Below are 124,488 nucleotides of genomic sequence, written 5' to 3'. Positions count from 1 at the left end.
AGACTGGAAGTGACTACAGTGTGACCCTCACTGATAAGAAATTCCCCTTTTTATCTCTTTCTTGCTCTCAGAAGCCATTTTCTGTTTTATAGTTGGAATTTCTTATCAGTGAGGCTAACACTGTAGTCACTTCCTGTCCAAGTCAGGACTGAGTCAGCTGATTACATACCTGATATTTAACTCTTTCAGGCAGAGAAAGAAAACACACACATAGTTATTTGTGTGCTAGGCACTGTACATACACATGTCTATCTCATAATGTCACTTCAGGTATCCTTTAAGTAGCAGTGGTAGAAGAAGCTGCAGAACTATTTGTTGCCCAATCCATATTTCGTTGTAGAAGTGTCTAGCATGTTTATAGTTATTGCTTGCAGGTTGTTGGAGACTTTAATATGTACTTTCCCTTGACGTTCAATCAGCAATTTAATAGGAAATCCCCACCTGTATGAAATTTGATGCTCCCTGAGTGCTTTCGTAACAGAAATTAATGATCTTCATATTTGTAGTGTAGTGGAAGACAAATTAGCGAAGAAAGTAAGTTCCTGAAATGGTGCTGGTAAAGATATGCCTTTCTTTATGGCCATTATCAGAGCTTCTTTAAAGTATATCTGAGATTAATTAAAGCCCCATCTACACGATACAAGTTTTTGTGCGATTCGATTCGATTCATCGATTCCACTAAATCCAACATGTCCGATCGGGACAATGGCAAATCGAATTGAATCCCAATCGCACATGTCGGATTTAATCGAATTGATGAATCGAATCGCACAAAAAATTGTATCGTGTAGATGGAGCTTTAGAATTTAGGAGGCTGCACTGAGTTTATGGAGTTACCCTCTCCCCCACCATAAGACAGAATAAAACGTTTTAAAAAAATCTTGCGCCAAAGCAAAAATTCATGTTAGAATTTATTTTCATGAAAAACACCAAAAAATACATAAATAAAATTCAAATAAAACCACTGTTGTTCATTATAGATAAAGAAGCATGCTCAGTAGGTTTCCTCACAGTCAGTGTCAGAAGCGTTTTGGATATTCTGTTCATGCTGTTTGGAAGTTTGAATTGAGAGCTGGGTCTATCTTGTAAACATACAGAGGTTTTATTTGAATTTTATTTATGTATTGGTGTTTTTTATGAAAATAAATTCTAGCATGATTTTTTGCTTTGGCGCAAGAGTTTTTTTAAAACGTTTTATATCTGAGATTAAATAAAAGCCTGTATTTATAGTTACCTGGGGCTGCTCGGCGATGCGCGCCCCTGTTGTGCTGCTCGGCCATGCGCGCCCCTGTTGTGCTACTCTGCCATGCGCGCCCCTGTTGTGCTGCTCGGCCATGCACGGCCCTGTTGTGCTGCTCGGCCATGCACGGCCCTGTTTTGCTGCTCGGCCATACATGGCCCTGTTGTGCTGCTCGGCCATGCACGGCCCTGTTGTGCTGCTCGGCCATGCATGGCCCTGTTGTGCTGCTCGGCCATGCGCGCCCCTGTTGTGCTACTCTGCCATGCACGCTCGTGTTGTGCTGCTCGGCCATGCGCACCCCTGTTGTGCTGCTCGGCCATGCGCACCCCTGTTGTGCTGCTTGGCCATGCGCGCCCCTGTTGTGCTGCTCGGCCATTCGCGCCCCTGTTGTGCTGCTTGGCCATGCGCGCCCCTGTTGTGCTGCTCGGCCATTCGCGCCCCTGTTGTGCTACTCTGCCATGGGCGCCCCTGTTGTGCTACTCTGCCATGGGCACCCCTGTTGTGCTGCTTGGCCATGTGCACCCCTGTTGTGCTGCTCAGCCATGTGCGCCCCTTTTGTGCTGCTTGGCCATGCGTTGTGCTCCTGCACCCGGGAGCATGCTGCGCCTGCGCTGAAGAGCATGGCCGACCTGATTGCCAGATGAAATACCGGCAGTACGGAGAGGATGGCGAAGGACCCCACGGAACTCATGGGGATGGAGGAAGCCCTAGGTAAGTATAAATACATACTATTATCTGATCTCAGGTTTATTTTTATGTGGTAATGGATAATTATGATCAGATCTCTCAGAACTTTTTCAGACAAAAATGAGAGGTACTTCATTGGCAAGTGGTTAAGGGCTCTGCCTCGGACACAGAAGCTTTTAATGATTACATTTCCAGTGAAACTTTCAATGTTAGTTCCTGTTGTTGCAAATCCCTTGTATTTCCTAGTAACTGATCTTGGGATTTGAAGGATACCTGCACCACTGAATTTCGACAATGTAAGAAAACCTGATCTACATTCATATGTAGTAAAGGCAGAGGAATTAGCATAACAATCATGCCATTCATATTTTTAAAAGGAACCCAGCACTGGTAAGCTCCATTATTTTCATTCAGAAAAAACTGTATTTAAAGAACCACTATTGCGAAATTATTTTGAAAAAATATGTGTAAACATATACAAATAAGAAGTATGGTTCTTCCAGAATAAACTGAGCACTAAATTACTTTTCTCCTGTGTTGCTCTTACTTATAGTAGGTAGTAGGAATCTGACAGAACCGACAGGTTTTGGACTAGTCCCTCTCTTCATGGGGGATTCTAAGCAAGATTTTTATTCTTTATAAACATATTCCCTGAAAAGGATTTATACAATGATGCTGGCCAGCCTCCCTGCACCGAACACTTTTTTGGCTGCCAACTGCCATTCACTAAGTGCTTTTGAAAATAAACAAAACCCTTAAAATCCCCCATGGGAGATGGGCTAGTCCAAAACTTGTCGTCTCTGTCCGATTTCAACTACCTACTGTAAGTGACAGCAACACAGGAGAAAATTAATGTATGGCTCATTTTACTCAGAAGAAACATACTTCTTATTTGTATGTGTTTACCTGTATTTTAAATTTTACAATTTTCGCAATAGTGGTCCTTTAAATCAATTATATTGAACATTCTTCACCCCAAGAGGTAAGCCAAGTTTTTATTTGCAGTTAGATAATACACGATTTAATTCCTCCTTTACATATACTGCAAAGATGCGTCGAGTTTTCTTTGACTTGTAATTACATTAATTGCAAACCCCAAAGGCTATAAAGTCATCTGACGTTAGAAACAAAGTGTGTAAAGTCCTGTCAAGGTCTGTTAAAGCCTGTGGATTTTAATGAATCCTTGTAAATAGAAAGAGCCACCATTGTTTTGTTACATCAACTTTGAAATCGGAGTAATCATTATGCCATTGTAATTAGTAACACCTTATTAAGAATTGTGGTAACATAATGAGGCGTGCCGAGAGGGGAAGATGATGGACAGCGCACATTTGTAGAGAAGCAGAAGAACAGAGACTTCTGCCAGCTGTGAATGAAGAAGGGGAACATCTAAAATGTGGTCTAATAAACAGCAATTAACCCAGCAAATTGCTTCTTTGCAAAAAAAAGGGGGAAAAAAGACAGACAGTTACCTTTACCTCACCTTTATTCTTTAAATACCTGTGGCCTGAAATGCAGCATGACAAATTCAATCATTATTAAAAGGGTGTTTGCAACTTCACAGCTTCCATGGCTCAGATAGACACAAATGAGATGCTAATTGTTGTGAAAGATCTCATGAATGTTCATCAGGCCTTGCAAGGCATCTGTCAGCCCTGGCCCTATTCTGTAGGTTCTGCAGCAGATGGATCAATCCAAGGAACGGTCCCACTTCCCTCCTCTCTATTCCACCAACAGCTCCTTCAAAATAGCTGATTTCATGAATACTGCTCTAGTAACTCAATCACTACTAGCCAATGCAATCCAATCCAATCCAAAAAAGCTTTATTGGCAAGTCCAAATACATTTAGAATTGCCAAAGCAAAACATGTGTTAGCCTGGGAGGGGGTGGTTGGGGGATTATGAGCATAGGGAGGGTGTAGATGATGGTATAAGTGGTATATAATGCATAGAGGTGGGGAGGGTATAGGGGGTAGCAATAAGGGGTATACAGTACATAGGATATCATGCCCCTCTCAGTTGGCTGGCTGTGACATATCGGGCTGCTATTTGCACCATTGTTACCTTTCCCCTGTAGGAACTATAGTTTCCTCTCCTTACCTGTGTAGGTGAAATCCAGGATGTGGCCTGTAGGAACTATAGTTTCCTCTCCTTACCTGTGTAGGTGAAATCCAGGATGTGGGCGGGGAGTCTTTGGAGGTGGGCAGTCCTCACAAGTGGGTATTTGCTACTATGTTGCAGGAAGTGGGCCTCATCCTCCAGGGCCCCCTGGTCACACTGCCTGCACAATCTCTCCTCTCGGGGCATGTCTGTCTGTGCCACCCTGTCCTTATCTCCAGGCTGTGGCAGCTAAGACGGTACAGGCTCAGAAAACAAACAAACACGTCCGGGGTGTTTCAGGGAATAAGTACTAAAAAAATGTGTCCATGCAATGGGACCTGGCCCTGAAGACACTGATTTAAATTATAACTTTTAACAAAGGCAGTGAAATGCTAAAACAAGGTACATAGCATACAAATTATATACATGCAACTGCCCCTCAGTGGCAAACAAGTACAAAGGCAGGTATAATTGTCGTCCACCTGTGAATCTAAAATATAAAGTCTCATGCAGAGTGGAAATTACCAACTCTGCTCTGCCCCTATAATTCTCCTAGAATGGATCTGTGTCTCAAAGGCAGATATTACTGAAGAGAAAGGGCTAGGGACAAACATAACTGGTGCATGTGCTGTACAAAGTAACAAAAACCTACCTGTTTCACCCCCAGGAGTCTTTGTCAGGATAAAAAGAGCAAAAACTCAGTGCATACACAACCAACACCCACTATGTTTGTCAGCCTCAGTCACCCTGCCTGCCCCTGGCTAAGACTTTCTCTCTGGGCCTGATCCAATTCACTTTTATTCCAAGGTGGTATTTTTTACATCACCCAAAGGATTGGAAGGAGCTTACCAGCTGCTGACAATCCACGTTATAAGGTTGTATGTCTCGCATTCAGTGGTAAGGGGGACCAAAAAACGACCAGGGTCCAAACTTCCAGCAATCCTTATTTTAGTTCAGGCATACCATCCGGAAGGCCAAGATCAACAAAACATGCAAATAAACGGCAGATCTAAGTGTAACCCGTTTATTGGTAAAACATAGCATACAGCCATAAAAGGATGAGTAAAATTCAATAAAAATTACATATGGGGCCCAAGCAATGGGAACCCCGAGAAAATGTTTGTGCTCATTTGCTGGTCCGCAACCAGTAAGACTGTAAGAAGTTGCCACCTGTCTCTTTCTCTTGGAGTCTATCCGCGTACGTACAAAAAGGGCGCCTGGACAAAAAGGGCGCGGGGTGTAAACTCTAAATAATAATTAATCATTAATAGGGTTTATAAAAATAGTGTGCTATATTTTGTTTACAAATAAAGTTTAACAAAATTATAAATCATTAAATAATGTTTATAAAATCGGAAATTGTGAAAACGTTAATCTTCCCTATTTCTAAAGTTAAACTTATAATTACTTTTATTAAAAAAACAATAATATATGTTTAATTGTTATAATTGTATATTATTGTGAATAACCTTCATTTATGGTTTGTTCTTATAATAAAATCTGAAAATATTCTTTATAACGATGATATAAATATAAGTACTTTCGTAATAAGTGTTGTAAAACATTAGTAATTATTACTAAAATTTTACTAAAACTATACCTAAGCCTACTCTTACACAGAACCCTCCCTGTACCTATCCCTAACCCCTAGACCCCCCTGTTGGTGCCTAAACCTAAGACCCCCCTGTTGGTGCCTAAACCTAAGACCCCCCTGTTGGTGCCTAAACCTAAGACCCCCCTGTTGGTGCCTAAACCTAAGACCCCCCCCTGTTGGTGCCTAAGTAACCCTCCCTGTACCTACCCCTAACCCCTAGACCCCCCTGTTGGTGCCTAAACCTAAGACCCCCCTGTTGGTGCCTAAACCTAAGACCCCCCTGTTGGTGCCTAAACCTAAGACCCCCCTGGTGGTGCCTAAACCTAAGACCCCCCTGTTAGTGCCTAAACCTAAGACCCCCCTGTTGGTGCCTAAACCTAAGACCCCCCTGTTAGTGCCTAAACCTAAGACCCCCCTGTTGGTGCCTAAACCTAAGACCCCCCTGTTAGTGCCTAAACCTAAGACCCCCCTGGTGGTGCCTAAACCTAAGACCCCCCTGTTAGTGCCTAAACCTAAGACCCCCCTGGTGGTGCCTAAACCTAAGACCCCCCTGGTGGTGCCTAAACCTAAGACCCCCCTTTATTATGTGGATAATAATGTTTTACTAATTATGGATGCAAAAAATATATTCCAATTTACATTACGTACTGATCGCTTTGTTTTGTGAATAATGTTTTAAAAACAGTAAGGGATAAAACTTTAAATAATGTTTTAATTATTTAAATAAGATAAATATATTTAGTATTTTCATAAACGTTATTCGGCACGGGTGCATTTTATAAACGTAAATGAACACAAGCTCAGTTATAAATCATTAAACAGCTCCGGGCGCCGTTTGTAAACTTTATTTAGCTCCGGGCGCCGTTTGTAAACTTTATTTAGCTCCTGCGCCCTTTTTTCCTGCTCTGCGCCCATTAAACGTTATTTATTATGGGAGTGAATGGCGGCGCCCTTTTTGTCCACTAGCTGCCTGCGCCCTTTTTTCCCAGCTCCGTCTATCCTTCCTGGATGGTATGCCTGAACTAACTAACATAAGGATTGTTGGAAGTTTGGATCCTGGTCATTTCTTGGTCCCCCTTACCACTGACTGCGAGACATACAACCTTATTACGTGGGTTGTCAGCAGCTGGTAAGCTCCTTCTAATCCTTTAGGTGATGGTCTACCACTTGGATTTATGAGCTGGATAACCACTTTGATGAAATACGGTTGATTGTGAAACAGTGGATTCACGTATTACCTGCGCTGACTTTTTAATAGTTTTATCTGTGTGGACTTTTGGACATTGTCTTTTCTCAGCAGCTATCAATTACTTGATTCCCCTGGTGCTGATTCTTTGTTTATAGGTATTTTTTACATATTTTCAATAAATGCCTTTTGAGCCACCAGCAAGCAAGAATTCTTTTCTTGTCAGTACTTTATTTTTATAGTACTTTTTCATGTACTTGAAAAATTATTTTAAACAGAAGATAAAAAATGATCTCCTTGAAGAAAACTTGAATTGGATCAGGCCCTCTTTTTATTTTCCTGGCCGCCCGTCCCTGTCCACTCACTGTGAGTGGCTCCCTCTGGCCCTATGACTCTGCAATGCCCCAAGCTATGGTGGCCTGCATAGAGTGAACTGCTCATGTGCACAATGGTCTTGCACGCATGAAACACACATGCTCAGTCAGAACTTAGAAAGCGGTGCCACATGAGTCAGTTAAGTGCAGACACAGCTAACTACTTACCCTCCCGATTCCTGCTGTAAATGCCTGTGTCTCCTCCTGTCAGTGCCGGTGGGCTTATACTTCATCTGTCGGCCATGTCCTCCAGACTTCTCCTCCTCAACACCTCCTGCTACTTTCTGTGCTACTTCTCCAGCTGGAGGGCGAGTTGTACCATGCCGACACCTCCTCTTCTTCTTCCACCACAATGATGCTGCTATCCCCTCATGGATTGACTTATCCTCTTATCTCTCTGACATCCTCATTCTTCTGGACAGTAAGACATTTTCTGCATCTGGTGCTGCCACCTATAGCCTGCTGCCTTGAATCATGTGATTCAGTTTGCTTTATGGTAGGGTGGCCCTGAATGGAAATCTGGGAGCAAAAAATAGGTGGGGGAAGGGATGAGGTGTATATATGTTCCACATAGTATGGGGGGGCACTAAAAAACTAAAACACATTGCAAATAGCACTGGAAAGTTGAAATATTGCATTTATTGCACCTCCACGCCCCCCATTTCCCACTTCACTGCTTCTCAAGTTCAAGGGTGCCTCAAAGATCCAAAGTAGGGTGATGATGTCATACCATATCTGTTTAACTCCAGTAGTATGCATGCACTAAAAAAATTGTGGTAGATCAGGTGAATGAACAATGTCTTCCAAGTATAAATTGCGCACCTGTTCCACCACTTTGCATCATTAGATAGCAGAAATTCTGTCTAATATCTATCTCACAAATGCAGCCATTAGCTGTGTACTGGTCAATGTGCACTGTAAAGAGATAATTCGCTGCTGTTACCCACAGCCCAAAACCCCCCATTCCCTTCACAGGACTGACAGTTTTAGACAAAATATAGTGCACAAAGAATGAAGACATCCATAAAGACAAACTGGGCAATTACAGGAGGCCCCCACCCCGGGCACTTCTAGGTTTCTCAGTAAGTGTATAGGGGTCCCCTGCAAGGGATTCAGCAGCAGAGTAACTCACCTGTCCAGCCTGCACACTCTTCCATCAGTCTGCATGCTCTCTGTCTTCATCCTCACTAGCCGCAACTTCTCAGTGATCCAGACGCATGTTAATTGCACACATGCACCAGGCCACTGAGAAGAGGTGCCAGCTGGACTGGTGAGTTGCTCTGCTGCTAAATGCTCTATATGGGCCTTGGGGACCACTATACACATGGAGGGAGGAGAGGCCACAAGCCAGATCGCTTGTACCGCTTATGGGGGATTAGGGGCCCCATGTCATTATTGCAGGAGCACCATTGACCCTCGAAGAGGCCATGCAAAGAGTTTGTATGCCCAATCTATAGTCAATCAATATTTCCATCATTTTCATTCAATTTAATGTTCATATTGAATCTAACATCTAATCTATTGAAACTATGGTGTAAACCATGAATACCTTTATAATCCCCCTTTTGAGCCCACGTAGCTTCTGCAGTTCATCCATTTAATTTAGGAAGAATCATAAACTTACTGAACCTCTTCACTAGGGTGAAAAATGAGATCCTCTCCATAACATTACACACTGACCTTGTGTGTGACATGCTGACCTTGTCCTCGACAATATGTAATTCCTCTATGGTGTTATTAATAACCCAGTGACAATCCATGTAATCTACAAGGTAAAGAATGAGCTCTTCGAGGTGCATACAAAATGACTGCGCCTGAAGCCTAACCCTTGTTATTTGTCTGATATTTAGAATTAACACTGCAGGGAAAAAATAATAAATAAAACAAATGTGTATGTGTGTCTGTCTGTCTGTCTATGTATGGGTTTACACACACACACACACACACACATACACGTACACACACACACACACACACACGCACGCACGCGCACACACACACACACACACACACACACGCACGCACGCACGCACGCACACACACACACACACACGCATGCACACACACACACACACACGTACACACACACACACACACACACGCACGCACGCACGCGCACGCACGCACGCACACACACACACACACGCGCATGCACACACACACACACACACACACGTACACACACACACACACACACACACACACACGCATATATTTCAGTGCGTTGCCAGATCTGCACGTATTCAGCAGCGAATACATATGCTGAATGCCTTGCCAAGAGGCCATATTACTATTTGCTTTTTCCTCCCTGGAGAGAAACAAGTAATTTTTGTTTCTGCAAATGAATTTCTTCAGGTAAAGCTGGGTAAAGGTTTTAGATGGTATTAGATGTGCAAAGCTCAGGCTGCTTAATTCTTTGTAAGCAGCATTTGCTGAATATACAAGCATGCCCATCTCACTCGGTTGGGAGTACTGTAGTGATGGTGGGAATTAAATGCAAGTAATCACTAATACCTTGAGCAGGGTTGGAGGATGATCATACAGATACACTAACACAGTCAGATCCATCAGTTAAAAATTAGAAGAAAAAAAATGAATAAAGCATGACAATCTATCCAGGGTGACGTTCTGACTTCAGTAGCTAAGAACAGGTACCTAGTAGGAACAATGCACTGAGCCCACATAGAAAGATGCTGAAGACAGGCAGAAGGATGCTGAAGACATGCAGGACGATCCTGTGCTAATGTCACATCATGGGAGCTGCCAAAATACTGCCCTACTTTCAATGACTCTAACTACAACCTCTAAGGCCTCATTCACATCATTTAGCGCAGATGAATGTGCGATCCTAATGCAATGCGTACGATCACATGCCATCTGGTCCGCTATGCACTACGCTTAAAGTGTGAGAGCTACAACAGTTTCAAATTTCCCATTTAAACTCAGTGGGTAAAATCTGATTGGTTGTTAGTGGCCCTGCCCATTTTTTTAAATATAATTTATTAGAGACAAAATATAATTCATATACAAAAACAATACATTTCCATATCCCAAACATATTCTTCGACAATATCAAAGCACACACCTTAAACCTTACCATTATCCACCTCTATCATTATATTTAAGATATGCAAGGCAAAAAAAAATATAAATAGAACTATATTTTCCTCTATTTTTCCCCCTATTTTTAACCCCCCTTTATCTGGCATTGTATACCACCAAGATAACAACTTAAAGATTACTTCTTTCAACTTAGAACTAATAGAATAGAAGTAGCATGAGCCAGAATACACTTTTTTTTCTTTTGCTATTCACTAATTGAGATCAGGGCAGTTTCTAGGCTAAATTGCACCCACGGCGAGGGTGTAAAAATTGCGCCTTCTTTCCCCCCACCCCTGTGGACTCACAAACCCTTCTTTAGGCACAGTCACACAGCCACAGGTCACATGTAGATCTACCTACTTTCTAGTGACCAGCCGCTCATCCAGGAGGAAGCTGGGACCAGGAAAACACGAAGAGAGCCCGGAAAGCTGACTCTTCCATGGGCACCGCACACTGACAGTACCACTACTGACACACTGACAGTACCGCTACTGACGGTGGTGACGTTATGATGACTTGACGGTGGACGCATGCAGCCCAGGAGGAGTCAAGGAAAGTAATCGCACTGGTAATCTTCTTTCTTTTTCTATTTGGCTGCACCGTGTGTCACCAGCTCCCTGGTAGTTATGTCCTTCTGCCTGCGCCCTCCTTCTTCTACTTGCCAGTCTGCACCCAGGGCAGTCGCTCTGCCTGCACTGCCCAAGAAACGGCCCTGATTGAGATACCCAAATCCTCCTCCCATTTTATAAAATAGGCCAGAAAATCTCCAACATTATTGGATCTTTTATATAACAAAGAAATAAAATGCAATTCCATATCATTCCGCAATTATTTCTTTTCCGCCAAAAAATGCTCCAACTGTCTGTGTCTCCAGAAATCAAACAGAAACTGTCCCATCTCTTCCCAAAACACAGACAGGGCCTTCAACCTCCCATTTACCAGAACATGTCTTAGACACATTTTACTCCTGTTCCCCCACAATCCAAAATACCCAGGTTCCAACCCCGGGAGAAAAAAAGAAAAACCCACAAGAGGAGCAAATGGGTATATTCCCTCTGCCCCACACATATTTCTCATTAATCATATTCCAGAACCTTAAACGCATTTTTAATCCAATCCGGAGTTGATCGAGAGGATTCCCTAAAAATCCCAGGCAACCAGAAAGCACCAGACAGATTTTTACCTGCCATCAGGCATGGGCTTAAATTTGGATTCGGGTGATCCGGATAGTTACTATCCGGATTTCACCCAGTAATGCTGTGCGGGCTGGGCGGGGGGGGGGGGTCAAGCTTACCTGTCTGACATCTTCTTCGCTCGTCCCTCGGTGCCTCCCACGATGTGTTCCAATCCGCCATCACGTGATTACAAACACTTCCTCCTTCAACCCGGAAGGAGGAAGTGTTTGTAGTCATGTGATGGCGGATTGAAATGCATCGTGGGAGGCGCCGAGGGACGAGTGAGGAAGACGTCAGATAGGTAAGCTTGAGTCCCCCCCCCCCCTGCCCAGCCCGCACAGCATTACTGGGTGAAATCCGGATAGTAACTATCCAAATTTAAGCTCATGCCTGCCTGCCATAATCTTTTCAATATTAACCCATCTTTTCGATTTTTCCCCATACGTCCTATCAAAAATTCATTGTACAAGCCTGATAATACAACCTTGGATCTAACAGTCCCAACCCACCTTTCTTTTTAGGGCTAAATAAAGTCCCATAAGCTATTCTAGGAGACTTGCTATGCTAAACAAAAGGTATAAACAAAGCTTTCAAAGATCTGAAAAAAGTTGCAGGTATCTGAATCGGCAGCATAGACCCTGCCCACTTTTCAAACTCCACTCACCCAGTGACAAATGAGCCAAGTTTGGGAACCTTGGAAGTACTAATTGAAAAAGGCTAAAAATTTTAACAATAACAATAATATTTTTATAGCGTTTTTCTCCCTGGGAGTGGGGACTCAAAACGCTGTGACCCTGCATTATGCAGTCTCAAAGGCTAGGGAGAAGAGGTGAGTTTTTAGCCTTTTTTTAAAGCTGTCCAGAGAAGGAGCCTCTCGTACTGATTGTGAAAGTGAGTTCCATAGACTAGGGGCTGCATAGGAAAAGGCCCGAGCACCAAATGTTAAGCGTATCCTGGGAATAACCAGCTTCATCTTGTTGGCAGAGCGGAGGGTGCGTGGAGGGGCATAAAGTTCCGCTATGTATTTGGGTCCCATGTGGTTTAGAGCCTTGAATGACAGCAGGCAGATCTTAAAATTGATTCACCATTTTACTGGCAACCAGTGAAGAGTTTGCAGTACTGGGGTGATGTGTGAGCTGCGGGGGGCATTGGCAAGGAGTCTGGCTGCAGCATTCTGTACTAGTTGTAAGGGGCGCAGAACCTTATCTGTAGATCCGATGAACAGGGCGTTGCAGTAGTCTAGGCGGGAGGATACAAATGCATGAACCAGGGCAGGTAGGTCTTCAGCTGGGATAAGGTGTTTGATTTTCGCTATATTTCTTAGATGGAAGAAGGAAGACTTGACAAAAGCTGATACCTGCTGTCTTAGTTTTAGATTTCCATCCAGGATCACCCCAAGGTTTTGCACAGAGTCTTTATACTGTATGGTATCTCCCCCGATTGCTAGTTTAAGGTGGTGAGCGTTTTGAACTTTATCCATCATGTGTGGACCACCTACCACCAACACCTCTGTTTTGTCAGAGTTCAGCCTCAGCCAGCTGGTGTTCATCCAATCTTGTAAATCCACTAGACACGCATTTATGGATGCTGATAGGTCTTGGGTGCCAGGCTTGAAGGACAGATACAGTTGTGTGTCATCTGCATAACAATGGTATCCTAGGCCATAGTTCTGGATTATTTTGCCCAGTGGGAGCATGTAGACTGCAAAGAGTAATGGTGATAGCACAGAACCCTGTGGAACTCCATAGGCAAGTGGCACTGGATTAGAGTAGTGTGTGCCCAGACACACTTGCTGTGTCCTGTCAGATAGGAAGGTCTGAAACCAGCTAAGAACAGTACCCCTTAGGCCACAGTAATTCTTCAGTCGCTATATTAGTATTTCATGATCCACAGTATCAAATGCTGCAGACAAGTCAAGAAGAATCAGAATTGAGCAATCACCCTTGTCCCTTGCAGTAAGTAGATCATTCATTACTCGGACTAATGCCGTTTTAGTGCTGTGCCTTTTCCTGAACCCTCCTGACTGAAAAGTATCAAAGATGTTGTTATCTGTAAGCCTGGCTTCTAGCTGGTTGGCGACTGCTTTTTCGATAACTTTTAATAGGAATGGTAAGTTCGCCACAGGTCTGTAGTTGGTCACAGAATCAGGATCTAGTGATGGTTTCTTCAAGAGGGGTTTTATGATTGTTTTCTTTAGTTCTTCTGGGAAAAGTCCACTTTGCAAGGAGCACTGAGTGATTTTGTGACGTGCTGGCCTGGTCAGCTCTGGGCACTGCATTAAAGTGAACCTCCAGACTAAAAATTGACTCAGCAGCACTGGAAAGGCCTGGTGTTTCTTTAACAGTTTCACAGCATCAGAACTTTTTTCTCTTATACAAGCCTCATTTTTAGCTGCACAGAAGCCCGGGCATTTTTACCCTAATGCTGTGCAAAGCATGGTGGGATTTCTGATGTTGTTGTTCTCGTTCTGCTGTTTTGGTGCAATTTTTTTTTTTTTTTTACATTTTGAATTTGACATTTGAAGCCTAGTACGTGCAGCTTGGAGGAGTGATCAGGACACAGGACAGTTGGAACTGTGTCTCCTGCTCCCTGTCACCTCCTTTCAACCAAAAAGATGGCTGCCCCCATGACAAAGATGGCAGCCCCCATGAATCACAAACATTTGCCTGTTCTTTTAAAATGGGGTGGGTAAGAGATTATATTACCTATCTATTCTAATGAACATACCTAATGTAACTTAATGACAGTATGTTTGTTTAGGCTGAAGTTCCCCTTTAAGGATCCAGTTGGGCCAGGATCCAGGTCGTAGGTCGTGATATCTCTTATTAAATACTCTTTTTTTTTAAAGTAAATTGGCTGTCGGTAGCTCCACCCACTTTTCCAACCCTGTAATTACTGCCCCTCCGTGAACAACTTGTGTAAGGTTTGAGGATCTTGTCATGCAGAGTGTGAGAATGGCTGTAGTATACATGTCCCCATTGAACGTGAAAAGCTCAAATCTGGTTGGCTGTTGGTGTGCTCTACTGTGTAAAGTTTGGGATGGTTGGCAGTGAAACAATGGCAGCAGTACATATTTTGAAAAATTATTACAAAAGGATGCACACCTAAGCTGATAAAACCTTTTCTTAGAAAAAAGCAACCTCGTTTAAAGTTAGCAGAAATGGGTGCTGTGTCAAAGGAACATCAAACTAAACATATGGACACGCATACCTTCTCAATTTTTGTATGCAATTCAAATTTGTATTCATCAAGATATCAAAAAATGACAGAGTACAAATAATTCACAAGTGATACAAATAATGTACAAAGATTCTGGCACATCCATTGCTAATTCCTACTGTGTGTGCCACTGCCAGGCCCAGCACATTAGTGACTACTACCTGTGTGTGTGGCAGGTGCATATTGTAATACCCACTGCATATACCAACCTGTTGTTCACTGTGCACCCACCCACCTACGTGAGTGCACACAGTGTCACTGTGCCTGTCCGGTACCTGTCTATGTGTGACAGGTGCACATTGTAATACCCACTGCATATACCTACCTGTTGTTCACTGTGCACCCACCCACCTACGTGAGTGCACGCAGTGTCACTGTGCCTGTCCGGTACCTGTCTATGTGTGACAGGTGCACATTGTAATACCCACTGCATATACCTACCTGTTGTTCACTGTGCACCCACCCACCTAAGTGAGTGCACACAGTGTCACTGTGCCTGTCCGGTACCTGTCTGTGTGTGACAGGTGCACATAGTAATACCCATCACTGCATATACCTACTACTACCTGTTGTTCACTTCAGTGCACCCACCAACCTACGTGAGTGCACTCAGTGTGATATACCACTCCACCTGTTAACTGCACCTGTGTGACTGCACATTGTATTACTCAAGTCAGTGCATACCTTTCACTTCATCCTCCCCGATATGGACAAAACTGACAAAACAGGTAGAGGCAGAGGTAGAGGCAGACCCAGAGGAAGGCCACCCGGCAGGTCTGTGCGAGGTCGTGTTGATGTGATTTTGTGCAGCCCTGGCCCAAAGTTCAGTGCTCAGAAGAAGGCACATCCCATTAACTCCCAAGATTGTCAGGACGTGCTTGACTATTTAACACAGAACACCTCATCTTCCGCAGCCACCAGCGCTACTACAAGCACCACATCCGCTGCATTTGACACTTCGCAGGAGTTAATTGGTGGGAAATTAACTGATTCACAGCCATTATTGTTACAACCAGATGAAGGCGCTAAGCAAGTTACACCACCTCATATGTCTGAGTTGGCGGCAACACTATGAACGTAACGTATGAGGAGGAGGATAATGGAGTACTTGTTGTTGGTGCATTTTTGGAGGTTTCTGAGGCAAGCGAAGCTGGGCAGGATGATTATGATGATTATGACGATACGGATCCCACATGGGTTCCTAAGAGACAAGCTGACCAAGGGGGCAGTTGAGAGTGGGAGTCAGAGAGGAGTAGGAGGAGACGCTTTCCCAGGAAATAAACCTTGTAGCATAATATATGTGCAGCCACCGTGCTCCTACAGTGCAGAGCTCAGAAAAGAAAAGACACTGTATGTGTTGTGCATAATGAGGGAGTGGTCTCATCAGATTGTGTGTGGGGCAAATTCACTACAACAAAAATACAACAAAAATATCAATGACATGTAGGTAGCACCAAAAGACAGGCAAGCTCTAATGATATATACAGAATACCAACAAGCAGAAATGTCTGGAAGATATCAAATGAATGATAAATTCCAACAACATAATTTGGCAGACTGTTATCCATTACCAAACAATATAGTTAGGGTGTCCCCCCCCCCCCCCCCCCACACACACACACACACACAGCATAATTAGTCAGATTGCCCCCCCACTGAAACATGATTAGACAGAATTCTCCCCAACTAACAGCATGCAGTGCGCTCACCAAAGAACAATCCCAATGCCTAAAATAACAAATAATCACACTGCCTCCAAAATGTCAAAGATGCTGCATGGCCCCTCCCCCCCCAACAATACAGAGAGTGCCCAAAATAACTAATATATAGAGTGGCCCCAAAATAACAAGCAAAGTGTCCTCCCATTTCATTGGCTTTATTATACTTTTTACCAGTCTAGTGCCTGGCCTTGTTTTTGGGCTTGTGCTGCAATGTGTATCCATAAACAGAGATGGTCAATGAGATGCAGATAATTCCGACCTGCATGCAAATGTATGCGACTTGGAACTGGGTAAATCAAGTGTTCTTCCTGTCATTTTTGATCGGCCCAATTCCAAGCTGCATACAATTTGTATGAAATACGCATGCAAGAATAATTAGCATCATACTGATCATCTGTTGTCCATGAATGGGATCCACCCAGCAGCTGATTATACAGTATAAGAGCTGTATTACATCCATCAAATATTTCCACAGCATTCTTACACTTAGGCCCTGTTCACACGGCTGTCCGGATTTCGGCAACGCGTGTAGAAGGCCGACACGCACGACATCAGAAAGTGCATAGACTGCATAGAGTGCATAGTTTGATGTTCACACTGCATGCGTTCCAAACCAGTGCGGTCCGCAAACGCATGCTGCATGCATTTTTTCCCGAAACGCGCTGCTGACCCATTCACTACAGTGAATGGGTATCAGCAACGCATGCAAACGCAGATGGCGTGCATTCGTACGTGTTGCGTTCCGATCGCACGGCCATCTGCGTTTAGTAATATGAACGGGGCCTTACCTGTGTTTTCCTTTTCCAGGCGACCCACTCCAGGACCATCAGAGGGATCACCACCGGAATCTCCAGCTCCACCACCGGAAGACCCATCAGCAGTGCCATCACCTCCAGCAACCCCAGCTCCTCGGAGGTCCCTGAGAGCAAGGTAAGTAGTCTGTCCTGTAACCTATCTGTAGGTGTAGCCATCTGTAACCTTTCCTATAGGCTCCCTCCTTGTGATGTCACTACCTACTAGATAGACCAGGTTTTATTGTATGGCTTATTACTGTTAATCCATCATATAACTCCACCATCACGTCACATTTAACCACTCTGCGACCGTTTAATGCAGGACGGCAACCGCAGAGTGACTCACTTGTTCTTCCAGTATGCACTGGTGCGCCATCTTGCGATGTGCAAGATTAGCAGGGAATGAGCACTTGCGCAAGTGTCTATTCACTGCAGAGGAACGGGGAGACAGCCATAATAGATAAACAAACCACCCTAATCATTTGTACAGCGCTGCAATCTACTGCAGCGCTCTACGGGGACAGCTCTGTCACTGAACTGTCCCCAGGAGACGCTTCCAAACTGATCACCCTCATAGGCTGATGCCTATGAGAGGTAATCATGCTGCTGGATCTCACAGGGAGGGAGGGAAATAATAGAAAGAAAAAAAAAGGTATTTTTGCTTTTAAAATTACTAAAAAATAACAAAACACAAAGCAGCAGCAATCAGATTCCACCAACGGAAAGCTCTGTTGGTAGGAAGAAAAGGAGTTAAAGGGAAGGTTCAGGGAGGGTGGGTAAAAAATAAAAATCAATTTCCACTTACCTGGGGCTTCCTCCAGCCCGTGGCAGGCAGGAGGTGCCCTCGCCGCCGCTCCGCAGGCTCCCGGTGGTCTCCGGTGGCCGACCCGACCTGGCCAGGCCGGCTGCCAGGTCAGGCTCTTCTGCGCTCCAATGCCCGGAACTTCTGCGTCCTACGCCGGCTCGCTGACGTCATCGGACGTCCTCCGGGCTGTACTGCGTCCGGTGACGTGAGCGCGCCGGCGTGGGACGCAGAAGTTCCGGGCATTGGAGCGCAGAAGAGCCCGACCTGGCCAGGTCGGGTCGGCCACCGGAGACCACCGGGAGCCTGCGGAGCGGCGGCGAGGGCACCTCCTGCCTGCCACGGGCTGGAGGAAGCCCCAGGTAAGTGGAAATTTATTTTTATTTTTTACCCACCCTCCCTGAACCTTCCCTTTAAAGAGGAACTCCATTGAAAATAATGTAATAAAAAAATGCTTCATTTTTACAATAATTATGTATACATGATTTAGTTAGTGTTTGCTCATTGTAAAATCTTTAGTCTCCCCGATTTACATTCTGACATTTATTACATGGTGACATTTTTACTGTGGGCAGGTTATGTAGCTGCTGCTAGCTGTTTTGGCTGTTAGAGACAGCTGTAAACAGCTATTTCCTGTCTGTGAACCTTGTTACATTGTGGCAAACTGTCAAAAGTACCGTGGTCCTCAGAGCTTCTTGTGGAAGGGGTTTCACCACAATATCAGTCATACAGCGCCCCCTGATGGTCTGTTTGTGAAAAGCAATAGATTTCTCATGTAAAAGGGGGTATCAGCTACTGATTGGGATAAAGTTAAATTCTTGGTTGGAGTTTCTCAGATTCATTTGGTTGGTAATTTGTATGACTGCGGAGCAATCTGTTAAAGCTGCACAGTGCAGAATTGTAAAAGATCGCCTGGTCACTAGGGGGGGTTTGAGCCTGTGGTCCTCAACTGGTTAATGGATATGGGGGCTGTTTACATTCAAATTTAAAGAATTATGTGAAGAATTGAATAAAAGTTTTCCCTAACTTTAGTTACTGCAATTAATTTTTAAATACTTTTCCCTTGCAATTAAAGTGTACTTGAGATGGGAATGTAAAGAAAAAATATACATTCCTGAGGCCTCCTCCAGCCCCCTCCGGCCTGATCGCTCCCTTGTCATCCACAGTCACAGCCTCCCCCCCCCCCCCATAAGTGGAATAAATGTCCCCTTTTCACGGCCAAATCCCCCCTGGAACATCAAGGCTTCTGCCCCCCCCCCTCCTCTCAGGTCTCTACCCAACTTTATTGTGGCCTCGGGGCCCCTACAATGTTTTTGGCAGTGTAGTGGCTCACCTGTCCCGACTGGCGCACTCCTCCATTAGTCTGTGGCTCTGTGTGTTCCCATCTTCATCCTCAAAGGGGTGCCTCTCCTCCATGACCTGGTGCATAGTAATACATAGTATGCCACGGGTGACTGAGAAGATGTGGCCAGAGCAGATGTAGATGGGAACGCATGGAGCAGCAGACTAATAGAGGGGTGCACCAGCCTCAGAACAGGGATGTAACTTGAGAGGAGTAGTGCCTGCGATCGGAGGGGGGGGGGGTAGAGCTGTTTTGGGCCCCAACTACTAACCTACCCTTCCTCCAATACAGGGGACTATACTTCAGATCAGGTGTTTTTGTGACTACACTTGTTATGGGTGTGAAGAGCATGATGGCCATACTTGTTTTATGACCCTTATGAGATGCACCCTAAGGCTGTGGAGGGCACCAAGAGGAGGCTAGGGAAAGGGTGTGAACATTAAGGGCCCCATAAAAGTTGTTCAGGCGGCCCCATGAATTGTAGTTATGCCACTGCTGCAGAATATAAAGGAAGCAGTGACTTTAGGTACACTTCTACACACATCATCCTGCGCTCTGTACCCACTGAAGGAACTGATGTACTTTTTATAGGTTCATGAAAGTCATTGGTGGTGTTAGCTTTGCATATGGTGTTAGCTTTGCATATTTGCAGGCTTATCCCTGCCACCTATCCTTAGTCCCTCATGTGACGCTGCCTTCATTCTTTCTTTTTCAGGCTCAGCAAGGCCTGGAGACGGGTGAGAGGCCTCTTCACCTGCAGTGCCACCAGAAAGGCCTAGGTAAGTAATTGTGCCTTGAGCACTTGGGAAAGGGCCTCACGTCCATGTTTCTGGCTCTTGAGAAAAAGGTGTGGAGTCGGGGGGGGGGGAGATTTTGTTTAAAAACAAAATATACTATTGTTATGCGGGGGGCAAGGGAGGTTGGTGTCAGAAAAAAAAAAGATACGGAGAGGCCAGGGGGGCAGAGATAGATAGGGTCAAATGAGGGAGGGGATATGAGGTGTGTATGAGAGGGAGGGGATAGGGTAGTCCCTGGCAGTTTTGGGGGGTTGGATAGTCTCTGGTAGTTCAAGGACGTTTACATAAAAAAATACTATTATTAAGTGGAGGCAAGGGAGGTTAAGTTAGTGTCGTAACAAAAGAAAAAAAATCATATCTGGAGAGGCTGAGAGAGCAGAGATAGATAGGGTCAGGTGAGAGAGGGGAGGAGATTCTGGCTGCTGTGTGTATGTGTGGAAGGGGGGAGGGGATTGGGTAGCCCCTGGCAGTTTTTTGGGGGATTGGGTAGTCTCTGGTAGTTTGGGGGGTTAAAAAAAATTACTTTTGTTAAGCGGGGGCAAGGGAGGTTAGGTTGGTGCTTTAAAAAAAAAAAAAAGAGTCAGATCCGGAGAGGCTGAGAGAGCAGAGATAAATAGGGACACGTATGGAGGGAGAGATTCTGGCTGCTGTGTGTATGTGTGGAAGAGGGGAGGGGATTGGGTAGTCCCTGGCAGTTTGGGGGGGGGGGGGGGGTGTAGTCTCTGGTAGTTTGGAGGGTTAAAAAAAAGACCCAAAAAAAGAAAATAATTACTAACATTTATAGATCTAGGAAGGGGGTGGAGGATCTCTGGCTCTTAAAACACCATAACTACTCTGTAATTCCCGGGAGTGCTGATCCAGGGATTTTATCTGACTGCCATCTGGAGTCGGGAAGGAATTTTTCCCTTTTCAAGGCTAATTGAAAGGTCTTTCGCCTTCCCCTGGATCAGTGTTGTCCAACTTGACGGGAAAGGAGGGCAAACATTTTTTTCACACTACATGGTGGAAATATGACTTCAATAAATAGGGTCCCCACTAGTCCACCCCTTCCTTCACCAATAAATTCACATAATCTGACAGTTTTCCACAAAATAATCATGATCTGGCAGCAGTTTCCCCACAAAATAAATCTAATCTGACAACAGTCTCCCCACAAAATAGGCATTATCTGGCAGCAGTTTCCCCACAAAATAGGCATTATCTGGCAGCAGTTTCCCCACAAAGTAAAAATTATCTGGCAGCAGTTTCCCCACAAAATAAGCTTTATCTGGCAACAGTTTCCCCACAAAAAAAACCTGATCTGGCAGCAGTTTCACCACAAAATAAACCTGATCTGGCAGCAGTTTCACCACAAAATAAACATTATCTGGCAGCAGTTTCCCCACAAAAAAGCATTATCTGGCAGCAGCTTCCCCACAAAAAAAACCTAATCTGGCAACAGTTTCCCCACAAAAAAAACTAATCTGGCAATAGTTTCCCCACAAAAAAACTAATCTGGCAATAGTTTTCCCACAAAAGAAAACCTGATCTGGCAGCAGTTTCCTCACAAAAATAAAAAAAACCTAATCTGGCAACAGTTTCCCCACAAAAAAAAACCTAATCTGGCAACAGTTTCCCCACAAAAAAAAAACCTAATCTGGCAACAGTTTCCCCACAAAAAATACTAATCTGGCAACAGTTTCCCCACAAAATAAACATTATCTGGCGGCAGTTTCCCTAGAAAATAAACATTATCTGGCAACAGTTTGCCCACAGAAAAAAAACCTGGCGGCAGTTTCCCCACAAAATAAACCTTATCTGGCAGCAGTTTCTCCACAAAAAAAGCATAGTCTGGTAGCAGTTTCCCTACAAAATAAACATTATCTGGCAGTTTCCCTAGAAAATAAACATTATCTGGCAACAGTTTCCCCACAAAAAAACCTAATCTGGCAACAGTTTCCCCACAAAAAAAAAACAAATCTGGCAACAGTTTCCCCACAAAAAAAATAATAATCTGGCAGCTATTTCCCCACAAAAGAAACTAATCTGGCACCAGTTTCCCCACAAAAAAAACCTTAATCTGGCAGCAGTTTCCTCACAAAAAATAAAAAAAAAACCTAATCTGGCAACAGTTTCCCCACTAAAAAAAACTAATCTGGCACCAGTTTCCCCACAAAAAAAACTAATCTGGCAACAGTTTCCCCACTAAAAAAAAACTAATCTGGCACCAGTTTCCCTACAAAAAATACTAATCTGGCAACAGTTTCCCCACAAATTAAACATTATCTGGCGGCAGTTTCCCTAGAAAATAAACATTATCTGGCAACAGTTTCCCCACAAAATAAACATTATCAGGCAGCAGTTTCCCCACAATATAAACCTTATCTGGCAGCAGCTTCCCCACAATATAAACCTTATCTGGCAGCTATTTCTCCACAAAATAAACATTATCAGGCAGCAGTTTCCCCACAAAAAAAACCTGATCTTGCGGCAGTTACCCTACAGAATTAACATTATCTGGCAGCAGTTTCCCCACAAAATAAACCTGATCTGGCAGCAGTTTCCCTAGAAAATGAACATTATCTGGCGGCAGTTTCGCCACAAAATAAACATTATCTGGCAGCAGTTTCTTCTCAGTGAAATAAACCTGATCTAGTGGCAGTTCCCCTGCACTGCTCTGATCTTTCACCTCTTCACCTTCACCATTTACATCTGCCATCTGCATGCTGATCCTTCATGCCTACTTGCTGCCACCTGCTGCGGATGTCATCATCATACTTCTAGTGACCAGCGAAGCCCTTCAACTGTGTTTCAAGCCAATCACTTTTATAAACATTTTAAATTCTCAATAAAATAGGTAAAATTAAATAAGATTGTACCTTATTTTTTTTTAATGAAAAATCAGTGTGGCCGTGGTGCCTATTTGTACAGTGTTTGGGCAAGTGTACATCTCCTGTGTGTTCAGCATCTGGGTACATGTACAGTAATTATGTGTACAGTGTGTGGGTATGTGTACAGTGCCTATGTGTATAGCATGTGGGTAAGAGTACACTACCTATGAGTACAGCAAGTGGCTAAGGCTCCTTTTACACCTGATCTGTTGCGTTTGGCATGCGTTTGCGTTAGTGCACGTTTTTTTCCCTAAATGTAATAGAAAACCTATTTGATACAATCCCCACACGCTGGCATCTGCAAAAAAGAGTACTGTACTCTTTTTTGCAGATGCCAGCGTGTGGAGATTGTATCAAATAGGTTTTCTTACATTTGGGGGGAAAACGCGCACTAACGTGTACTAACGCAAACGCATGCCAAAGTCAGCGGATCAGGTGTAAAAGGAGCCTTAGTGTATAGTGCCTTTCTATAAACCATGTGGGTGGATAAGTAAGTATATCTGTCTACAGTGCATGAGTTAAGGTAGCCATACATCAGGAGACTTGGCGGCCAATCAACCATCCGATTTGATGATTATAATCAAATCGGAACAAAATCGGTGCCGCCAAGCGCATGCCCGATGATGCGACCAATTTCGGGCCGAAATTGGTGCTATGAATCGTCGGGCATGCTGCAAGATAGAGGGCTGACTCGCTCAATCAGGTGCGCAGGGGCAAAGGCAGGTGATATTGGGATGAGCGATGAACGTGACGGAACACCCGACGCTGTCCCCCCTAATGTGCTATGTGCCCCCCCGGTGCCCAGGGCATTATACATTACCTGTCTGTGGCCGCCGCTTGTCCTCTGCTGGCTGCATACACACGTGGTTGCCAAAGTAACGTGGGCACCTGTGTGACGTCACATATGCACACACGTATACGCAGTGGAGGACAACTAGAAGCCACGGACACCTAATATATAGTACAATGGGCATCGGGGGGGGGGAACATTGCATATTAGGGGGACAGCGTTGGGCCGGCGAGGTGGCAAATGCCTTGTCACAAGGCAGATTCCAGATCGATTTCAGCATGAAATTGATTGGGAATCGGTTTGCGGCATATGGGCAGCTGACAGATCACTCTCTAATCAGATTTTATTAGAAAGAGGTTTGTCTCTTGGTCGGATCTGCCTATCATCACCTGATGTGTGGCTACCTTAAGGCTGGTTTCACAGTGGGACGTTACAGGCGCACGTTAGAGCAGCCTGTAACGCAGTCCACCGCACAGTAATGAAAAATCAATGGGGCTGTTCACAGTGCCCACGTTGCGTTACATTGTAATGCTGCGTCACAAGGCAACGTACTGCATGCAGTACTTTAGACGCGGCTGAGCCGCGTTAGACTGCTTGCACATGTTCAGTAACGTTGGGGAGGAGCGGAGAGCGGCCAGGCACATGGCTAATTAATATGCAGTGCATATTAATTAGCCATGTGCCTGGCCGCTCTCCGCTCCTCCCCAACGTTACTGAGCATGTGCAAGCAGTCTAACGCGGCTCAGCCGCGTCTAAAGTACTGCATGCAGTACGTTGCCTTGTGACGCAGCGTTACAATGTAACGCAACGTGGGCACTGTGTTTACTTCCTGGAGCGGCCGCTCTGTGCGGCGATTGGCCGGCGGGACCACGTGATGCCGCATGCGCACAAGAGTGCGCATCACGGCATCACTGACGCCAGAGTGAGCTGCACAACGCGGCTCACTCTGACGTCCAGATCCAGCACCACCAGGCGTTCCGTTAGGGGGACGTTATGCGACCTCAACGCCCCCTCTAACGCAACGTCCTGGTGTGAAATTAGCCTAAGTGTACAGCTGATGTGTACAGCATGTGGTTGAGTGCACTGCTTTTCAGTATACAGTCATTAGGTAAGTGTACAGCTTGTAGGTTTATACAGCTGGAGGGAAAGTACACAGCATGTGTGTGCACAGCACTTAAGTAAATGTACAGGATGTGGGGATCAGTGTAGGGATAATTGCACAGCATAGCTCCCAGCTGGCCCTTTTTTGGAGAGACAGTCCCTCTTGGAAACCAGATCCCCCTGCCCCTCTACCTCATTTGTCCCTCTTTCAGGATTGATGTATGTAGCGGCATTGCATTGGGGAAATGCAATGCTGCTATTTGCATTCCGCTTCTATAATAGCTGCAATATGCGGCAATCAGCAGTTTTTGGCGCCTGGTGTCGCCCGGTTAGCGGTATTGATTTGAAATATTGGTGCTGGGTCTTGCGGAAATGCAAATAGTACCATTGCATTTCCGCAATGCAATGCCGATATTCGGCAATGCTGCTATTAGCATTTCCGCAAACCCAGGCACCCAAAATTATTTCAAATCACTATCGCTAATCGGGCCCCTCCAGGCACCGAAATTTACCATAATTGCCGCGCATTGTGGCCTTGCAGTAGACGGGGGAGGAAAGCTTATCACTACTTATCACAACAAAATCAGCTACACCTTTCTTTTTCACCACAAATTAGGCTTTTTGTGGGGTGATATTTGTTTTCAGCAATTACTTTACTTTCTATGCATTTTAAAGGGAAAAACAAGAAAAAAATACACTTTTTCTCAAATTCCATTACCTATAGTTTTAAAATAAACAATGCTACTGTACATAAAACCCACACATTTTATCTGCCTATTTGTCCTGGTTATCACAAGATTTATTTATTTATTGTATTTATAAAGCGCCAACATATTATGCAGTGCTGAATTTAAATTATGTCCCTAGTACAAAGTATGATGACAATATTTTATTTGGAAATAAAGGTGTATTTTTTCTATGTTGTGGTTTTACTTTTCTAATTGCACACTACCAATGATTACAAGCCTTTACTAACAAAAATAACAGTAATACAGCCTCATGTTATACATATTTAAAAAGTCCCTAAGGTAACTATTATGTATTCTCTTTTTAATTCTGTCACTCTATGGGGTTTTGCTTTACAGGTGTTATATTTTGGTACAGAGCGTATGAAAATAATAATTTTATTGCTCTTCAGTTTGCCCGTAAAGAGAATTCAAATGACATACGCCTCTGCTCCCAAACACACAATCATAACCTATGTACATAATCGATAAGTTAGCTTTTTGGGCACACGGTGGACTGTTAACATCCAGTAGCACTAAGGGCCCATTCACACTTGTGCGTTTTCAGAGCGATTTCAGCTTTGCTGAAAATCGCTGGCGATTTGAAAAACGTGTGCACAATGAAAGTGTATGGAAGTGTTCTCATCTAAGCGTTTAGCGATTTGCTGGAACGCAAACGCTTTGCATGCAGCGTTTTCTGAGCGATTCTGGGGCGACTAGCGATTCAATAAAAGTATTTGAATTGAACTAGAAATCGCAAAACGCTAATCGCTGGAAAAACGCTGTCTATACAGTTACATTTTGTAACATTTATGCGGTTTTGCTGATATTGCATCATATCTTTGAAAATGACATTTCTTATGTCAATTTGAGTTTGTCCCTACCTATATTTATGTGGCACGAGTCCAAGCTTAAAAACACACCACAATGTATTCTACAAGCCATCACGGTTAAAACGATATAACATTGTTATCTCTCTGTTTAATTTGAAAGTCAAATAAAATATGTGTTTAAAAAAAACAGGAAAAAAAAAACGACACAACATATGCATTACTTAGTAGCAAAGGTGTAGTAGCAAAGGTGCAACAATCCACTATACCCAAGGTGCATTCTTTTTTTGTACTAATTGCTACAGCGCCATTGTTTGCTTGCATAGCCCCAGAAGAGATTGGACATCAGAAAAAGGCCACATATGTCACCATTATGGAAAACTAACAACCAGGGCTATTCAAAAGTCGGTGTTTTATGAAGTACAGTACCTACTCATGTAGTTTTGCTGAAACTTTCCCAAGTGTGATTATAATCTGAAAATGACCTTTTTTATGTTGGATTGTGAGTCCAAGCTTTAAGGCATGTCAAAATGTATTCTACAACTCAGCACAGTAAGGGCCATTTTCCACTATGAAATGCGATCGCGATCGCGATCCCAATCGCGATCGCAATCGCGTTTCAATTTCCACCATGCGATTGCGATTGCGATTGAGCTACTATACTCATTATAGTCCAGCTCAATCGCATACAAAACGCAACAGGACAACGATTGCGATTTGACCAAAATCGCATCGCAATCGGATCGCACTAATGGAAATTACTGCTGCAGTTTCCATTAGTTTAATGTACCTTGCGATTTGCGATCAGAAGCAAATCGCAAATCGCAGGCTAGTGGAAAAAGGCCCTTAAAATGATACCAAATTCGCTAATTAACAAATAGAATAATTAATGTGAGGCCTATATTATCACTACCCTTAACACTAATGACTAATACATTGGAACTCGCCATTGCAGGTCTAGCAGGATGGAGAAAAGCCAGAGGTCAGACAGTAATATAAGTAATATAAGCTAATGGCCAGAAGATGGGGGGTGGTCTGCAGAGTAAAGCAAATCAATAACTGCAAAGTGGGGTGTGCGTAATTATTCAGCACCCTGAGTCAATACATTGTAGAACCACCTTTTGCTGCAATTACAGCTGCCAGTCTTTTAGGGTATGTCTCTACCAGCTTTGCACATCTAGAGACTGAAATCCTTGCCCATTCTTCTTTGCAAAACAGCTCCAGCTCAGTCAGATTAGATGGACAGCGTTTGTGAACAGCAGTTTTCAGATCTTGCCACAGATTCTCGATTGGATTTAGATCTGGACTTTGACTGGGCCATTCCAACACATGGATATGTTTTGTTTTAACCACTTTACCCCCCGCGGTATGAATCTCTCCGTCCCTTTTTTCCCCCCCTAAAAAACCAGGGACGGAGAAATCCGTACCTTCCGCGCTACCGCCGCTGTCCGCGCTCCCGCCGCTGTCCGCGCTCCCGCCGCTCGTGCACGCCGTCGCCCGTCCAGAGATCAATGAACGGGAAAATCCATTCCCATTCATTGATCTAAGCCCCCGCAATGATCAGCTGCTTCTATTAGAAACAGCGCAATCATTGTGATTTATCCAGCCTCGTAATGCTTCCTGTAAGCGTCCTTCCGGACGCTTACAGGTCGCATGTAAACAAACACACTGTGGCCATCTTGTGGCCAAATAGTAAAACTACACCCTAAAGCATTTTACATATACAAACACATTAGTTTTACACAATAAATTAACTCATTACCTCCCACACTCCCCAATTTATTTATTTTTGTAATAAAAAAAAAATTCAATAAAAAAACAACATAAATAGTTACCTTAGGGACTGAACTTTTTAAATATTTATGTCAAGAGGGTATAACACTGTTACTTTATAAACTACGGGCTTGTAATTAGAGATGGATGCAAAACTGAAAAAAATGCACCTTTATTTCCAAATAAAATATTGGCGCCAAACATTGTGATAGGGACATAATTTAAATGGTTTTATAACCGGGACAAATGGGCAAATACATTTCATGGGTTTTAATTACAGTAGCATGCATTATTTGAAAACTATAATGGCCGAAAACTGAAAAATAATAATTTTTTCCCACATTTTTTCCTATTTTTCCATTAAAACACATTTAGAATAAAATAATTCTTGGCATAATGTCCCACCTAAAGAAAGCCTAATTGGTGGCAAAAAATACAAGATATAGTTCATTTCATTGCGATAAGTAATGATAAAGTTATAGACGAATGAATGGAAGGAGCGCTGAAAGGTGAAAATTGCTCTGGTGTTCAAGGGGTAAAACCCCTCAGTGGTGAAGTGGTTAAACCATTCCAGTGTTGCCCTGGCTTTATGTTTAGGGTCGTTGTCCTGCTGGAAGGTGAACCTCCGCCCCAGTCTCAAGTCTTTTGCAGACTCCAAGAGGTTTTCTTCCAAGATTGTCCTGTATTTGGCTCCATCCATCTTCCTATCAACTCTGAGCAGCTTCCCTGTCCCTGCTGAAGATATGCACCCCCAGAGCATGATGCTGCTACCACCATACTTGACAGTCGGGATGATGTGTTCTGAGTGATGTGCAGTGTTAGTTTTCTGCCACACATAGCGTTTTGCATTTTGACCAAAAAGTTACATTTTGGTCTCATCCGACCAGAGCATTTTCTTCCACATGTCCCCCCCCCCCCCCCCCCCCCCCACATGGCTTGTGGCAAACTGCAAACGGAACTTCTTATGCTTTTCTGTTAACAATGGCTTTCTTCTTGTTACTCTTCCATAAGAGCCAATAGGCTATGGGCAGATTCCCGCACGTGAGCTGTAGATCTCTGCAGCTCATCCAGAGTCACCATGGGCCTCTTGACTGCATTTCTGATTAGTGCTCTCCTTGTTTGGCCTGTGAGTTTAGGTGGACGGCCTTGTCTTGGTAGGTTTATAGTTGTGCCACACTCCTTCCATTTCTGAATGATCTGAAAAAAGGAAGGTGGAGGACCGCTCACCCCAGAAAGAGCAGTGCCAGACCAGGATAGCTAATCCTAGGATACACTTGAAACGAAAAAAGGTCCGCAGGTGATATGTGTTGACCTTTTGGATACGTCCATGAATAAAGACACAGGATTTTAGGAGCATCGTGCGGACCTTTTTTCGTTTCAAATTTCTGAATGATCGCTTGAACAGTGCTCCGTGGGATTTTCAAGGCTTTGGAAATCTTTTTGTAGCCTAAGCCTGCTTTAAATTTCTCAATAACTTTATCCCTGACCTGTCTGGGGTGTTTTTTGGACTTCATGGTGTTGTTGCTCCCAAGATTCTCTTAGACAACCTCTGAGGCCATCACAGAGCAGCTGTATTTGTACTGACATTAGATTACACACAGGTGCACTCTATTTAGTCATTAGCACTCATCAGGCAATGTCTATGGGCAGCTGACTGCTCTCAGACCAATGGGGGCTTAATAATTACGCACACCCACTTTGCAGTTATTGATTTGTAAAAAATGTTTGGAGTCATGTATGATTTTCGTTCCACTTCTCACATGTACACCACTTTGTATTGGTCTTTGATGTGAAATTCCAATAAAATTGATTCATGGTTGTGGCAGTAACATAACAAAATGTGGAAAACTTCAAGGGGGCCAAATACTTTTGCAAGCCACTGTATATATATATATATATATATATATATATACACAGTGGCGTGAAAAACTATTTGCCCCCTTCCTGATTTCTTATTCTTTTGCATGTTTGTCACACTTAAATGTTTCTGCTCATCAAAAAACGTTAACTATTAGTCAAAGATAACATAATTGAACACTAAATGCAGTTTTAAATGATGGTTTTTATTATTTAGTGAGAGAAAAAAACTCCAAACCTACATGGCCCTGTGTGAAAAAGAAATTGCCCCCTGAACCTAATTACTGGTTGGGTCACCCTTAGCAGCAATAACTGCAATCAAGCGTTTTCGATAACTTGCAACAAGTCTTTTACAGCGCTCTGGAGGAATTTTGGCCCACTCATCTTTGCAGAATTGTTGTAATTCAGCTTTATTTGAGGGTTTTCTAGCATGAACCGCCTTTTTAAGGTCATGCCACAACATCTCAATATGATTCAGGTCAGGACTTTGACTAGGCCACTCCAAAGTCTTCATTTTGTTTTTCTTCAGCCATTCAGAGGTGGATTTGCTGGTGTATTTTGGGTCATTGTCCTGCTGCAGCACCCAAGATCGCTTCAGCTTGAGTTGACGAACAGATGGCCAGACATTCTCCTTCAGGATTTTTTGGTAGACTGTAGAATTCATGGTTCCATCTATCACAGCAAGCCTTCCAGGTCCTGAAGCAGCAAAACAACCCCAGACCATCACACTACCACCACATTTTACTGTTGGTATGATGTTCGTTTGCTGAAATGCTGTGTTACTTCTACGCCAGATGTAACGGGACACGCACCTTCCAAAAAGTTCAACTTTTGTCTCGTTGGTCCACAAGGTATTTTCCCAATAGTCTTGGCAATCATTGAGATGTTTTTTAGCAAAATTGAGACGAGCCTTAATGTTCTTTTTGCTTAAAAGTGGTTTGCGCCTTGGATATCTGCCATGCAGGCCGTTTTTGCCCAGTCTCTTTCTTATGGTGGAGTCGTGAACACTGACCTTAATTGAGGCAAGTGGGGCCTGCAGTTCTTTAGATGTTGTCCCGGGGTCTTTTGTGGCCTCTCGGATGAGTTTTCTCTGCGCTCTTGGGGTAATTTTGGTCAGCCGGACACTCCTGGGAAGGTTCATCACTGTTCCATGTTTTTGCCATTTGTGGATAATGGCTCTCACTGTGGTTCGCTGGAGTCCCAAAGCTTTAGAAATGGCTTTATAACCTTTACCAGAATGATAGATCTCAATTACTTTTGTTCTCATTTGTTCCTGAATTTCTTTGGATCTTGGCATAATGTCTAGCCTTTGAGGGGCTTTTGGTCTACTTCTCTGTGTCAGATAGCTCCTATGTAAGTGATTTCTTGATTGAAACAGGTGTGGCAGTAATCAGGACTGGGGGTGACTACAGAAATTGAACTCAGGTGTGATAAACCACAGTTAAGTTATTTTTTAACAAGGGGGGCAATCACTTTTTCACACAGGGCCATGTAGATTTGGAGGGTTTTTTTTCACTAAATAATAAAAACCATCATTTAAAACTGCATTTTGTGTTCAATTATGTTGTCTTTGACTAATAGTTAACGTTTTTTGATGAGCAGAAACATTTAAGTGTGACAAACATGCAAAAGAATAAGAAATCAGGAAGGGGGCAAATAGTTTTTCACACCACTGTATATATATATATATATATATATATATATATATATATATATATATATATATATATATATATATATATATATATATATATATATATACACACAGTGCTGTCCATAATTATTCAAACCCCTGTCAAATTTGACTTAAAGAGACTCTGCTCCCCCCTCCTCTGTAGCTGCAGGCAGTCCAGCACTAGCTCTCCCAAAGTGTCCCGGAATTCGCCCTCGACAAGGCTGACAAGCGCTGATTTATTTACCTTTCCTGACTCCAGCGGGGGCGCTGCTGCGGCTCTCGCACGGAGATAGGCGAAAATAGCCGATCTTCTTTGGGTCTGCTCTACTACGGAGGCACAGAAGACTTGCCCCTGTGCAGTAGAGCGGCCCGAAAGCAATCGGCTATTTACGCCTATCGTGGGCGGAGAGCCGATACTGCGCCTGCGCTGGACCCCGGGAAGTAAATATTTACACCCTTTTCGCGGCCGCCGTGGGACCGAGGAGGATGGGGGAAGCCTCAATAGGATCCGGAGGCTTACACCCCCCCCCCCCCCCCCCAACCCAACCCCCCACCCGAGGTGAGCATCCACCAGGGGAGGTTTTTGAAATTACAGGTTTTCTTTAAAGTTACTTTTATTCAACCAGCAAGTATTTTTTTCATGGGAAATGACATAGATGTCCCCCAAAAGATTCTAAGATGATGTACAAGAGGCATTATTGTAAAAAAAACAAAAACACTTCTCTCAGCTTTTATTTACATTTGAGAAAAAAGTGTCCTGTCCAAAACTATTCATACCCTTCACAATAATCTATAGAAAAGCCTTTATTGGCTATCACAGCAATCACACCTTCCTATAATTGCAGACCAGTTTTTTGCATGTCTCCATAGATATTTTTGCCCATTCATCTTTAGCAAGGAGCTCCAAATCTTTCCAGTTGGAGGGTCTTCTTGCCATCACCCTGATTTTTAGCTCCATCCACAGATTCTCAATTGGATTCAAGTCAGGACTCTGGCTGGGCCAATTCAAAATGTTAATGTTGTTGTCTGCTAACCATTTATTCACCACTCTTTGCTGTGTATTTTGGGGCATTGTCATGCTGAAATGTCCACTGGTGCCCAAGGTCAAGTTTCTCTGTAGACTGCCTGATGTTGTCGTTGAGAATCCTCATGTATTGCTCTTTTTCATAGTGTTGTCTACTGTGATTAGGTTCCCTGGTCCTTTGGCTGAAAAACACCCCCAAAGCATTAGGTTCCCAAGGTTTCTAATTTTTACGCCAAATGAAGGTAACATCATTGTGATCAAACAATTCAATTTTGGTTTCATCTGACCATAACACAGAAGACCAGAAATCTTCTTCTTTGTCCAGATGAGCATTTGCAAAGGCCAAGCGAGCTTTTGTGTGCCTTATCTGGAGAAGTGGCGTCCTCCTTGGTCTGCATTCGTGGAACCCAGCAGTGTGCAGTGTCTGTTGGATTGTCTGCCTTGAGACATTGCCACCAGCAGAGCCGAGATTCACCAGGGTGGCCTTGGTGGTGAGCCTTGGATTCTTTTTCACCTCTCTCACTATCCTCCTGGCCAGCACAGGTGTCATTTTTGGCTTCCGACCACATACCCTGAAATTTTCCACAGTGCAGAAAATCTTGTATTTTCTAATAATACTTTGCACTGTAGCCACTGGAACTTGAAAACATTTAGAAATGACCTTGTAGCCCTTTCCTGACTTGTGAGCAACCACGATGTACAGTCGCAGGTCCTCGCTGAGTTCCTTTGGTTTAGCTATAACTACCACAAACCAACTGCCGAGAGCTGCTGTTTGTTACCTGTTGAGTTGATTTAAACAGCTGTTCCCAATTACTCAAGGTAATTAGAAGAATGCTTCAGAACAGCTTGGACTATTTACTATTATCACAGATTGGAGATTGTTGCCACAAACAGTGGAAATAGTTTCAAGTGAACTGTTATAATTTGAGGTGTGAGCGCTGTACGGACACTTGCAACAACATAAAGGTGGTATGAGGGCCCGACGTCCACAGGTGGGGGTCGTGCATACAGCCCAACACCAACACCGTGCAGGCAGGATGTTTTACATTAGCCAGAGAACACCAAGATTGGCCAGTTCTAGCTACAATGGGGCCCTGGTGCAAAAGTAACTTGGGCCCCCCCCTAGCACAGCCTTCCCCAGAAAATTCACCACCCTAGGGCCAGCCCCCCCCCCCCCCAAGTCACACAATATCAATAGGTGTCCATCATATGTCCCCAAAAGCATTGTTAGGGTCCCCATTATTCCCCTTCTATTTTACCCTACAAGTGTACATATAGCAGAGTCTTATCTAATCTTATATAATAATTATCTTATTCTCTTCCTCATTCCCTGTAGGCATGAATAGGGTCATAGGGTCACCATAGCTGGAGAAGAGGGGGGACACTTTGGGGAGAAGGCTACAGGCTCTGGGGCCCTGGTACAATTGCCCTCTTTGCCTCTATGGAAGTGCCGGTCCTGATTGGCAAATTCGCCACTGGCGCCCCCATGCTCTTTACAGATGAAAGCAGGTTCACACTGAGCACATGTGACAGACGTGACAAAGTATGGAGATGCCATAAAGCACGTTCTGCTGCCTGCAACATCTTCCAGCATGACCAATTTGGCAATGGGTCAGTAATGGTGTGGGGTGGCATTTCTTTGGGGGCCACAAAGCCCTCCATGTGCTTGTCAAAGGTAGCCTGACTGCCATTAGGTACTGAGATCAGATCCTCAGACCCCCTTGTGAGATCATATGCTGGTGCGGTTGGCCCTGGGTTCCTCTAAATGCAATACAATGCTAGACCTCATGTGGCTTGAGTGTGTCAGCAGTTCCTGCAAGATGAAGGTGTTGATGCTGTGGACTGGCCCGCTCATTCCCTAGACCTGAATCCAACTGAGCACATCTGGAACATAATATCTTACAAATAATATGTTACACCATGGACTGTTCAGAAGTTGGTGAATGCTTTAGTCCAGGTCTGGGAGGATATCACTCAGGAGACCATACGCAACCATATCAGGAGCATGCCCAGGTCTTGAAAGAAGGTCATACAGGCACGTGGAGGCCACACACACTACTGAGACTCATTTTGTCTTGTTTTAAGGACATTACATCAAAGTTGAATCAGCCTGTATTGTTTTTTCCACTTTGGAGTGTGACTCCAAATCCAGACCTCCATGAGTTGATTCATATGATTTCCATTGATATTTTTTGTGTGATTTTGAGGTTAGCACTCAGATCTTGGATGTCTTATTTTTGTATTATTTTTATGAGCAGTGTATTATACACTCCCCTATAAGATGATTAGGAATACCTGTTCAATTTCTCATTAATACAGTTATCTAATCAACCAATCACATGGCAGTTGCTTCAATGCATTTAGGAGTGTGGTCCTGGTCAAGACAATATCCTAAACTCCAAACTGAATGTCAGAATGGGGAAGAAAGGTGATATGTCAGAATAGGGAAGAAAGCAATATTGAGCGTGGCATGGTTGTTGGTGCCAGACGGACCAGTCTGAGTATTTCACAATCTGCTCAGTTACTGGGAATTTTCCCTCACAACCATTTCTAGGGTTTAAAAAGAATGGTGTGAAAAAGGAAAAACATCCAGTATGCGGCAGTCCTGGTGAAGAAAATGCCTTGTTGATGCTAGAGGTCAGAGGAGAATGGGCTGAATGATTCAAGCTGATAGAAGAGCAACGTTGACTGAAATAACCACTCGTTACAACTGAGGTATGCAGCAAAGCATTTGTGAAGCCACAACATGCACAACCTTGAGGTGGATGGGCTACAGCAGCAGAAGACCACACCGGGTACCACTCATCTCCACTACAAATAGGGAAAAAGAGGCTAAAATTTGCACGAGCTCACAAAAATTGGAAGTTGAAGACTGTAAAAATGTTGCCTGGTCTGTTGAGTCTCGATAGAGTCAGAATTTGGCATAAACAGAATGAGAACATGGATCCATCATGCCTTGTTACCACTCTGCCGGCTGGTGGTGGTGGTGTAATGGTGTGGGGGATGTTTTCTTGGCACACTTTAGGCCCCTTAGTGCCAATTGTTTCTGACCATTTCCATCCCTTCATGACCACCATGTACCCATCCTCTGATGGCTACTTCCAGCAGGATAATGCACCATGTCACAAAGCTTAAATCATTTCAAATTGGTTTCTTGAACATGACAATTAATTCACTGTACTAAAATGGCCCCCACAGTCACCAGATCTCAACCCAATAGAGCATCTTTGGGATGTGATGGAACGGGAGCTTCGTGCCCTGGATGTGCATGCCACAAATCTCCATCAACTGCAAGATGCTATCCTATCAATATGGGCCAACATTTCGAAAGAATGCTTACAGCACCTTGTTAAATCAATGCCACGTAGAATTAAGGCAGTTCTGAAGGCAAAAGGGGGTCAAACACCGTATTAGTATGCTGTTCCTAATAATCCTTTAGGTGAGTGTATATATTCCATGCAAATAAAGGTGAATGTATACTGTGTGTGTGTGTGTGTGTGTGTGTGTGTGTGTATATATATATATATATATATATATATATATATATATATTTTTTTTTTTTTTTTTTAAAGTCTAATAAGTTAACTGCTGAGGGTATAATACGCCTCAAAGCAGTGAAGAATACGGAGTGCCCATTGTGAGGGGCACTTTGAGCAGTAGTATTGGGTGTCCTTCTGTCTTCCGTTTTTGTACACACCCAGCATTGTTTTTGTGGATTTGGCTACAGTAGTTAATTCAGGAAAGAGGGGCGGGGCTGGATCAGGGCAGGAAAATGGCTTCCGCTCAGTCTAATTGTATCCTCCCATTGCATAGGGTCTTCTGGGTTTTGGGCATCATGATTAATCAGCAACCTAATTACTTCCCTCTGAAACTGTAAGCAGGTGCTGGCGTGGCCTGTTTTTTCTTATAAAGCAGTTGTGGGAGGCCTATGCGGTTTGCCCTCAGGCCCCTCACCGTCCCACAGGAACCAGTCTGGGCAGGGTATAAAAATGTAAACTGGGAAATATTGGTGTAGTGAATGTCTAGGTAGACATGGTAGCCTTGACGGAGGAGTGGGTTACGTAGTTCCACCACAAGTCCACAACCCTCCCTCTGGAAGGCATGTACAGTGGGCACCCAACATGCTGTAAATGGCTATCTTTCCCCTCATAAATCATAAAAGCATATGTGTAGCCACTGCCGTTCTCACATAGCTTATAAAATGTTACCCCATACTTGGCAGCCGTACTTGGAATATATTGTTTTATTCGTAATCTGCCGTGGAAGGGTAGAAGGAGTTTGTCCACCGTTATGTCTCCTTGTGGGGTATATACCTTGCTAAATTTGCTATTGGGCTGAGTGAGTAGGGGCGTTAGCTCATACAGCTTGCCATGGGCAGGGTCATCTCTGGGTACACTTTCGGTATTGTCAGCAAAGTGGAGACATTTAGATAACCTCTCAAAGCGGGACATGCTCATTATGGTTGGACTAATACAGATGGATTTCTGGTTGCTGAACTATGCCCATATGCAGGGTTAGGCCCAGAAAAAACGTTTAGTTCAGCTACGGTGGTGGGCTTCCGTCATTCAGCTAAATAACTGTATGGATTTTGGGCAATAAATTGCGGCTCCAGCAGCAGGCTTGCAAAGCATATGCGGCAGGTAGCAGTTCACAGTGCAAATATATGAAGCACATATTTGCACTGTGAACTGCTACCTGCCGCATATGCTTTGCATCCCTGTTTGTTCAGCATATTATACACAAGCCTGCTGCTGGAGCCGCTTGGTCTTGCATATTAGGTTGGAGGGAACCATCATCCTGAAGCATATATTTGCATTGTGAACTGCCATTTGCTGCTTATGCTTTGCAGCTTTGCTTGTGCTGGATAATACTATATACAAGATTCCTGCTGGAGCCGCTTGGATATGCATATTAGACTGGATGCACTTTGTGCTTGCCATTTATAGTGTGAACGCCGTAAATTTGCTGCATGTTGAACTTATCCTGCTTTTTGTTTACAGCACCAGCGTTTACAGCAACAGGAACTTTATTTGCAGGCCAGCTTTACAATACAATACAATACAATAACATTTGTAAAGTGCTTTTCTCCCATAGGACTCAAAGCGCATAGTTGTATCTCAGATTAATACAGGGTTGCAGGCTGGGTTGTGTTACAGAGGAGATAGTCAGATGTTCATGAATGCCAGACTGAAGAGGTAGGTTTTCAGTTTAGACTTAAATGCTTGCAGGGATGGAGCTGTCCTGATTGGGTGTGGTAGGGAGTTCCAAAGTGTAGGGGCAGCATGACAAAAGGCTCTGTCTCCAAAGGTTTTGAGGTGGACTCTGGGGGTGACCAAGGTGTTACGTCCTTTTGATCTAAGATTGTGGGGAGGGGGGGGGGGTGATGCAGTTGCAACAAGTCCATCAGGTATCCAGGGCCCAGATTGTGCAAGGATTTGAATGTCAGTAAGCCAATCTTAAACAGAATTCTCCATTTTATCAGTAGCCAGTGGAGTGAGCACAGGGTTGGTGTTATGTGGCAATGGCGGGGTTGGCTCGTTAACAGCCTTGCGGCGGCATTCTGTACTAATTGCAGGCGGCGTAAGTCTTTCTTATGCAGGCTTGTGTAGAGGACGTTGCAGTAGTCTAATCTTGATGTGACGAAGGCATGAACTAGGGTTGGAAGATCCTCTAAAGGAATTAGGTGTTTAATCCTTGCAATATTCCTTAGGTGAAAGAAGGAATGTTTCACAACAGCTGACATTTGATTCCTGAAGCTTAATTTCCCATCAATCAGTACTCCCAGGCTGCGCACTCAGTCTGAGTTGTTCAGGTCTGAGCTCCCTATCCTTAGCGGTGTTGGTTGAGACTGGGGCTGCTTTGCTGTTGAGCCCTGGCCCTCGATAACAAGAACCTCAGTTTTGTCAGCATTAAGGGCCCTTTTCCACCTGCAATCGCTAGCGTTCACGCTGAACGCTAGCGATTGCTGAATCGCAAAACCGGCGATTCCCCCGACGTTTGCGGCCGCGATTTTGCTATGCTATGCACTGCATAGCAAAATCGCGGCAATTATCGCTCCGCCGCGCGTTCGCGTTCCCGACAAAAGCGAATCGCGGTAGTGGAAATGACCTACCGCAATTCCTATGTTAAAAAGCAAACCGTAGCGATTGTAAAATCGCTAGCGGTTTGCGGTTTTGCGATTCAGCCAGCGCTGGTGGAAAAGGGCCCTAAGTTTTAGCCAATTATTATTCATCCACTCCTGAAGCTCACAAAGTGCACTTAGGGTTAAGGCAGGGAGCGTTACCTGGAGTGGTTTCTCTCCTCTGTCTAGAGTTGAGCCGAAATTTTCGTAATTTCGCATTACTATAATTACGCATGCGAAATTTGCGATTACGATGCAAAATTACGGTAGCGTAATTGCCATTAAAATCGTAATTGAAAATACCGTAAGCGTAATTTTCAACGCGTAATTTCGCGTTTCGTTCATACCGTAATTTCGCATTAAACCATAACGCTCCCGTATAAAAAAGCCGCCGACTTTAAGGGTTAATAGCAAAGCCCCCTTAAATGGTAAGAGCCTCAAATTTGGAGAGTATATTAAGGAGATCAGAAGGAATAAGAGGAAAAAAAATTTCAAAAAGACCTTATAGTTTTTCAGAAAATCGATGGTAAAGTTTCAAAGGAAAAATGTATACATTTAAAAACCCGCCGAATTTAACGGTTAATAGCAAAGCCTGCTTAACCACTTGAGGACCTAGGGCTTTCTACCCCTTAAGGACCGGCCACTTTTTTTCCATTCAGACCACTGCAGCTTTCACGGTTTATTGCTCGCTCATACAACCTACCACCTAAATGAATTTTGGCTCCTTTTCTTGTCACTAATAAAGCTTTCTTTTGATGCTATTTGATTGCTCCTGCGATTTTTACTTTTTATTATATTCATCAAAAAAGACATGAATTTTGGCAAAAAAATGATTTTTTTAACTTTCTGTGCTGACATTTTTCAAATAAAGTAAAATTTCTGTATACATGCAGCGCGAAAAATGTGGACAAACATGTTTTTGATAAAAAAAAACCCATTCAGTGTATATTTATTGGTTTGGGTAAAAGTTATAGCGTTTACAAACTATGGTGCCAAAAGTGAATTTTCCCATTTTCAAGCATCTCTGACTTTTCTGACCCCCTGTCATGTTTCATGAGGGGCTAGAATTCCAGGATAGTATAAATACCCCCCAAATGACCCCATTTTGGAAAGAAGACATCCCAAAGTATTCACTGAGAGGCATAGTGAGTTCATAGAAGATATTATTTTTTGTCACAAGTAAGCGGAAAATGACACTTTGTGAGAAAAAAAAAAAAAAAAAAAAGTTTCCATTTCTTCTAACTTGCGACAAAAAAAAATGAAATCTGCCACGGACTCACCATGCCCCTCTCTGAATACCTTGAAGGGTCTACTTTCCAAAATGGGATCATTTGTGGGGTGTGTTTACTGTCCTGACATTTTGGGGGGTGCTAAATTGTAAGCACCCCTGTAAAGCCTAAAGGTGCTCATTGGACTTTGGACCCCTTAGCGCAGTTAGGCTGCAAAAAAGTGCCACACATGTGGTATTGCCGTACTCAGGAGAAGTAGTATAATGTGTTTTGGGGTGTATTTTTACACATACCCATGCTGGGTGGGAGAAATATCTCTGTAAATGACAATTTGTTAATTTTTTTTACACACAATTGTCCATTTACAGAGATATTTCTCCCACTCAGCATGGGTATGTGTAAAAATACACCACAAAACACATTATACTACTTCTCCTGAGTACGGCGATACCACATGTGTGGCACTTTTTTGCACCCTAACTGCGCTAAAGGGCCCAAAGTCCAATGAGTACCTTTAGGATTTCACAGGTCATTTTGAGAAATTTCGTTTCAAGACTACTCCTCACGGTTTAGGGCCCCTAAAATGCCAGGGCAGTATAGGAACCCCACAAATGACCCCATTTTAGAAAGAAGACACCCCAAGGTATTCCGTTAGTAGTATGGCGAGTTCATAGAAGATTTTATTTTTTGTCACAAGTTAGCGGAAAATGACACTTTGTGAAAAAACACAATTAAAATCAATTTCCGCTAACTTTTGACAAAAAATAAAATCTTCTATGAACTCACCATACTCCTAACGGAATACCTTGGGGTGTCTTCTTTCTAAAATGGGGTCATTTGTGGGGTTCCTATACTGCCCTGGCATTTTAGGGGCCCTAAACCGTGAGGAGTAGTCTTGAAACGAAATTTCTCAAAATGACCTGTGAAATCCTAAAGGTACTCATTGGACTTTGGGCCCTTTAGCGCAGTTAGGGTGCAAAAAAGTGCCACACATGTGGTATCGCCATACTCGGGAGAAGTAGTACAATGTGTTTTGGGGTGTATTTTTACACATACCCATGCTGGGTGGGAGAAATACCTCTGTAAATGGACAATTGTGTGTAAAAAAATCAAAAGATTGTCATTTACAGAGGTATTTCTCCCACCCAGCATGGGTATGTGTAAAAATACACCCCAAAACACATTGTACTACTTCTCCCGAGTACGGCGATACCACATGTGTGGCACTTTTTTGCACCCTAACTGCACTAAGGGGCCCAAAGTCCAATGAGTACCTTTAGGATTTCACAGGTCATTTTTGTTTCAAGACTACTCCTCACGGTTTAGGGCCCCTAAAATGCCAGGGCAGTATAGGAACCCCACTAATGACCCCATTTTAGAAAGAAGACACCCCAAGGTATTCCGTTAGGAGTATGGTGAGTTCATAGAAGTTTTTATTTTTTTGTCACAAGTTAGCGGAAATTGATTTTAATAGTTTTTTTTCACAAAGTGTCATTTTCCGCTAACTTGTGACAAAAAATAAAATCTTCTATGAACTCACCATACTCCGTACGGAATACCTTTGGGTGTCTTCTTTCTAGAATGGGGTCATTTGTGGGGTTCCTATACTGCCCTGGCATTTTAGGGGCCCTAAACCGTGAGGAGTAGTCTTGAAACCAAATGTCGCAAAATGACCTGTGAAATCCTAAAGGTACTCATTGGACTTTGGGCCCCTTAGCGTACTTAGGGTGTAAAAAAGTGCCACACATGTGGTACCGCTGTACTCAGGAGAAGTAGTATAATGCGTTTTGGGGTGTATTTTTACACATACCCATGCTAAGTGGGAGAAATATCTCTGTAAATGACAATTGTTTGATTTTTTTACACACAATTGTCCATTTACATAGAAATTTCTCCCACCCAGCATGGGTATGTGTAAAAATACACCCCAAAACACATTATACTACTTTTCCTGAGTACGGCGGTACCACATGTGTGACACTTTTTTTGCAGCCTAGGTGCGCTAAGGGGCCCAACGTCCTATTCACAGGTCATTTTGAAGCATTTGTTTTCTAGACTACTCCTCGCGGTTTAGGGCCCCTAAAATGCCAGGGCAGTATAGGAACCCCACAAGTGACCCCATTTTAGAAAGAAGACACCCCAAGGTATTCCGTTAGGTGTATGGCGAGTTCATAGAAGATTTTATTTTTTGTCACAAGTTAGTGAAAAATGACACTTTGTGAAAAAAAAACAATTAAAATTAATTTCCGCTAACTTTTGACAAAAAATTAAATCTATGAACTCGTCATACACCTAACAGAATACCTTGGGGTGTCTTTTTTCTAAAATGGGGTCACTTGTGGGGTTCCTATACCGCCCTGGCATTTTACAGGCCCAAAACCGTGAGTAGTCTGGAAACCAAATGTCTCAAAATGACTGTTCAGGGGTATAAGCATCTGCAAATTTTGATGACAGGTGGTCTATGAGGGGGCGAATTTTGTGGAACCGGTCATAAGCAGGGTGGCCTTTTAGATGACAGGTTGTATTGGGCCTGATCTGATGGATAGGAGTGCTAGGGGGGTGACAGGAGGTGATTGATGGGTGTCTCAGGGGGTGGTTAGAGGGGAAAATAGATGCAATCCATGCACTGGGGAGGTGATCGGAAGGGGGTCTGAGGGTTTGGCCGAGTGATCAGGAGCCCACACGGGGCAAATTGGGGCCTGATCTGATGGGTAGGTGTGCTAGGGGGTGACAGGAGGTGATTGATGGGTGTCTCAAGGTGTGATTAGAGGGGGGAATGGATGCAAGCAATGCACTGGCGAGGTGATCAGGGCTGGGGTCTGAGGGCATTCTGAGGGTGTGGGCGGGTGATTGAGTGCCCTAGGGGCAGATAGGGGTCTAATCTGATAGGTAGCAGTGACAGGGGGTGATTGATGGGTAATTAGTGGGTGTTTAGGGTAGAGAATAGATGGAAACACTGCGCTTGGGTGGTGATCTGATGTCGGATCTGCGGGCGATCTATTGGTGTGGGTGGGTGATCAGTTTGCCCGCAAGGGGCAGGTTAGGGGCTGATTGATGGGTGGCAGTGACAGCGGGTGATTGATGGGTGGCAGTGACAGGGGGTGATTGATGGGTGGCAGTGACAGGGGGTGATTGATGGGTGATTGATAGGTGATTGACAGGTAATCAGTGGGTTATTACAGGGGAGAACAGATGTAAATATTGCACTGGCGAATTGATAAGGGGGGGTCTGAGGGCAATCTGAGCGTGTAGGCGGTCGATTGGGTGCCCGCAAGGGGCAGATTAGGGTCTGATCTGATAGGTAACAGTGACAGGTGGTGATAGGGAGTGATTGATGGGTGATTGATGGGTAATTAGTGGGTGTTTAGAGGAGAGAATAGATGGAAACACTGCGCTTGGGTGGTGATCTGATGTCGGATCTGCGGGCGATCTATTGGTGTGGGTGGGTGATCAGATTGCCCGCAAGGGGCAGGTTAGGGGCTGATTGTTGGGTGGCAGTGACAGGGGGTGATTGATGGGTGATAGGTGATTGGCAGGTGATTGACAGGTGATCAGTGGGTTATTACAGGGAAGGACAGATGTAATTAATGCACTGGCGAATTGATAAGGGGGGGGGGTCTGAGGGCAATCTGAGCGTGTGGGCGGGTGATTGGGTGCCCGCAAGGGGCAGATTAGGGTCTGATCTGATAGGTAACAGTGACAGGGGGTGATTGATGGGTAATTAGTGGGTGTTTAGAGAAGATAACAGATGTAAACGATACATTTGGGAGGTAATCTGACGGCGGGTTTGCGGGCGATCTAATGGTGTGGGTGGGTGATCAGATTGCCCGCAAGGGGCAGGTTAGGGGCTGATTGATGGGTGGCAGTGACAGGGGGTGACAGGGGGTGATTGATGGGTGATAGGTGATTGGCAGGTGATTGACAGGTGATCAGTGGGTTATTACAGGGAAGAACAGATGTAATTAATGCACTGGTGAATTGATAAGGGGGGGTCAGAGGGCAATCTGAGCGTGTGGGCGGGTGATTGGGTGCCCGCAAGGGGCAGATTAGGGTCTGATCTGATAGGTAAAAGTGACAAGTGGTGATAGGGGGTGATTGATGGGTGATTGATGGGTAATTAGTGGGTGTTTAGAGGAGAGAATAGATGTAAACAATGGATTTGGGAGGTGATCTGATGTCGGATCTGTGGGCGATCTATTGGTGTGGGGGGGTGATCAGATTGCCCGCAAGGGGCAGGTTAGGGGCTGATTGATGGGTGGCAGTGACAGGGGGTGATTGACGGGTGATTGATGGGTGATTGACGGGTGATTGACAGGTGATTGACAGGTGATCAGGGGGATAGATGCATACAGTAAACAGGGGGGGGGGTGGTCTGGGGGGGGGTCTGGGGAGAATCTGAGGGGTGGGGGGTGATCAGGAGGGGGCAGGGAGCAGGGGGGGGGGATAAAAAAAAAAATAGCGTTGACAGATAGTGACAGGGAGTGATTGATGGGTGATTAGGGGGGTGATTGGGTGCAAACAGGGGTCTGGGGGGTGGGCAGGGGGGGGTCTGATGGGTGCTGTGGGCGATCTGGGGCAGGGGGGGGAGAAATCAGTGTGTTTGGGTGCAGACTAGGGTGGCTGCAGCCTGCCCTGGTGGTCCCTCGGACACTGGGACCACCAGGGCAGGAGGCAGCCTGTATAATACACTTTGTAAACATTACAAAGTGTATTATACACTTTGTATGCGGCGATCGCGGGGTTAACATCCCGCCGGCGCTTCCGTATAGCCGGCGGGATGTTGCGGCGACCGAGCGGTGACAGGCGCCGGCGGAGGATCGCGTCACGGATGACGCGATCGCTCCGCCCATGCCCTTAAATGGACCGCCGCCTCTGTGGGTGAGGCCGTCCTGCAGGGCTCCACTTCCCCGCCGCCCCTGTGTAGTGGGCGGTCGGGAAGTGGTTAAAGTTTAGGAACACCAAATTCCCAGGGTATATTAAGGGGATCAGTGGGAATAAGAGGAATTTTTTTTTTTCAAAAATACCTTATAGTTTTTGAGAAAATCGATTTTTAAGTTTCAAGGGGGAAAATGTCTTTCAAATGCGGAAAATGTCAGTTTTTTTTTGCACAGGTAACAATAGTGTATTATTTTCATAGATTCCCCCAAGTGGGAAGAGTTTTACTTACTTCGTTCTGAGTGTTGGAAATATAAAAAAAAAACGACGTGGGGTCCCCCCTCCCAGACCTCTTTAACCCCTTGTCCCCCATGCAGGCTGGGATAGCCAGAATGCGGAGCACCGGCCGCGTGGGGCTCCGCACCCTGACTATACCAGCCCGCATGGTCCATGGATTGGGGGGTCTCGGAAGGGGAGGGGCAGCCAAGCTTTCCCCTCCCCCTCCGAGCCCTTGTCCAATCCAAGGACAAGGGGCTCTTCTCCACCTCCGATGGGCGGTGGAGGTGGAGGCCGCGATTTCCTGGGGGGGGGTTCATGGTGGCATCTGGGAGTCCCCTTTAAAAAGGGGTCCCCCAGATGCCCACCCCCCCTCCCAGGAGAAATTAGTATAGAGGTACTTGTATCCCTTACCCATTTCCTTTAAGAGTTAAAAGTAAATAAACACACAAACACTTAGAAAAAGTATTTTAATTAAACAAAAAACATAACCACGAAAAAAGTCCTTTAATATTCTTAATTAACCATTAATACTTACCTGTCCCTTTAAATAAATGATCCCTCGCAATATCCTCGGAAATTGGCTAATCAGTTACAATGTAAAAAAGTTATTACAATGTAACAACTTTGTTACATTGTAACTACGCCGCACCCGACGTCACTCGCCGCTCACCTGCCGCATACACTTACGCGTCCGTGCAGGACGCTAAGTCCCCGCCGGCTCCCGCCGTCCACCCCGCCCACATCTGTCACCCACATGTGGGTGACATGTGGGTGACATGTGGGAGAGGCAGGGAGGGCAGCGGGAGCCGGCGGAACTTAGCGTCCTGCACGGACCCGACAGAGCTCTGAGCTATATAGCTCAGAGCTCTCTAAGCATCTTTGTATTTGGGCTCCAAGGAGCCCCATTGGTCCTTAGCAGACCAATGGGGTTCCTTTAAATCAGAAGGAACCCCATTGGTCTGCTAAGGACCAATGGGGCTCCTTGGAGCCCAAATACAAAGATGCTTAGAGAGCTCTGAGCTATATAGCTCAGAGCTCTGTCGGGTCATTGCAGGACGCTAAGTTCCGCCGGCTCCCGCTGCCCTCCCCGCCTCTCCCACATGTCACCCACATGTCACCCACATGTGGGTGACATGTGGGTGACAGATGTGGGCGGGGTGGACAGCGGGAGCCGGCGGGGACTTAGCGTCCTGCACGGACGCGTAAGTGTATGCGGCGGCTGAGCGGCGAGTGACGTCGGGTGCGGCGTAGTTACAATGTAACAACGTTGTTACATTGTAATAACTTTTTTACATTGTAACTGATTAGCCAATTTCCGAGGATATTGCGAGGGATCATTTATTTAAAGGGACAGGTAAGTATTAATGGTTAATTAAGAATATTAAAGGACTTTTTTCGTGGTTATGTTTTTTGTTCAATTAAAATACTTTTTCTAAGTGTTTGTGTGTTTATTTACTTTTAACTCTTAAAGGAAATGGGTAAGGGGTACAAGTACCTCTATACTCATTTCTCCTGGGAGGGGGGGTGGGCATCTGGGGGACCCCTTTTTAAAGGGGACTCCCAGATGCCACCATGAACCCCCCCTCCCCCCAGGAAATCGCGGCCTCCACCTCCACCGCCCATTGGAGGTGGAGAAGAGCCCCTTGTCCTTGGATTGGACAAGGGCTCGGAGGGGGAGGGGAAAGCGTGACTGCCCCTCCCCTTCCGAGACCCCCCAGTCCATGGACCATTCGGGCTGGTATAGTCAGGGTGCGGAGCCCCACGTGGCCGGTGCTCCGCATTCTGGCTATCCCAGCCTGCATGGGGGACAAGGGGTTAAAGAGGTCTGGGAGGGGGGACCCCACGTCGTTTTTTTTTTTTATATTTCCCACACTCAGAACGAAGTAAGTAAAACTCTTCCCACTTGGGGGAATCTATGAAAATAATACACTATTGTTACCTGTGCAAAAAAAACTGACATTTTCCGCATTTGAAAGACATTTTCCCCCTTGAAACTTAAAAATCGATTTTCTCAAAAACTATAAGGTATTTTTGAAAAAAAAATTTTCCTCTTATTCCCACTGATCCCCTTAATATACTCTGGGAATTTGGTGTTCCTAAACTTTAAGCAGGCTTTGCTATTAACCGTTAAAGTCGGCGGGTTTTTAAATGTATACATTTTTCCTTTGAAACTTTAACATCGATTTTCTGAAAAACTATAAGGTCTTTCTGAAAAAAATTTTTTTCCTCTTATTCCTTCTGATCTCCTTAATATACTCTCCAAATTTGAGGCTCTTAGCATTTAAGGGGGCTTTGCTATTAACCCTTAAAGTCCGCGGCTACCTAACATTGATCCATGCGTCAACTTTTCCGCTTGGGAGCATGGCCATACGCATTCATTTCGTAATACCCCCTGTAATGCGAAAATTACGCTTACGCGAAATTTCGTGAAATCCTTCTTCATTACGATTATGTACTTACGGCCATAATCGTAATTACGCGAAATTTCGCGAAATTGTAATTACGTCATTACGCTCATCTCTACCTCTGTCAGTGTTATTATATGCATTTGGTGATTAGGACATGTTCCCTGGGTCTTTTTAACTTATGGGGATTTGCACTTTAGGGACAAACACTGCGTGCCTTTTTTAAGATTATTAATAAAATTGGTTTATACTTTTGCAAAGATGGGTTTTTCTGTTCCTTTTCATGGTTAAAGAGACTCTGTAACAAAAAAAATGTCCCCTGGGGGGAACTCTCCTTGGTAGGGGGACGCCTCATGGTCCCAATGAGGCTTCCCCCTCAGCTGTAGCTGCAGGCAATGCAGCGCTGGCTCCTCCGAAGTGTCCCGGAATCCTCCCTCAAGGCTGGCAAGCACTGATAAGCGCTGATTTATTTACCTTTCCTGGCTCCAGCGGGGGCGCTGTTGCGGCTCTCCGCATGGAGATAAGCGAAAATAGCCGATCTCTGTCGGGTCCGCTCTACTGCGCAGGCGTAGGAGACTTGCACCTGCGCAGTAGAGCGGCCCAACAGCGATCAGCTATTTCCGCCTATCTCCGAGACGGAGAGCCGATACTGCGCCTGCGCTGGAGCCCGGGAGGTAAATATTTATTTAGATTTTCTCCACCGCCGTGGGACCGAGAAAGACGGGGGAAGCCTCAATAGGATCCGGAGCAGCAAGACCCAATTTTCTGGACCGTTTCGCTCAGTGGAACGGAAAGTTTCACAGCATAATAATAACCTATGGAAAACAGACATTGTACAGCACACTGGCTGTAAAAACTGACCTTATTCCTGGATCCAGATGACCGGATCTGTACAGCCAGTTCCGCAAAAAAACCGAATCTGTGAACCGGGCCTAAGATAGTGTCTGTGCGTGCGTGCATTTTTTACACCCGTTTTATAACATATTTAGTCAACTATATCCTTATTCTATGCACAGTGCTACAAAATATACTGAAACACAGCTTATCAATTGCAGAAAAAAAGTCGCAGTCCTGACCCACTTACAACGTCTACCATGATCTAGAGCTGGATAACATCAGCCATAAGCTGGTGTTAAATTAGAAGAAAGTGATTTATAAAAAAGAGCTTCATCAAGAGACAAGTGATACACGTAATCTGGTGTCATGTTAAGATCTGATTTAAAAGAAAGACCTCATTAAGAGACACTTTTGTAGAAATCATTTCAACACATAAGCTCCTCGAGATAAGTTGAGGCTGATGTCATGACATAGTTGCAGTCACTTCAGACAGCAGCGTGCCCGTCTAGCAGCAGACTCAGTATCTGCAGAGAGGTGCTGGGGAGGAGGAGGAGCTGTGGGCGTGGCCGGCACCAGGCAGCAGCAGCGCTGTGTGTGTCAGGCAGATAGAGCCTGTGTTTGGGCTGTGTGTCGCTGCAGCATGCGGGGGAGAGGGAGATTGCCCCCCGTGTGAGCGCTGGATGTCCTGTGGGAGGGTGACCCCACGGGTTGGGCAGGCTCATGAAGCCGACAAGGTGAGTTGGACATAATGCACTTTCCCTTCTGCTATAGTTCAGCTTCTGCACCTCTCAATGACAAAGACATGTAACTTCCCACTCCTATCTCCGGATCAACTTCTGCTGGAGCGCAAAGCGTGTCACTGACACCTCCAGGCTCGCATCGCGGTAGCCAGGCATCTGTCATGCCACCTCCCTGTAGGACATGTAGGACTTATATTGCTGTACTATGGGACTCCTACCCGGCTGCTCACTTCTGCCTATAGGGCAGAATCCCCGCAATACCCACTACAGTCTGCATACAGCTCCAGTCCTGCAATGTACCCACTGTCCTGTAGTGTACCCCAATGCAATGCCTGCAGCCAGACACTTTTATGGCTGTTTCATCATTCCCCATACAGTCACTGGAGAGATGATAGATAGATAGATAGATAGATAGATAGATAGATAGATAGATAGATAGATAGATAGATAGAGGAAATGGCCAGATGTGGTCTGCGGTAGATATACCGTATGTAGTGTGTTTGCACATCCTATGTGACCTGTGCATTCTTATTTACAATTGTAATCCTATTATTATATTTATAAAGTACAGAGGCTTATTCATTCTATTTACTTTATTTACTTCATTTATTTTTGCAGAGTGACATAATGCTCTATTGAGATATGTGTGTATGTATATATATATATATATATATATATATATATATATATATATATATATATATATATATATATATATATCTTAGAAGCAGCGCAGCCAGGTCTTGGACTAGTATGTATGTATGTTCACCCATGACATGTCTTTACATATGTTCTTCATGTTGCGTGTGCGACGGCAGGTACGTCTTGCATGTACTATGGGGCTACAGTGTAGTGATTGTGATCACAGTTTTTGATATATCTTTTGGTAGTTTTTGTCTTTTATACACAAATCACAAGATGCAGGGCTGTAAGTGGCAGCACACAGGTGTCCCTGATATTGAATTGCCTTTGTATGGTGCCTCTTTGTAGTCTTTGCACATCTGCATTTATCTGGGCAGATTTTGCTGTGTTGCAGCCACATTGTGACCTCTTTGTGTAGTATTGCTGTGTGTTGTCTGCTATGGTGTGCTGCCTGTCACTTGTGTTCACATCTGCTCTATCTGTCAAACATTGGATATCACACAGTGAGCCTAAAGTAAAGGGGAGATCAGGACTGTACATGATCTTTCAGAACTGACAGTGACAGTAGTAGCAATGTAAGTAACCTAATGGTGATATGCTGAAGGAGAGTAAGAGATTGTACGATATAGCTGGTACCTATGTTCATTTATCTGTACAGCATCTCCATCTTTCATGTTTTCAGTTCCACTTCGTTGCCTCTTGGCTGTCCTCTCTCTCTCTTTATCTCCTTTTCCTTCTTGTGATTTGGTTTTCTTTCTATTACTGTGGTGTGTGTGTCCTTCACAGTTTTTGTTTCATTCTATCTTCTATATGTCAATGCGTCCTTTTCTTTTTCCTTCTTTCTTCTTTTTTTTTTTATTTTTTGCTATTTTTCTCTCTCTTTTGTCCCTTACTTCTCAACGCCTTCTTTTTGTGTGCTTCAGGCTATTCGTCCTATTCCCTTAGGTGGTCTCTTCCTCTCATATTTATTTTTTGCCTGTTTGTATGTCTCAGTCTGTTATACACCTTTTCTCTCCTGATTCCCTCCTTTAACCCTTTCTTTGTCTCTTGTTCCTTCTTTTTGTCACTTGCATATCTCTCTTATATACTAATTTCTTTACTCTCTTCCTTTCTCTCTCTCCTCTCTGTTTTCTGTTTTATACCTCCCTACACTCTGTTTTCTTGCTCTCTCACTTCTTCTTTTCTCTGTTTTTCCTTTCCAACCCTTTTTTTTGCCATTTCCACCCCCGCCCCAACAGGTATATTGTCATCCTCTCCCATAATTTAATTCTTGACATTTTAGTTATTACATGTCCTTTCAGTCTCTCCTATAAAGAAGGGTGACAGTTTAGGACTTACGAGCCAGCTGTGTAATGCTCTGGTTCATGATAAATTGTCCCAAGTGCATGCTGGGAGATAACCAGTTTCCTATATATTACACAAATTATTCTGCTTTTTGACAGGTCTCCCATATAGCACCATGAAATTGTGATCGATTGGCAGCAAATCATTTTATTCAGGAATCTGTAAAAATAACCGTGATAGCACATGTGTCAAGCACGTAAAATAAAAGGAATTTTAATGTGGAAAGAGTATTATCTAATGCCTTTACTTACTATTTTAACTCAATAAATTCAAAGTCACCAAAGTTTTTTTTAAGTGAAATTATTTTGCACAGTTTTGTCCAAGGCAACAGGGATTAGCAGGTGGCATTATTTATTTAATTCTGCAATTAATTACACTGACTCGGAATGGATTGTTTTCCCAACACCAACAATTCAGGGAAAGTGTGCAAGCTGTGCACGTCATTACAAAATTATAGCTAAATAGACATTTGCATTTCTAGGAAAATAAGGTTAGGGTTAACAGTGCCACCTGCTGGAAGTAATCAATATATATGATACTGCTTATCTTAGATAATAGGGAGGTCATAATCATTCATTCTTTTCAAGAAATATCTGTCATGTTGTTGAAGCCTACAGTGGCACTAAAACAGAATACCGAAGCAGCTCGGGGTGACCCAAAACCACTAGGAAAGTATAGGTTGATGTGGCTCTGTAAAATGTATTAGCTATAGGCTTGCTATACACCAGTGGTTCTGGATGTAAGCCTGGCTTCAGAGGCATAAAGAGATCATTTGCATATTCAGTAGCGGTGCATTGTGGGTAACCACAGTTGTTCACTTAAAGCTGAATTAGCGCAAATACCTTCTGTTTTAAGAAGGCAAATCACACCAAGTGGCGTCAGTTACACATCTGGAACAAGCGTGTAGCAGGCCAAGCCAGTGAGGGTCAGAGGACCTCCTCAGTAGGGATGGTCAATGAGATACAAATTATTCTGAATTGATGCAAATGTGCATGCTAATTTTATGTACATTTATGCAGATGTGAAATAGACCAAGCCGATGCTGCAGCAACAGCATTTACATTGGTCCATTTTTAAGCTGCATATATTTGCACACAATTAGCATAAAAATGCATCAACTCAGAATAATGTTCATCTCATTGACCATCCCTACTCATCAGCATGCTTTCTCTGGGTCGCTAACTCAGAAAATAATAATTGTAGATGAACAGCCAATAAATTGTCCTTTCAACTTAGTCTCTACAATATTGTACTTACCACAAAATCCTTCCTTCAGTTATCTTGCAAGTAAACTTAATTTGAGATAACAACAGTATGTCAATTAGTAAGAAGCTGTTCATTTTTATTTTTTTTTATGTATTTATATAGTGCTATCATCTTCCACAGCACATTATAGAGCACATAGTCATCTCACTAACTGCCCCTCAGAGGAGCTCACATTCCCTGCCATAGACATAATCTAATGTCCCTACAGTAGTTTATGGCCAATTTTGGAGGAAACCAATTACTGTATCTTATTGGTATGTTTTTTTTTTGGATTTGTGAGGAAACTGTAGTGCTCAGAGGAAACCCACACAAGCATGGTGAGAACATGCAAATGCCACGCAAATTGCGTACTCACCATTTGCTCATGAATGAATATATTGGCTTTGCAAATCGTTGTAAAAAAAAGTTAAATCTTCTTATTGTTCTATACTATCTGCCTTCTGCTCAGAAGGCTACAAAGAAGAAAGCATAAAAATTGTTTGTGTCATTCAAAACAATTAGGCATGCTGTACTATCTACTTGGCTACAGGCAACCTGCTCTGTTCTATGGAGTGGTGGGCCAAGTGGGGTGCATTTCTGCAGGTAGGGGAAGTGCAACAAGTCACTAACTAAATCGTGGTAATCACCAGCGATTATACAGTGTCTGCACATACATTTATACATTATATAGACTTATAACTGTGACACAGAAGGTAGCAGTGAAAATAAAGACATTGATTTGGTACATTGTTCAAAGACTAATCAGTAAATTACAGTTGTGTTAAAAATACTTCATACCTTTTAAATGAAGTGAACTGGATATTAAAATCATTCCATTATGATAAAATAAATTCAAAATGTTCCCTGTTTAGCACCAATGTCAATATAAAATGAGTGGTGGAAAAACTCCAGAATTTAGAAATTGTGATAGCTGGGTAAAAAGCAGAGCTGGTTACTTAGTGGGAAATTGCTGTACACATCATGGAGCTCACTTGTGACAGAAAAAGTAAAAGGACTCCTGTAGGGAAACAAAGGGTGATATTCTGCAGATCACTAGAAGATTTTAGCTGTAGGTTTAATAAGATATTACCTCCCACAATAATATCATATTAACAAATCCTCACAATGTCTCATATTCATCATGGGTCAGTATTATTACTGTATTATAGAAACTATTCATTTATATTTATGTTGCCAAATTTCCTATTTTATTATAAGGGGAAAAGGGTAGATTTATCAAGAGAGGAGCAAAGAAAACTTGAGCAAGAGTGGAACAGTTGCCCAGAACTACCAATCAGATTATAGCAGTTAAATGGAACAAACCTTTTTATAGGCTCCTGTAAGCAACTGTTACACTTTTGCTCCAGTTTTTTGTGGAAGCTCTCTTGATAAATCTGCTCCATTTGCTGGTGGGTCTGCGTCACCCGTTAATGAGGTATGAGAGAAAACACTACAGCTACATAAGAAGTTGGAGATAGGATCCCTGATCATAAACTTGGAGAGTGATTGCTTCTGGGTCATGTTCTGTGATTGCTTCTTCACATTCTCGTTCATGTTCAATACTATCCCTTGCGGTGAAACAGTTCCCCTTGAAGTCTGCTGCTATGTAGATTAGGTTTGTGCTGAATGGGAGGTTCTGATTTACTGCACAGTGATTGGGTACTTCATCTATAGCTGGTGTACACTACACACATAATGTATAGTATATGAGATCAGTATCAAAGTCAAGGCTTGATTAAGAGCACAGATACCTCTGAAACATCTCTTTCTGCTATTATTATTAAAAGAAAGAAGTTATACCATTTATTGGCTAACTTAAAAGGAAAGGAGTAAGCTTTCGGCTATGAAGCCTTCCTCAGACTTTATTCCTGTATACTGACAATATTTAGAACACACAGCTTATATACACTGGACATTAAAATGACATATATTGTTCTGCAAGGAACTAAGTACATTTTGTAATGTTATTAAATATAACATTTTGTTTAACTATTTGAACTATTGTAGATAGTGAATCCTCTTTATCTGGATGGGTTCCTGTGTTACATGCTAGCATTCCACTTACAGCACCACTGTCCAGTGTTGGAACTGGACATGTAATACAAAAATGCTTACTAACTTTGGTGTTATAATCGTTATGGTTTATTTATAAAGCTGGAGAAAACCACCATTTAAGACATGGCCCCATCATGTTGCACATTATTAACTCTAGCCTATTTATAAAAGGCCAGAGTTTATATTTCAATAAGAAACACTGCTTTGATGGGCAGTTGTGTTCTTTCTACAGTTGCTGTCCCCGCTTAGCTGATTTGGATCAAATGATGTGCAAAAGATCATATGACTAGGCTAAGCAATGGGAGAGCCGGGGGATATCTCACTTTTTTATTGCTGTATATGAATAGCAGCAGTGGGTAGCGGGGGATTGTCTGAAGATCACAGCCATTAGTGAAAGGGACTTGTACTTGTTACCAAGCACTTCAGCAACTTCCGTCATTTGCCTGGCAATCACAAGCTAAAACCTCTGTGGTACAGATGCACTAGCAATGTGTTAATCTCATTGTTATAAGTAACCAAGCATGGAATGTTTGCAATAATGATATAAAATCACTTTTCACATGTTTATTGAGCTTTTATCATCGGCCACTTGGTAAGGAATGTGTTCCTTAGATTTAATATTCAAAGCTGTAAATGTTTAAGTAGAACTCCACCAAAAACGTCTATGTTAATTTTGTGAGGGCTGGTAAAAAATTTTCTTTTCTTATTTTGAGAACCTCATAGAGGCTGAAACGTCTTCCTTACACTACTTAGACAGTGTTGTTTTTCAATCATTCCGCAATCTTTCCAAAACTTTAAAAAATAAAAACAATGGAGCTGGAGCTGTACCATAAACTATCCCACAAGTACAATACCACTGAAATCCAGCTCTTCATCACTTGGATACTGTAGAAATGCATGTAGGCATGTCCTGGACTCAGACATCTCATTCATCCATTCTCTCTGTAGTCAGGATAACTTTTGTGAACATAGTCCTATCTGTGACATACCCGTATATACTCGCATATAAGCCGACCCGTGTATAAGCCGAGGTAACCACTTTCCCCTTAGAAACCAGGAAAATGTGATTTACTGGTATATAGGCCCCTCCCCAGTATAACACACTCCACAGTAGCCAGATGTGACAACAGTACAAGTCAGCACCCCTCCCCATAGCCAGATGTGACAAAAGGATGATACAGTTGTGTCTCAGGACTCCACTACATGGTATCATAGATATGAGACGCAGCAATTGCCACACAGGAAGAATCCCTGATCATTGCACCGCTGACACATTGTTGCATCCTCTGCTCCACAAGCCAGGGGACACAGGTAGTTTTGAGCAGCGCACTCTGCGCACCGTGTTACAGGGGATGGGGGACACGGTCACAGCAGGGAGCCAGCTGGCAAGAGCAGGATTACTAGTGCAAGATCCTTACACTCCTCTGCCAGTAAAAAAATGCCTGCACCACCTTCCATTCTGCTCAACTGACTCGCATATAAGTCCCTTCAACTTATATGGTAACTTTTCAGCACTATTATATTTGCTAAAAATTAGGCTTATACGTCAGTATATACAGTATATTAGAGCAGGATACTTCTCAGCAAGAAATCTAGATGAGAACAGAAAGTGGTAGATCAGTGCTTAGTCCTGTCTTAACTTGACTCCAATGCTAGGTGGCTGCACCCCATGAAAATAATGTCAGAGTTTACTGGGTAGACACACAACAGTTTAAATTAGACTCTTGCACAGCACACAATGAAACGTCTTTGATCCACATATAGTTGCTGAAGAAATCCTTTGCTCTGTGTTTCTGTGTTCCTTTACTTGATAAAAGTGCCTAATTCGCTCTTACCTGCTGTGAATTGACTGCAGGAGCACCATGCCATAAACACTGAGGGCCCTTTCACACTGTGGCGGTGCGTCAAGGTGATTTACCGCACTGCTGCCGCAGTGACAACGCTGTGACGCATGTGCACAGAAACGTATTTTTACAATACGCTTCCATGCACTTCCGCATACCCGAAACAGGAAGTGACCGCAAGCGCCGGTCACTTCCTGTTTGCCCGGATGCCAGAAGGGTGGTGCATTGCGGTGGGTAGTGTGAAACTTTGTGTCAGTGTCAGTTTTTTTAGGATGTCCATGAATTGTAATGAAGAAATGTTTCTAGTACATAAAGTTTATCATGCTGTGGCTAATCTTTTAGAGCAGAAAGGAAGTTATGAGTTTTGTTGTGGCCTGACAAATGTGAAGAAGATACATGAGGACTTTATGAAATTAACTGATAAAGATTTTAGGGCAGCTAGTTCAATACATTTTATCTTTAAGATCCATTAAATCGTGTTTGTAATTCTTTAAAACGAATAGACCAATGTGCTGTGGAAGCCTGGCCTGTTACTGTTCTATAAGCAGCTTTGATACAGTCCTTGCTAATAGCTATTGGCTGCATATTTCCTGCAGCTCGCCCTGAACGATGGCTTGTGATGCAGCTGCCTATGTTCCCTGCTTGCTGTATTGTGTGTTTTGCAGTTTTTCACAATTACAGTAACAGGCCAAGACCGCTAATTCAATACTAAGCTGTAATCACATTACAGCTGTCAAGAATTGCTTCTGGGTGCATTTTCTTAACCATTTACACTGCTGTGGTACGTTATCCATATTTGAGAAAAACACATTCATTATACAGTGATTAAACACTGCCATTTACTAGATTATCTATGAGTTTTGTGGCCTGCACTATGCGTCCACCTCTTCACAGATAACATCATTATGGTGTGTAGCTGCAGAGAGGAGCATGTATCTCCAAGCTTCTGACAGCTGCGAATAATACGCTGCAATCAAAATGTAGGGCTTGGGTATTATTTGTATTACTCGTTTACTTAAAGGAACACTATCATGAAAAGTTTTAAAGTTTAAAAAACATGTGTACACATCCTTAAAAGATGTACATTTGTCCCTGCAGAAACTTTAAAGTAGCTTCATGCTGCTTGTGTGTCTCCCCCCTTCCCCATGGAACAGTGTACACTGCAGGGCTGGGTGCTGAACAATATGTCTGTTGAACGATTGTTCAAAAATTGCCACCTGAAATGATCCTGATTGCTTCAGATGACAGATCTTGAAAATGAAAATGAGTATAATTTGCTTTCCTAAATCAGAAGGTTTTTGAAATAATTCAGTTTTAAGGGAAACCAGAGACATTTTAAACTAAAAGTTTTATACATACCTGGGGCTTCCTCCAGCCCCATGCACACGTATCGCTCCCACGCCGCCGCCCTCAGTCTTCTCCCCCTTCGGTACCGGCTCCCATACTGTTGGAGAGATGCGTAGAGGGTGCACTTCTCTTGCGCAGATTGGCCATGACTGGCTGAAGTTACGGGACCCGGTACCGAAAAGGGAGAAGACTGAGGATGGCGGCATGGGAGCGATACGTGCACATGGGGCTGGAGGAAGACCCAGGTATGTATAAAACTTTTAGTTTAAAACGTCTCTGGTACACTTTAAGTGAGCCACTATGGTTTCCCATGACGCATCACTCTTTAAGTGTGCAGATCATCTCTTTATGCCGCTGAAGCCAGGCTCACATCCAGAACATCTGTTGTATAGCATCATAGTCTAATATCCAGATAGCGTGTGAATAGGATAATTTGCATATTCAATTAATGCTGAATTATTGCAAATACCTTCTGTTTTAAGAAAACAAATTATACTCAGCCTTGCTTTTAAGTAGAAGGGCTTTACAGTCTTTTTTAGCCCCTATACTTTCCTAGTGGTTCTGGGTCATCGTGAGTTATCTAGGTAGTCTGTAGTGCTGGTCCAAGCCCTGTCCCATAGAGCCACATCAGTCTATGCCATACACTGATGAGGACCAAAAAATCTGAAGCAGGCTGTCTGCATGTTGGGTTGATATGTTTCTGTAAAATGTACCGGTATAAGCTATAGGCTTGCTATGCACCAGCGGTTCTGGATGTGAGCCTGACGCCAGGGGCAGAAAGAGATGATTTGAATATTCAGGAAACCACAGTTGCTGACTTAAAGTTTAATTATCACAAAAATCCTTCTGTTTTAAACAGGCAAATTATACCCAGTGTTGCTCTTTTAGGAAGAGAACTTGTGGGTCTCTTTTAGACCCCTATACCTTCCTAGAGGTTTTGGGTCACCATGAGCTCTCTGGGTATTCTGAAGATGAAAATGTATTTCTTGTGAATTATAAAAGCATCCATGACTGGGGGTGTGGTGGGGATGTTATGGGGGTAGGTTGGGAGGTGACAGGCTGTAATGTGAGAATGACTAAGGGTGTGGTGTGGTGGGGGAGAAACTGGAAATGTGGCAGGGGACTGTCTTTGGCCCAAATATTTGTCCACTATAAAATGTCCCTTTTTCTTGTCCTGGAAAGTTAGGAGACGTGTTTGGGATACACGCTTGTAGGAAAAGAGACCACAGCAGTAACCTGATTGCTCTTCCCTGTCCACTTGGCATGCTGGGCATGTCTCTGATCAGGCTGTATTTGCTTGCTTTGCAGTGGAGACAAGAGATGTCAGAAGACAGCTTAAGGGACATACACACGTCCGATTTTTGCAAACGACCCATCGTTTGGAAGTTTGAACGACCGGTCATTTGGACGTCAAATGGGCGTGTGCACAGTCCGTCATTCAGCTGATAAGACTGGACTTGAGCGATCCGCTTGGCGGATAGTTCAAATCCAGTCTTATCAGCTGAACGACAGACTGTGCACACGCCCGATTTGACGTACAAACGACTGGTCGTTCAAACATCCAAATGACGGGTCGTTTGCAAAAATCCAACGTGTGTACGAGCCTTTATGATTTCTGGCTTGGTTGTCATTCACATGAATAGACAGAACATTGAAACCTTTATATGAGTGTTGTACTAGCAATACTGTATACTCCTGTAAAGGGACCTCTCTTGTAATGGAATTCAGGGCTGTTTAGTTATTTTGCCGTGGGTTCCCATCTCACTTACCATAGTTACTCCTCTGCAGGCATTTTTTTCCTTAGAAGGAAGCCAACTGCCTCAGTATTTCTCTAATTACAAGTTTTATTTCGTTATTTTCATGGACCATAATGGCTTCTCCTTAGTCCTTACAGGTGCATTTGTATTGTGTGCTTAGGCAGATATACTCTGTGGGCTATGAAGAGTTAAGTATGGAGTATCCAGCCCAGATATAACATCGGATGTGTTGATTGCTGCATTACAACTGCTCCATCTAGCGTAAGACAGTCAGTATGAGCTGCCGGGAACAGCTGCCTTCTCCTCTGCAATGTGATTTGCGCTTGAGATGTGTTTTATGCACATATAAGGGTGTGATCACCACAGTTCTGGCACTGCTGACCACTGTGTTCTGCCAAACACTGGAGTGTGAATCAAGGTAGAACATATTTCTGCAGTATTCTGTAATTATGGAAAAATCACCAGGGTGCACATTCAACAAGATCCCAAATGCCTGGCAAGCTGAGCAGACTAGAGAAACAAGAATACTCACATATTACTTTCTTACTGACCACTTTTTTTTACATTTTGTGATCATGAAAGCCAAAGAAATCACTCACTTTGTAAGAATAATATGTAATCTAGTTACTAGCAGAATAGCTATTTTACATGCAGGTAGAAATATTTACAACAGGAACCTATGGAGACCAATTCACAACCATAGTGAACTGTTCCAGTGTTGTTTGGTTTGAGTCGGTGCACTTTGTACATGATTGTTGCAATTACGGTTGCTGTTCTTATAGGGCAGCTTTTCTCAACCTTTCTACCCTGGATGAACCCTACAAATAATTTTTGGATCTCAGGGAACCACTGCAAATAATTTTTGGATCCCGAAGAACCCCTGAATTTTTTTGCAGGGGGCATGGTCTTTAAAAGTAGGTGTGGCTGTTTATTTCACTACCCCCTATTACACTGCCATTAATTCAACTATGCTAGTGGTTTGTATTAATGTGCTTATTATTATTCTGAGCTCCAATTTGGTGCTTCTTTTTACAGTACCCCCTATTATAATGTGCTCAATTATATTTCCCCCACAATGGGGGGAAAATGCCAGGGAACCCCTGAAGAGTACTCAAGGAACCCTGGTTGAAAAAGCCTGATATAGGGTAATAAATAATGCTAAGTAAGCCTTATTGGGTTACAGAAGGGGTTCTCTATCGGCTATTCCTTCTGTCAAAATAAGATAGATTATTTCTAGGGGCAGCATAGATGAATGTCAAGTAGTGACTGGTATTGTCATGTAGTCCCTCTGGAGATAGGTCTGCATGCAGTGGCGTAGTACTAAGGAATGCAGAAGTTGTGACCACACCGGGGCCCTTAAACCAGATGGGCCCACTAGGGCCCCTCCCTCAACAACAGTATTAGCTCTTCAGTGGTGCTATGCTGGTAACGGTCATGCCTATATATGCTTTGAATAGTAGTAATCATTAACATGCAGTGGATGTCTTCGGCAGGTTTTGTTGCACCACATGAATTGTTATTTATTGGATGCTGGGGGGATGTAAAACTTGCACTGTGTCCAAAAGCTCCTTAAAGCGAAATAAAACCCAGCATTTCTTTTTTGCTCTACAAAATGATTTACAGCATATTATATACTACCACCATTTTTTTTACTAGAACAGCATGCAATTAGTTAAACACAGGATTTCAAAGTTCAGTGCAGAGAAAGCTGGACGCATCCAAAGTGGAGATAATGTTATCTTGTGTTTACTTAATTGTATCAAGTGAGGAATGTACCATATTATCTGACTGTGCAGAAGCTCCTGGACACATACAGGAACTCAAAGCATTTCTGCCTTCAATACAAGATTAATAAAACCAGTTATGAATAAAATGCAAAGGCAGCTTGCAGAGCAAAAAAACTGTACTTTTGGGAACTTGTAATTTCTAAATTAATAATAATACTTATGCACAAATACAAATATTATAACCGCATGGCATATAAAAAGTAGGAAAACATGTTTTTATTGAATATTATGTCAGGGTTTTATACCGCTTTAACTACGCCACTGTCTTTGGGGGCTACCAGATGGTGATGTAGCACCTTATAAAGAGCTTATAAAGGGCTGTGCCACATGAGAAATAGCACTACCAATAGCACATCCACCAGTTGAGGGTTGCCTGTATCCATTTGCAGTTAGGGCTGGATCCTTTCAAGGGTCATGACATAAGTAGTGATCAGAAATACTGATATGAAAGAGGGGGCTGCAAATAGAATGATAAAGCTGCACATAGGGTATTGCATGAGACAAAGGAATGTTGCTTCTGACAGAAAACAAGGCATAGGAGTGTGTGAGAGTGTTTTTAGGGGTGAGGTGGACATGGCATGAGGCTTGCTGCACATTAGCAGACTGCTACAAATGGAAGAGAGAAGCAGGTGCACACGGAGGGCTGACTGTGCTGCCCATAAGGAGTGAGGGGCTACTGCACATTTGAAGGCTGCTACAATTAAAGGATTGAAGCTTCTGCACATGGAGGGGGGAGCTGTTGGCCATAAAGGAAAGAGGCTGCACATGGAATGAGGGGCTGGTGCACCTTGACTGATTGCTACAACAAATGGAATGGATGAGCTGTTGCACTAGAAGGATGGGAGCTGCTGTACATACTGTATAGGGGGTTCTGCACAGAGGGGAGTAGAATAAAGACCATGAAAATGGCCCTGACAACACTGCAGCTATGTTGACCCCACTAACTGACATGCTGTTGCCAGGCAGATGGTAGCAACAAGCTCTGTTGCTACACCATTTACTATAATCTGGAATGTATGTAATGTAATTTTTGGTAGGGGATGTGCCATCAGCAATGGAGTAACACTTCTGCCGTAGCCCTAATTCCTGTTCAGTGTAGCCAGCACTTGTGGATGGAGTGAGGGTTCGAAGCTGCTGGTAAGAGGTTGAGGCTTAGAAGCACAATGACCAAACATTAGCTCTAAGGTGATAAGGTAAAGGTGCAAGAGGATGCCTAAGCGCTAATACTTAATTTACTACACTAAAATAACTAAAGGGGCCCATACACCTTACAATTTTCCCGCCGATATACAGCAGATTCGATCACTGTGATCGAATCTGCTGTGAAATCGTCGCGCAAACGCTGACAGAACGATCGATTTCCATCCGAAATCAATCGTTCCCGTCTATTCGTCCGTGCGGAAGATTTTTCTCGATCGCTGGCGGGTCGGGAGTGCGTCGATAGCGGTGTTCGAATGACCAACGCAATACAGTGGAGATACATTACCTGTTCCGCCCGGCACGACTCCCCCAGTCTCCACTGTCCTCTTCTCCGCTCTGGGGTCCAGGGCTGCAGCTTCACTGAACTTCCTGTCCCGGTAGCTCCCTCTACTGTTTAAACTTCCCCTGGACAGGAAGTTCAGTGAAGCAAGCCAGCCGGACCGGAGACCAGCGCAGAGAACAAGACAGCGGAGACCGGGGGAGTCGCGCCGGCCAGATCAGGTAATGTATAGCTGGCTGGCAGCGGCAGCTCCACAGATTGTGATTGGGTTTCATGCTGAAATCGATTCACAATCTGTTTGCAGTAAAGGCAGCCATACGATCCCTCTCTGATCAGATTCGATCAGAGAGGGATCTATCTGTTGGTCGAATCTGATGGCAAATCGACCAGTGTATGGCCACCTTTAGACTACTACAGAACGGGAAGCTACTACCCAAATTAGGAAGCTAAACATAACACCTAATAACTTAAATGTTGAAACCAGTTTGGCTAGAAGACCCTAGCAGATCACATTAATTTGTACATTGTAGACATTGAACAACCCTGTACTCCACATATGTGAGAGCCAGTACTCTCTAATGAGGTTAAAGGGCACACAAAAATAAAAGGAAGGAGTGGAAGGCATCTTCCACAGCCCCTCACAGCAGTGACACTAAGCAGATTCAGGACCAGCTATAATCTGCCCTCATTCTTTCAATCTGATTGGTCACTAGAACTCCCTCAAAGATGAAACCTCCGGTCTAGTCTACAGCATCCTAGGATTCTCACTGGCTCTTTTGGTTTGTTTGTGCTACAGTAACCTATGTTTCCAGGAAGCTGAAAACACTACAAGACTAGCACAGAAACCCATACACATGGTAAAATGCCACACAGTCTACACTGTCAGTTTTTTGCTGATTCTCTTCATTCACATGAATCTCAAAAGAATTGCTGTCTCTACATTTTGTTTACTCTAAGGCACACTCCTGATGGTTAAAGGGTCCTCTGGGTGTACAGAAATGAATCTGCAATTTGTTACAGGTAATTGTAAGGCTGGGCACACCATGTGACCTTTTGTGTGTTTTTATACCATAGAATTTTTTTTATCAGAATATCTTCTGTGTTTTAATAATAAACCTTCCCTCTTGATAAGGGATACCATTTTTACCATTTCTGGAAAGCTTGTGAAAGTTGCGCATTGCATACATGTATGCTTTTAATATTGCTATCAGTGTCTTATATAAACTAGGTTAGATTTTAGGTTCCTTATCCCAATATCAACAAAGACTTTGTTCTGTAATCAACAGTAATCACACTGCAGTTATATTTCCTTCCGCAGCATAAAGCAAATTTTGGTTCCCTAGTGTACCTGTGTCAATATTAGCTTTATTCTACTTGTGTCCTTTGATTGACCTACTATAGAACTTTCTATTCTTTAGTGCAATGATAAGCAAAAATTTCCATTGACCCAGTTCATCGATTGCATCAAAGGTTGTAGTTGCCTATTAATTACCTGGCAGCTAGGCACTGGAGGATTTAATTTACTCCTTGATCAGGGGAAATTTGCTTGTTAGGAGAATTGTTGTTTCATCAATAGTTAGTGTTTAAGTGTTGAAAGAGGAACTTTAGCCAAGGATTGAACGTCATCCCAATCAGTAGCTGATACCCCTTTCCCTTGAGAAATCTTTACCATTTCTCAAATAGATCATTGGTGGGGGGAGGGGGTGTCTGTGTGGCTGATATTGTGACGAAACCCCTCCCACAGTGTGATGTCAGGACAGTTTCCTGTCATTGAACCTCGTTGCATTGTGGGAAAAAAACAGCTTTTTCCCACTGCCAAGCAAGCAGTATATCCCTCTGTGCATATGTATAGCTTTAAAAAAACAACCGTTTAGTCTATCACAATGTTATAAAGAATGGCAGTTGGTGCTGTCTAGTTTTTTACTAAAGATGATTATGTGCAGGCTGATTGTGGATCAAACAATATGAACAATTTATGTGGCGAACATAAATCATTTCTTGATCTTTCTTCTATTTTTTAACTTCTCACCTGCAATATATTGATTTCTTTTTTCCCCCTTTTCGCTAAAGTTCCTCTTTAAAGAATGTTTTAAGATTCTAGCATGGCCCAATTTAGTTTCAAAAAGATTTATTGACAGAAATGTCAAGTTTCACAAACATTGTAAAATAATAATCACCCCTGTGGGGAAGTATCAATATAGCGTGTACAAATCATACAACAAAGTGTAAGATCAATGGTCACAAGAAATGAGCACAGAAATCATGGAAACCACACATGTGTAATCAAGCTAGTAAAAAGTCATACAACATAATAAATCTGGTGGCAATCAAGGTGTTAAGATTAAAGAGAGCCCGAGGTGGGCTCGTAGATTTAAAAAAAATGTAGGCTATCTGATCTGAGGGGCTGAGAAGATCAGGTAGCCACAAAAACGCCGCTCTTGTGGGCAGAACTGGCCCACTTTCACTTTTGTTACCTCAAGGTCACGACGCTGGAAGGAGAGATTGAGTCTCTCATCCAGAGTGCAGGGAGTCGATGGAGTGGCAGGGGGCACGGCCAGGGAGAGAGCTGCCCAATGGAAACTCTGGAAACCCTGCAGCAATGCAGTAATCCCTTTCCCCTACTTTTACCTCTGACATAGCCAATAATGTCGCTAATCTCGGGGGGGGGGGGGGGGGGCTGTAGCGTGGCAGCGGGGGGCAGAGAGCGTTGGTGGGGGGACACAGAGGCATGTCATGAGGCAGAGAACATTCCTCTGTGTCCTATCTGCCCTCACGAATTGCCTCGGGTTCTCTTTAAGAGTTGAAGGCCCAGATTGTCAGCAGAAGGGAGCAAAGGATAACCGTGTTTTGTAAATATCTCCATGGTATCATTAACTATGGCTATCAGCCTCTAGGACACAGGTGTCAGACACAAGGCTCATGGGCCAAATGTGGCCCTCCTTGACATTTTATTTGGTCCTCAAAAGCTTCATATGTGCATCACTGTAAGCAGGAAAAGAACAGCTGTGTGCTGCCTTCCCATCCAGTGGATGACAGTGTTTCTGGTTAGAACATTGTCAATTTGAGCCTGGGTGCAGCAACAACCCACAGGAACCCGTGCAAATTTAGCATTTGGCCCACTCCTTGGATCCAAATCCCCCCATGTGGCTAATAAAACACATATACACCTTTTCCCCCAGCACCCTCTCCCCTGTAATACTTACCTACTCCAGTGTTGTGTTGTGTCTCTTCTGCTCTTCCCAGCAGCTGCACGTGCTTTACAGGTAGTCCTCGGGTTACGAACGCCCCGCCGATACGAACAGCCCGCCGATAGTTCCGCCCCGTCGATGACGTCACCGCGAGCGCCGGATTTCTATGATTTTGATGTTTTTAAGTAGATTAAAATTGACCTAAAGACGCCATGTATGTGTGGGGAGGTGAGCAGCTACATACCGCACACCTCCCGTGCCCTGGCGTCACCCTCTGCCTCTACTAAACACCTCCGTATCATTACAGAGATCCGCGTCCTCTGACGCAGGCCAGGAGGCGACCCAGCATACTGCGCATGCGCAGAGCAGTAACATTATCCGGGTCAGAGGATGCGGATCTCTGTAATGATACGGAGGTGTTTAGTAGAGGCAGAGGGTGACGCCAGGGCACGGGAGGTGTGCGGTATGTAGCTGCTCACCTCCCCACACACACATGGCGTCTTAAGGTCAATGTTAAACTACTTAAAAACTTTTAAATCACAGAAATCCGGCGCTGTCCCGACTTAAGGACAGATTCAGGTTAAGAACGAGATGACAGTCCCTATCTCGTTCGTTAACCGAGGACTACCTGTACCTCCAGCTTCCGATCATGTGACATGCATTCAATGCCAGAGGTATGCAGCATAGAGTGTAAAGCTGCCAGGAAGATTAGATCAGCCATGGAGCAGGTAAATATTAAACTGCTCCAACACCACCACCTCCTCAGTCGCTATAGTTATTTGAGACTGTTAAATAAAAGTTAAACCTCAATAAACAATTTGGCCCACGACTTGGACTATGTTTTACATTTTGGCCTCTTAAAGTTGAGCTGGCGGCATACTATCTTAGAAAAAAAAAACACATATATAAGTAGATAAATATTTGCTCTACTTACATACCATATGGATTGCATTGTCCACATTTTGAGTTTAGTGATTTATTCTATAGTAAAAAAAGAAAATCCTTCTTAGTATTTTCCATTTTGTCTGTGTCTATCTTGAAGTCAATCCTGACATAATTTCCTCCCTTACTCTGTCTGTGTATCATTGCCCGCCCTTCTCCCAGTCTTCAGACACTCCCACCCAGCTCTGCAGTAGAAAGTGCATTGAGAAATATTGGCCAATCAGAGAGGAACAGAGGTGTGGGAGGGGAATACAGGAGAGAAAGAGGCTTCAGCCAATCGGGCTGCATTAGTTAAGTCTGAGGTGAAAGTAAAGAAGACAAAAAGAAAACCCAGCATGCCCTGCAACTTCCTTTGTGCGGCAAATGTACCAAATAAGAACCAGGGAAACTGGGGAATGGTGTTTTATGGAGAAGAAAAATAAGAGTGATTTTTAAGTTTTGGATTGCCTGGTTAAGCATCCTTATTACTTGTTTACCAGATAAAAATAAAGAATTGCCGACATTTACTCTTTAAATGATTAGTTTGACACCCCTGCTCTAGGAGATGAGGATGTCAGTAATTATGTTTTTAGTCATCAACCGATATGACTACCAAACCACCTACTGATCATACAGGTGTCTGGCCAAAGTTCTTTGGCCACAGAGCTTTGGAACACTTTAAATATTTTGATTTTTTTTCTATTTTGGGGGAGGGAAGGGGGAAGTTTAATTTGACAGTGAATTGTCCTGTCTAGGGCTGCAAAACAGCTAAAAATGACCAGACATTCAGCCACGTACTTCCACTAGATTTATTGCACAAACTGTAGTCGACACAAAACTTTGTGCATTGCATCATAGGAAATTAAAAAATGGAAGGCTGAACTAGATTTATAGCGACATGATCAGTGATGGACCATCAGAGGACTAATACACACGGCATCTATCAAAACAATCAGGAATTACAACAACAACAAAAAAGGAATCAGAGAGAGAAGCTTGCATGCTTTTTATTTAAAAGTATCATATATTGAAAAAAAAAACCCACTAAGAACTAAGTTCTGTGAATCCACTCAGCATTTTTACACATTACAAGTCCTCCTGGTGTAACTGGGTGATGTCATTAATTATTTAAAGAAAAAAAAACTTACTGTGCTCTGGTGTAAAGTCCATCTTATCTGCCATGTCATTGAGTTGAAACCACATCAAACAAATCCAGGTCTATAAAACTATATGAGTCTCTCCCTGGAAAGCTCAGCAAAGTAAAAAAAAGTTGCATAGGAAGCTAAAGTGCTAAATGTCATACAAAATGTGACACACTTTACCTGCTCTGCTTTTATAGTGCATTTAAATCCTCTGTAGACTGTAATTCTTTTCCAGAAAAAACAGTCGGGTGACGCCTAGGACTATGAATGTTTCATACCGTGGAATGTTTTTTAACCACTTGAGGACCACAGTGGTAAACCCCCCTAACGACCAGGCTCTTTTTTTCATAATTGGCCACTGCAGCTTTAAGGCCAACCTGCAGGGCCGCACAACACAGTGATACCCCCCCCCCCCTTTTCTCCCCAACAATAGCACTCTCTGTTGGTGGGGTCTGATCGCCTCCTTGTGTTTATTTTTTTTTTATAAATATTTATGTACATATTTTTGTAATATTTTTTACTCTCTGTTTTTTTTTTTTTTTACTATAATCCCCTCCTCCCAGGCAGCCAATCACACGATCGGCTGTCATAGGCTTCTGCCTATGAGAGCCGATCACTCTCTTGTCCCCCAGGGGGACAGCCGTGTCACACGGCTATCCCCAGTACAGCGCTGCTGCCGATCGTAGCGCTGTACATGTAAATTGACGGCGATCACGCCGTCTAACAGTCTCCCGAGCGGCAACCGCTTGGAGACTGAAGAGGCCCCCTGAGCAGGAGATGCGCATGCAGCCTGCGCGTGATCTCCTGCAAAATGCAGCTCCAGGACTTGACGCCAATTGGCGTTAGGCGGTCCTGGGGCTGCCGCTGTGGCCACGCCCATTAGCCTGGAGCGATCCTAGAGTAGTTAAACCTCAAAGAAAATAAGAAGGTTGTTTGCGATCAAGATTTATTTGCAGAATTGTCATTTCTTTATTTAAAAAAAAAAATCAAGTTTCAGCTTGTCTGCATTGTCATAATTGTTCATTTTCACTCCCAATAGAGACAAGTTGCTCGGCCGTGAGAGGCTTGTACACATACGTGAAACATTTCCGCTCAACTACCATCCAAACTTGGTCTATTCGATGATAGTTGGGCATGTGATCGTGTGTGAAATGACAAGTGACTGGTAACAGTCGGTTTACTCGATCCAACAGGCAGTTCAACACACACAACTGTTGGGCTGATATCATGCAGTCGGCCACGTTTGAACAACTTGCACTTGTTTTGAATGCGACCATATCCTGCAGTCCGTCGTTCGCTTACGTGTGCAGTATGCAAATGAGTTGTCCATTCAGTTGGTCGGTGCGTGGAAAATACAAGTCATGCAATCGCTTGGTCGTGCTGTCGGCCAGGTATTGGGTCATTCGTGTGGAAAAGTTACATGTATGTATGAGCCTTAAGAGAAAGTCATTTGTATGTATCAATAGTCCTTTTCTACCCTTCAGGCACATTGGACTTTAGAATCAGTGCGGCCAATCACCCAGGCTATGCATATACATAGGTTAGGATTTAGTTAGTGTTAGGTCCCTCCCATCAAGGATGACTTCTCCGCAATGGGAGGGACGAATACTTAACAAGTTGCATGCAAGCTGTTACAGGAAACCAACATCCTTCAGTGGTAGACAGGTTATGTGTATGCTAGGTGTGTATTTTATCCCACAAGTGGGGCTTGCACTCTCTTGCAGGTAGGCACTTATCTGTTTTTAAGTAGCGCTGCTTCTCAGAGGGGCTCATAATATAAATTCCCCAGCACAGTCTAAAGCCTTGTAGTAACACTAGATGGGACTCAGCCTAGTCAGCTGTCCGGGGCCATCTCCGCTGAGAATTGCCATATCTAGAGGTGTGTCCTTCCATCCCCCGGGTCAAGTCTTATGCTTATATTTAATATTTTTCTGAGTTGAAACTAAAATACTTTTTTAAACCTTAGATTTTTATTTCTAAACCTAAATAAATAAATAAAAAAAGTTAACAGAGATCACTGTCTGTTGCCTTTAAGACCCTTTTAATAGACGACACATTTAATTACTTGGAGGACAACCCAGAACTGTCCTGTAGTTCCAGATTACATTTACAGCCCATTTCACCATCACAGGTGCATAATAAATGTGTAAAAAAATAACTTTCTGGATTATGTGAGAATTGGCACAAGAGTCCGGTAAACTCCTTGCCAAGTCACTAAACTGCCTCAGACTGGACAGAGTGTGTTTGGAAGGAAAGCATTGCCCCCTCCCATTCTGGGGTCATCTGAAGTCATCCTGTCCATGCCAACTACTTATTATGATGATCCAGGGGATATCTGTCTTCAACTTTGTCACAACACCATATGTGCTTTGTTTACATCAATAATCTCCAGTGAGGAATGAGGGAGCACTGAATCGGCCCCAAAGAAGGACATTGGGTCTACTTATGCTTCCTTTTTTTTTTTGTGACAGTATAATAAAATGGAACATAGTCCATTCTATCATACCCCTGCGCCAGTTAAAACTTAAAACTGAAAATCATTTTGGAAAAGATTTGTGACAAGAAGTGGAGATTCTGAACAAAATATTTTCAACTCACATTGGCCAGATTAAAGCAAATCCAAGGTGAAAATAAACTGAGACAAACAATTATAATTATCTTCCTACTCCTAAAAATGATATTTTTATATGTAAACACTGACAAAGTAGGTTGATTGTTTTACTGTCTCTAATCAGTGGCAGCCTATTAAGTGTAAAACTTTTATGGCTGTAATTTGCTTATCAGTGTTGTTAACTACTGTATATTCCCGACAAGGTACTGACAAGACAGAAGCTGTCACTTCCATGCCTAGAAATGTACTCATTCAGACAGCAAAATAAAACAAGTAAAACAGTCTAGTTATTATTATGTTTGGCACTGCACATACACGTCTTTATCTCATCATGTCACATATTATCTCAGGCACACTTTAATTGTGAAATCAAGTTTCGATTATATGTTCTGCAGATTTCTAGAACCAATCAACTGCTTTCTTGCAGCTGTCATTGCACCTAAGTGCTGTATTTTTATTGGCTGTGGGCTGTTAATGGCTGCTACAGATGGTGAAGAAAACAAGCACTTTCCCTCTTTCTTCAGAGTTCTCTAGATGAATCTTTATAGTGAGCATTGCACTGTACCCCTCTGCCTTTGAAATAACGTGAAAGGTCATCCCTCACTCCATAAGAAAAAACAGTAATATAAACCTTATATTTATTAGTATGTGGAAGCTCTAATCTACCGCATTTAAATCTCACAATTTGTAATTTGTGAATCAGGGAGCTAAATTGAGGCTTGTAAAACTAGGCCATCAAAAGTCATTTGTTGCCTCTCTCTCTGCAAGTACCTTAAAAAAAAAACTGAAGGGAAATGTTTCTCCTGCTAATGCACCTAGAACGCAATGTATTTTTACAAGGCTCATAAACCTCACCTTGCCTTTATGAGAAGATAGAGCCTGTCAGGCTGCCAGGTGTCTCATCTCGATGATTTTCCGCTTTATGTTTTTACAAGAGATTGAGAATTGGCAGTGCAGGGTGCAGGCATACAAGCTAATTTGTCTTCTTAGATATTTGTTTAATTTTACAGAGTACACTGCTCACATACATGTCTATGAAAGGCACATCTGCCATGTGGAGGAGGTTAACTTGTGCTTGAACTAGTAAGATATAAAAAAAATTGTTTACAGTATATTCAACTGGCGACTGGTTTTGTAAAAGTATTTTGGTTTGGAGTTCTCCATAAGGAAGAAATAAGGAAAAAAAATATTTCTCTTGCCAGGGCTGAGGAGTTGGTACAAAAAAATCATCCAACTGACTCCCCAGTTTAAACCTCAGACTCCAGATACCCAAAATTGCTCCAACTCCTCAACTCCGACTCCTAAAGGTGGCCAGTAACGATCCAATTTCTAGTGAAAAATCGTTCGAGCGATCAGATAATTCTGAACGGAAGAAAAATTCTTTACTACACCATCAACAAACCAATCTTTGCTTACTAGCTATCACAACCAACAAGAAAATCCAAGTTTTGGTTTGACGAAAATCCAATCGGACGACTATTTTTATAATTGTTCGTAATCGATTGTGCCCTTCAACTGAGATTATTTACAACCAATCCGATTAGAATTTCTGATCGCTTCAACAATTTTTCGCTAGAATTTGGACCGTTGGGGGCCACCTTTAATCTAATTTTTACCAGGGCTGTAGATCATGGGATCTGACTCCTCAGTTTATTGAAACCTACGTACCCAAATTTGCTCCGACTCTTCGACTCTGCAGCCCTGTTATTTTCTATATGATATTCCCAAAAAGCACATACCCAGCTGTTTATCCCAAAATGTAACTGGCAAATCTCCTTTCATGTCAGTAAACATGTTCCTTTTCAGTCTAATGGCCCATACTCACGGGCTACAATTGTCGCCGCAACACGCGGTGCGCGCGTGTTGCGGCGACAGGTCGCCCGTGAGTATGCGCCGTTGCACGGGCGCGCACCCCAAACTGTCGCCCGTCGCTGATGTCGCCAGGCGATTGAACTGCTCAATCGCCTGGCGACAGTCGCCGACGCAACTGTCGCTAGTCCGCGTGAGCACGCGGACTAGCGACAGCAACCTCCATTGAAGTATCGGAGCTTCCGACGGGGGGAGGAGGAACGTCGGCGACAGCTTCCGTCGCGCCGCTGGTCCCTCTTCTGCGTGTGTACGTGGAGGGACCTGGCGAGGAGCTGTCGCCGGCCTGTCGCCCTCACGCTCTCGTGTGCTGGCGACAGGCCCTAGAAGTTGCCCGTGAGTATGGGCCATTAAAGTACACCGCAAGTAAGTGGGATTTGGAGGCTGACATACAAGGGAAACTCTAAAAATTAGAATATGGTGCAAAAGTCCATTTATGCCAGTAATTAAATTTAAAAGATTACATTAGTATATGAAATAGGCTCATTACATGCAAAGCGAGATATTTCAAGCCTCTATTTGTTATAATTTTTATGATTGCTTACAGCTTATGAGAACCCCAAAATCAAAATCTCACACCATTAGAATATTGTGAAAATGTTCGATAGGCTCCAGGTGTCAGACTCTAAAATTACATACATTAGTTTCCCCTGTTAAGTTGAATTACTGAAATAAATGATTGCATGATATTCTAATGTTTCGCGTTTCGCCTGTATTTATTTTCTTTTAAACAATGAAAATGGCCTGGCTGTCTTGCTGATCCTCTGCCTCTAATACTGTTAGCATAGACCAGGGGTAGCGCTATAAGCCATTTTGTCACTATGTATATGTTGTCCATATGCATGGAATTTTCTGGCTCCCAAAGTGCATCATTATCACCCAGAGTCACCAGCTTGTTTGCAGCTATATGAGACCAATTCATTATATTATTCTCTTATTATTATTTAAAAGCAAGAAGTTTTGAATCAGGATGATGCAATTTATTATTTAGTGTTAATATAGCGCCAACATCTTCTGCAGCGTTTTACACAGTATATATTCTTGTCACTAACTGTCCCTCACAGGAGCGCATAATCTAACCCCTACCATAGTCATACTGTATGTATTGCGTAGTGTATGTATCGTAGTGTGAGGCCAATTTAGGGGTAGGCCAGTGAACTTATCTGTACGTTTTTGGGATGTGGGAGGAAACAGGTGTGCCCAGAGGAAACCCACACAGACACGGGAGGAAAATAATCACTACGCCACCATGTTGCTCATATGATATGTGTTATTATGGTTGTGAAACCCTAGTTATGCTATCATGTCTGATTACATGGGCTCTAGGACAGACCATGGGGTGCTTGGATGGTGGGGGTGGGATGGGTTGTGGATGGGTTATGTTGTATGTTTCTTTCATGCAAAAACTTCAATAAAACGTATTTGTAAAAAAAAAAAATACATTATCCTATAAATGTATTAAACATTTGTATTCTGCTTTTCTGTGTTGTTTTTCAATGGACAGCTGGATGATGTCCAGAGGGATCTCAGTGAGACTCCCACTGATCTGTTATAATAATCCTCAGCTAACCTTCAGTCACCGAGTAGGAATTCTCCAAACACCATCACCTTGTATAATGACGTGGTGCGGCATCCATTGGGATTCCAGACTCGCTCCTCATTAGGGTTATGGTTGCATCCATTATGTAAACAACACATATAAACATTGCACAATGGAGAATCCCCTTTTACTGACTCAATCCTAGAATTCATTTTGAAATCACTATCACCATAGTAACCTGAAGTATTTGTTAGTCACAGAGAAGAGTGTTCACATCAGTTCAGTGTTTGCAAAAAGTCCATCCTTTGAGAATGTGATCAAATTACTGTAACTGAGGTATCCTTGATTGGCAGCAATGGTCGGGTTTAATCCAGTTTATGTACCTAGATTTGTGGAAGTGAGTATGGCTGAGAACATTTTAGAACTCATTGGCATCAATTAAAATAATTTTTTTCAAATTATGACTTTTAAAAATGAATTGATATAAATACTCGATAATGACTGTCTCAGAATTCTGACTTCTCACTTTAGAGTGCAAGATTCATAACTGTCTATTGTCAGTGTGTAGCGCCTCTAGTGGGTGTGCTGGGAATAGCAGCCAACGTAGTTGATAATCACTTGGGGCTCCTGAATCACTGGATGTGGGATGGCTGCTGCAAGTCCAATCAACAAGAATACAGGGACTTAAAGAATTAATTTGTATATTCAGGAGTGATGCATCATGGCACCACAGTTGCTCACCTAAAGCTGAATTACCGCAAATACTGTCTGTTAAAAAGTGAAATGATATAATGTATAATGTTTGGGAAACAGATTGTCTAGCAAGCTCATGGTGAACCAGAACTCTTTAGGAGTGTGTAAGGCAGAGGTTCCCAACCTTTTCAAGGACATGACACATTACGCCAAACATTCAGATCGCCGTTACATACGGTACATATAATAGAAAAATACTACATAATAATCATGAGAGTGCATTTTCCTGAATACACTTTAAAATGAGTCCCAGACTCTTTCATTTTGATTAACTTTTTATGGCAAGGCATGGGTGTATAATATGAGCACATACACAGATCACCAAAGCCACCTACTTAGTTATTTACTTAGTTACTTATAATAATTTTTTTTTGATAAGTGCATCACCAATAAAAACATTTTTTCCAGTTGTGTGAAGAAGGGAGGGGGTAGCTGAGTTATGTGTCATCACCCCTCTTTCACCACCGGGTGGCACTGTGCCAATTACATGGTCCCCTGGATCCCGATCACATGTAATGTCATGTGATCAGAACCAAGAAGACCTGTTGGGAATACATTGCCGCCGTGGCGAAAGAAGAAGAAAACGATCCAGCCATCCGGACAGGATATGCGCTCCCTGCCGCCAAATACCCTGCCGAGCCTGCCAGGCTGGGGAAGGTACACTTCCCCAGAGACAGGGAAAATAAAGTTTTACTTTATTTGGCTACTGAAGTGAAGTGTTAACAAAGTGAACAATATAGAAATCCGTGTAAAGCTATATAGATGGAACTTGGCTGAAGTGGCCATTAGTAGCTGTCTCAGCTGTTCCCTGAGCTCATTTAAAGATCCAAATCAAACTCTCTCCAATCATATGTCTCACCTTGTCCACGCAATGATTTTCAATAACCTACAACAGATAATCAAAACATTGCTGGAGTTATGACTTTTTAGGAAAATTTAGGATAATTACAAGTAATCCACCAACTGCTCCCCATGTCGTCCTGTCTCCCACCATTGCTGCTCATGGAAGAAATTTAGTAAGAGCTCATCAGATTTCTGATCATGACCGCAACCCTTTGCATGCACTAGTGCGGCCACACTGCACCTGCGCGAGTACAGCTGTGCCTGTGCAGTAAGGCCTCGTTCACATCTGCTGCGCTGAGAAACGTGTGAAAGCGCGTGGAAAAAAACGCATGTGCTTGTGCACGCTTTAGTGCATGTTTCTGTGCGTTGCGCTGCGCTTCTTTAATGCACGTTTTGCTTAATGTAGCAGTAGCAGTTGTCAATAAAGCTTTGATTTTCTATGTAAATGTATTTTTTTTTCCAAATAGGGGTAAAAAATGCATGCGCTTGTATGCGCTTAAAAAGCGCACCCATTCACTTGCATTGATGTGCGCTTTACAGCTCAGCGCACAGAAATGCATGCAACCCTACGTTTTTGTAACGTTGCTCAGTGCAGCGCATAGATGTGAACCAGCTACATTTAATTACATGGGAAAATCAATACCTTGCTGAACGCACAGGGCAGCGCGCTGTGAAAAGCGTACAGAAATGGCCCTGATGTGAACGAGGCCTAAGCCAGAACCTCTTGTGCATGAGCGGCTCCGTGCTGCATGGCTGCGCTTATGCATGAAGAGGAGTGCGGTCCTGATCTTTAGCAGGGTCCCAGGTAGCCCCAGTGGTCTGAGGAGGATGTGGGAAGCCTCGGGAGGGTCCAGAGGTTTCTCTCTCCTTAGGTAAGAATCTGTTTTCTGAACTTAGGTTCGCCTCGGGTTCACTTTAAACAACAGCGCATTGTTTCCCACTTTACTCCGCCCACCAGAAAGAGTTCCATTGAGTGCCGAGCCATAATCCCTTCTCCCATTCCCATATCAACTCTATTGTACAGTGCGTATTTCCGGTGTTACCCAATTGTGTGTAAATATTAGCATGTAATGAATGCATACTAATCCATTAGAAATGTGTGTTTATATATGATGTGCTAGCTTTATTCACATTTGCTTAGGCTTAAGCAAACCTGAACAGAAAATGAAAAGTCAACATAAACATACACACGTCATACTTACCTCACGTGTAGTCTACTCATCAATCTATTTCTCCTCTTCCGCATCCCGTTTGTCCACTGTGATCGAAGGAATTCTCTGTAACAGCTTCCGTGTCAACACACAGTTAAACTGTAATATTGCCCACTTGAGCCATAGGGAAACATGGACATTACCTTGCAAATCAGTTGTCCTTTCAGCTATAACTGACAGCAACTGATATATTTCAGTTCTGACAAAACATTGTCAGAACTGGTAAGAATCGGTGTTAGAAGAAACTGGTGAGCCTCTGAAAGGAACTGACAGCGATGTAAGTATGTAAAATTAACCACTTTACCCCCACGCGTACGGATTTCTCCGCCCCTTTTTTCCCTCCTAAAAAACCAGGGACGGAGAAATCCGTACCTTCCGCGCTACCGCCGCTGTCCGCGCTACCGCCGCTCGTGCGCGCGCACCCGCCGCTCGTGCACGCCGCCACCCGCTCGCCCGGAGATCAATGAACGGGAAAATCCATTCCCGTTCGTTGATCTAAGCCCCCGCAATGATCTGCTGCTTCTTTCAGAAACAGCGAGATCATTGTGAGTCTCCCAGCCTCCTACTGCTTCCTGTAAGCGTCCTTCCGGACGCTTACAGGTCGCATGTAAACAAACACTCTGTGGCCATCTTGTGGCCAAATAGTAAACTACACCCTAAAAGCATTTTACATATACAAACATTACATTTACACAATAAATTAACTCATTACCTCCCACACTCCCCAATTTTTATTTTTTTTTTGTAATTAAAAAAAAAAAAATACAATAAAAAAAAAAACATAAATAGTTACCTTAGGGACTGAACTTTTTAAATATTTATGTCAAGAGGGTATAACACTGTTACTTTATAAACTGCGGGCTTGTAATTAGGGATGGATGCAAAACTGAAAAAAATGCACCTTTATTTCCAAATAAAATATTGTCGCCAAACATTGTGATAGGGACATAATTTAAATGGTTTTATAACCGGGACAAATGGGTTAATACATTTCATGGGTTTTAATTACAGTAGCATGCTTTATTTAAAAACTATAATGGCCGAAAACTGAAAAATAATAATTTTTTCCCACATTTTTTCCTATTTCCCCATTAAAACACATTTAGAATAAAATAATTCTTGGCATAATGTCCCACCTAAAGAAAGCCTAATTGGTGGCGAAAAAAACAAGATATAGTTCATTTCATTGGGATAAGTAATGATAAAGTTATAGACGAATGAATGGAAGGAGCGCTGAAAGGTGAAAATTGCTCTGGTGGTCAGGGGGTATTATTATTATTATTATTATTTAGTATTTATATAGCGCCAACATATTACGCAGCGCTGTACAGTGTATATATATATCTTGTCACTAACTGTCCCTCAAAGGAGCTCACAATCTAATCCCTACCATTGCCATATGTCTATATTATGTAGTGAACGTACTGTAGTCTAGGGCCAATTTTTTTTTTTAGGGGGAGCCAATTAACTTATCCGTATGTTTTTGGAATGTGGGAGGAAACCGGAGTGCCCGGAGGAAACCCACGCAGACACGGAGAGAACATACAAACTCTTTGCAGATAGTGCCCTGGCTGGGATTCGAACCAGGGACCCAGCGCTGCAAGGCGAGAGAGCTAACCACTTCACCCCTCAGTGGTGAAGTGGTTAATTTGCAGGTACATCATGGGTTTATTTTAAATAATTTTACTGGTTCAGGTTCACTTTAGCGAAAGAAAGAAAGAAAGAAAGAAAGAAAGAAAGAAAGAAAGAAGGAAAGAAAGAAATGAACAGTTCAATTTAAACAGTGCCTCTTGTGGCCATTTTAAGAAGTCTGAAAGTTTTCACTTTAGCATTATCTTTGATCATGCAGCTCATAGATATGTCAATACCCTTATTTTTTCAGCAGATAAAGGCTAACGGTTCAGTTGTTTCCACAATATGCTGTGATTAGCTTCATGTGCCTCATCTGGCCGTGTCCTCATATAGCAGCACAGGAAACACTGTGCACAAAGGCTGCAGATGTGAAGGAAAGTATACACATGGTCAGGGGAGGATGAAGGGCTTTCTGTCTGATTAATCCCAAACATACTTGTTAATGGAATAGGATGACATTGTGCTTATCTTTCCTCACCATGGACCTGCTTTTATCAGTTCTCTGTATAATGTATTTATAAATGTTTATGCTAAAAGCCTGGTACAAATAATTCATCTTTTCTTGATTTGACACCTCTGCTTCTTAACCCTTGCAGCTACCAGGGTCCTGTAAGAGGGAATGTAGGAGGAGAAATTCCATCTTCTCCAGGAATGTTAGAGCAATCATACACAAAATATACGCAGTGAAACAAATCTAGAAGTGTGTTTCGTGGCTATTGAAATGTTCACGGAGGGCTCCATTATGGAATAGTTGTGCAGTACAGACAGAAATTCAGAGAGCAATTACTATTCAATCCTTCCAGCAAGTGTCCAAAAAGTAAGAGCACGTAGCATAATTCTTTACAACGAGAAGAGCAGTGGTGTAACTACAATTCAAGGGGCCCACAACAAAACTTTGATAGCCCCCCCCCCCCCCCCCCCCCCATGTTTAAATCTTCACACTCCTTCCCATCATGATCTTCACAACACATAACAAGTGTAGCAACAAAAACACCTGATCAGGAGGAATGTATCTGTATCAATGCAAGGGAAGGTTAGTAGTAGGAGGCCTCCCACAGCTCTGGGTGCCCTATAGTTACAACCCAGGAAAGGAGCCATGTAAAGTAGTTACTTTCTTTATGTCTGTTAAGGAGAAGCATGTATCCAGAACCCTGCTCAGAGTTCTGATAGGCTAGGGGGAAGGGTAAACATGGAAGAGGAGTGCTGGTGCTCCAGGTAGGTGGCTGCTGCACACGTAAGAAAGAGCTGATGTACGTGATAGAAGAATGGAATGCACATGAGATGGGATGGGCTGCTGTACATGGGGACTGTTGCTGACCATGGGCTGCTTAGTATGACATGCTTGCTGCTGTACATGGAAGGGGAGCTGATGTTTTTAGAGAGGGTGCTGCTATACATGGAAGGAGGGGCTGCCACACATGGATTGTATGGAGGATCAGCAAAAGTTTAAACCTAGCCTTGTGGTTTATAGAACACTCATTGCCTTCCTATTACAGAGGCCTTTAATCCAACTTGCATACAGCTTTTTCAGGTTGATTGGGCATTTGGACAGGATGACCTTGGAAACATTCTTGAAATAATGATTTATAACTGTTCTGTTTCCAGCATCCCTTAAAGGAAACAGAGCTGAGCATATATAAAAGTTTTATACATACCTGGGGCTTCCACCAGCCCCATGTGCACGGATTGCTCCCACGCCGCCTTCCTCAGTCTTCTCCCTCTTCGGTACCGGGTCCCGTAACTTCAGACTTGCCGTGCCTAGTATGTATAAAACGTTTATACTGTATACACTCAGCTCTGGTACACATTAAGTCCCCTACACATTATCAAACAGGCTTTAAGCTGCATACACACACAATTACTGATGTCTGTAGGGATCAGGACTCTATCCCACCAGTGACCTTCAGGGTCCAATGCTGTGACGCTAGCCTCTAGATATGGAGGGGAGCATAGCGCATTACCGAAAACCATTTAGTGTATGCACAAGGCTTTAGACCAGGTGTACAATCCTAGTCCAACTGATATAGATTGTTTACCTGGGTATTGCTGTGCACTACTTGATATTCGGTCACGTCAACAGACATCTGAGGGAATGACGGAACTCTGCTGTCTCTAGCTTCATACTTCTCGATGCAGTACAAAGCTATGATTAAGGCCCATACACACGTCTGATTTTCGCGTGATTTTCGGCGGATCGCTCAAACTCTTATCACGCGAACGACAGTCTGTACACACGCCCGATTTAGCGGGTGGACGTCTGAACGACGGGACGTTCAAACGACCAGTCGTTCCGAAAAATCAGACGTGTGTATGGGCCTTAACACTGGTTGAGTGCCACACCCTTTCCTGATTTTATATCAGTCAAAGGGGCCATATCTAATCTATTAAAAACATCAAATATTGTATAGTGACCTTCAGATGGTATTTAAGTCAGAGATGTTATCTTTCATCATATTGCCACATGGGAAACTGGACAGCATAGTTTGCCCCCTAAATTTGGTGTTTGGGGGTCACATGACCCCCTACAGGAATCCTGATTGGCATGTTAATGGCATCATATATGACAATCTGACATCACTAAGTTTGATTCTATGACATGATTGCATTTGCATTGCTTAAAGTTTGTTGACAGCACTAGCCTCCCTATAGACACTGTTGTCATAGATACCTTGCCCTATAAAGAGGTAGAAGGATCACATAAGTCCTCCCTTGTTAGCAGCAGCATTAGATAGTGTGGGCTGTGGTCACACCTTTGGCCCCTGGGCTCAGGAACAGCTGCTACCCTATAATGAATCCTGTAGTTCCAGCAGTGAGTGTCCCTCTGGGAGTCCATCAGCACTTAATGAAAGATGGAGTTCACAAGAGAAAGCAATAGCTTCAGTGAGTTTTGATCAGAACAATGTTACCATCTCAATATGGCAACCACACTACGTACTTTTTATTTATTTTACTGATTTATTTGTTGCTGACACATTTTACCGAGTGTACAAAGTGTGTTTGAGAAGCTTAGTCTGAAGTTATGTACACACTTCCAATAACGGTCAGTTGGCAAGATCATACTGGGAACAACGTCATAGAGACACACTGCATGACAGCCTATTCTGTCCTATGGAGAGGGCACTGATAGGTGCCATGTTATGATGGTTATGATAAAGATCGGGTCTGCATACAAACAGGTGCATATACACAAACAATTTAGGCCAAATTCATCCCACCCACAAGAATTGAACTCAATCCTGCAGGTGACACAGCAATGCTGGAGGCAACACCTGAGAGATGTGTTTTGTATCTATGAAGAGGGAAGGAGGACTGATGGCAGCATTGAGCAGTTTCCATGGGCAAAGCAGTGTAATGCACATAACCATAGCAATGACCACTTCACCGTGGTGATGCTAATGGGTTAATGGATGGTGCTGCACTGGTGGTAGTAACGGTAAAATTTCCATGTGCTCCCCGCACATGACAACTTTATCCAATTTACTGCAGATGGCCCTTAATATGGTTGAGCAGTATTGCAGAAATATGGTCACAAGACTAACTGAACACAATTGCAAACCTCTTAAAGCGGACTTCAACTCAGAACTTCCGCTCTAAAATATAAGCAACTGCATAATGTTTAAAGAGAGCCCAAGGTGGGCTCAAAAAATGAAAAAAAAAAGTAGGCTACCTGATTCGCGGGGCTAAACGAATCAGATAGCTGCAAAAACTGCCGCTCCCGTGGGCCGCATCGGCCCACTTTCACGACCTCTGGGTCACGACACTGCACTGAGAGACTGTGTGTCTCTCATAGCGTGCAGGGAGGCGGGGGAGTGGCAGGAGGAGTGGCAAGGAAGAGAGAGCTGCCTAATGGCAGCTCAGGAAACCCTACAGGAACGCTCCTGACGGGCGTTTTGAACAGGGAATTCCTCTCCCCTGTGTTTACCTCAAAGTTAGTGTCAAATCTTGTCACTAAGCTGGGGAGGGGCTATAGTGCGGTGGGGGGGGGGGGGGCAGAGATCGGTGGTTGAGGGACACAGAGCCATATCATTAGGCAGAGGACATGCCTCTGTGTCGCATTTGCCCCCCGAAGGTACACCTCAGGTTCTCTTTAAAGAAAAACATTCCTTTGTTACAACTGATACAAATCCTACAAAAAATATGCAGTGTGTCTACTTCCTGCTTTCATGGCAGCAATATATTGTTCACATCCTGTGTTTACAAATTAGCTGCTCTGCCAGGGCAGTCAGCGGACACAGCTGAGAGATCAAATTACAACTTGTGCTTCGTCACAGATAAGGGGAATTAGACAGACTAAACTCTCGAAATACAGAGGGTGCATTTCTCTATGTTTTCCTTCTGTCTTGTCCACTTTAATAGGTGACAGTTCACTTTTTTTTAACTGCATTTATCTGTTCATCTTACATAACTATAAACCAATATTTTTAGCTGGAGTGTGTAACAGTGACTTGTCCTAGACTAGAGAGAGTTAAAAGGATATTTGTGACTCGCATTTGTACATCTGTCAAGACCACAAGCTCAAACATTTAACTTATGAAACTTGCATAACGTGTTCCTTATGTTCCTTGATGGATTCTAAAGCAAATACAGGTTTGTGTACTTGTATATTGTAATTTAGGATTTGATTTTTTATTAAAAATGTATTTACTTCCGTAGCAGGAAGATAGAGCACCATCATAGTACAGCAGTCTGTTCCTGATTTTCTGAGACTATACCAGGTTTTTGAACAGGTGTCCCTGGCTTCAAGTATTATTCAATATTATCTTACATTTCTTTCACTTATGCATATAACAGAATCAACACATCAGCTTATTTTTTTTCTGAACTTTGTACTGTAAAATGCATAAAAACTCCACACTCCAGGCACAAATATTTTACTAGAAACTGAGTTTCTATATTTGTAGAAGCTCTTTCACTAACTACTGTGCAAGTGGATGCGCGCGCTTACTATGCCCTTTTTGCATGCGCTCAAGTGTGAACTGGCCCTAAGGCTGGGTTCCCACTTGTAGCTGGACCGCATACACCAAGCAAGAGCAGACAAGTGAAGTGTCCGCTCTGATGGCCGGTTGAGGTCTGGCTGGAGCCTGGGACGGATGGGTTTCAACCATAGGCTGTATGGAAACCGCACCCACCTGTCCGGAAAAATTGCGGACTGCACAAAAGTGCTTTCTTCTTCAACCATTGCAGTTTAACAAGTGTGAACAGATCCTATGTCTAAAATAGGATCCATTCACTTTTAGTTTTGTGATGCAGTAAAACAGACCACTGTAGTCGGAACAGAGCCTTCTGTTAAAGCGGACTTAACCAAACATTTTTTTAATTCAAAAAATTTAGTTGCTCCACTCTGACACATATAAAGAAAAATAAACACTCCTTCAAGCCTATGAGCATTTCAGTGCATGCTTTTCACCCTCCTCTTTGCATAACTAGGGTTATACAGGTGGCAGCCATTAGCAATTCCTCCTTTGCCGGACACCTCCTACTCCACCAGTTTGCTGGATTCTGTCCCGGCAATATGAAAGGAAGGGAGGGGTTCCTCCAATAAATGTAAAATATTTTATATTTGTCATCATGCAGCTGAAAAAGGCTGCTATTTATTATTATAATTTAGAAGATAGATTTTATTTCTGAAATCTTGTATTTTTTAATTTGGGTTCAACTGAAGTGGGAGAATCCTATTACTTTCTCCCAAACTTTTGCCTAGTTTGGAAAGAGGCCAGCTAAAGGCTCAGAATGGTAGCAGCATATAGGAATTCGCAAACGCGTAACAATGTAACTAGGTGAGAAGGAAAGGAGCGTTTCCCTGCCTCCCCCTCGCCCCAATAAGGCACACAGCAGCAATGGAGAGCCGCCTTGGCATCAGTGAGCAGCCAGAACAATGGAAGCCACTGATGCAAAGGTGCGAACTCCTCCGGCGTGCGGAGTTTCCACAGCGTCCGGGAAAGCCGCAGCTTCGTGTGAAGAAAGCCCACGTTGTGATAATTGTTACAGGAAAGGTCACACATTCTTCCCTGGCAGTAGTGTGACATCTGGTGACATGCGGAGAGGTACAGCCTGTGCTGCTTTATTGTGGCTTCAGGGCTGTTCTGAGAGGGAGGAGGGGCGGGGCTTGGCCGGGGCGGGGTGGTAGGAGACCTGCAGGGGGGCGGGCCCCGCTGTTCTGGGAGGGGAGGTGATTGATGGCCGTGCTGTTGTGCTGGAAGGGGCGGGGCCAGTGCAGTGCAGTCTGGAGAGCCCCGCACAAGTTGTGCTGCCTGTTACCGGAGAGTGTGTGATCTCTTGTCTCTCTTCTCACTTTGTCCAGGGCGAGGATTGTGGTTAAAGCCCGAGCTGGATGGATGGGTATGGGGAGAGGGGCAGGACCCAAAGCCCTGGGACTCTTCCAAATCTTCACCGTCTTCGCATGCACCTTCCACACAGGTAAGAGTTTCCTCGTTCCTCTATTTGTACTGTGATGAAGTTTCCCCTTGTGCTGTGGCCGGGCCCCTGTGTGCTGATGCTTACAGACTGCATTCATATACTGACTGGGCTGATAGTTACAGATCTGCCTGTAAACTTGCTCACTGTCACGATTGTTGATCGGGAATATCAGTAAAGTTGGCTATCATTTCTATCAAATCTTCCAGGCATATCTATTCCCTCCAACTCACTTGAGGGGGTTATCAGGCATGATGGGAAGTGTCAATAGGTTGGGGTGAGGGGGACTAATGACCACACAGCATTGTACTGCATCATGAAGATTCAATCACTTTCATATTACTCCAGATCCAGTTGGAAGGTGATTATTATTATTTATATGTTGGCAGTATCTTGGCACGGTACATCAATCATTTGTCATTGATTACCTTTACAGTAGCTAGCTATTGACTGTTCCACTGCAATGATTGGGTTTGTTGGATTTGATTATGCTGATCAGATCTGTTTCTTTTGTTGCACTCAAAACCATTTCCAATTGATTTTGACAGACTGGTCCAAAAATGAGATTGGACAGGTTGTTTTTGTATAGTACTGAGCAGTATACATGCAAGGTACTGCATTTGATTGATTTTCAATCTGGCTAGCATATGGATATGTTCTGATATGCAAACTGTCATGTGAGCAATCATTATTTAATCAATATTTTGATTGTTCACGTAAACATTGAGCCAATTTCTGGGTAGATTACATATGTGTCCATTGGTAGGTGTATAAGCTTCCAGCTCTACAAAACTGATTTCTGCAGAAATTTGTAGAGATATGAAGGTTATGTACATCCATAACTATTCATTGATTAATATACTAATTGGATAATGTCTGCACTGATTTCTGCCCTAGAAAGTTTATGATCTTATAGTAAAGTTATTTGCGCTACCTTTTTAACAGCTGTCCAGTGTGAGAGTCAACAAATAGAAATAATTTGTATAACCAGGTTCTTCTATTTCATAGGTATGATTGTACAATCATGCTGTAAGGTGTGTGGCCAACTTAGACTACCGGTATTGCTATGAGGTTTTTACGCCTAGTCTAGAAAACAAAGTTTAGGCCAGCAATTAAGATCTTGTATTGTATAATTCTGTGATATGTTTTTTATTTATTTTTTTAGTATTTTTTTTTTTTGTCTGTGTGTTGCATTGTAGCAGAAATTCCCAATATTTCCCAGTAATTACGGACCTTTGTGGCATATCTAAATTTTGCTAATTTGCACCACTCATGACAGGAGCATTGCCTGATATCAAATGATATTGGCAGAGCAGTGTTTATTTTCAGGTACATAGTACTGCAAAGCAGACTGCCCAGTGTAATAGAGCTCTTAGAATTAATAATGTAATTGGTAGATGCAGTTGGCTGAAGGTGTAATGGTTAAGGGCTCTGCCTCTGACACAGGAGACCAGGGTTCGAATCTCGGCTCTGCCTGTTCAGTAAGCCAGCACTAATTCAGTAGGAGACCTTTGGCAAGTCTCCCTTACACTGCTACTGCCAATAGAGCGCGCCCTAGTGGCTGCTGCTCTGCTCTGGCGCTTTGAGTCCGCAAGGAGAAAAGCGCAATATAAATGTTATTTGTCTTGTCTTGTCTAGATGGCAATCCATTCAGTAAGGTTTAGTTTACTAAGCAAAATTATCTCACCAAAGCTCCAACTTGTAAGGCCCGGTTCACATTAGCATTTGCCAACGGAACCGGCCATGCTGTTCCATGGTCCATTCCACTGGGTGGACGAAAGAATGCTACAGGACCCAATTTTCCGGACCGTTTCGCTCAGCGGAATGGAAACGGAAGGTTTTGAAGCCTATAGGAACCAATGAAAACGCATGTGTTACAGCACACTGGCTGTAAAACGGACAGTTTTCACCGGATCCAGCTGGCCTGATCTGTATGTTCGGTTCCGTAAAAAAACACTGTGAACCGGGCCTAAGAGCTTAAAAGACCAAAAATTGACCGCCGTGATATGTATTATGCACAAAGTAATGATATGTGGTTTTGTGGATTTTTGTTATACTATGCAGAAACTAATAACTTTGTCTAGTGTTGTGACTCTACCCTGGCTTTTAAATCGCATCTCAAGACCATAAGAGAGAGTTGTAGAGAAAGAAGGAACAGTCTGTGCTCCTACTATATTCTATTCAATGTCTCTTTATTTATTGCTTTTCCAGATAGGGCTGCAGAACCTATAGAATGAGACCAGAATTAGGCATCTGTTTCTAATGATTCTCAGTGTTTTGCTGGCCTGATCCTTGCCTGCAAATTCCTGCCAGCCTTGTTTTTGTTGGGGGAGGAGGGCAGACTCCACACTGGGGGTTTTGTTCCTTACAAAGTTCTCGAGTTTCTGTAGACTTATAAGGCTTTGTACACACATGTGCTGGCTACACAAATGTACCCAGCACATGTAGCTTACTGGCCACATTGGGCCCAACTGTCAAGTAATCTTCTGAAAGTGGGAGGAGAGATCCATCAAAATGAATGTTCTGTAGCATCAGACATGGGCAGACCTGGTTGTTAATATTCATTTTAAAGCTGTGCAATATAGTTCAAATTCTATACTAACATTTGTTGCATGACTTCTATACTGTCTGACCCTGGTGTTTGTGAGCAACCCATGTCTGCTTATGTTGACCACCATCTTGATTTCCATAAGTCCACCATTGAGTAGACATTAGTGGTCTGCTCCAGCAAACACTTCCCGATGGGACATAAGGAATGTTGTACCACCTTCCACTTGATCAGATTTCAGCAGAAATATGACTAAAGAATCAAATTGAGGCACCTGCCATTTTTTGATGCAGTACAAAGTTATGCAGCTGTCAGATCTCCACAGCTGGTTCATCAAAGTGATTACATCTGCCATGAATGTGGATTTATTGACTGTAGGGTGGTGGCCTTAAGCTAGGAACACACGCGGGATAAAGCAGGTGAGAATTAGCGTATTTACTGGAGCCATAGGACGTTGCCTAAGGTTTAACATGCCGGATCTTTAGTAATGTCTGATCCTCAAGCACATTGTTCTCCTCACCTTGCCTGCCGTACATTGCTCTATCGTGCATCGCCCCTCCTCCGCCTTTCATAGCAACAGGCGTGTCACTAGCTGCAGATGTGACTCCATGGGGCAGGGTTATCTGTTCAGCACCGGTACTGAGGTACAAGCAGCTGACAGGCAGTGAATTCACCGCCTTTTACCTGCCATCTGAAATAGGCCTTATGCTGGGAATGCACCATTAGTTTTTACTCTCGATAGATGGGTTCGATAGATAATTTCCAACATGTCCGATATTCCTTCTGATCGTTTATTGGCTCGATTTCTCATAGAAGTCAATAAAAAAAATTAAGAGAATCGAGTGGGAAAAACTGTTCGGGTGGAAAATCGAGCTGAAAAACGTATTGTGTGTACCCAGCATTAAGACAAGACAAATAACATTTATATCGTGCTTTTCTCCTGGCGGACTCAAAGCGCTAGAGCTGCAGCCACTAGGACGCGCTCTATAGGCAGTAGCAGTGTTAGGGAGACTTGCCTAAGGTCTCCTACTGAATAGGTGCTGGCTTACTGAACAGGCAGAGCCGAGATTCGAACCCTGGTCTCCTGTGTCAGAGGCAGAGCCCTTAACCATTACACCATTAAAGTGAACCTGAACCGAAGCTAGGGACATAAAGGAAATACTGGTGCTTATTTACTTAAGAAGAGGGAAACCTCTGGATCCTATAAAGGCTTCCTAGGTCCTCCCGCCATTAGCCGGGACCCTCCAGATGATACAAGCTTGTGCTTGAAGAGAAGCATGACCCCAATCGGATTACTGACTAGCCCTTGTCAGAAATCTTTGAGGGGTCTGCAAGCAGCAAGTAGAGACCAGAGGATACCATGATAAGCCTTTCTACAGGATCCAGAGACTTCCCTGTTCATGGCTAAGTATTTACTTTCTGACCTGAGCTTAGGCAAATTCTGGTCAGACAGGCACAAGAAAGTTCCTGATGGCCGGTTACATTCAGGAACTGTTGATGAAATAACCAGCAGCAGATTGATTTATTGGTTGCCAGTTAATCTTAATCGGTTTACAGTTCCAGAGACTGATTTACCCCTCAGATATTCTAGTTCCTGCCAAATCAGATTTATTTATTTAAAACTAAGACCGTTTGCAAAGAATGAATTAATGCTGTTAGCAGACGTTACCTTCCTAATTGGGTACATTCTTTAAATGGATTTTCCTTTCTGGGTAAATGTAATACCTCTGATTTATTAAAAGCTCTTCCATGAACCCTTATTTAAAACTAGAGAGAATTATGTACATTTAAAAGGTTTTTTGTTTTTTTCTTTTGTATCTTTTTTCTCTCTCGCTCTTATTCTTGCTTGCACCCAATCTTAAAGCCCCATCTACACCATACAATTTTTCTGTCCTATTTGATTCATTGATTTGATTCAATCCGACATGTCTGATCTGGATTCGATTTGATTCAATTTGCCATTGTTTTGCAATGGCAAATTGAATCGAATCTAATTCTGATCGGACATGTCTGATTGAAATGAATCGAATCGGACAAAAAATTGTATGGTGTAGATGGGGCTTAAAGCCTGGTACACACATCCCCAATTTGATTGGCAAATGACTGGCCAATGTTACCACCTCCATGTAGCATGACAGCACACTGATTTTAAATACTATGAACAGTATGAAATCTGTTCATAATATTCAAAATCAGTATATACTCCTACTACATGGAGGTTATAAAATTGGTCAATAATAATTGGATGTTTTTGCTAGGCTTTAAGTTACGTACATGTCAGACTGGTTCTAACCTAGAATCTGGTGTATGTACAAGTGCAGTGTTCTCCCCAGAATTTTTTCCCAGCCTGGTGGTGTGAAAATGTAGCCGGGTGGGGCGAGATGAGAGTGCATGGCCAGTGCTTCTCTGCACAGTTCGGCTTGCAGCAGAGTAGGTGGTGAGCTGATGACAGCCGGGTGCTCACCAAAACTAGCCGGGTGGAGCACCCGGCTAAAAGCCTGGGGAGAACACTGAAGTGTCCCCCAAGTTTGCTTAATGATCCAGCATATCTAAAGCCGCTTCATTGAGTACTGCACAACGTCTCACTTGCCATAGCCGAGCCAGGTGTCTGTATAGCGCTCGGCTCCTGAACTGTTGCCTCAGAGATTGAGCCCCGGACTTTTCGGGTGACTATTATGCATGTGTATGTTACAGCACTGAGGTTGAAAATAAAACAGTCATTGGTAGTGTTGTAGAAGTTGGTCCCACATGAGGAGGTTTCCCTGTGCTGTTTGTGCTCAGATGAAGATCTGTGTCTTTGGAGTAATGTGAGATAGGCTGATTACTCCCCTTTGTTTTCCCAAAGAAGGGGGATGTGCAGAAATTACAGCAGGGTGCTCCAAATGGTTAGAATAGCACCTTTAACTGACAGCATGTCTCTTGCTTACCAGATGAAGCACAGATGTGAAAATATTTTTCTTTGGAGGTCTCTCTCCTCATAGGGTTCTTGAGTTGTGCTTCTTTGTATCTTTGTCACATGTTGTAGCACAAGTTACCATTGTTTCAATAAATACCTTGAATTGGCATCAAAGTAGCATTAAAGATCTGAGCTTGATTCAAACTGTCTTTTTTTCCTGTTTTTGTTTGTTTGTTTATTCCCTGTGTTCTGGTGGCTGACCTTTTTGTACTTGCAAGTTATCAGGGCTTTAAAGGACAACTGAAGCGAGAAGAATATGGAGCTGCCATATTTATTTCCTTTCAAACAATACCAGTTGCCTGGCAGCTCTGCTGGTCTATTTGGCTGCAGTAGTTTCGGAATTACACCAGAGACAAGCATGCAGCTAATCTTGTCAAATCTGACAATGTCAGAAACACCTGATCTGCATATGCTTGTTCAGCGTCTATGGCTTATTCCCCGCGTTCACATCACAAACGCGGATGGCCAAGCGTGCGGAACGCAACGCATGCGAACGCACGCCATCCGCGTTTGTGTGCGTTGCGTGGCTGATCCCATCACTGAAAAGTGAATGGGACAGCCATGCGCTTTTACAAAAAATGCGTGCAGCATGCGTTCCCGGACCGCACAGGACTGGAACGCATGCAGTGTGAACATCAGACAGTGCACTCCGTGCACTGTCTGATGTCGTGTGTGTCGGCCTCCTGCACGCGTTTCCAAAACGCGACCGGAAACGCGTGCAGTGTGAACAGGGCCTAAAAGTATTAGAGGCAGTGGGTCAGCATGTGAACCAGGCCATAACAGCAGAAAAAGTTTTGAATGCAGGATTAGCATCTTTATCACTTCATACACTCAGACCAGTTGCTGTTGAAATTTGATTTTTATGGTGACTGTCCATAAAATAATATAAATGTGCATTTATTCATTATATGTCCTGTATCGGCCACCGATGGTGCCCATCCATGTTTGGAAAGGACCCCCGCCACTCTTGCATTAGCGGTATACACGCCGATGACATGCATGTAGCAGGTGGTGCATGTGACATCACACGTGCCATGTCTGCAGCGTATATACCGCTAATGGAAGAATGGGGGCAACACAGGACAGGTAATGTATAAATGCACACACAGGAGGGGGGGGGGGGTACATTTATACCCTGAGGGGGCAGCGGTGGACTTGGCCGATTCCTGAGAGATTTCATGCTGAAATCTTTTGGTGGTTTATGGAAGAGAGAATTGCTGAAACCGGGATGCAATCACTGCTTTACAGAAGTGTCCCATTATTGACCCATGTATGGCTAGCTTTACAGCTGTGGCTGTATTGATGGAAATCTGCCCTCACTGGTCAGCATGATAAATGCAATACCTTAGTCTCTGAGGAAGACAGATGAAAGCCTTGCTCCCTGCATTATATAATAATACTACAAATTATTCATAAACCCCACACTATCAGATTGGCAGTTTTCCTATTTGCGATCTAATAAAAGCTTATTTTATTGCTACTGCTGCAATTAAGTCTACAGAACTTATTACCACCTGATGCTTTTGTAGGGCGATCCTGCCTTCCTGCAGTGTTTGCCTGTTTAAATTTCCATTACTCCCCTAATGTGACAGTACTAGGTTAATCCTGCGGGGGAGGGGGCTGCTTTTGTCCTGCTCTGTGAATAACATGCTATAGAGCAGCCCAAGAGCTGGCCTGGAAATCAGTGCTAGGCTGCCTTCAGAGTGAGAGATTAGGTGTTTGAGTAAATTTACATTGCAAGGACAGATCGATCGGGTCTCGGTTATCTGTCAGAACTGAGGCAGATATTGCTGTAGAGGTCATAGCGAATACACTGCTTGCCAGGAGCGTTTTACACGCTTCCCCCTCCACAAGGCAGGTTTGTTGATGGCAATGTGTGGCTCACTGGGAGAAACTTATATTTACCACACGGGCGTAATGCACAGGCAGGGTAACCACCACAGGCTGGCTCTGGTTGCCAAGTATTTGGTTAACTGGGACATGAGGAATTTCTTGTGGTCACCGTGCTGTAGAGCGTTCTTTCAGCAAACAGCTCCATTTAGCACGATGGATAATTGGTGGCGGGTTTGTGTGTGTGCGTTTTTCATGGGTCCTGACACCTGTGTACACTGTGTGCACAAAACCCAAACTCTGGTTTGTTTCCTGTGTTAACACAGAAAGCTGTGTATACACCTGGTCAAATAATTGGCCCTATTAACAGCCAATTATTGCACTGAGCTGTAACTGCTCTTTTGCCCTCAGCTGTACAGATGGGACAGCTCTTTGCTCCAGGATATTATGTCATACATGTGAATATGAGGCCCTGTTTAATTAATAACTCAAGGAGATCTACCTAATTTATGGCTGCCTGGACTTTACGTAGAGTGAACCATCACACAATTTTTTTTTTCCAACGCAAAATTCATTTTTGTTATAAAATTCACATAAACTTCAGTGTTACACAGGTCTTTCTGTAATTGAAAAAAAATCTTTCCATTTCAGTTTGTAACCAGCTAAAAAAAATTCCAAAACTGTCCATTAACTCCAGATGGCAGTCATGGCAACTTAGTTTGGAGTGTGGACTGCCCACAAACCCCCAGCTTCCTGCATGAGGATTAAGCTGCACAAAGCAGGAGCCATTGCTGTTCACTATCAGCACTGTTCTAATCCACTAGGTAGCAGCACATTTTGACACTTTTTTTTTTTTTTCTTTTTTATTATTATTATTATTTACAAGCACTGTGGAATGACTGTTCTACAAAGGGATGAGCTGAAATATGGTTTTCATGCAATATACAGAGCTGAAATGAATGCTAGTCCTAAAGCTTGCGTATTACTCTTCCGGCATGAGTGTGCGAGTACAGCTGCGCCTGTGCAGTAATCTGGAGCAGGCGTGGCCGTGCTTGCGCTGGGTGCAGCAGGCTGCGCTTGTGTCAATGGGAGCACGGCCTCAATGTTAGGGAGGGTCTAGGTGAGAGGCAACAGGAGCAAGGAGGACCCGTGAAGCCTCTATAGGATCAAGAGGCTTCCCACTTAGTTAATTATGTCTTTTTTTTTTTTTTTTTTTTTTTTTTCAGTGCTGTGGAGTCAGTACAAAAAAATCTTCCGACTCCGCAGTTTATGAAACCACCAAATCCGACTCCTGGTATCCGAAATGTCTCAAACTCCTCGACTCCGACTCCTTAGTTTAATACTTGCCAGGGCTGTGGATTTTGTACAAAAATCATCTGACTCCTCGGTTTATGAAATCACCGACTCGGGTACCCAAAATTGCTCCGACTCCACAGCCCTGCTTCTCCACCCCCCCTTTCCCTTTTCACCTGTGGTCCTCTTTAAGATGTTCTGGCAACCTGGTTCCTGGAATTTCTGTAACTCTGGATTGGTGTGTTTGTCTTTTATTTATTTGCGTTTTTAATGAAACCTAGGGCACACGCTGTTCTTCTGAACGAGCTTCACAAATACACTTCGTCATTAATTATTATACATATGAGCGTTCTGAGCTTCGCTGTGGGAACGACCACAACTTTAATCTGCAGCTCTAGACTGGTTAAGTGGGTTGTCCAATGATTTGTATTGTGCTGCGAATATGTTGACAGCTTAGGGAAGCGTTTTCCTTATCTCTAGATAAGTGTATCATGTGGGATTTGTACAAGCATATTTCGGCCTGCCTGCAGTTTTATAAGGTGAGAAGGACAAGCTGTTAAAACCGTCTTGTAGAGTTTCTAGGACTCTTACAAATCTCGAGATTATACTTTAGCTCCGTGCGTACGCTGCCTTTTTTTTTCTATGACGGCCATAGACGTGTCATTTGTAGTCACGATCTTGAATTTCGTATAGTGGTAACTAATTTCACAACAAAATTTGCAGTTACAATGCCATATGTCAAAGGATTGTGAAAAGCGCCAGTGTAATCAAATGTATATGGCAGTGATCTCACTGCTGCGATCACCAGCGATTTGCGGAAAACTAAAACGTGGTGCTTGCAACACTTTTTTTTTTTTTTTTTTTTTTTATCACAATTGAAAAATATGCAAAAAATACCACGAAAAAAATCCCTGGCACAAAACGATAGTAATTTTGCTAGCGTTTTGTGATCCTCATTACAAATAAACCCCAGGGACCCATTTCCACGACATCCAGATTTTCAGCGTTTTCCCACTTGCGAGCTGCACTTCGGGGCGAATCTGGACAGCATGCTGCAGATTTCTGCAGCACGCAGCCGAATCCCTTAGTCACACGTGGCACGGCTAGCACTTCGGGCTGTGGCTACACAGCAGAACGAGAGCCACTGCCAAATCGGACACAGCCCCAGTGGAAATAGGCCCTACACCTTCACTTATATGAACCCCTTGCATTGATTCTGTCTTTTAAAAATCCCTGGCACAAAGGGATGTTATATGTAAACACAATGTTGCCTCAGAGATGCCCATCTTTAGTAAAGTCAGTTGGACTGGTTAGCTACCACACAAATTCTTCAGTTAATTTACAGTGTGTGAATGCCACAAGATGATAACCCTGTGATAGAAGACTTATGCTGAGCTGTTTATACTGTTTTTTTTTTTTTTTTCCCCTCTGTGTAGAGGATTCTGGGACAGGATACATGGTAAGACGATATTCCTATATAGAGCTGTTAGGCTGCCAGAAGCTTGAGCTGCTGTTACCCTGACTGAGTGCTTTACTTACAAAAACAAGAAATGAACACGACGAGGAATATTGCTTAGATTCTGTGGTGTCCTTTAGTAAAACACCTGTTTTCCTAGGGTACGTTTGTAAATTGGGGCAAGATGAAGCAATCTGATTAAGGCTCCAGGCTTATTTGCCCAACTGATTTAGTCTTTATAGAGTTGATTTTTCTCCATGTTTGTGTGGGGAATCTGCCAGGATCCATAAGCTAATGAGCTTCCCCCAGGTGCAGAGGCTGTGTTTGTACGCCTGTATTTGTGCCCATTCAGATTTATGTGCTTTCCTTCACTTTCTTTGCATTGAGTGTTTCATTGCTAATGATGTGAAATGCATCAGATTGACTGTAGAATTTATAAAATGCATACATCTTAAAGTGGAGGTGTGGATGGGCCTTGTGAACACACAGCTCGGTTCACACTAGACCCACTGCAGGACCTTTTCCTCAGAGAGGAAGGTAGCGGACCAATAAACATGCAGGACAGACCCATGTTTTCCTATGGGCAGTCAAATTCCTTTTGGACAGTAAAATTGTTAATCATCAGACAGAAAGCTATACCCTCAGCTCCCGAGTGGAATGCTGGGAATACACGGCTCGATTCTGGCGCTTGATTCTGCGCCCGATCGTTTTGCCCGCTCGATTCTTTTATCTTCCGTTCGTTTTTCTTATCTTTTTTTCAATTCACTTCAATGAGAAATCAAGCGGTAAAACGATCAGACGGTCGGAAATTATCTATCGAGCCATCTTATCAGCTCAGAATCGAGCCGTGTATTCCCAGCATAACAGATCAATGGACCTCTGGAGTAGTACAGCATATCTGTACCAGTCAGATACACCGACACTCCGTTACACCTAGAGCCTTGTGCACATGCTAGATGGGCCTTAGCTGATTTGGCCATTTGGAGCCACCTCTGTTGTGAATCTTGCATGTTTACAATGGCCCTGATGCGCCCCCTGCAGCTGTAATGTCCCCAGTGGTCGTCCTCTGATGCTCCGTTCCCTGCCACCGGTCCCATCCTAAATCCGTAACAAATTACCCTGCGGCCGCGTGTGTCATCTGGAGCTTACTGCGTACTACAAGAAAACTTCGTACTGCGCAGTAAGCTCCTGATGACATGCGTGGGAGCGAGCAGTATTCGTCTATTTAGACGAATATTGGACCGGCGGCGGGGAACCCGAGGATCGAAGGAGGATGGCGCGGGACATTACAGCTGCAGCGGGCAGATAGAAGCCCCAGGTAAGTGTCGGATTTTGTCTTTTTAGAACCTGCACAGAACCCCTTTAAAGAGAATCTGTACTCTAATATTCTTACAATAAAAAGCATACCATTCTATTCATTATTTTCTCCTGTGCCCCTCTGTGCTGTTTCTGCCACTCTCTGCTGCAATCCTGGCTTGTAATTAACAGTTTTAGGCAGTGTTTACAAACAAACTAACCAGCTTCTAATAGGCTCAGCTAAGCATAGTGTATGAGTCATTCAGAGTATGCAGGGGGCCTGCAGAGGGTGTGTATCGCTTCTACCAATCACAAGCAGCCCTGCACATTCCACACAATCAAGCTTTAGCCCGACAAACAGGACAGAGGAAAGATGCATTGATTTATTACAGAGACAGTGCAGTTAGGAAAGACTGCAGTAAGCCAGAGCAGATTAGAACAGGCATAGGAACTTATAGGATAGAAGAACTAAGGCTGAAAAAATTGTTACAGAGTCTCTTTAAGATGCCTCTATAAAGTCCTACTTGCAACCTCCTACTGTGAACCTTGCCTCATGAATGTGTCAGTGTGCGCCCATAGCAATGAGCAAGTCCCATAAGGCCTGGTTCACATTAGAGTAAAAAAAAAACTTCTGTTCCTGGATCGGATGGGAATGGATCCAATGTTAACCTATGGATCAATTCAAATCTATCCATTCAAAGGGATCCGTTCCGCATGATCCGCTGAACAGACTGCAACTTTTTGGTTCTGCAGCAATTTTTCCCGGACCGCTGAGCTCAGAGGAACGGAAATGGAAACTGATGCGCTATTGGGGGGCACTGAGAAAATGGAACGTTTCTTCACACTAGTGAAGAAACAGACTATTCTAAATAAAAAAAATTGTGGGGGTGGCGGTCTGGGGGGAATGTGGAAAACGGAAGCAGCGGAATGAAAACTGAGTGGCAACAGAGTGAAAACCGATCCGATAGATGATCAGATCCGTTTTCATAGATCCGTTTGCCAATTCAACGCAAGTATGAACTGGGCCTAACTCGTATACCAAATATTTACCTTTTTTTAGTAATCTTGCTTTAGGTCAGTAGAATTCATTAATAAAGGAGAGAGTGCATATGATCAACAAAGAGAAGCTACCTGTGGCTAAAAAGGACTCCTTTTTAACTGATGTCTCTAAATGGAGTCACACGATGTTTAAAAGCTGCAATAATCTCTCCTAAGGGCTCTTTCACACTAGAGGCTGCGGTAGAAAAGGCTGAAAGTCAGCCTTTTGCTTAACGCCAATACATAGCGTTTTCAAAGCCTTTTGAAAGAGTTTTACAGCTCATATGAAAACGTCCTTTTTTTTTTTTTTCTTCTTCTATAAAAATAAGTGAACAAGGTAGCTGTAAAACGCTTTGAAAACGCTTTGAAAATGCTGAAGTTGGCGTTTTCCATTGACTATCATTGAAACGCCAACAGCCAACTTCGGCTGTAAACAGCCCTGAAAAAGCTCCTGGGAGCGTTGAAACGCAACGCTCCAAAACGCCGAGTTAGATGTGAAAGGTAAAATGAAAGTCTCTGGACTTTCTTTTACCTAGCAAAACGCCATCTTCGGCCGTGGCGTTAAAACGCCGAAAAATCTCTCTGGTGTGAAAGGGCCCTTAGGGCCATCAATAAAGTTTGTGGGAAAACACGCTGTTACAGATATTTATGTATTTGTTTGTGAACATTATTTTGCTTTCAACAACAAACTGTATAAAATAACTGGTATCTGCTAAACAAGCACTGCAGCTCAGCCCCGTTTTTTTTATTTATCATGAGGAGAAATGAGGCCTTAGCACCATACGTCACTGAAGACTCCTGTTGTGAAGGCTTTTGGATGAAAGGAACCCTGTGTCTTTAAGAGAGCAGGCCTCTTCTCTCCCCACCCATCCCCCTTCTCCTGTAACTGAAACCTGATCTAATCCCTTTGCACATAGGGTAATTTATTGGCCTATTGGGCTTTTCTGGATGGCAAATTGCATTGTCTTTATTCTTGAGTCTGGCTTTAGTGAGGGCTGCCTGCATTCCACAGGCTCTATTCTCAGCTGATCTTTCACACCCCTCTGAGTACAGTCAAATACGGTTTATTGGACCGCTTTGTTATGCAAACAAGACAATAATAATCAGCCCATTATTCCGCAAGATTGCTTGATTAGCAGTTCAAAAGAGGTCACTGCAAGGACCCCAGTGCCAGGCACAAGTTTTTCAAAGTTCCCCGCCATCGTTTTTCTTTTTCTTTCTCTTTTTATGTTTCATAGGCACTGATAGTTTCACTGCTACAAAGTGAGAAGCTGTTTCAAATTTTGGGTTTACCTCAGAACTCTTGTTGTATGAACAGGAAGTATTCCTGATGTGTTGTTTTTTTTTCCTTTTTAATACTGTTGTGTACAATCTACACATGTAATTACTGGGACATTTAAATGTAAATTCTTTCATTAAGATGGTGATCATTGAGTATGCTGATTAACCAAGGAGGGGAAAAAAGCTTCACTCACTGCTAATGACATTAAGCACCTCTGAGCACCAGATTGCTTAGTTCCAACCACAGAATCTCACAATTAGTTGTATTGATTGTAGCAGCCTGAATGCCAGTGGGTGAGAAGTATCAAGAGGAAGGACACGGAAATGCACTTAAAAACCAGCACACGTTGCAGAAGCCTGTCCCGCGGCATATGGAATCTCACCGCACTGTTTTGCAATATATTCATTGTGATGAATACATTTTACAATAGGAGCATTGTGTAAGCCAGGAGCTGCTAGTATGATCATTTTGTGGACTGAGATGGTAAGGAAGGGGGTATAGACAGTGCTCTCCGAAAGATTGACTGCTCTTTCACATCCATTCTCCTGCATGCCTTATATGCCCTGCGGCGTGTCGTCTGGATGTGTGACGCAATCAGCGGCGGTAGTAATGAATTTACCCGATGGGAAAATGCAGGTTCCCGGGTGCGTCAAACCGAAACGCAGCGTCGGATGTGAAAGGTAAAATGAAAGTCTATGGACTTTCATTTTACCTTGGTTAACGCAAAAACGGGCTCTGATGTGAAAAGAGGTCTGGAGGTCTGTATTTCAGCTAATCAAATACCTTAAAGGTGAATTGCAGGGCTGTGGAGTCAGCACAAAAATCCTCTCACTCCAGTGCCTTAGTTCATGAAACCTCTGACTCCAGGTACCCAAAATTGCTTAGACTCCACAACCCTGGTGAATAGTTTAATGTTACTTACCTAATCCTATGACAGATACGTAGATTAAATAATTACGACAGGAAGGTTAAGGAAGCCACTGCACCTGGATTAAAAGAAATAAACTACAAGTTTACTTGTTGGGCCTGGACTTAGCATCTGGATTATAGCAAGCCATGCAGAAGATACCCAGTGTTCTCCCCAGCCGGGTGGCATAAAAAAGTAGCCGGTTGGGGCGAGATGAGAGAATGCAGGGCCGGTGCTTCTGTGCACAACTCTGCGTACAGCAGAGGTGGAGGTGAGCTGATGACAGCCAGGTGCTCACCAAAACTAGTTGGGTGGAGCACCCGGCTAAAAGAACCTGGGGAGAACACTGATGCCTAAAATAGTTGCAATCAAAAGGGGCTGGTAGTCGCTGTAATTTACAGCTGACTAATGGACTCCACTCTCCCCTGATTTAAAATAGTGCTCCCGGGCCCCTGCTGTGTGTTGGCAGTGGAGCGCACTCACCTGTTCACCAGCGAGCTTCCTCCCGTGTCATGGCCCTGCCAGTGCGCTTGTTCCCTGTGACCTAGCAGCATGTACCTTATGTGACTACATACATGCTGTGGGGTCACAGGGGAGCGGGGGGTCAGTGAGGATGGAGGCAGGACACAGGAGTGGTGCTCCCCCCTGCCAGTTTGAAGTGTGTGGCAGTAATGAATGGTGAAATCTTGTCTAATATCTACTTGTGCAAAGTGACAGGCAAAGTAAATCGATATCTGGAAGACCACAACAAGAGATTGTTTACCTGATCTACCACTCACAAATTGTATACAGCCGGTTCCCTACTTACAAACCGGTTTAATTCTTGGAGGTTGTGTGTAAGTTGTCATGTGTTGTGAATTATGGGTAAATGATTTCCTTTTGGACATATAGTATAAACAATGTGTTTAGTGTATTTTATACTATTTTCGTAACATGTAGCAACACAAATCTGTAATAACAAAAAACAGCACTGTATATTTTGTACATGGAGACAACTTTGTATGTCTGAGGGCCCTTTCACAGTGTTGCGGTGCGTTGTGGCAATTTACCGCAAGTCTATGGGTTACTTGTATATCACCGGATGTGCTCAATCTGACGCACTACTAAAATTACGTTAGCGCCCGTATCTATGCCAAAGCGCGGCGGACTGGAAGTCATGTAAGTCTATGGCTATACATGGATTTGAAAAATGTTGGTGGCGACATTGCGGCGTGAAAGTGTATTTTTACAATACGCTTCTGTGCGCTTCCATATTCTCTAAACAGGAAGCGACCAGAAGCAAGCATCACTTCCTGTTAGGGCAAGAGCCAGATGGGGAATACTGCATAGTAACGCGGTATTCCCTAAAGACCTGCTTTTGCCAGTGTGCCGGGTGCGCCACAACGCTAACGCCAACTTGCAGTGTGAAGCCGGCCTGAAGCGGTGTAACTTGAGTTGTTTGCAAGAAAGGGACTGTCTGTAGTTGATGCCTAGCATTAGGGCTCATTGAAAGCTGCTGAGCACAAGATTATGAAGTCTGTTAAAATATTAGTTCTTCGAGTAATACACAGAATATTTCCTTTACCGATCATCGTCCAAAATAATCCTGCAGCCCAGAATACTGGAGATCCTCACAGGTGAAGAATTGTACATAAAGCCAGTTAGTTCACTGCAAGGAAGCCTGGTTTTTCAGGGCATTGCTTGTGGCTGAATCTTTGTCCCCTGTTGCTAGGAGAAGGAAACTGAAGAAACTTGAATGAGTCTTTTTAACGCTCATTTCAATCAGCTAATTTTTCAATCTTCTGGCCTCCCCGCTGAAAGATGTGGCAGCCACAAGCCAAGATATGTTGGCACTTTGTCGTCTTCTCCTTTTTTCCCCCTCCTCTGTGTCAAACCCAAGTAAATAAGGTTCTAAGGGTATGGATGCCAACAATACCAAGCTCTCCTGCCAGGCATGAGTCACACAGAGAGGTTTTGTGATCCATCCAGGTTTCAAACAACCTTGCCATTGAGAGAAGGTCTCACAGGCTGAACTCTGCATCTCTTATAGGGTGGTGAGCAGACTTCATGAGCTCCCTTCTTTGTGTCCATTTATTCTAAGGTATACTTGACCTAAATTTAGTGAATACAGTTTCTTTCCTCACTGACCTGCTTTTTGTGTTTTGGGATACAAGACACAGAATACTAGGTTTCCTTGATTAAACACAGAAAAGGAAGACAACCGTATCGAGACTTGCCCTAGGGGCCTTTTTTGTCTTGCGTTAACTATTCAAATTGCATATATAGCGAAGTACACCCAGAGATTGTCACGCAGTTATTTACACTGCACTTTTCAGCTTTAGAGTATGATGAATATATTATAAACCTTGTACACACATTAGATTAAACTCTGCCTAGGCGGCTGATAACAAGCGCCTCTGCTGAGAATCTGGCATGTTTACAGTACTCCTCATTTTCCCCCTGACGCGTCCTCAAAAGATCTGCCTGACCGATAGTACCAGCCGAGTGCTGGCTGAGGGTAATGTTCTCCCCCTGCCAGCTCTAATGCTCCTTGTGTGCCACTTCATCAGCCCTCCTCACCCTCTCCAGAACAGACGTGTCGCTAAACTGGAGGCTAGTGACACATTTGCAGTATTAAGTACCAATTTTCCTAGCTTTTCATTGCTAAAGTTCTTACAATATGACATTTAGCTATGTCTACATGTGCTCTTAAAGCAGATCTGAACTCAGAACTTCCTCTATGCTCTAAAAGATACGCAACAGCATCATAATTAAGAAAAACATATATCTTTGTTACAGTTTACAGAACTCCTGCAGTAAATCTGCAGCGTCTGCTTCCTGCTTTCACAGAAGCAGACGAAAGGTTAACACCCTATGTTTACATATTAGCTGTGTCTGCCTAGGACTGGCAAATATTCTGTGCTAACACACCGGATAGATTAAATTACACTTGTGATTACTTGAATATGAGGGGGGGTTAGACAGGCTCTTTTCTCTAAAGACATATAGGATGCATTTCTCTCTGTTTTCCTTGTATCCTGTGCTAGAGTTCAGGTCCACTTTAGGCTGGTTTCACACCAGGACGTTGCGTTTTAGGGGACGTTATGGTCGCATAACGTGCCCCTAACGCAAAGCCTGGTGCTCTCTGATGTGGACATCAGAGTGAGCCGCGTTGTGCAGCTCATTCTGGCGCCCGTGATGCTGTGATGTGCACTCTTGGACGCATGCGGCATCACGTGGACCCACCGGCCAATCGCTGCACAGAGCGGCCGCTCCAGGAAGTAAACACTGCACGTCACCACGTGCAGTGCATATTAATTAGCCATGTTCCTGGCCGCTCTCCGCTCCTCCCCAACGTTACTGAGCATGTGCAAACAGTCTAACGCGGCTCTGCCGCTTACAAAGTACTGCATGCAGTACGTTATATTATGGCGCAGCGTTACACTGTAACGCAACGTGGGCACTGTGAACAGCCCATTGATTTTTCATTGCTGTACGTTGGGGTGCGTTACAGGCTGCTCTAACGTGCGCCTGTAACGTCCCTCTGTGAAACCAGCCTTAATGGGAATTTGCACTGAATATTGGTTATGCATGTCAGAACAGGGAACTTTCTAGTAAATAAATAATAAAAAAACCATTGTTTACAGTCAGTAGGGATAGTCCATGAAAAGCTAACAATTTGGGGATAATGCAAAGTTGTGCTTTTTGAAAATAAACTTCAGCATTGGTCCATTCCAAACTACTTTAAATTATAATTTTGTTTGCATCAACTCTGCTTTATTAGCATGTCATTGGCCATACCTAACATGCAGCTTCAGTATTACTGTATGAACTAATAGACAGAAAACTTTGAGATGTATATCATTTTTTTTTTCTCTGAAGTTCTTTCATTCGGTCTGTAAACAAAGCGTGATGTATAACATCTTCTATACATCAGCTCGGGAACCTCCACTATATGGATCATTGGTACTCAGGACCCTTTGATCTTCTTGAATAAATATGTCCCGCAAGCTGCAAGACATTCTTAGATACAGATGAGTGAAACTTCATCAAGGAAAAAGCTTCCTCTCAGCAGAATACAGATCTTGTTAATGTGTGATGCATTGTAGCTCCACAAAGCGCGTTACCACTGGACCGCCTCACTGGAATGGCTGGGCTTTGGTGTGTGCCCTCCCAGAGGCTGCCATGTGCTATCCAATGTTTTTAACAAATTTTAATCTTTAATGTGTTAAAAACCTTTGAATCGCACCTCGTCCGAGAACTGAGCGTGTATATAGGTGTCACCCAAGCTTGTTTAAAGATCCAAAATGCTGAATATTTAAACAGTAGTAACCACAGTGTAGTTTGCAGGGCTGTGGAGTCGGAGTTTGAGTCAGGCAATTTTGGGGAGTCTGAGTCGTTGATTTCATAAACTGAGGAGTCGGAGTCGGGTGGTTTTTGTACAAAATCCACAGCCCTGTTAAGTATTAGATTAAGGAGTCGGAGCCATTTTGGGTACCTGGAGTCGGAGTCGTGGTTTCATAAACTGAGGAGTCAGATTTTTGCACCGACTCCACAGCCCTGGTAGTTCTGTTTTCATCTCCTACCAGAAACCACTTGCGTGTGTGTGGGGTCAGTTAAACATGTATAACAATCTAGTTGTGTACAGCGCACGCCCCACAGTCAATCGCTCATGTTTGTACAGATATCAATCGTTTCAGTTAACTGCACCTCAGACGTTGCTTCCGCATAATCTGCCAATTCTTTTTTTTTTTTTAGGTCAGTCACGTGTGTGTGTGTGTATACAGGTCAGGTCGTTTAAGATCGTTAACCTTCGCTGATCAATCATTGGTCAACTTTAATTTAGACCAATTTTCGTAGGAGGTGTGTATGTACCTCAAGGCCCATACTCACGAGTGACATTTGTCGCCGCAACACGCGGCGCGCGCGTGTTGCGGCGACAGGTCGCCCGTGAGTATGGGCCGCCGCACGCGCGCGCACCCCGAACTGTCGCCCGTCGCTCATGTCGCCAGGCGATTGAAACTTTCAATCGCATGGCGACAGTCGCCGCTGCCCCCCCGCCGCAACTGTCGCTAGTCCGCGTGAGTACGCGGACTAGCGACAGCAACCTCCATGTAGGTACATGGAGCTTCCGGCGGGGGGAGGAGGAACGTCAGCGACAGCTTCCGCCTTGCCGCTGGTCCCTCTTCCGCGTGTGTACGCGGAGGGACCTGGCGAGAAGCTGTCGCCGGCCTGTCGCCCACACGCTCACGTGTGCTGGCGACAGGCCACATTTCTCGCCCGTGAGTATGGGCCATTATAATGGCCCATACTCACGAGGGACTTTTGTCGCCTCAACACGCGGCGCGCGCGTGTTGCGGCGACAGGTCGCCCGTGAGTATGGGCCGTCGCACGCGCGCGCACCCCGAACTGTCGCCCGCCGCTCTTGTCGCCATGCGATTGAAAGTTTCAATCGCATGGCGACAGTCGCCGCCGCACCTCCCCCGCAACTGTCGCTAGTCCGCGTGAGTACGCGGACTAGCGACAGCAACCTCCATTGTATCAAATGGAGCTTCCGGCGGGGGGAGGAGGAACGTCGGCGACAGCTTCCGCCTCGCCGCTGGTCCCTCTTCCGCGTGTGTACGCGGAGGGACCTGGCGAGAAGCTGTCGCCGGCCTGTCGCCCACACGCTCACGTGTGCTGGCGACAGGCAACATTTGCAGCCCGTGAGTACGGGCCTACTATTTTATTGGATGAATGTTAACACAACCACGGTTTGAAAAAAAATTGTGTGGTGCAGAGGCGTGACAGACGAACCCGAAAGTGTGACTAGGCCCATAGCCAAGCAGGGCTCCGTTCTGCACGGTCTGCTTTGGTTCCTTTGCATAAGGGCTCTAAACTTTTATTTTTGGCTGTAGTTGTGCTTTTAACTTTAGTTTAAGATGATCCACTAGTTTAAAATGAGTGAAGCTAGATTTGTGCTAGTTTCCTAGGACTAGCTTGAAGAAATGACTGTTGCTGGTTAGTTGTAGTTCACTGACGCCATCTACACAGCTGCAGGTTTAGCTTGATTCATTGCTGAACCTCTATAGACTGTGAGACTTCTCGGTGTTTGTTTGCTGGATGGGGTGGAGAGAAGCCAGAAACGCCAGTGGAAATAATGTAGTAAAATATAAACTAGGAGTACCGCTCATGGGCTGATGTCCTTCCTGCAGATCCCAGCTTGGACAAGGTACAGGGAGAGGGTGGGTTGGTAGGACATGTTGTTGGTAATTCTCAGTGCCACAATATAAAAAAGTGCTTCCTTTTTTTAACACTGAGCCAGTGAAATTTGATAGAGATAGAATATCACGTAGCTTGCTTTCTTACATGAATATGAAGAAGTTCTTGGCAAGGACACAGCCATTCATTTAGTAGCTGTGAGACAGGCACATGTCACTGCTGCATTCAGATGTATGTTTTGATGCCTGAAGCCAGTATGTGCTGTGAAATAGTGTGGATGTTTGGGAAGGGAGGTGGGAGGAAATGATACTCACCTGGGAACGCAGCTGTCCTGCATTGCCCTGAGGTTGTATTTCACAGCTCAGCTACAGCACAAGCTAATACTCTGTGCATTAAGTAACAACTTTTTTTTTTTAACCTTTTTATTGCAGCCCAAACACAGTTTCTAAATCTAACAGATATCATCTTCCACAGCCAGGCTTTTACCTCCTCTTTAACCCATAGCAAGTAATTGACAGGTTGTCTGAATAATAAAAATTCCCAAAGAAGCTTTGGCCCTTTTTTATGAGCCTGTACTGAGATTTCAGCAGTCCTCCTGAGTGTGTTGTTTACACTGGGCTTGCTGACAAGTCATCAGTTCCTGCAGCACTTTGTTTACTGAAGTGAGGGGCCAAGTACTGTCTGCAGCTACACTGGGTCTCTTTTTTCGGAGCTAGCACTTTAAGTAAGAGGCAGTAGGTTAAAACTGCACTAAGGCCGGTCAACATATGCAAGGAGTTTGTATGTTCTCCCAGTGTCTGTGGGGTTACCTCTGGGCACTCTGGTTTCCTCCCACATCCCAAAAAACATACAGATAAGTTAATAGTCTTCCCCCTAAATTTTCCCTAGACTATGATACATGCACTACATGATACATACTGTACATAGACATAGAACGGTACTTATCCGTTAGCCGGGCGCATCCGGCAGGTGGCGCTGTTGATCTTAATTCCAATCATAATTACTTCACGTCAACCTGTGAATGTAAACGCCGGATGCGCCCGGCTTAAACAGATCAAGCCGCCGGCTTGCTTCGTGAGTGTCTCCCTCTCCTCCCCCCTCTTGCCCTCTCTCGTATGAGCCTTGGGGAGGGGACATGCGTGTCCCCCCAGAGTCGTTCGTCGCAGCATTGCGACAAACGACTCTGGGGGGACACGCATGTCCCCTCCCCAGTGTTCTATAGGAGAGAGGGCAAGAGGGGGAGAAGAGCGAGACACGAAGCAAGCCGGCGGCTTGATCTGTTTAAGCCGGGCGCATCCGGCGTTTACATTCACAGGTTGACGTGAAATAATTATGATTGGAATTAGGATCAACAGCGCCACCTGCCGGATGCGCCCGGCTAACGGATAAGTACCCATAGAACTATGGTAGATACTAGATTGTGAGCCCCTCTGAGGGACAGTTATTGACAAGACATTATACTCTGTACAGCGCTGCATAATATGTCAGCGCTATATAAATAAGGGAGTTGAACTACAGCTATATTCCCTTCACTTAGTTCCTCATAGGAGTCTCTATGTGCTCAGGAGAAGAGCTGTAAGACACAACATAGTAAGGCGGGTTCTGTTTATTGTGACATCCTGAATTTTGTCACATGCCCGCTGAATTGTGTGTATTGCTGATCATATGAGCGGCTTTATACCAAGAGTGCTTTTAGGCCTGGAACCCGCTAGAGCAGGGCTTTTCAACCTGTGGTACGCGTACCACCAGTGGTACTTTGCTGTTGGCCGGGTGGTACACCTTAGGTTTGCCTGCCACTTGTCCTGGACCCATCTTGCCTCCACAAAGTTCAGCTCCCCCACGCTCGCTCCTCGCTGTGCTGCCCTGTGGCATACTTCAGACCTCAGATCAGTGGTGAAGAGACAGCCAGGCGAATGGTGCATAGTGTCAGTTGGGTTACTGCTGATCTGAGGTCTGAACTATTCTGCAGGGCAGCACAGCGAGGACCTCAGGGGCTAAAGGGGCTTCCCCATTCCTCCTCAGTAGAGGGGATCCAGTGATTGGACACCCAAAGATCTCCTTGTCAGCATACCCGCATACGCAGTAGCAGCTCTCCGCTTGAATTCTGGTGGAAACAGCCGAGCATGATTGGGTGCGCTCTACTGCGCAGGCACACGGGTGGTACTTGTACATTTTCAGGTGATAAAAGTGGTACAATTAGTGAAAAGATTGAAAAGCCCTGCGCTAGAGCACTATTCTGAGCGCTTTGTGATTTGAAAACCTCTTGCTAATGTAATGCTATGGGTGTGATCCCTCTAGAGCAGGGGTCAGGAACCTTTTTGTCTGAGAGAGCCATAAACACCACATTTTAAAATGTAATTCCGTGAGAGCCATACAATATGTTTCAAACTAGGATAGTAGCGCTCACGTCCCTGATGTGTGTACAGTTGATCCTCCAGGCAGTGGAAGTGTCAGACACGTCTTCAGCTTCTCTTGGGTTTCAGCAACATCAGCAGTTTTTCCGAGAGCCAGACAGGAGAAATGACGACTAACAGCTTGTACAATTAGCTAGCTGACTTGGGGGTTGATTCACTTTGTAGGACAAGATCTCCACACTCTAGCCCAATAGGCTGCCTGTTAAGTTACCGGCAGCCTATTGAGCCAATGAAAGTGCACTTGACCTGACAGGGTCCATGGTGGGACAATTGGAGCAGCCGGTAGTTTTGGGGTAGCTTTAGTAAGTTAGTAGTACATGTTACAGCAGTAGCGTGCTTACTCTGAAAATTCTACTTGCGCTGCCACACTAAGCTGCGCTGCTTGAGCAGTGTAGCTTAGCGAATCAACCCTTACTGATTTGTCAGTGAGCCAGATGTAGCCATCAAAAGAGCCACATCTAGAGGGATGTGATTTTATAAAAAATCCCTCATAGCATTGCATTAGTAAGAGCTTTTTCAAATCACTAGCGCTTAGAAAAGGCTTCTAGTGGGTTTGAGCCCTCAGAGAGCTCTTCCAATCACCAGTAAATTTTAAGCCCAATCTACACGATGCGATTCTTTATACGATTCGATTACGATTCTATGAAATCCAACGTGTCCGATCGGGATTCGATTCAATTCAATTTGCTATTGTTTTGCAATGGCAAATCGAATTGAATCGAATCAAATCCTGATCGGACATGTTGGATTTAATCGGATCGTAAATAGAATCGTAATCGAATCGTATAAAGAATCGTATTGTGTAGATAGGGCTTTAGTGTTTACCACCAGAGCAGGATCATCCACAAGGCAACTTAGGCAGGTGCCTAGGGTCTAATGGGCTCCCATGGGGCCTGTATGGCACCTTTTCTGACTAACCTCTCCCAGCGTGCTTTACCAAAGCCAGATGACTGTAGGGCCCACTTCTGGCATCTTGCCTAGGGCCCCATTTTAAGTTGATCCTTCTCTGATAACCACACCAGACAGAATCATTTTTATTAAAATTACAAATTATCTGCATGTAGTTTTTTTTTGGGGAGGGGGCGATTGTGATTCTGTAAGGGCTTTTTTATGCCGAAACACACGCACACACACACACACGCACGCACTTTTCGGCAATTGCACATGCTATTCTCATTTCCGGAACTAGATTGCAGCACTTTTATGATCATAGCTCTGCAGTGTGAAGGTTGCCATAAGGAGACACTGCACTCGCACTTTGCTGATTGACGGTTATCAGCAAGTGCAGTGGAATCGCCAGCAGTGTGAAACAGCCCTTATAGAAAAGAAAAATCACTATAAATCGATTGAACACCACTGAAATGACTGTCATTTAGGCCACAGGTGAGGGAATAATGTGGGGATTTGTTTAGGTTCGTGCCACAATTGCCACAATGTAGTCTTTTTGGCTGCTGATTCCCTAGTGGCTAGAAGGTAACCAGCATCACAAGTAGGTGACTTCTGCCACTTAGATGTTTATATATGTGCTACAGTTCATTTCCACAGTGATTTGTAGCAGCTCTGCATTTCTTTGCCGTGATCTACAGCAGTTACTTTGCCAGTTTGTAGAAGAAAATACTGCTATTAGCCGAGACTTGCTGAAAATGCCTTTTGGGGTGGACTTGGCCTATAATTCAGAAAATGTAAATGTAAATGTCTCTGGGGCTATTGATTCAGTAATACATTGCAGTGATTCAATGAGTCACAGTTCCTCCCCCCTCCTCCTCCTTTTCACAAGTATGTATCTCATAAACATCTGTATCTCATAAACATCAAATAAACTGTGGTTGCTGTGTGGGTGTGGGTGCTGGTGTGAGGATAGGCAAAACACTCCCAGCTTGTTTTACTGCTCAGTAGAGATACTAGCTGATAGCAGCACACTTATGTACTCCACTTGTACTTTGCTTTACACCAATAAACCCAAGTCTCCCCCTGTGCACAGCTCTCATGGCCGGGACTTTATTTGCATGTAGTCAGCTACTTGTTAATTGAAGGATTTCTACTTTAAAAGGTGGCCATACACTGGTCGATATTACTTTGATCGATTTATTATAACTGATAAATGAATCACATGGATACAAAATCGGGTTGTCATTTTGATGTAGAATTGATTCTAATCCACCGATGGTCGATCTGATTTTTTTTAAAATGAATTGATCTGATTCATCAAGGTGCTTATTTTGTGATCGAAAATGGCCTCCGATCAATTGAAGGTGGGGAAAAATCGAGGCTACTGTATAGGCAAAGAATTGATTCATGGTCCATCGATTAATTTATTTTGATCCTAATGCTGGGCATACACGGTCAGATTTATGCGGCTCGATCCCGGTGCATCCCTGCTCGGCCCCGCCGGCGCCTAGATTGATCCCCGCTCGTCCCCGCGAGCGCTCTTTATCTTCCGCTCGTTCCTCTCTGACCCAAATCTGATCAGAGAGGGATTGAATTCCTCCCCCTCCCCCTTACACTGCATACATTAAGGAAAGGCTGAGCGTGCAGTCTTGGGGGCTCGTACACCTGCTTAGTGTGTTGCCCTTAAAGGACCACTATCACTAGAATGTACTATGGATTTATTTTTTTCTCTTATGTTGCTGTCACAGTGGATAGCAGAAATCTGACAGAACTGACAGCTTTTGGACTAGCCTGTCTCCTCATGGGGGATTCTCATTGGTTTTCTTCATTTTCAAAAGTGGTAAGGGGGGTCCCTGCATCTTGGTATAGATACTTTCCAGGGAGTACTTTTTTTTTAAAATAAGTGAAATACTGAGAATCCCCCATGAAGAAATGGTCTAATGAAAAAACTCAGTTCTGTCAGATTTTTACTAACCAGGGCTGAGGAGTTTGAGCAATTTTTCGGTAATTGGAGTAGGTGGTTTCATAAACTGAGGAGTCTGAGTTGGAGTCGGATGATTTTTGTACCGACTCTACAGCCCTGCTACGAACTACTACCTGTAAGTGACAGCAACATAGGAGTAAAGTAAATTATAGCTCCCTTTACTCTGGAAGAAACATATTTCGTATTTGTATGTTTTTCTGTTTTATGTGGTCCTTTGCTCATTGCTCAGTCTTCATGGTGACCATTGTTCACAATTGCTGTACATACAGAAGCCTTTCTCAGTGTAGCTGAGACGCATGTTCTGTTTGATAAAGATGAGAGGTTTGCCGTTGGATCAAAAAAAATCAGGTGATGTTTGTAAAGGTGCCCAAACATCTAACCATGTATGGGAAAATTGACCATCGTGGCTAGCCTAACTACTGCTACCTACTACCTGTATCTGACACTACTTCCAAGAAGCAAGGATAGGTAAGGATACTCTTGTCCAGTTATCGATTATTATTTTACACTGGATTGTGAAGTATATTCCTTCATTACATCCTTTCACCACTATGGAAAGTAATGCAGGGTCTGGTAGAACTTGCATGTTTGGATATCATTTTTCAATTCAAATGATCTTTGTGCTTAGCAGAGCCAAATACTTGAAACTGCCTATTTGGATTTGGCTTTGTGCAGACTACAGTAAAGGTGGTCATACCCTGTATAATTAATTTTATTTTATTATGTTTTATTTTTTTTAAACATTTTTCTGGTTAAAGGGGAAAAAAACAACAACAAAAAACATGAAAAGCTGTGAAGAACTAGAGCACCCTGATTGATATTGGTTCAGTCACTCAGATTGATATTGGCTCAGTCAAATATTTATCAGATATACCCTTTCTTAAGAGGATTGATGCTGGGGGAAGTATGGGGGAGCATTGGTAGGAATGGTATGTGTTCAATGATTGTATTGCTTCAAAGCTCAGGGCGGTGGCCATGTAATTGATGTTGGACATTTCTTCTGAAATATCTAATATTTACTGGCACAAGGTAGAAACCATAAATATCATGTATTGACTACCTGCTCTACCACTTTATTTAACAGTTTCCTGTCTGAATGCTTTGGGAATGCCAAATGTGTTTTATTCTTTTGTTGTCACATTTCGCCATTCTGCTCTGTAACGACTTTGCAATTTTTATGACAAGATTTAAATCATGTATGTTATGAATTCTTACATTTTGCCATCTTGTTTTTGTTCTCCCTACAGTGAGCTCAACGTGCCGAATTCTGAAGTGTAACTCTGAGTTCTGGTCTGCCGCCACAAACTCCTATCAATACATCGGCGCAGAGGACTCTGTAGAGATTTGCACAGCATTGCGGACCTACTCTCACTGCACACGCCGTACTGCCCGCTTTTGTAGAGGAGACTTGGCTTACCATTCAGCTGTCCATGGCATTGATGACCTCATGACTCAACACAACTGCTCCAAAGATGGCCCCACCTCTCAGCCTCGTGTCCGCACTCCTCCTCCATGGGACAGCCAGGAAAGGTCTGACAGCCCAGAGATCTGTCATTACGAAAAGAATTTTCACCGGCACTCGTCAACTCCCAATTATACCCATTGCGGCCTCTTTGGGGATCCGCATCTTAGGACGTTTACGGACTCTTTCCAGACCTGTAAAATACAGGGGGCATGGCCTCTTATAGACAATAATTACTTGAATGTACAAGTTACCAACACTCCTGTGCATCCAGGTTCCACTGCAACTGCTACAAGCAAGGTAAATGGAGTTTAACCCTAATTTTTTTTGTGTGTGGGTTTTGTCTGTAAACCTTATTTCTATCCTGGTCACACAGGTTGTGATAATAAAGACATAACATTACTATTGTGCTTTTCTCCTAGTGGATTCAAAGCACTTTGGGGCTGCAGCCACTTAGAACGTGCTTCATGGGGAACTAGGATCATTATCAGAACTTCATACTGTTTTACTTACTGGCTTGAGTTGGGATTTGAAACTTTGCCAAAGGCTCAAATCTTGCATCAAATGCAACAGACTTAACCTTCCTGGCGGTAACCCCGAACGTAGGGCCTGAGAACCTCCTGCGCGGCTTACCCCGAACGTAGTTCGGGGTAAGCCGCGCAGGAGGTTTTCTCAGGCCCTGCTCGGCGGATTTTTCGTAATTTTTTTTTTTTTTTGCTGGACGCAGCTAGCACTTTGCTAGCTGCGCCAGCACACCGATCGCCGCGCCCGATCGCCGTTATCTGGCGCGGCGCGCGCCCCCCCAGACCCCGTGCGCTGCCTGGCCAATCAGAGCCAGGCAGCGCCGAGGGGTGGATCGGGGCTCCCAATGACGTCACGACGTCGGTGACGTCATCCCGCCCCGTCGCCATGGCGACGGGGGAAGCCCTCCAGGAAATCCCGTTCTTTGAACGGGATTTCCTGATCGCCTATCGCCGGAGGCGATCGAAGCGGGCGGGGGGATGCCGCTGAGCAGCGGCTATCATGTAGCGAGCCCTGGGCTCGCTACATGATATAAGAAAAAAAAAAAACCTGCTGCGCTGCCTCCTGGCGGAATTTTTCATACCGCCAGCAGGGTTAAAGTGTACCCAAGGCGGTTTTTAATGTAAAAAAAAGGAATACAGAGGCATGTTCCCATATGAAGGACATGCACTTTGTGTGCCCTCCATGCCGCTCTCACTCCCCCCTGTGCCGCGCTAGCTCCCCCCGCCCCCCAAATCTGGCAACAAGCAGCTTGTCGGCAGACTAATGGGGAAGGGGTGTCCCTTGCAAGAGAGAAACTCCTGCGTAATGCCCCTTCCCTTTTGAGAGCCCTTTCACTGTCTCTCCTCTCCCTGGTCCCAACCTCTCCCCCACCCCTTCGATGTTAATCAGTGTTGTGCTTTCAGAGGAGACTGGATTAATACAGAACATAGGAGAATCGGGGAAAGGTGGTAATGGACGCTGCGTGATATGGCTGGATCTGGATCAGGTAGTATTTTGATCTTTTACTTTTGCGACCGGCTCATGTTCTTTTTAATCAGTATGTTATCCAGCTGACCATATACTTCACATTCGAGAAATATTTTTTGACTTCCTTCACTTCTTTACTGCAAGCTTAAAGGAAGGATATTTCTGATGTGCTGTGTTTGGGCTGCCAAAGCCGTCCTCAAATCATGGATTAAACAGATGTGGCTGCTGTTTTCTACAGAGTGTGGAAGAGTCAGAATGTTCATTTGATCTGAAGATAGTAGTAGATCTCTACTGTCTCTGTGTTCACATTCTTTCCATTCTCCTTCCGCCTCGGGCAGAAGGATCAATTAGAGGTTTCTGACACCTTTTGGCCTGAAAGCTAAACTGTATTTTATTAATTGGCCGTCTGAAGTTTCCATGATGTGTCTATTTTAGACTGTAAATAGTTTGAAGATGAGCCTGCTTACGTTGTAGAAACAGCAGAAATATCTTCACTCGCAACTCTCACTTATTCTTTCTGCTTTGTAAGGCTTCTCAAAAATGGAAGAGGATTTTCTATTTTTGGAAATAGAGTGATGAATAGAACCAGCATCTTACTAGGGTCACATAGTATAGACACTGCTGGATTTTCCCATAGAAATTCCTAGTTCTTACTCCCAAGAGTTCCTTACTGATGATTAGCTGTGTCTGAAGATACTTTCCCCAATAATTACGTAGCAGTGAGGGACTACTGGCCGTGTAATGTTGCAGTGAAGTCAGAGCTTCGCGACACCTTCTGTTGCTATGGAGGCAGCAGTAGGCATGATGGAGCAGCTTCCATTGGGGCCCCAAACTTTCGCCCTAGCGATCGTATCCGATCACTACAGGCGGCACTCAATAAAAGTTTATAAACAAGGTGGCAGTTTTTATTGGTTGGATGTAGATTATACGTTCTGAAACCTGCAGCAGTACTAATTAGGACCTTGAGTCTGTCCTGGAACCTTATCTAAAGGAGATTGAGATCTACGCCCTGACAGGGTTCAGAGGCTCCAAACAGGGTGTACAGTTATATTCCATGCATCGAGAAATAGTTAAACTACCGACCAGGGTGTGTCGCTCACTCCATGTCACAACAAATATTGTTCGGTCTGCTGGATTTTTGAATAAGCTATAGGATAATATCTCACAGCTAGGCCAGAACTCCCTAAATATGGCATAAAAATTGTTTTTGGCTAGCTACCTAATAAGTACATTAATACCTTATAAACTAGCGTATAAGCCTAATTTTTCAGCACAAAAAAAGTGCTGAAAAGTTACCCTCCTCATCTTATATGCGAGTTAGTGGAGCAGAACAGATGGTGGAACTGGTTTTGTTACTGCAGAGGTGCATAAGTATCTTGCTCTAGTAATCCTGCTCCTGCCAGCTGGCTCCCTGCTGTATCTGTGCCTCCAATCCCCTGCAACATGGTATGCAGAGTGCGCTGCTCAAGACTACCTGTGTACCCTGGCTTGTGGAGGAGTGCGTGCAAGCAACGTGTCAGCGGTGCAATGATCAGGTGTTCTTCCTGTGTGACAATCGCTTTGTCTCATATTTATGACGCCATCTAGTGGCGTTTAGAGACACAGCGGTATGATCCTGGGGCACATCTGGCTATGGGGAGAAGGAATGACTTGTACTGGGGGAATATCTCGCTACTGTAGAGGGGGCTGTACTGGGGAGGGGGCTTATACGCGAGTCAATCACTTTTTCCTGGTTTCTGCGGGTAAAGTGGGTACCTCGGCTTATACGCGGATATGCTTATATGCAAGTATATACGATTTATTTAAAAAAATATTTTATTAATATGTTGCTGACAACTTCTGCAGCCCTTTGCAGTAGTAATACCCTTTTGTTTTTTGTTCACTAAACTCCTTAAACGTGATGATTGTTTTGAGTTACTGAGTGGCGTTCATTGCACAACCTTCCTTAAATGAGCCGATTGTCAGGTCTGTTGTATAAATATTTATTGCATTGTTTTGATTATATTTTAATAATGTTGGATGGCTTATGTGGTGGAACAAGCTAGACCTCTCTGGCAGTACAGATATATTCTAGTGGGCGGAGGCATGTGCCTGCATGTTAGAAAATGCAAATGTCATAAATCAGTGTATGAGTTGTGATGCAAGCATTGCACTGTCTTCACTGCAGCATATCATAAATACATGACACATCCAGCAAAACATGACATGCTCTTGCCCGCTTGTTCCTTCCAGCAGCTCTTCACACTGAAGAGGAGAACAATAACCTATATATTATCTGAAAAAATGTTCCAACCGTGTTGCTGCAAGGCTTTTTCATTGATGGATATTGTGTTCTGACTTGAAGTCCAACTAAACCCAAAATTAAATCGGACACCTTCTGTTTAGAAACTGAACTATCCTTTATGCAGCTGTGTACCTATTCATGTATTCATGCAGAAACTTTCCTGGGATAGCCCACAGTTTTGTTTTGTTTTTAAAGAAAATCTGTATTGTTAAAATCGCACAAAAGTAAACATACCAGTGCGTTAGGGGACATCTCCTATTACCCTCTGACACAATTTCGCCGCTCCTCGCCGCATTAAAAGTGGTTAAAAACCGTTTTAAAAAGTTTGTTTATAAACAAACAAAATGGCCACCAAAACAGGAAGTAGGTTGATGTACAGTATGTCCACACATAGAAAATACATCCATACACAAGCAGGCTGTATACAGCCTTCCTTTTGAATCTCAAGAGATCATTTGTGTGTTTCTTTCCCCCTGTTTTCATGCACTGAAGTTTCAGGCTGCTTGTTTCTTCCTGCAAACAGCTTTGCCCTTGTCTGTAATTCTTCAGTATGTGAAAGCCCAGCCAGCTCAGAGGACGATTTATCCAGCTTGTAAAAGATAAGAGAGAAGAGAGCAGCTGCTCTAATCCTAAATAACACACAGGCAGTGTGCATAGAGGGGCCTGGAAGGGGGAGTTCATAGTAGAACCACAACACTGAAGAACTTGGCAGCCTTCCAGACACAGGCCGACAAGTCTGACAGGGGAAAGATACATTGATTTATTACAGAGACAGTGATAGTATAAAGTGCTGCAGTAAGCCAGAACACATTAGAATAGCTTTTTGAACTTGTAGGATGATAAAAAACAGGATGCAATTTTTGTTACGGAGTCTCTTTAAATACCCTTGCAAGTTATTTTGTGTTAGAGTTGGGGTCTTAGGGCTCTTTCCCACTAGCTAACGTGTGCACAAACCCGATTTTGTGCTTGCATTGCGACACATGGCATGACAGGGCAAAGTTGCACTTCGACGCGTATCAGCAGCGCTAGTTGTAATTCAGCCAACAAGAAATCGCTTGCGTCATGCTATTAAATGTTTCCGGAGGCGTTACAACGTAACACTCTTATGTGAATGGTAACATGAGAGTCAATAGACTTTCTTGGGACATTGCTTGTTGCATCCCATGTGTGGTCTGTCAGAACGGACAGCACATCTAGTGAGAAAGGGCCCTAAAACTTGCTCACTTCCTGTGAATTACAAAGTCCCCCCTCCTCATGTACACATGGTTTCCACTGTAATGTATGGATTTGGAAAAATATAGTCTGACCTCTATTCTTTGTTCTTTGGGGTCACCTAAATAAACCTGATGGACCTGACCAGCGCTTTAAATCCAAAGCGGAGAGGAAAGCAGATATGCTGCAGAGGGAAGCACGTTTGGCTCATGAAATGAGTATCCTGACCACCACTTTGTTCCTGTACGCTGTTTATATTCCCTTATCATCCTGACTTGTGTTAGAATTTGACTGTTCAATTTTGGAATCCTTTTGTAATCTTTAACGGAAAATGGAGCCACATAAAGCAAAGGATCTCTGAGCACCATTATTATTGTGCAAGCAACCATTGTAAGACTGGGGAGGTATAAAATTAAATGCTCTGAGATCAGGTTTCCAGGTTTCTGATCGGAAAGCTGAAAAACATGTACAACTATATGTTAGTTAATGCTTCTGTACACAGGGCATTCTGTATGGCTTGGCTGTCCTTGCTCTGCTGTCCTGCTCAGTGTGTAATAGTCTGTTGCATATCACTAAAGCCACTGCTCGGGCAATAACAAGTCACAGTTGACATATTGCACTCCCGGCTTTAGGATTCTCTTGGTGAAAAAGGACATAAAAATATATAGATTATAGGCCTGTCATCCCCTAGTTCCTGGAGTACATTACTGCATTTATAGTTAACAGATACCCGAAGTGACATGTGACATGAGATAGACGTGTATGTACAGTGCCTAACCCACAAATAATTATGCTGGGTTCCTTTTTTATTCTTTCTCTGCCTGAAAGAGTTAAATATCAGGTATGTAAGTCTCTGACTCAGTCCTGACTCAGACAGGAAGTGATTACAGTGTGACCCTCACTGATAAGAAATTCCCCTTTTTATCTCTTTCTCGCTCTCAGAAGCCATTTTCTGCTAGGAAAGTGTTTTTATAGTTGGAATTTCTTATCGGGGAGGGTCATGTAGTCACTTCCTGTCTGTGTCAGGACTGAGTCAGCCACTTACATACCTGATATTTAACTCTTTTTCAGACAGAGCAAGAAAAAAGGATCACAGCATAGTTATTTGTGTGCTAGGCATTGTACATACACATGTCTATCTCATCATGTCACATGTCACTTTGGGTATCCTTTAATGGAGAACTAGTGCCATATGGTGTTGGTGAAAGCTAATGCTTGTCATGCTCCCTAGGCAGTCACTGGATCACTGCTATTGAAATCGCAACATTGTGGTGCCTGCTATCACTTTAGGTTTGGTAATTTTGTTCTGATTTTTCTAGTCCTCCAACCATGTTGTATGTGAGTCATAAAGGACAACTAAAGTGAGGGGTATATGGTAGGTATGCCATATGGAGGCTGCCATATTTATTTCCTTTTGAGCAATACTTGTTGCCTGGCAGCCCCGCTGGTCAATTTGGCTGCAGTAGTGTCTGAATAACACCAGAAACAAGCATGCAGCTAACCTTGTCAGATCAGAAACCCCTGATCTGCAGCATGCTTGTTCAGGGTCTATGAGTAAAAGTATTAGAGGTAGAGGATCAGTCAGCAGGATAGCCAGGCAACTGGTATTACTTATAAGGAAATTTGAGTCAGAAGGTCAGCAGGGACTGCCAGGCAATTAGTATTACTTGAAATTAAATATGGCAGCCTCCATATTCCTCTTACTTCGGTTGTCTTTTCAGTTAGTTAACTGACCAGTTAGATCTTTTGAAAGCCACAAGACGGTGCTGTAGAAGGACCAAACTCAATTGCAGTAGAATACCGGGATGCCAGAAAGTTTATCAGCTGAGTTCTAGCAATTGCCTCCTTTCCACTGAGTGAGACTAGCATACCTACACTTATCTCCACCTTCACCATCATATGGCACAGGCTGGAGTTCTCCTATACCGATGGCAGTGATATGTTTGAATACAGCTCTTCACACAACAGGCTTTTTATCGAGTTGAATACATTTATAAATGTACTGAAGTGCCTCACAATTTCAGATTTTTCATAATTGACATTTATTTGTATTGAGCAGTACAATCCGTAATGCAAAGTATTATTTCTGATTTTCTTACTATCATACGTATTCTGTTTTTCATAGATCACAATAATCTTCAAGAACTTCCAGGAATGCGTGGACCAAAAGGTTTACCAGGCTGAGATGGATGAACTACCTGCAGCTTTTGTGGATGGCTCCAAGAATGGTGGAGACAAGACTGGTGCTAACAGTTTGAAAATTATTGAGAAGGTTGCTGGGCAGCACATAGAGATTCAAGCCAAATACATTGGTACTACCATTGTAGTTCGGCAAGTTGGCCGCTACCTGACTTTTGCAGTGCGAATGCCTGAGGAGGTGGTGAATGCAGTAGAGGACAAAGAAAACCAAGGCCTTTACCTGTGTCTACAAGGCTGCCCTCAGAATCAGCAAATCGACTTTCGAACCTTTCATTCTCAGACTCCAGATACTGTTGTAAAGAAGCTTGATGCTGGTTCTAGTGGGCCATCCTTCACACCTGAAATGGCAGGAGCTAAGTGTAAGGAGAAGCTGCCAGTAGAGGACTTGTACTTTCAGTCCTGCGTGTTTGACCTCCTCACTACAGGAGATGTGAATTTCACTCTAGCTGCTTACTATGCCTTTGAGGATGTGAAGTTATTACACTCCAATAAGGACAAACTTCACTTGTATGAAAGGACCACAGATTTGGGGCATGGCAATGCAGCTCCATCTTTAAACCTGGAGATAGCTAAGCTCCTAGTGGCTTTAATGTGTTTGTTTCAGTGTTGCGCAGTGTTGCTGTAACGTTATGTTTACCATGTAAATTTATTCAAATTAGCAAGATGATTGCGGTGGTGCAGGCCTCCTGACTCGAGATGCATTTATTTCTGTGAAAGCACAAGTTCTAGAACCTGTACAAGTAATTTATTAAAAATATCCAACGACTCATGAAATGAACACCTGAATATTAACAACACCAAGAAAACAGCAAAACTTGCTCTTCAGGACATCCGCCGCTTTTGTGTTTGCTTTGCTAAGACCACATCTGCCACTGATCCAACGTGTAAACATGTGAAGAATCTCTGAGCAGTGGGAGGTTTGATTTGCCCTCGGACAGGTGTCTCCTTAATCCTCTAGGATATGGACTCTAGCAGAGCTAAAGTGAGATGTTTGAACTTTGCTTGTGCATCACTGACACAGAATAATCGTGGATAATGCACAGATGTCGCCTATCTGTCAAATCTGCCTACAGAGCTTACATGCACCATACCTCATGTGTTAAGGCAACATTTTTAAGTTGCGGGAGAGGGAATAACACCCTCTCTAGTGGTACTTCTGGTACTGCAGATATCATTTTGATTGTGATAATTACCATTTTGTGAATGTGGCTTTTGTGATCCATCATCAGCTGTAACTGCATGAACAGTTTAATGGTCCTTAGTCAATATCAGATAACATATTAACTATGGCAAATATGGCAATGTGTTTTTCCTGTCATTATGCAAGAAGCTGTGGTCAGCATTTAGTGGAAACAGATTGCCAAACCTCTCCTCTGTTAACCCTGCCTTCTATGAACATAGGCCTTGTTCTGCATGGGATTCTGTGGACCTCAGGTTTGAAGTACATGAAAACTTGAAGTCCTCCCTGGGAAGGAAATAGACTCATTTTTCTTGATTCTAGTGCATGACTGGGAGCATCAGACCAGTTCCTCATAGTCATGTTTTTCTCTTGAGTAATTTCAGGAGGTCCAGGGCAAAGCTTCCAATGGTGAAACCATTTAGCTTTTGCTCTGATTACGATCTTGGTTAATCTGTTAGTCTTTAAGAATCCTAGTGGAACAGATGGAATCTATCAAAGGTCTGGGTTAACATTTCACTACATCACCACCATGGGAGCACTTTTATTGAGCATATTGGTCAAGGTGCATGCTGTTTTCCTCATAACTGCAGATGCGTCCAGATAAGAACTGGTAGGAACCGAATGTCTGTCTGTGTGAGGCCTTGGCTGGACTGGTGCTATCGGTGTGGAATGTCACAAGGCCTCTACCAGTGAGAAGAGTAAAATTCTGCAGCTTATTAGGGTTATAAATTCCAGAATGTACTGAGCAGTCTGGTCTTTAGACCAGTGATCATAGTACAGACCATTTACTGGTACAATGCTATAGTATAGTGTAAATATATACCTATAAAAGTCAGATGTAAAGCAGAAAAATGCAACGTGTTTGGATGTAATTTATGTTGTCAATAACGTGCAGATTGTGTTTTATTTTTAATTTTTTTTAATTGAGTCACTGTACATAGGAAAAGATGTAATGTGTTCAATGTATAAACAGAAAAGAATTAGATGTGATAACTACTTTACTCCCCATTTTAAATTGATTCTCTAACTTCCTGGTAGTACCGTGTGAACTGTGAGGCACTTATGAGTAATTTAGTTACTTTAGTTGATCTGAAAAAATGTTTTAGCAGCTTACGCCATGGTATGTACCAATACCATCTGATGTTGCCTGTCTCCGTTCCGTGGACTTCGCTGGCATTCCTGTCGGTTTATTGACTCTTGTAACAGCATGGAGGTATCGGGCTCTGAATACCTCACACCTCAGTGATAGAACACAGCCGCCCAGATAAATTGTCAGGAACGCTGGTGCAGACAACTGACAGGATTGTGTTTCAGATGCTGTTTTCTACGTCGAAGTTTACTTTGCGGTTCTAGAAAATTTCAGCCATTGCATTGTTTCACAGTGCATTTCTTCATCACTGGAAGTTCCAGGCTGTATGTGTTCCAAAAACACTCCTTAAAGGCAGTCTTTGTGAGTTCTCTTATGTTTGTACAGATGTCTGTTCACCAGAGGTGAATGCAACTCATAGCATACATTCTAGAATCACCTAAACTCTGTTTGGGCCATACTGTATGTGGACGTTGTACTTTATGAGCAGTGCAAATTCCACAAATTGAGGGAAGTTGGAGATTACGCCAAATAAAAGATGAGGACTTGTCTTCCATTTAACATGGACTTCCTTGTACACTACTGGGTTCAATGAACAAAGAAAGAGGTACATGCTGGTTCACATTTGGAACATGTGAGAAGCAAACCTAGAAGGCCCCTGCAAAGCTGCCTTGTCTGAGATTGGTACCTGAACTCTGTAATTGTGCAGTTTCTGGTCACCAATACATATAGTTGTCGTACACTGCAAGCCTGAACTTATCCCAGGTGCCAGCTAACTAATGTGCCATGAAAGTGAGTCTAGTTTTTAGTAGCTAGCTTTGATTCTGGTGGATTTATATTATCTATGACCCCTACATTTCCCCAGTATTCTCCTGGATTCTACAGTACTTCATCTTCCTGTCACAAAGATGAAAGTCTCTTCCAGGACTGATTACGAAGTGAAACCTTTTTTGTTGAGAATTTACTAAAAAAATGGCTCCAGTATTTATAGTGAACCTATACAGCATTAGGTAAAGGTAAAAATCACACCGGTAAAGTAAAAATAACTCAGAAGAGGTTTGTAAACAGACAGTAACAGCTTAATTTTGTAGTTCTTCGATGATGGGAATAGGCATTTTATTTCTCCTAGAGGTTGGGCTAACATCTTCCTCTTGGCTTTACGTGTAATGCATGTATTTGTACTCCCTCTATATACTGTACATGTGACATCACTCTCTTGGGGGACAGACCTCATGTCCGCTACAGGCCTGTTTATTTAATGGAACATACGCAAAATAATATATATAATTTTTTAAATTTGTTGGTATATGAAAACTATTAAGAGCTCTTGTGAAGGTGTCATTTTTCCAGGTCACGGTATATAGGAAGAAAAGTGAGGTGAATATTTTTTCTTCCTATATACCGTGACCTAGAAAAATGACACCTTCACAGGAGCTCTCAGTAGTTTTCATATACCAACAGATAATAAAATAATAATATAAATATATACTGTATATATTGCGTATGTTCCATTAAATAAACAGGCCTGGAGCTGACCTGATTCCCGGAGAAGTACAAGTGGTGTCTTTAGCTGAGCTGCATTTCCCAAGATACTTTTTCTGCACCTTTCTCGTGAAAATGGAAACTTGTTGTCTTCACTGATTGGGAGGGTTCCGTGAATTGGTTTCACAGTAATAATGTCCTGTCTGCTGCCACATTCTATTAGTGCATCCGTGTTTCTCTAGGTGTGAACAAACAAATGTTTGTTTCTTTGTTGGCATTTCATACTGTATAGTGCATTTCCAATAGCCAGTTTGTTCCATACTGTAATACTGTGGGTTGGTAAGGAGATAATTGCAGGTATGTCAATGTTTAGAAATAAGTGAAGCACTTTATTGTGGTTGTTTAAAAAAAAAAAAAAAAAAAATCAACAAAAACTGGTTAACCGGTGGCAGTTTTAGAGACCCATTCAATGTAGAAGTATCCTGCAACAGTAAAGGGGGAAAACAAAAGCTGTTTTACATGTATTCAAACACATTGGCTCATGTAGATAATGTAAATTATTTATTGAAACTGCAAGTAAAGGTTTTTATCATGGAGTCTGAGTTGTTCATTTTCTTTCTGAGAATTGTATTAATCTCTAGGTAAACTAGCAGATCTATTTACAGTGGACCTGAACTCTTGCAGAGGACAGAAGTAAAACAGAGCGAAATACACCCACTATATATTTAGAGGGTTTAGCCTGCCTAATCCCCATTCATTTGTGACTAATCACAAGTGTGATTTGATCACTCGGTTGTGTCAGCTGGCTGCCTCGGCAGGCACAGCTAATATTTAAACACAGGATGTTAACCCTATGTTTGCTTCCAAGAAAGCAAGATGTAGACACACTTCAGATGTATTGCAGGATTTTTATCAGCTGTAACTACGATGTTTTTCTTTAAATGCGGTTATGCTGTTGCTTATCTTTTAGCGCAGAGAGGAAGTTCTGAGTTCAGGTCCGCTTGATGGTAAACCTACACTGTTAAGTACATTAAAGTGTTCCTGAAGTGACATGTAATCTGAGATAAACATGTGTTGTACAGTTCCAACCCTACTTAGAACAAAGATGTGCTTCTTGTTCTTTTATCTCACTG

The 124,488-nt window shown here is 43.5% G+C and overlaps 1 protein-coding gene across 1 annotated transcript; it reads left to right on the top strand.

Annotated features, from left to right (window-relative positions):
* The first annotated feature begins 49,107 nt into the window (after positions 1 to 49,107).
* On the top strand, positions 49,108 to 123,951 carry RGMA (repulsive guidance molecule BMP co-receptor a). Its single transcript, XM_068275147.1, has 4 exons — positions 49,108 to 49,258; positions 84,774 to 84,889; positions 112,206 to 112,720; positions 119,533 to 123,951. Exons 1-4 carry the CDS (start codon positions 49,245 to 49,247, stop codon positions 120,229 to 120,231), a joined length of 1,344 nt encoding a protein of 447 aa, XP_068131248.1. The 5' UTR covers positions 49,108 to 49,244; the 3' UTR covers positions 120,232 to 123,951.
* The last annotated feature ends 537 nt before the right edge of the window (positions 123,952 to 124,488 follow it).

The sequence above is a fragment of the Hyperolius riggenbachi genome, chromosome 3 (genome assembly GCF_040937935.1).
Source record: "Hyperolius riggenbachi isolate aHypRig1 chromosome 3, aHypRig1.pri, whole genome shotgun sequence".
Taxonomy (NCBI): domain Eukaryota; kingdom Metazoa; phylum Chordata; class Amphibia; order Anura; family Hyperoliidae; genus Hyperolius; species Hyperolius riggenbachi.
The sequence above is the reverse complement of the archived record's forward strand: the minus strand, read 5'-3'. Positions and strand labels throughout refer to the sequence as shown.

Excerpts from the sequence above, each read along its gene's own strand:
- RGMA (XM_068275147.1), top strand. Across the intron at positions 84,890-112,205 it reads CGCATGCACCTTCCACACAG|TGAGCTCAACGTGCCGAATT; the intron begins GTAAGAGTTTCC and ends TTCTCCCTACAG. Across the intron at positions 112,721-119,532 it reads CTGCAACTGCTACAAGCAAG|ATCACAATAATCTTCAAGAA; the intron begins GTAAATGGAGTT and ends TGTTTTTCATAG.